At 50.7% G+C, this 142862-nt stretch overlaps 1 protein-coding gene across 1 annotated transcript; it reads left to right on the top strand.

Annotated features, from left to right (window-relative positions):
• Window positions 1-44008: 44008 nt before the first annotated feature.
• On the top strand, window positions 44009-65052 carry EPHB3 (EPH receptor B3). The gene is made up of 16 exons (XM_061413844.1): window positions 44009-44586; window positions 53908-53972; window positions 55060-55732; window positions 58265-58420; window positions 59202-59543; window positions 59708-59832; window positions 59992-60151; window positions 60233-60341; window positions 60712-60764; window positions 62115-62237; window positions 62351-62598; window positions 63064-63279; window positions 63391-63540; window positions 63632-63825; window positions 63916-64071; window positions 64176-65052. The coding sequence occupies exons 1-16, from the start codon at window positions 44472-44474 to the stop codon at window positions 64282-64284; spliced, it is 2994 nt and encodes a 997-aa protein (XP_061269828.1). The 5' UTR covers window positions 44009-44471; the 3' UTR covers window positions 64285-65052.
• The last annotated feature ends 77810 nt before the right edge of the window (window positions 65053-142862 follow it).

Here is a 142862-nt window from a genome sequence, read left to right as displayed (position 1 = left end):
GATCTCCGGATCATAAATGAAGCTGTAGTCCCCCTCCATCCCACAGTACCCAATCCCTATGTAATCTTGGGAGAAATCCCACCCAGTGCCAAGTGGCTTACAGTCTTGGATCTCAAAGATGCATTTTTTTTGCATACCACTGGCTAAAGAATCCCAATCACTTTTGCCTTTGAGTGGGAGGCCCCAGGAGAAAAACACCAACAAATGACTTGGACAGTATTACCTCAGGGGTTCAGAGATAGCCCCCACCTGTTTGGACAGACCCTGAGCCGGGATCTCCTAGATCTGGACCTGGGACCTAATGGGAAAATATTACAATACGTAGATGACCTACTAATCTGCTCTCCAGATGAGAAAAGTGCCCAAAAACATGCAATTCAGTTTCTAAACTTCTTGGCAGAAAGGGGATATAAAATCTCCCGTGCTAAGGCACGGATGGTCGAGACAAAGGTCACTTACCTGGGAGTTCAGATTACACACGAGTCCAGGAGGCTGTCCTCTGATCAGGTACAAGGAATCCTCGAGTTGCCCTCCCCCACGACTCGAAAACAATTGCGAGCTTTCTTGGGACTAACTGGATATTGTAGAATCTGGATATCCAACTATGGTCTAATTGCCCAGCCCTTATATGAAAGCTTAAAGGGACAGAATGATTAAATCCCACTGATATGGGGAACTCCTCAAAGAAGGCAGAGGCTACACTAAAACAGGCCTTAACTCAGGCACCTGCCTTGAGGTTGCCAGACCCAGAAAAAGCATTCCAACTTTATGTTCATGAAAGAGAGGGAGTAGCCTTGGACATGTTAACTCGAAGGTTGGGATCTGAGCCCCAGCCTGTAGCTTACTTATCCAAGAGGCTTGATCCAACTACCCGAGGTTGGCCCCCCTGCCTTCGAAATCTTGCAGCTATTGCAATCATGATAGAAGATGCTTTAAAACTCTCCTTTAAGGGCAAACTAACTATTTTTACCAGCCACCAAGTAAAACAACTCCTAAATGGGAGAGGCCATTTATGGATGTCTGATCAAAGAATCCTCAGATATCAAGTAATGCTGATGGAAAATCCAGGCCTCACTGTATCCCCTTGTGAAGTTCTTAACCCAGCCACCTTCCTGCCTACCCCCGAGGGCTCTCTCCCCTTTCACTCTTGTCTAGAAACCTTGGACCGCTGGACAAAACTCCGAGAGGGATTGTCAGAAGATCCTCTGACCAATCCTGAGGAAATCTGGTACACTGATGGAAGCAGCTTTATCTTGGATGGAAAAAGAAGAGCAGGTATGCAGTAGTCTCCAATTTTGAGACCTCTGCCACCAGGTACTTCAGGCCAATTAGCTGAGCTCATAGCCCTGACTCGAGCTTTGGAGATGGGAAAAGGAAAAAGAATAGCCATTTACACTGACTCCAAGTATGCTTTTCTGGTGCTACATGCACATGTGGCTATTTGGAAAGAAAGGGGCCACTTGACCACCCGAGGGTCCCCAATCAAATATGGTGATCAGATTCTTAGACTCTTGGAGGCAGTCCATCTGCCCACTGAGGTTTCAGTCTCCCACTGTAAAGGGCACCAGAAAGGGAGCATGAAAGTGGCACGCGGGAACCAAACAGCTGATCAGGCAGCTAAGAGAGCAGCATTACAGAGCAATGACCTAACAGGGGTTGCCACCTTAGTTCCACAGACTAATTTGCCAAAAACTCCTTCATATACTGAAGGTGAGACTCTTAAAGCTAAGAGTGAAGGCTTTCAAGAAGATCATATCGGGTGGTTCCAAAAGGAGAGACTCCTTTTTCTGCCTGGGAACCTCCAATGGAAGTTGGTTAACTCCTTACATGCCACTACTCATTTAGAAGAAAAGGCCCTCCAAAGATTACTAGAAAGGTCCTTCAGAAGAACAGGCTTCCAAACAACTATAAGACAGGTCGTCTCCTCTTGTCCCACTTGCCAATTAACCCCCAAGGAGCTCGAAGACCCCAGCTGGCCCAGCCCGTTCAACGACGTGCGACTTACCCAGGAGAGGACTGGCAGATGGACTTCACCCAGATGCCAGTTTCTCAAGGGTATAAATACCTATTAGTCATGATAGATACATTCACAGGATGGATTGAAGGCTTTCCCACCCAGACTGAGAAGGCTAAGGAGGTGGTAAAAAAAAAAAAAAAAAAACTGCTCCATGAAATCATTCCAAGATTTGGTCTGCCCAGGTCATTACAAAGTCACAATGGGACATCATTTACTTCTAAGGTCACCCAAGGGGTCTCGAAAGCATTGGGCATTACTTATTATCTCCGTTGTGCCTGGAGGCCTCAATCTTCAGGAAAAGTAGAAAGAGCCAATCAATTCTTAAAATCAGCAATAAAAAAGATAACACAGGAGACCTCCCTGGGATGGAAGGAGGCTTTACCAATAGCTCTCCTCCGCACCCGCATTGCCCCTAAGGAAGAGGTTGGTCTTAGTCCTTATGAGATGATATATGAGAGACCTTTTGTTTATGTCAATGACCTCTTCCTAGATCCAGAGGTTCAGACCCTCCAGTCTTATACCATGGCTATTGGGCAATTCCAACAGGATATACACTTGTGGGGTATGAACCAGGACCCAAAAGATTCTAAAGAGTCACCACTATATGCTCCAGGGACTCAAGTCCTAATTAAAGTCTGGAAAGATGGGTCCCCAAAGGCTCAACTCCAGCCCACATGGAAGGGCCCCTCCCCTATAATACTTTCTTACCCCCACAGCAGTCAAGGTACCAGGACATGACTCCTGGATTCACTACTCATGAGTCAAGCCATGGAAGAAAACAGAAGAGGACACTCAATACACCTGTGAGCCCCTGGGAGATCTCAGATACCTATTCAGGACTGCAAATGAGTGCCATTCTAATGAACACCCCCAAAATCTTGTTCTGGAGATAAAATTTCTCAGGATAACTCTAAAGAGCCAACAGAGCTTGACAGAGACTGTACTTCAAGACAGACAGGAGATAGATCTGATCCCTGAACAAGAAGGGACTTGAGCTATCCTGGCCATGTTAATTTAAAATTGACTAATGCCCCTACTAGTCCTTGTTATGCTATATTGATGATGCTTATGATTATTCCATGTACTGTCAATTGTCTAACCTGTTTCGTCCCTGCCCAGGTCAACCAGCTACAACATGCAGTGACAGTTCAACAAAGATATAAAACTACAGCTGACCACGGAAAATATCATATACCCTTGGACACCGCTATAAGGACTCTGAGGCTTGAGACTACAAGAGGGGGAGGCCCAATACCCCTCGCCGTCCCAGTTCAGCAGGAAGTAGCCAGAAAGACCTCGAGGCCCCTATTCCCAAAGAATTGGGCCTCCCATCTCTTGAGGGGGAATGTTAGGTAGGTAGAATAGGGAAAAGGAGTCCAAAATGGTGGTGGCTAGAAGACAAGGAAGGGAAAAGCCCATGAAAATAGAACAAAGGAAGGTCTGAGGACTGGAGTGAGGACCTCATGTAAAACAAACAACATTCCTGGCTGGCTCAATTTACATGGGACAGGCCCAGGGAGATATAAACATATAGATAGAGGAGCCAAAGCTAGCTCGCTCTCTCTCTCTCCCCTGCATGCCGGGGCACTCTTCTCCTCGTGTCTTTGGATCTACGTGCCCTCACGCCCCGAAGATGGATTTTCCTGCTATCTTCTAAATAAAATAGAGCTGTAACACTGAGCTGTAACACTGATTTGTGTAAGAGCTATAACATGGTCCATTCGAGACCTGAGAGCTATAACACGGTCTATCCAAGACCTGAGCGCTGTGACCCGCTGAGGGGGCTTTAATGTCCGTCACTCCAAATCTTTGTTGTGACGAGACAAAGAACCGAGGAACATACACTTGCGTGACACCATCATGCTAGAGTTTTGCATAAACCCCCTTTACATATATGACTGCCTGAGTGACCACACAGGACAAGGTCCCACTGAGGTAAATTTGGTTATGGCAAACTCTATGAGTACGTTTGAATAGAAGCATTAATGTGAAATGCTCTTAGTGACTATCACTTATATTGTTGCTTGTATTATATGTACTTCCTGAGCCTGGAGACCTTAGTTTTATGAATGGATAACCTCTTCCATTTCTATGTCATCCTGTAATTTATACTTTCGTATTGATCATTTTATCCTCGGAGGTGAGTGCTTGTATTGTCTCCCTTCTATGGAAAAAGCAACTAAACTTCAGGGAGTTAAATAAACTTGCCCAAGGCCAACAACTGGTAAGATGCCGAGTCCTGAGTCTTTTAACCCAGGATGTCTCACTCGAGAATCTAATTTCCTGACTTCTGTGCTGTACTGCATCTCACAAGACACTGGACTCAGGTTCAGAAACCTATCCTTCCCATTCATGTGTAACCACGTCTCTGGAGCTCTGTTTTCTTGTGTGTGTGGGTGTGTGAGTGTGTGCAAGGGTCAGGGGTGACAAAGCCTGTACAGCATGGCTCAGTCTTTGGTGTGGGGGAGCTCAGTGGGCTCCCTTAAAGCAAAACTGGGCATGTGGAAGGAAAGAGTGATGATGGCAGTGTGGGGATGATGAGTTTATTTATGTGACTATGAAATCTAAAAGCTGTTTGTGCGTGCATGCTAAGTCACTTCAGTCATGTCCAACTCTTTGGGGCCCCATGGACTGTAGCCTGCCAGGCTCCTCTGTCCGTACGATTTTCCAGGCAAGAATACTGGAGTGGGCTGCCATGTCCTTCTCCAGGGGATCTTCCTGACTCAGGGACTGAACTTTCGACTGTTATGTCTCCTGCATGGGCAGGCGGATTCTTTACCACTCATGTCACCTGGGAAGCCCAGAAGCTGATTACTTTGAATTAACTGGATGTCTTTAAGATAATCTTTTTTTCTTCTCTAGACTTCTCTGCAAAATAAGAAACACTTTTATTATGTTTTCCCCTGTCTACAAAAGGATTTAGTATATCAAACTGTTAGGTAGTTAGAATAGGAAACAGGAGTCCAAAATGGCGGTGGATAAAAGACAAGGAAGGGAAAAGCCTGTGAAAATAGAACAACGGAAGGTCAAAGGAAGGTCCGGGGACCTGAGTGAGGACCTCAGGTAGAACAAACAGCACTCCTGGCTAGCCCAATTTACATAGGGCAGGCCCAGGGGAGGAAAAAACATAAAAAGGGGAGCCAAAGCACTCTCTCTCTCTCCCGCGCGCTGGCGTGCTCCTCCACTCTCTTCTCTTCACGTCTTTGGGTTGGCATGCCCTCATGCTTCGAGGATGGATTCTCCTGCTATTATCTAAATAAAATGGAGCTGTAACACTGATTTGTCTAAGAGCTATAACACAGTTTGTCCAAGACCCGAGAGCTGTGACACGCCGAGGGCTTTAAAGTCTGTTGCTCCAAATATTTGTTGTGACGAGACAGAACCTAGGAGCATACACTCGCCTGACATCTCGCAAGGGAAGTGACAAGAGGCCCATCATGCTGGAAACTGGGACACTGAAAAATGAACTCAGCAGAGCTCACTTGGCCCAGTCTCAGATTCCAGAAGACCTCCGGTTAAGGTAGGACGTCCTCGCTCCTATGGCTGGAGGGACATATGCCTAATGAAATCTTAATTCCTTTACAATCTCTCGTTTCTTGTCTCCTCAACCTGCCACAAACAGTGGAGGCAGTGGGTGAATTGAGGGACTCTGAAGAGGCTACTCTTTGGTATGTCCCAAAGTTACTATCTGCTGAGCCCCAGTAGCTGTTACCCAAGCCAGTGGGGGTCCTTCTGTCCTTAACCTTCTCTGTGCCAAGGACCAGGCCATTGAAAACTGTGAGCACAGGTCAGGTATTTAGCAGATTTTCCGGCAGGCTATGAAGGGGATCCCTTGGCATGTTTTCCCCACTGCTTTTTCCTCCTATCCCTCAACTCTCTCCTGGGACTCGAGCCCAGCCAAAAGCCAGGATGCCTGGCTTCAGGACCTAATGAAGCTCAGGCTCTGACGTCTCATTGCAAAAATTCAGTGAGAGACAAAGCAATAAGTAAGAGGTGGATTTGTTAGGTTTTAGAGAGAAGCCACTCTTCAGAGTGTGGCCCACTGCTGAGGGCAAGGGCTGGGGCCACAGAATGTGGCCTGGCTAGGTTTTGCAAGCGGGGTGAATTCATATGCTAGTAAGTGGGAGGATCACCCCAACCATTGGGGAACCACCCACTCCTCCCTCTTTTGACAGTGCCTTGGAGCTGTCCTGTCACCTCTGGGTGTGTCTGTTGGCTTACAGATTGGGGATTAAGGTTTACTTGAATTTGATTTGTCATGTTGGACCAAACTGATTTTATTCGGTTTACATTATGCCCTTGTACTATGTCATTCTTTCAAAGGTTGTGCTCTGCCTCCTTCCCTCCTGTTTCACGCTCCTTTCCTGAGCCCCATCTGGGCCCACAATGTTGCCTCTACAGTCTTCTGGAGGGACAACCAGAAAATAGCTGGCCTTGGGAGGGAAATATTGTATAATATTCCAACCCCTTAATCCTACCAAGCACTAGTCACGCTGGAGATCTTGGGGACGCCCAACTCCAGTCCGGTGATCCCAGGAGGTCAACCTGCCTTGACCTGCCTAGCGATCTGGTCCTCAAAAGGTTGTCATGCCTCAACCTACTTGGGGATCCGCCAGTTCCAGGGGTCCCAGGATGTTGTCACACCTCGACCTGTCCAGGGACCCAATTCTCGGGAGGCCGTCATGCCTCGACCTGCCTGGGGATTCAATCTCCAGGAGGCTGTCATGCCTCAGTCTGCCTGGGGATCTTCACCCTGACCCAGGCGGAGATGCCTGGCTCTCAGGTTGCAACAGTACTGGGTAGGATAAGCTTCAGAAAGACTCACCCCTAAGGAAGTCCAACCATGGAAACAGAAGGAAGCCTATTACTGTGGGACTGTGCCCAGGCTCAGCAATAACTCAGGAGTCCAATGAAAACCCCATTGCCTTTCTGGAAAGGCTAAAAGAGGCTCTCCAAAAGTTTACCAATCTGGACTTAGACTCTTACAAGGGACAGGTGATTTTAAAGGACAAATTCCTGTCCCAATGTGCATTAGACATCAGAATTAAGTTACAACAGCTACAGCAGCAGGACCCTGCTGCCTCTTTAGATGAGATGGTCCAGACAGCCACCAATACCTTTTATAACAGAGAATAGGAGAAGGAGGCCAAGGCCCAGGAGAGGGAGAGAAGGGAAGAAACAAGGCATGCCCAGATGCTGGCCGCCCTCCAGGGAAGCCCAATGGCAAACCCTGAGTCCTTGAAGGACAAGTTCAGTTCAGTTCAGTCACTCAGTCGTGTCCGACTCTTTGCGACCCCATGAATCGCAGCACACCAGGCCTCCCTGTCCATCACCAACTCCCGGAGTTCACTCATACTCATGTCCATTGAGTCAGTGATGCCATCCAGCCATCTCATTTTCTGTCGTCCCCTTCTCCTCCTGCCCTCAATCCCTCCCAGCATCAGAGTCTTTTCCAATGAGTCAACTCTTCCCATGAGGTGGCCAAAGTACTGGAGTTTCAGCTTTAGCATCATTTCTTCCAAAGAAATCCCAGGGCTGATCTCCTTCAGAATGGACTGGTTGGATCTCCTTGCAGTCCAAGGGACTCTCAAGAGTCTTCTCCAACACCACAGTTCAAAAGTATAAATTCTTTGGTGCTCAGCTTTCTTCACAGTCCAACTCTCACATCCATACATGACCCCTGGAAAAACCATAGCTTTGACTAGATGGACCTTTGTTGGCAAAGTAATGTCTCTGCTCTTCAATATACTATCTAGGTTGGTCATAACTTTTCTTCCAAGGAGTAAGCGTCTTTTAATTTCATGGCTGCAGTCACCATCTGCAGTGATTTTGGAGCCCAAATAAATAAAGTCTGACACTGTTTCCCCATCTATTTCCCATAAAATGATGGGACCAGATGCCATGGTCTTCGTTTTCTGAATGTTGAGCTTTAAGCCAACTTTTTCATTCTCCACTTTCACTTTCATCAAGAGGCTTTTTAGTTCCTCTTCACTTTCTGCCATAAGGGTGGTGTCCTCTGCATATCTGAGGTTATTGATATTTTTCCCAGCAATCTTGATTCCAGCTTGTGCTTCTTCCAGTCCAGCGTTTCTCATGATGTACTCTGCATAGAAGTTAAATAAGCAGGGTGACAATATACAGCCTTGACGTACTCCTTTTGCTATTTGGAACCAGTCTGTTGTTCCATGTCCAGTTCTAACTGTTGCCTCCTGACCTGCATATAGGTTTCTCAAGAGGCAGGTCAGGTGGTCTGGTATTCCCATCTCTTTCAGAATTTCTCACAGTTTATTGTGATCCACACAGTCAAAGGCTTTGGCATAGTCAATAAAGCAAAAATAGATGTTTTTCTGGAACTCTCTTGCTTTTTCGATGATCCAGCAGATGTTGGCAATTTGATCTCTGGTTCCTCTGCTTTTTCTAAAACCAGCTTGAACATCTGGAAGTTCACGTATTGCTGAAGTCTGGCTTGGAGAATTTTGAGCATTACTTTACTAGCGTGTGAGATGAGTGCAATTGTACGGTAGTTTGAGCATTCTTTGGCATTGCCTTTCTTTGGGATTGGAATGAAAACTGACCTTTCCCAGTCCTGTGGCCACTGCTGAGTTTTCCAAATTTGCTGGCATATTGAGTGCAGCACTTTCACAGCATCATCTTTCAGAATTTGAAATAGCTCAACTGGAATGGCATCACCTCCACTAGCTTTGTTCGTAGTGATGCTTTCTAAGGCCCACTTGACTTCACATTCCAGGATGTCTGGCTCTAGGTGAGTGATCACACCATTGTGATTATCTTGGTCGTGAAGATCTTTTTTGTACAGTTCTTCTGTGTATTCTTGCCACCTCTTCTTAATATCTTCTGCTTCTGTTAGGTCCGAGGTCAGGGGCAGCAGCCGAGAGGAGCTACCCCGCGTCCGAGGTCAGGGGCAGTGGCCTAGAGTGCCAGGCTGCGACAGCACAGGAGCAGCCGAGAGGAGCTACCCCACGTCCGAGGTCAGGGGCGGAGGCTGGGAGGAGCTACCCCATGTCCAAGGAGTGGTGGCTGCGTGGGCACACGAGGGCCTAGAAGAGCTATTCCACGTTCAAGGTCAGGAGGGGCAGTGGTGAGGAGATTCCCCTCGTCCAAGGTAAGGAGCAATGGCTGTGCTTTGCTGGAGCAGCCATGAAGAGATACCCCACGTCCAAGGTAAGAGAGACCTAAGTAAGACGGTAGGTGTTGCAAGAGGGCATCAGAGGGCAGACACACTGAAACCATAATCACAGAAAACTAGTCAACCTAGTCACACTAGGACCACAGCCTTGTCTAACTCAATGAAACTAAGCCATGCAGTGTGGGGCCACCCAAGACAGGTGGGTCATGGTGGAGTGGTCTGACAGAATGTGGTCCACTGGAGAAGGGAATGGCAAACCACTTCAGTATTCTTGCCTTGAGAACGCCATGAACAGTATGCAAAGGCAAAATGATAGGATACTGAAAGAGAAACTCCCCAGGTTGGTAGGTGCCCAATATGCTACTGGAGATCAGTGGAGAAATAACTCCAGAAAGAATGAAGGGATGGAGCCAAAGCAAAAACAATACCCAGTTGTGGATGTGACTGGTGATAGAAGCAAGGTCCAATGCTGTAAAGAGCAATATTGCATAGGAACCTGGAATGTCAGGTCCATGAATCAAGGCAAATTGGAAGTGGTCAAACAGGAGATGGCAAGAGTGAACGTTGACATTCTAGGAATCAGCAAACTAAAATGGACTGGAATGGGTGAATTTAACTCAGATGAGCATTATATCTACTACTGCGGGTAGGAATCCCTTAGAAGAAATGGAGTAGCCATCATGGTCAACAAAAGAGTCCGAAATGCAGTACTTGGATGCAATCTCAAAAACGACAGAATGATCTCTGTTCATTTCAAGGCAAACCATTCAATATCACAGTAATCCAAGTCTATGCCCCAACCAGCAATGCTGAAGAAGCTGAAGTTGAACGGTTCTATGAAGATCTACAAGACCTTTTAGAACTAACACCCAAAAAAGATGTCCTTTTCACTATAGGGGACTGGAATGCAAGAAACACCTGGATTAACATGGAAATTTGGCCTTGGAATACAGAATGAAGCAGGGCAAAGAATTTTGCCAAGAAAATGCACTGGTCATAGCAAACACCTTCTTCCAACAACACATGAGAAGACTCTACACATGGACATCACCAGATGGTCAACACCGAAATCAGATTGATTATATTCTTTGCAGCCAAAGATGGAGAAGCTCTATACAGTCAGCAAAAACAAGACCAGGAGCTGACTGTGGCTCAGATCGTGAACTCCTTACTGCCAAATTCAGACTGAAATTGAAGAAAGTAGGGAAAACCACTAGACCATTCAGGTATGACCTAAATCAAATCCCTTATGATTATACAGTGGAAGTGAGAAATAGATTTAAGGGACTAGATCTGATAGAGTGCCTGATGAACAATGAACTATGGACTGAGGTTCGTGACATTGTACAGGAGACAGGGATCAAGACCATCCCCATGGAAAAGAAATGCAAAAAAGCAAAATGGCTGTCTGAGGAGGCCTTACAAATAGCTGTGAAAAGAAGAGAAGCGAAAAGCAAAGGAGAAAAGGAAAGATAGAAGCATCTGAATGCAGAGTTCCAAAGAATAGCAAGGAGAGATAAGAAAGCCTTCCTCAGCAATCAATGCAAAGAAATAAAGGAAAACAACAGAATGGGAAAGACTAGATATCGCTTCAACGAAATTAGAGATACCAAGGGAACATTTCATGCAAAGATGGGCTCGATAAAGGACAGAAATTGTATGAAGGACAAGGCACAAGGCAAATGCCTAATCTATAGAAAGGCAGGCCATTGGGCCAAACAGTGTCCAAAACATAACGAGTCTCCTAGAACGGCTTGCCACAAATGCCATCAACTGGGACATTGGGCGGCACTCTGCCCTCAGCACCCAAGAGCCTCAAGGTCAAGTGCCAAGCCTTCCCTCACGATGGTTCAAGAGGACTGAAGCGGCCCGCTCCAGCCAGCCTGCCTGTCACAGATAACCATCACGGGGCTGGAGCCAAGGGTGCAACTGGATGTGGCAGGTAGGTCTGAGAATTTCTTGGTTGACACAGGGGCTACCTACTCTGCCTTGATCTCCTACTCTGCCTTGATCTCCTACCCCAGAATCTTCTCTCAAACCTGTACCATTTTGGGTGCTACAGGAAAAGCAACTTCTAAAAGATTCACCCAAGCACTTCTTTGTTGCTGGGATGGGGAAATATTTTCCCACCAGTTTCTGGTGGTCCCTGAGTGTCCTACTCCCTTATTGGGAAGAGATATACTCACTAAACTGGGAAAAACCCTTGTGATGGGAAGCTTTACAGCCCCTAGAGTTCTACAGCTCCTGGTTACTACTGAAGAACCCATTACACCTTCTGCAATAGAGAGGGACCAAAAACTATGGGAAGACAAAATTAACCCCCAGGTGTGGAACCAGGGATTTCCTGGACGAGCCCACCAGGCTGAACCGGTCATCATTGTCCTCCGAGATTCCACTGGGTTTCCTAACTGGAAACAATATCCCCTCGAAAGAGAGGCTCGGAAGGGACTACAGCATTTAATAAATAAATTCCTTGCTTGTGGGCTATTGATCCCCACCAATTCACCATGTAACACCCCAATCCTCTCAGTAAAGAGAAAGGACAGAACCTGGCGAATGGTTCAAGATCTCCGGATCATAAATGAAGTCTCCCACTGTAAAGGACACCAGAAAGGGAGCATGAAAGTGGCACGAGGGAATCAAACAGCTGATCAGGCAGCTAAGAGAGCAGCATTACAGAGCAATGACCTAACAGGGGTTGCCACCTTAGTTCCACAGACTAATTTGCCAAAAACTCCTTCATATACTGAAGGTGAGACTCTTAAAGCTAAGAGTGAGGGCTTTCAAGAAGATCATATGGGGTGGTTCCAAAAGGAGAGACTCCTTTTTCTGCCTGGGAACCTCCAATGGAAGTTGGTTAACTCCTTACATGCCACTACTCATTTAGGAGAAAAGGCCCTCCAAAGATTACTAGAAAGGTCCTTCAGAAGAACAGGCTTCCAAACAACTATAAGGCAAGTGGTCTCCTCTTGTCCCACTTGCCAATTAACCCCCAAGGAGCTCAAAGACCCCAGCTGGCCCAGACCGTTCAACGACGTGGGAGTTACCCAGGAGAGGACTGGCAGATGGACTTCACCCAGATGCCAGTTTCTCAAGGGTATAAATACCTATTAATCATGATAGATACATTCACAGGATGGATTGAAGGCTTTCCTACCCAGACTGAGAAGACTGAGGAAGTAGTAAAAAAAAAACTGCTCCATGAAATCATTTCAAGATCTGGTCTGCCGGGTTATTACAAAGTCACAATGGGACATCATTTACTTCTAAGGTCACCCAAGGGGTCTCGAAGGTATTGGGCATTACTTATTATCTCCATTGTGCCTGGAGACCTCAATCTTCAGGAAAAGTAGAAAGAGCCAAGCAATTCTTAAAATCAGCAATAAAAAAGATAACCAAGGAGACCTCCCTGTGATGTAAGGCGTCTTTACCAGTAGCTCTCCTCCACACTCATATTGCCTCTAAGGAACAGGCTGGTTTTAGTCCTTATGAGATGCTATATGGGAGACCTTTTGTTTATGTCAATGACCTCTTCCTAGATCCAGAGGCTCAGACCCTCCCATTTTATACCATGGCCACTGGGCAATTCCAACAGGATATACATTTGTGGCATATGATCCAAGACCCAAAAGATTCTAAGGAGTCACTACTATATGTTCCAGGGACTCAAGTCCTAATTAAAGTCTGGAAAGATGGGTCCCCAAAGGCTCAACTCCAGCCCACATGGAAGGGCCCCTCCCCTGTAATACTTTCTACCCCCACAGCAGTCAAGGTACCAGGACATGACTCCTGGATTCACTACTCATGAGTCAAGCCATGGAAGAAAACAGAAGAGGACACTCAATACACCTGTGAGCCCTGGGAGATCTCAGATACCTATTCAGGACTGCAAATGAGTGCCATTCTAATGAACACCCCCAAAATCTGGTTTCTGGGGATAAAATTTCTCAGGATCGCTCTAAAGAGCCAGCACAGCTTGGCAGGGATTGTGTTCTAAAACAGACAGGAGATAGATCTTCTGATCCCTGAACAAGGAGGGACTTGAGCCATCCTGGCGATGTGAATTTGGAATTGGCTAATACCCGTACTAGTCCCTGTTATGCCATATTGATGCTGCTTATGATTGTTCCATGTATTATCAATTGTCTAACCTGTTTTGTCTCTGCTCAGGTCAACAAGAGGAGAAGGCAGTGGCACCCCACTCCAGTACTCTTTCCTGGAAAATCCCATGGACAGAGGAGCCTGGTGGGCTGCAGTCTACATGACTGAGTGACTTCACTTTCACTTTTCACTTTCATGCATTGGAGAAGGCAATGGCAGCCCACTCCAGTGTTCTTGCCTGGAGAATCCCAGGCACGGGGGAGCCTGGTGGGCTGCCGTCTATGGGGTCGCACAGAGTCGGACACGACTGAAGCGACTTAGCAGCAGCAGCAGCAGCAGCAGGTAAACAAGCTACAACATGCAGTGCCAGTTGAACAAAGATACAAAACTACAGCTGACCATGGAAAATATCACTCACCCTTAGATGGACACTGCTGTGAGGACTCTCAGGCCTGACACTAGCAAGAGGGGGAGGCCCAATACCCCTCGCCATCCCAATTCAACAGGAAGTAGCCAGAAAGACCTTGACACCCCTATTCCCAAAGAATTGGGCCTCCCATCTCTTGAGGGGGCAATGTTAGGTAGTTAAAATAGGAAACAGGAGTCCAAAATGGCAGTGGATAAAAGACAAGGAAGGGGAAAGCCCCCGAAAATAGAACAAAGGAAGGTCAAAGGAAGGTCCGAGGACCTGAGTGAGGACCTCAGGTAGAACAAACAGCACTCCTGGCTAGCCCAATTTACATAGGGCAGGCCCAGGGGGAGGAAAAAACATATAAAAAGAGGAGCCAAAGCACTCTCTCTCTCTCTCTCTCTCTCTCCCCCACGTTCTGGCGCACTCCTCCACTCTCTTCTCTTCGCGTCTTTGGGTTGGCATGCCCTCATGCTTCGAGGATGGATTCTCCTGCTATTATCTAAATAAAATAGAGCAGTAACACTGATTTGTCTAAGAGCTATAACATGGTTTGTCCAAGACTGGAGAGCTGTGACGCGCCGAGGGCTTTAATGTCCGTTGCTCCAAATCTTTGTTGTGATGAGATAGAACCGAGGAGCAACTGACAAAACCAACTGCATTTTTTGACTAATAATTGCTTTTGTGTTCTTTTATTAATCAAAGTCACTGGTAACTACCGCAGCTTCTAATCAACATAAATATAAATGTCACCACACTAAGCAGCTGCAGTTCTATGCAAAAGAAGGGAATTTGGCATTTTGTTGGCCTGTGCAGTGTTATAAAAGGTAAATATTTAACGGTTGTTGAGGCTTTTAAAATAGTGGAAAAGACCCATGAACCTCTTAAGAATCTATCCTAAAGAAGTGATTTAAACTGCAGAAGAAAAAAATGTATTTACAAAAATGTTCTTACATTATTTATGATATCTTAAAATCAGAAGCACACTAAGTATTCATCTGTAAATAAATTAGAGCATATTTGCATGTTTTCACATGGCATATTTTGCAGCCATTAAAAGTTCTGTTCGGTCTTAGAGTGAAGAAATATTTCCTATGCAGGGCACCAAACCCAGAAGCCATTAAAGGAAAGCTAACAGATTTGACACCATAAATATTAACAAGGCTTGTCCTTGAAAGACACTATAAACAAAATGAAAATATGAATGACAAACTGAGATAAAATATGCAGCAGGAACAATATTCATGTATTTTAATTTTCTCCATAAATCACTCTTTCTTTCAGGTTCTCTTTTCCAAGGCTGAGCCATGAAGCGCACTTCCCAGAAAAAGAGGGGAGGGACTGCCTGGGGCTGGGAGGCCCTTGAGGGACTTAGTCTCAATGCTAACTTCCTTCACCCTGTTAGCAAGACAGGGGTCTCAGGCGCCAGCCTTTGTGGAGAAAAGAAGAAGAATGATTTTATCCTGAAGCTTAGCCTTTAATAAATCAAGGACCAAGTTGGATGGACTTGAACATAAACGTCTACACAGCGAGAACTACTACCAAGAGGAAGTGGGAAACATAGCCAGCCCTCAGGGAGGGTTGTGGGTAGAAGAGGTCAGGAGGAGCAGTTGGTGAGAGCTGTGTATCCTGTCCCAGAGTTGTAGATAGGTAGATGGAAGGGAATGTCAAAACAGAAGAGAGACCCCTGGGCTTCCCTGGTAGCCTAGTGGTAAAGAATCCACATGCCAATACAGGAGACACGAGTTTGATTCCTGATCCAGAAAGATCTCCTCTGTCCATGGGATTTTCCAGGCAAGAATACTGGAGTGGGTTGCCACTTCCTTCTCCACGGGATCTTCTGGATCCAGGAATCGAACGCAGGTCTCCTGCATTGCAGACAGACTCCTGCATTGCAGGTGGATTCTTTACCAACTGAGCTACAAGGGAAGCAAAATCCCATGGACAGAGGAGCCTGGCGGGGTACAGTCCACGGGGTCGCAAGAGTTGGACAGGACTTAGTGACTAAACCACCAGGAAGATCTCACATGTTCTGGAGCAACTAAGCCCTGCGCCACAACTGCTGAGCCTGTGCTCTAGAGCCGGGGAACTGCAACTACTGAAGCCTGTGAGTCCTAGAGCCCGGGCTCTGTAACGAGAGAAGCCACTCAGTGAGAAGCTGGTGCACTGTAATTAGAGAGTAGCCTCCACTTGCTGCAACTGGAGAAAACCCATGCAGCAACGAGGACCCAACAGAGCCAAAAGGTAAGTAATTAATTAAATAAAATTATTAAAAAAGAGGCCTCTAACTCTGTTTTCTTTGGGGGTTCTGGGAAGAGAAGCCTCACCAGGTACCTGTCCTGGCGCAACCCTTCTGCTTGTTTAGGTAGACAAAAGTCCAGCATTTAGCTACCAAGAGTCTTTCCTGGTGTTTGTTGGCATGAAAGGTGTCCAAAATTTCCTGCATATCCTTGGGAAGAAGGGACTGACCCTATAAGTGAGGACTGAGCAGTCTTCCAGGCTGGGACCTAAATGGGAGTTGCAGCCAGGCTTCATGGGGCACCAATAGGACTGAAGTGGAGAAGAGTTCATTGAAAGGACCACTGGATTCTGAACAAGCTAAGAAAGACTTCGAGTTTATTATCTAGAGATGCTAGCAAAAAATGTCAGCAAGATGCGTGCTCAGTGACCAAGAAGAAATATGGCTACAAAAATAAGAGGCAGTACCAGTACCTATGCTCAGGAACTTAGGGACCTGTCCTCCCCTTCGCCACGAGATCATACAAACTCCATCCCCTATATACCCAAATGCCATCTCAGAGAATTAACAGGAAGAGGAGTTTGAGTTAAAGTAATGAACAGGGTGACTGCAATAAAAAGATCTTAAAATAGGTGCCTTAAAAAAATAGAAGCTGGTTTCTCTGTTGGATGAAAGTCTACATGGACAGTGCAGATCTGGTATGGCAGCTTGAGGGGGTCTGGACCTAAGCTCCTTTCTTGTTGCCCTTCTGTTCTCAACACATGACTTCTGTCTCATTTTCTGGGACGTCTGTTCTAGCACCTGGCATCCTGTCTGCTTTCCAGCTAGTGGGCTGAGGGAAGACAATTCACTGAAGCCACAGTACCCTCCAGGCCCAGTCGGGGCCTGAGCTGGGAATCCTGCACAACACATTAACTCACTTGCTGCTGTCCAGGATTGGGTCACATACATGCACCCAGTTAGATGGGAGGTTGTTGAGAAATATCTGGAAAAAAATGGGGAAAAATATTTACAAATACTCTGACCACCATCACCCCTACCCCTTTCCCCCGGAAAGCAGGAACTAAATCTTCTGTGTGAAGTTATCCTCTCTATACCAGGATAGAAATCATTCTTGTCACCCAAGTTAGGGAATTTAAGGCTAAGAAAGCTGGATAAACAAACTTTGTTACCTCTTCATTCATCTACCATGCAAGCCCAAGCCTCTTTGTTAAATCTTCACAAATCATTGTTTCTTTGTCTAAAAATGATACATGAATAGGCTGCTTTGGTCACTTTGGGGGCTCCTGTTCTACAAAACTTCAGTGGGTACAATTTTTTTTTTCTCCTGCTAATCTGTCTCATGTCGATTTTATTATTAGACCAGGCAAAAGAACCGGTCAAGAAGGGTAGAGAGAAGTTTACCCCTCCTCCACACAGTACATATATATATGGCAAAGAATTTTTATCCAGAATACAAAAAGAACTCTTGTAGGGAATTATCTGGAGGTCTAATGAACTCCGTGCTTCCCCTGCAGGGGGCATGGGTTCAATCCCTGGTCAGGGAATTAAGATTTCATGGCACATGGCACAGCCCCCAAAACAAACTCTTATAAATCAATAATAAAAAGACAACCTTATTAAAGATAGATAAAAGGCTTGAAAAGAAAAACTTCATAAAACAAAATTCTCTGATCAATAAGCACAAGAGATGTTTGACTTTTTAGTCATCAGGGAAATATATATTAAAGCCACAATAAGACATTGCTTTACACCCTTTAGGATGAATTAAATTAAAAAGACTGAAATTCCAAGGGTTAGCAGGAATGTGGAACAGTTGGACTTCCATATATTGCTGGTGTCTGTATCAATGAAATGGGACAACCATTTAGCAAAACTGTGTTGCAGCTTCTTATGTAAAGGTAAACATATGCCATCTTATAACCTGGTGTGGGTGGCAGAACAATACCCCCTGACCCATACAAAGATGTTCACATCCCAATCCCCAGAACTTGTAATTATATTACAATATGTGGCAAAAGGGACCTTGAGGATGTGATTAAATTAAGGATTTTGTGATTAAGAAATTGTCTCAGATTATCAAGGTGGGCTCAGTGTAATCACAAGGGCAGGGAGCCATAAGCCAGAGAATTCAGGCAGCTTCTAGAAGCTGAAAGTCCAGAAACTGATTCACCCTTGCTATGGACTGATCACCCTCCACAATTGATGGGTCCCCATATGTTAAAGCCCTAAACACAGTGTAATGGTACTTAGAGATGAGGGCTTTTGGGAGTCATTAATGTTTGTTGTTGTTCTGTAGCTAAGTCATGTCTGACTCTTTGTGACTCCATGAACTACAGCACACCAGGCTTCCCTGTCCTTTATTATCTCCCAAAGTTTGTTCAAACTCACGTCCATTGAGTCTGTGATGCCATCCAACCATCTCATCCTCTGTTGTCCCCTTTTCCTCTTGCCCTCAATCTTTCCCAGCATCAGGGTCTTTTCCAATGAGCTGGCTGTTCGCAGCAGGTGGCTAAAGTATTGAAGCTTCAGCTTCATCCTCAGTCCTTCCTATGAATAGTCAGGGTTGATTTTCTTTAGGGCTGACTGGTTTGATCTCCTTGTAGTCCAGGGACTCTCAGGAGTCTTCTCCAGCATGATGAAGTCATAAGAATGAGATCCTCATGATAGGATTAGTGCCCTTCAAAATAAGAGACACCAGAGAGCACCGCTCCATCTCCAGCCCCCTACCACTGTGAGCACACTGTAAGAAGGGGGCCATTTATAAGCCAGGAAGAAAACCTTCACCAGAACCTGACTGTGCTGGCATTCTGATCTCAGCCTTCCAGGGGCCAAACCCAAGAAAATTAAATTCCTGTCGATTAAGCCACCCAGCCTATGGTACTTCCTTATGGCAGCTGAGTTGACTAAGTTATCCCTAGAGCCTCCAGGAAGAAATGTAGCCCTGATGACCACAATTTTAGCCCAGCGAGACCTGTGTCTGACTTCTGACTACAGAACTATAAAATAATGAATCTATGTTGTTTTAAGCCACTGTTTGTGGTAATTTGTTACAGGAGCAATAAAAACATGAATACACTCAGCAATTTCTCTTCTAGACATTTACCCAAGAGAAATGAAAACAAAAAACACTGTAAAAATACTTGTACATGAATATTCCTGGTAGCTTTATTCACAATAGTGAAAACCTAGAAATAATCCAAATGTCCATCAACAGGAGAACTAATAAACAAATTGTGCCATAATCAGACAATGGGATATTGTTTAACAACTTAAAAAGAAGGAAGTATTGTTATATGCAGCAGCATGCATGAAGCTCAAAAACATGTTTGTTGAGTGAAAGAAACCAGACACAAGTGGGTATCTAGTGCATGATTCACATGGTGTTCAAGAAGGGAAAAACTGATTTATGATGGTAGACATCGGAATGACGGTTGTCTGTGGGGTTTGAGCACAAGGGAATTTTCTGGGGTGATGGACATAGCCTGTGTTTTGATTAATGTGTTGGTTGCATAGGAATAAAACCTTATTGAAACCTTTCGTCTTATACACTTGAGATCTTTGCACTTCACTGTGCTTAAGTTTTCCTCAACAACAACAAAAAAGAAGGTGGAAGGAATTCCCTGGTGGTCCAGTGGTTAAGACTCCACACTGCCACTGTAGGGCTGGGATTGGATCCCTGGTCAGGGAACTAAGATCCCCACATGTCATGCGGTGCAGCCAAAAGATTTTTTAGAAAAGGAAAAACAAATATTGGGGGACATCTCCCAGGCTCTGATATGTCATTTATATATCCTATATATTTTTTTCACGTAATGTAAAAATCCGTTTGTACAGTAGTTAATGTTTGCTGCTGTAATTGATGAATCCCTAAATTACACTGTCTTAACACTAAAATGTTTCTAATTTACAGGAAGCCAAATGGGTGCTCCTGATCATTGTATTTGTTTGCATCAAGCCAGCAGTAGGGTTAGAGCTGAGAGAGTGCATGTGAGGTCTGTATGGACCATGCCTGGCAGAGACACACATCATTTTTCTCTCCTTCTGTTGGCCTGAATTTAGCCACATAGCTATACCTAACTGATGAAAGGCAGGTCATTTTGTAGTCTAGCCAACAGCCTTAGAAGGTGATGAAAAGGATTTGATAAGTTAGCAGTCCCTGCCACAGCGTGTTATTAGCTAGCCTGTGTTAAGTATTTAATGTTCACCAGCAACTGTTCTAAGGGCTTTATGTTTAATCAACAACACTCTGAGGTACATACTAGTTTACTCTCCATTTTACAAGTGAGGAAATAGAGATACAGAGAAATTGGTTGTCTAAGAGGTCGAGTCTGGATTTGAACTCAGGCAACCTAAGACCAGAGCATGTGGCCATAACCACCATTTTAATGCTGCACCTCTTTAAAGACTGCATGATATGCTGAATGTTTGGATGAGCCAAATTTTACTTAGCCATTTTCATATTGTGAGAGATTTAGATTATGTATCATTGGGGCCTCTATAAATAATGCACTGCTGAACATCTTAACAGCTCTTTCCCTCTCCATCACAGATTAATTCCTTAGGATTCATGCTTTTTTATCTTTTAAAGTTTGCTAAATTAGGCAGATGAGTCTCTACTTCCTTTCTGAATTATGCATTGCATACAAAGGACCTCATTATTGACAAGCCGTTCATCACTGGATGTTAAATGTTTTGGTTCAGCTCTCTAAGTTTGCAAATTGCTCTCTACAAAATATTAATCTGTTTTTGTTGATAGTTGGCCCTAACATACTTAAGTAGACAGACAGTTCCTCACTTTATACAACAGAGTTATCAATGTTGCATGGGGAGAGATTTCACGGTTTTATCTGATCCAACTCAGCTGATGGAAGAAGAAGATAGTTCTAAAAATGGGGGGACAAAAATAGAAGTTTTATAAATTGAGTCACATTTTTTACTTACTAAGGGAGCTTGCTCTCCAAGACAGCCTAGGAGAAATGCCTCAATAAGTGAAATTTAGCTTGTGAGACAATTAACAGCCATTAAAGTCAAGATAGAGAAAAGGACCAGACTGGAAGCTGGCAAATTGGGTCTCAGTTTTGGAAATGATTCAGCTGTTACAGAGTAATAGCTAACATTTACCAATGCTCACTGTGCACCAAACACCCTCAAACATGGTGCTCAGCACTTTACAGACTTTGTCTCCTTTAACACTTGAGGCAAACCTTTGGGGTCTGTGTCGTTAATACCCTGTTGTACCAGTGAGGGAACTGGGACTTGGAGACATTCAATGTGGATGCACTACTTTTAAAAGCAGAAAACCACCCCCAACAAAATAGTTTAGGAAACCTCATAAATACAGTTTACCTCTTTTTAGATTTTTGATATGACAGGGGTGGGGGTAGGTTGAGAATTCCGCTCAGGTAGATAATTCCAAAACCCTAAAATACTCTTTGCTTCTCAGTTAAGAATATGGAATAGGGTGGAAAGTTGACTAGTCTGGTGAAAATCTAACCTTCCTGGAAAGCGAATGGGAGGGATGGGCTACGGAATGCTGACTGATCGATTGATTGATGACCCGCCAAGAAGAGGTGACCCACTGGGAAGTCGGCTGTGGTCTCCATGCTCTCACGTGTTCTTTCTCTATTCCAAGGCTCTCCCACCAGGTGTCTGGAGACTACTCCCACCCGCCTTCTTTCTCTTCTTTCACCCTCTTCCATGGCCTCTCCCAGCCCCTGCCAGGCCCAACCTTTCCTTCCTGCCTCTTCCCTCTTTGTCATTCAAGCCGCACCCTTGGGAACCTTCTTGAACTTCTCAGAAGGGAGACGCTGACTTTCAACAGGCCCCATCTGTAAAATGAGAAATCCATTTAATGAGAAATCTGTTTAAATGAGAAATTCCGTCCCAGATCCCTATCCTTATTCCAAGCCTGCTTTTCCTTGTGTGGATCGGGAATGTGTCACAGGAGCTGTCGGATCCCTGAGGACCGTCTTTCAGTCTCAGATACTGCAGGAAGCCCAGCGATTGCTCTCAAGGGGCTACTGGGCAGACAGGTCCCAGGATTTCTCTCTGGGGCTCCTGCAGGCACAGAACGGAGCTGAGGATAGCCAGACACTGGATGAGCTTGGATCACGTCCTGCATGTAGGACCCATGGCTTCTGGTGTCCCCACCTGGATGTGGCAACCTCCTCCAGGGCAGGGGAGAATTCCAGGGAAAACAAGATGAGAATTATTGTGCAGCAGGTGTGTGTATGCAGAAGGAGGCCTGGTCCCAGCCCCCTGAGCAGAACCCCCTGCTGCCCAGCCACTACCGCTGGGGCATTTGTTCTTGTGGCGGCACTGGCTTGGGTGCAAAGGCCCACGGAAGGTACCTCACCAGCTGCCTTCCTCAGGGAATGCAGTCTCTTTAGAAAGGAAAGACGAGGAATGCATGCGGGCTTGCTTACGGGCACCATGCACCGTATTTACAGAAGAGAGTAAAAGACATGAAAACACCCATGTGCAGTGAAGACCTAGCTGACTAAGGACCCACAGGGGCTAAATGGACTGTGATTGTGCTTGTGGATAGCGGATGGCAGGCACACGGGTGGATTTCTGGAGTGGCTGTGGAGCAGTGGTTAGGGCGTGCGAGTTACACGTTCTGGACTGGGGCCCTGGTATTATGACTTTCTTGAGTGATCTTAGCCAAACTGCTTAACCACAGTTTACGGAGCTGAAAAGTAGGAGTCTTAATGCTACCTTACAGGTTTTCTTGCTGTTTCGGTTTTGATAATTACAAGAGAGTTGGTGTGAAAGAGCTTGGCATGTAGTCAGTGCTCCGTAACATTAGAGAAGCCTGAATCTGGCACAATCAGTAGGCCTCGTGGTCTGTACAGGAAATTGTCTGGTGTGGCAGAACTCCTGTTAGGAATACATTGGTTACCACCTGAGGAACGGCAAACAGTAGTTGCCTCCCAGCAGTAGAAATGGTTACCAGTGGCATGGGAGGGAGTGTCATTTATTTTTTGAATTTTGCCCATATATGTCCATTTCTTGTTTGTTTGTTTGTTTGTTTTTAATAAGTAAAATTTAAGTTTTAAAAAAAACATACTGTATTGTATTAGTGTTTTAATGTTGTCAAAAATATATATATATATGGTTTTTATTCAAACTTCAAAACAATCTTGAGAAATGATATTTATTTTCATTTTATAGATGAAGAAATAGAGGATCAGACTTAAGGTAAGGTCCCATGGTTCATGGTTAGAGAGGCAGAATGTAGCCTCTATCCCAGGGCCCTTTATTGTGTTTTTCCAGTTTTAATAAGAAGTAAATAGCACCCCACTCCAGTACTCTTGCCTGGAAAATCCCATGGATGGAGGAGCCTGGTAGGCTGCAGTCCATGGGGTCGCTAAGAGTTGGACACGACTGAGAGACTTCACTTTCACATTTTACTTTCATGCATCGGAGAAGGAAATGGCAACCCACTCCAGTATTCTTGCCTGGAGAATCCCAGGGACGGGGGAGCCTGGTGGGCTGCCGTCTATGGGGTCGCACAGAGTCGGACACGACTGAAGCGACTTAGCAGCAGCAGCAGCAGCAAATCACATACATTACTGTGTAAGTTAAAGGTGTACAGGATGGCCTGGTCCTTTTAAAACAAGTGGCTTCTGTTATGGCAGTTAAGAGCCTGAGGCCACAGCCCGGGACTACTATGGCTTGATCTGTGAACCTCTGTGTGTCCTGGGCAGGGGAAGCAGGGGCTCTCAGTGCCTCAATTCCCGCTGGTATCACTGCTCTGATGCTTCATGGATAAAGACAAGGGATGTGAAAGACAAGTGTGAAAGACAAGATGTGAAAGCAAGTTTCATACCAACTTGCTTCCCCCACACTTCAGTCACGTAGGCCCCTCCTCTGTGCAGCACGGGGGTATCCAGACGAGACGGCATCATCGGCTCTTCCCCGCAGTGATGCGAGGAGGAGTCCTTGTCTGCCACCTGCATCAGTATCACCTGGGAGCCTCTGTGCTTCCAAGGGCCCCACGTTTAGCCTGGGGTAAGCAGGGCCGGGCGTCTTTGAGAAGCTGCCCAGGAGATGCTGTAGTGCAGCCAGGTTGAAGGCCACTGGATTGGAGGATTGTAGTCTGCCTGCTGGGCAGTGCTGAGGCCCACCTGAGGTGAAGGTCGAGAGCTGCACCTTTGCCTGCGTGCAGTGCGCTTTGCTGTGAACAAGGGGCTCTGATGCACTCTGGTTCCAGGGCACCACTGGCAGAAGCTAGCTGACAGAGGCTGGCTGACGTCTGTTGACGGGGTCATTTCATCTACTTGGTTATTCTGCGCCTCTTCACTAGATGCTCTCTGGTGGATGTTACCATATAATACTGAGATCTGCACCCTTGGGCCCATTTTCATGTGTCTACTCACATCCTCTGCCCAGCCCTCATCTTCCAATCTTCTTCCTTCCCAGGCCCCTGACCAGTCAGCCAAGCCATCAGTCACCGCCTATGCACTGTACATATTCTAACTTCAGGACACTTCTCTTTCCACACAAAGGGGATGATGAGATGTAGCATCTGAAACACTACCTGTTTATTGGAGGGCTTCATCCCCGTTTTTCAAGGCCACCCTTGAGGAGGCTGTAGTGTGGCTAACATCACATTCAGTTTACACGTGTATGGGAAGCTGGCCCATCTGTAACCCAGGCTCAGGCTTTTTCTTGCTCCCCTGGCTGGCTGGCCAGGGGTCCCACCTGGGCGTGAGCTGAGGGCAGTGCAGTGGGGCCACAGTGGTGGGGGCTGTGCAGCAGGCCTGTGCCTTCTGGTCCTGCCCCTGCTCAGCCCTGGCTGAGCCATCTCCACCTCACAGTGGACCGATGCTGGGCCTGCCAGATCTTAGGAGGGCCTGACAAGACCCAGCTCACAGTGGGCAGTTCTGGCTGCTCGGCCCCATGCGTGTTTGCTTTGTTTTTTTGGTGGATTCATAGTTCTCTGCTGCAGAGAACATAGCCTTCCTAGTGAACCCAGGGGTCCCACTGTGAGTCTCCCCAGAGCCTGTCACCAACCCCACAAGGCCCCTTTCCCCACCACCAAGGACTTCAGCACCGCAATGTCAGCTGGGCCATATGGCTCAGGTGACAGAGCTGCTTGTGTTGTTGGGTAACACAGGGCCACTGCAGATACTAGTGTGGGGGGTGGGCACCTACAAGGGGCTTCCCCTTCCTTCTCAGGTGAGGATCTGCAAGCTGAACGTGTTAAGTTCTTAGAAAGACAGACCAGAAAGAAAATGCAGTTGCTCTTTTTTAGCCCATCGTGCGTTGTTTTGGATCGTTGTGTGCACGTGTCTCCCAACTAGTTCTGGCTTGCTTTAGGGCAGAATTAGGATCACAGCCCCTCTGCCCACCTAGCTCTGGGATCCTGGGCAAACCACGTCACTTCTTTGGGCCTTGATGTTCCCCCTCTGTAAACTGGGGATAACGTCAGAGCCCACCATGGCACTGTGAGCATTAAGAGAAAGAAAACACACAGGCCCCCAAATGGTGTCTGCACACAGTCAGCCCCTTAAGGGCTGGCTAGCATTCTCCCCTGTGACCCTCTGACAAAAAGCCCACCCCTACCCCAGTGCTCAGTAAATCTACGCTAATGTGTTAGTGGGTGTCGATGAGTTCATGTAACCCTTGGGTCATATGTGGTTAACATGTGTGTATTTTAATAGGTTTGTTTACAGTGTTTCCAATGATGTGTGGATTCTTTGGGGGCTAGGGGGTTGTTCTCTCAAGCTGTAAACCCAGCACTGCTCTGCTCCACACTCTTCTCAGTGTTTCCAGCCCACCTGCTCCGTAGCCTGTGGTCTCACAGACACCCTGAGCCCAGGACTGCAGGGTGTATGTGTATGTGGTTTGTGTGGTTTGTGCATACGTGTATTGTTTGTATGTATGTGTGTGTGCTCTTTATGTGTTGTATGTATGCATGTGTCCTATAGTTAAGTCCCCAGAAGCAGGAAAAAGTCACAGACTGACCCTTCCTGGGAACAATCCTGGTGCCTTTCCACCTCTGAGGACACTGAGCCCCACCCTGTTCTCCCAACTTTACTACAGACAGCATCTGTGCATATTTTTATATACAAATATAATATTGTAATATTTGTATATCAGCATCTAACCTAGGGCTCTGGCTAAAAGGTTGCTCAATTCTGTAGGTGCTTCTGTAATTCAATAGGTAAAAAACCAGTCCTGGAATGGTCTATTCTGGGCAGTGCTGCAGTGCCCTCTAGTGGATTCTCTCTGAATTTCATAAACTCTAACTCGTGGTGACACAAATCCTTGAGCTGGAAAGCTTAGAAGTTTGTCCCCAGAAGCCAGTTGGGCTTGGCCTCCATTACTGCTGGTCCTGCTTCTGTCATGCAGAGAGCGAGGCTCAGTAGAAGCTGAGGCTGTGTGGGTTGAGGCTGGGGTCACACTGGGGAGGGGGTTGAAGTCAGCCAACCAGATCTGAGCCCTCCAAGAGCAGGGGCAGAGGAAAAGTCAGATCACAGCTTTCTTCCCATCCCTCTCTTCTCTTTCTCTTCTCAGGCAAAAATGACTCAACAGAGGCCTTGATTCTGTTAGCTAAAAAAAAAGCGATCTAAGGCAAGATGGCACATAAAGATAAAAATTCTCTCCTATCAGCCTAATACTTGACACCCACACCTAATCCATCAGCAAATCTTATTGGTTCTGAACCCAAAACACATCCCAAACCCATCCCCACAGCCAGACCATTGCCAGAGCCACCATCACCTCCGACTTGACTTATCCCCACAGCCTCCTGGCACGTTGCCTGGGTTCTGCTCTTCCTCCCCTACAATCCAGACTCCATATAGTGCCAGAAAGTTCTTCTAAAATCATAAACCAGATCACATTGCCAGGCCTTTGTTTAAGAAGGCTTCACTTGTTCCTCATTTCACTTGAAATAAAACCCAAACGCCTCCCTGTGGCTGATGTGTAGAAAGATGTCATCCCAGAGGGTGGGCCCAGGACCAAAAGATAGGCGTGGCAGAGCTTGAACTTTGACACAGGAAGGGAGGCATTTTCTAATAATCAAAGCCGTTCAGGTTGTCTGCTCCACAAGGGGTGGGGTCCTGCTGGGGACCGTGCAGAGCTGGTTCTGAGATTTCTGTACGAGGCTGACTGGGGGCTGCGGCGGGTCATCTCCTGCTGCCTTCCTGTGCCAGAATTTTCTATCTCTGGAAACAAGAAATGTGAGAAGGAAATTCCCACTTTGTTGGTGGTGGCAAGATAAGTAGATTCTGAACACAGGCAGTACCCATTTAGGAAGGGTCAGCCTCTGCTTCTTCTGGAACACTTCCTCCAGGGAGGAGTACAGAACTTGATGGGCATCCCTTTCTTCCCCTTCAGATGCTGGGCAGGCCAAGTCTGTCTGCCTGTTGGCAACTTCCTTGTCTTGGCCCCTCTTCTTCCTCTTTGCAGAGTTCTGATCACTCCTCCAAAAGCCTACTGGAAACGATGCTGCATGTTGGAGCATAGAGATGCAAGGTGTAAACTCTGTGTCGAAAAAGTTCACAGACCAGGGGATCTGGGCTGGCAAGGAGTTACAGCTCCTTGAGGATGATGCTGGACTGGGGTGGAGGGTGAGGGAAAGGCAGAGCACACGTAACGGAGAGTGTCAAATCACTGCTGGCTGGGCATCACTCACCCAGGGAGCCACATGGTCGTGGTATCTGGAGAGTCCAAGGGTGGTGTCCAGGCTTGGGTGGTTTTTAAAGATCCTCAGGTGTTTCTAAGATGAGTAAGGGTGAAGGCCCCTGATTTCATTGGGAAGAGTTTCATCTTCAAGACACCTGGATTAGAATCCCAGTGTTACCTCTTGACAGCTGTGCCTGTGGCATCTACCTCTGTAGTGCTGGAAATGATCAGGAGGAGGAACAGGAAGGAGGGAGGGAGAGAGGAGAAGAGGAGAGATTTCTTGGGCAGTGTACCCGGCCAGAGAACATGAGGCTGCAGGCAGGTGTCTTTGCAAATGGCCACATCACACAGACACTGCTGCACTCCAGGCCACGGGTATAGCTGTGGGCACCCACACATTGCAGTTGCCATTTCTGGAGCATCTGCCACCAGACTTATAGAAGGAGCCAAGATGGCACCTTCACATAACGAACACAGTGCGTGCATACATTCACGCGCGCATGTTAAGTCACTTCAATTGTGTCTGATGCTTTGCAACACTATGGACTCCTGCCAGGCTCCTCTGTCTATGTGATTCTCCAGGCAAGAATACTGGAGTGGATTGGCATGCCCTCCTTCAGGGGATCTTCCTGATCCAGGGATCAAACCTGAGTCTCTTATGTCTCCTGCGCTGGCAGACAGGTTCTTTACCACTAGCACCACCTGGGAAGCCCAGGTAACACAGTAAATCCTTGCAAAACATTATGGAAGGGCACTTCCCTGGTGGTCCAGTGGTTAAGACTTTGCCTTCCAATGCACAGGGTGTGGGTTCGATCCCTGCTTGGGAAGCTAAGATCCCACATGCCTTGCAGCCAAAACACCAAAGCATAAACCAGAAACAATACTGTAACAAATTCAATAAAGACTTTAAAAATGGTCCATGTCAAAAAAGTCTTAAAAAAAAACAAAAACACTATGGAAGGATTTTCACCACCACTCTGTGACGTGGGTACCATGTGTATCCATTACAGAGAAAGAAATGGGTGCACCGGGTTAAGTGGTTTGTCTAAGACACCCAAAGTTAAGTCTTGGACTGAATTAGAATGCAGACCTGTCTCAGACAAAAGCGTAGAATGAGTCTGCCTTACTCACTATCCAGCTTAAGAAATAAAATATCATAGACACAGTTGAAGCCTCTGTAGTCCCCAACTGAACTCCTTAACTCTCTCCTCTACAACCATTCTCCTGAATTTGGTGTTTATCATTTTCATGCATCTTTGTATAACTTTACCATATCTGCAAAAATTCATAAATAGTACATGGTATTCTACTGCATGTTTTGAACCATTTACAGTGTCACAGCAATGAAAACCTCTTGCTACTGGTGTCTTCTTCTCAAAATAGTTCTTGACCTTTATCCATGTTGATACATGTATCTCTAAATTATGTTTTATCATTACTTAAATTTTTTTTTTTAGTTGCGCTGAGTCCTCGTTGCTGTGCCTGGACTTTCTCTAGCTGTGGGGAGCAAGGGCTAGTCTTCACTGTGGTGCTGGGCTTCTCGTTGCGGTGGTTTCTCTTGTTGCAGGGCACAGGCTACGTAGTTCTGGTGCACGGGCTTTGTTGCTTCACCACATGTGGAATCTTCCCAGACCGGGGATCGAAGCCCTGTCCCCTTCACTGACAAGTGGACTCCTATCCACCAGGGAAGTCCTAAAAATTTTTACTTATGTATTTTGAAATTTGAGATATAATTGACATATAACATTGTATTAGTTGCAGGTGTATGACAATGATTTGATGTATGTCTGTATTGTGAAATGGTTACCACAATAAGTCCAGGTAACATCCATCACCACACAGAGTTACGGATGTTCTTCTTATGAAAACTTTAAAAAATTAATTAATTAATTAATGTTTTGGCCATGCTGGGTCTTTGTGGCGGCACTTGGATTTTCTCTAGTTGCAGTGAGCAGGGGCTGCTCTCTAATTGCTGTGCGCAGGGGCTGCTCTCTAATTGCTGTGCGCAGGGGCTGCTCTCTAATTGCTGTGTGCAGGGGCTGCTCTCTAATTGCAGTGCGCCGGCGTCTCCTTGCAGTGGCTTCTCTTGTGGAGCACAAGCTTGAGGGCATGCGGGCCCAGTAGCTGTGGTGCTCGGGCTTAGTTGCTCAGAGGCATGTGAGATCTTCCCGGATCAGGGACTGAACCCATATCCCCTGCATTGGCAGGCAGATACTTAACCATGGGACCACCCGGGAACTCCTGATGAAAACCTTTAATAACTACTCTTATGGCAGCTTTCAAATATGTAATTCAGTCTGGTTAGCTGTTGTCATCATACTGTATGTTACATTTCCAGGACTTACCTTATAACTTGAAGTTTGTCTCTTTGACCACCTTCACCTACTTTGCCCACCCCTCATCTCCTTCCTCTGGCAACCACAATCTGTTTACTGTATCTATGAATTCTGCTTTTTTTTTTTTTAATAAGATTCTCCATATGAGCGAGGTCACACAGTATTTGTCTTTTTCTGTCTGACGGTTCACTTAGTATAATGTCCTTAAGGTCTATCCGTGTTGTCACAAACGGGAGAATCTCCTTCTTCCTTGTGGCTGAATATCACTCCATCGTGTATATTCGCCACATTGTCTTTATCCATTGGTCTGTCGATGGACACTTAGCTTGTTTTCGTGTCTTGGGTATTGAAAATAATGCTGCCATGAACATGGGGACACAGATATCTTTTTGAGTTTTTTTATTTCATTTCTTTTGGATAAATACCCAGAATGACATGATTTGCTGGGTCATGTGGTAGTTCTCTATGTAGTTCTCGTCTTCATTTTTTGAGGTATCACCACACTGTTTTCCACAGTGGCTGCACTTATTTACATTTTTCTCCACACCAGCATTTTTATCTCTTGTTTTTCTTCATAATTGCCATTCCAACAGGTGTGAAGTGGTTTATCATTTCGATGTTGATTTGCATTTGCCCAGTGATTAGTGATGTTGAGCCTTTTCTCTCTTTTAAAGGTACAGGCATACTTCATTTTATTGAGCTTCACTTTAGTGTACCCTGTACATAGTGCGTTAAACATTTTTTTATTGAGGTATACTTGATGTGCAAATTATATATGTTTCAGGTGTACAACATAGTGATTCATAATTTTTAAAGGTTATACAGCATTTATCATTATTACAAAATACTGGCTGTATCCTCTGTGCTGTACAATATATCTTTGCAGCTTCTTTTATACATCATAGTTTATACTTCTTAATCCCCTACTCCTAATGTACCCCTCTGTTTCTTTCTCGTTATATTCATTACTTTATTTTTTAGATTCCACATGTTGGCAAGATCATACAGTATTTGTCTTTCTCTGTCTTATTTTAGTTAGCATATTACCCTCCAAGTCCGTCCGTGTTGTTGCAAATGGCTGTGAGCCTTTTCATGTGCCTGTGGCCATCTGTATGTCTTCTTTGGAAAAATGTCTACTCAGATCCTCTGCCCATTTTTTCTATTGTTTTTATAGTCACCTTTTAAAAGTCATGATTCTGTTGATGGCCCCTTAGGTTGCTCTCAATTTTCCGCTATTATAGACAATGCTACCACAGACATTTCTGTGTGGGTGACCTTGTGCAGGCATGGGAGAGTTTCACAAGGGTGGGTGTACATGTAGGAGTGGAGCTCCTGGGCTCAGGGCATTGTGCTCTTCATTCCTGCAGTCTATGTGCCAGCTATGTGCCCTATGCCCTCCCCCACATTTGGTGGAGCCAGATTTCACATGTACAAGCTTACCTTCCTATTCTGGGCTGAATAGCCTTTTGTGATAAAAACAACGGAACAGTTACACAGGGAATGCATCTAGACCACGTTCTTGGCTGTTAAGTCCTCAGCAAAGTCTGGATGGAGGTCGCTAAGGCAAGCTGTGCCGTTATTAATTCAGGAAGAACATCCTGTTAAGAAACATGGAGTGAGAGACGTGGAGTGTGCTGGGAACTTGGACGTGCCTGTTGGCCATCTCCACCAGCAATCTGCTTCAAGGCACCATCTTTTTGTCTCGACCTTGTGTTTGAGGGAATAAACAGGGAGCTCAGTCTTCTGGGTTTGCCTGGCATGATCCTAGTTCATGCCAGTTGTCCCAGCAAAAGTACTAATAGCATCTTCTTTGACTCTTCAAAGTGCTTAGCTTGGAAAGATAAATTACACGGTCACCCTAGCTATAAGAGCAACAATTCAGATCAATTTCCTATCCAAAGTGTTCTGATTTTTGATACTCTGCTGGGATTGATGCAGAGATGATGGAGGACTTTGAGAGTCTGGGGGCTGTGAATCCTGGGGCCAGAGCCGCCACTGTTGCTGCAAAAACAAGATTGAAGATGGAGGTACAAGCCCTCAGAAACTTTCAGAGAGCTGACCACAGCCCCTTCCCCTGAGAAGGTCTGGTGTGCTCACCAAGGAGGCCTGGCCTTGCTTCCCAGTCACTGCCCATGGGACGGCCAGCTCAGGGGCAGGTGGTGCTGGGCAGCCTGGCAGGCCCTCCCCCTCCCAGGCTCCTCAAGATCGGAATCTGTTCCAGGCCACCAGACAGCACTCCCTGCCAGCCCGTTCACAAAAACGGTTCCTGGATGTGCTTCGTGAGTTGTGGCCAAGCTCTTGTGACACCACCTCCTGGAATTACAAAGAGATCCTTTGTGGGCAGCCGGCTCCAGCTAACAGCTTGTGGACGGCTGGACTCCCCCTGGCGCTTTCTTTTCTAGACAGCCCCCTCACTCCTGTCCATTTCCTTCCAGACAATCTGGGATCCTAGATGGATAATTGGGCCATCTGATCAACCTAAAGAGGTAGGTCAGGGCGGCCTTCCAGCATTAAAGCTTCCGGAGGAAATGACAGGGCACAATGGGACACCTGTGGTGGGAGACAGCTCAGGGCACCAGCATTCAGGGGTTCTCTTCCAGCATTGGGCCACCTCCCAAGCACAGGCCACCAGCTTAGCAGCATGCTCATGTGACAAAGGCTTATCCACGTGGGATTTCCAACTGAGCCGCCTCAGCAGCTGAGTCTCTTACTTTAAAGAATAGACCCACTGAGGATGACTCCTACCGGTGGCATTTCCAGACGCCTCTGGGGTTACCACCTCCATGAAGTCTTTGTTGAGCCGCCCCACCCCCACCTAGGCCCAGATAATAGTGTGCCCTCTTGCAATTGTGCCTCCCCCATGATCCATGATGACTGCAGACACACACACACATGCCTAACACGGCAGAATTATTCCCCCAAGGACAGTGACAGGATCTCATTTAGTTCTGCATTCCCCTTTATGCACTAGGTGCTTAGTACAAGTTTCCTGAATGAAGAAACGAGTCAATCCTGCACCTAGAGGGGTTGATCCCGGAAGCTGACTGGATAGAGGAACTCAAATGATAGGTCAAGTCTCTTTTTCGCCTTCCTCATTTTTGTCTGTCTCAGTTTCTGTTGTGCAGACAGACTGTTTCCATGTTCGGGGAGGATGGTCACCAGCAAGCCCTAATTCTTAGCATTTCTGCTCTGGGAAAAGAAGGCAGCTCCATAGGCTTCCCATAGTCCCTCAACCAGCCCTGGGGCCATGGTGGGGGGCGGTCCTCTGACTGGAAAGCCCACTAGAATCCTACGGTTGCACTGGGGAGAGACAGCTCCCCAAAGTGAGGGGATTGAGGTGGTCCTGAAAAGACAGAGTTAATGGACATCCAGAGCATAGCACTGAAGCTTGAGGAATTCCTAGGAAGAGAGATTCAGGGCTAGAGGACTCTGGAAGCCGCTAATAACCACAGCCAAGGAGCTTAGGCCTGGCCAAGTTTTACAAGGACATCTCCTCTGCAAGCACAACAAGTTGTCATACCTGCAGGTTCTGGACATCAGTCAACAGTGAGTGGTTGTTAACTGAGGGCCTGCTCAATACCAACACCATGCAGGCCTGGTGGGGGTGGCGCTCAGTGGTCAGCAAGCCCGACACATCCCCTGCCTTCCCATGGCTGGCCATCTATTTGACAGCTATGTCCACTGAGCTGTCTCCACTGAGTCTCACCTCCTAGCAGGCTTTGATTCCAGGATGACTGGGGTGGGGCCAACTTCCCAACAGCCAACATTCTCAGAACTGGGCTTGACAGCACAGCCCCATTTTGTTCTGGCAACAGTGCTATGCTGTAGATTTTAGGCCTTAGAGTCAGAAACAGGTCCTAACTCAAGAAAAAAAAAAAAAAACAGGAGAGAGGAAATGCGAGGGTGGAAAGAGAGAGAGAATCAGAGAGTCAGTTCACCAAGCAGAAGGAAACCATGGACAGCCCCGCTTAATGGCACCCAACTCCAGTACTCTTGCCTGGAAAATCCCATGGACGGAGGAGCCTGGTAGGCTGCAGTCCATGGGGTTGCTAAGAGTCGGACATGACTGAGCAACTTCACTTTGACTTTTCACTTTTATGCATGGGAAAAAGAAATGGCAACCCACTCCAGTATTCTTGCCTAGAGAATCCCAGGACGGGGGAGCCTGGTGGGCTGCCGTCTATGGGGTCGCACAGAGTCGGACACGACTGAAGCGATTTAGCAGGGATGGAACCAGGGCCTGCAGTGGCTGTATGCGGACTCTAGAGGGTGCTGCTCCACGGGCTCAGCATCAGCTACCTTCTGTCCCAGCGACTTTTCTCAGGACTCCAATACCTAGAACAAGGCTCTGACTGACCTGACCTGGGCCAATGCCCATCTCTGTGATGGGGGATCAGGTTCTGTGATTGGCAACCTTGCCCTGTGGAGTTGAGGAAGGGGAGGTCACCCAAAAGGAAGGGTGAGAAGGAGGGCAATGTATTGCATGAGTGTGTGCTCAGTCATGTCCTACTCTTTGCAACCTCATGGACTGTATGTAGCCTGCCAGGCTCCCCTGTCCATGGAATTTTACAGGCAAGAACACTGGAGTGGATTGCTCTGCCCTCCTCCAGGGGATCTTCCTGACCCAGGGATCAAACCCGTGTCTCTTATGTCTCCTGCACTGGCAGGTAAGTTCTTTACCACTGAGCCACCTGGGAAGCCCAGGTGGTGTACTGGGGGGGGGACAAAAACAGCAGCCATGTATCGTCTGGATGCTGTTATTATCTCCACCTTCTAGGCTTAGAGAGGTTAAATGGTTTGCTCAAGGTCACAGTGATGGTGACAGGACCTGAACCCAAACTTCTTGGCTGCAGAGCCCACACTCTTAATCTCTATACCATGGATGGGGGACGTGGCGGGGGTGGATACTTCACTTGATCAGAAACAGTAATTTAACAGGATAACATAGTGGTGGAGAGTTTGTGGACCAGTTAGAAGGGAATCACAATCAAACAGGCCAGAGAGGAAGGACTAACTTATATCAAGGCAAGAGTTAAGATGGACGGGAGGATATGAATGACTGGAGAGCAGGAAGAGGAATGTTAAGGAGCTAAGACTTGTCACAGTTGATAACGAATGGGATGAAGGAAAGATGGAAGAAGAGAAGTCTGTGCAGCCGCTCAGGTGTCCTGTGTGGGCACCTGGTGGACGGCACTGTCCTTCCTGGAGCAGAACCCAGAGGAGGAGGTAGGGGGTTGAGGGTGGAAGGGAGATGAGTCTAATTTTGGACATGTTGGAGTTGAGATGCCTGAAGAACACCCCAAGAGGAGATGGGGAGCCCGTGGAGATGGGGTCTGAGTGTGGGAAAGAGCCGCTGGCATAGCTGGTGTCCCCCGAGGGCATCAGGTAGCATGAGACTCCCAAAGGCAAGCCTGGGGATTGCAGCATTTAGGGGCCATTCAGAATACTTCCCAGGGACTGGATTTCATGAGAAAACATCGGGGAAGGGCTCTCATTCATTACTGCCCACCAGTGCAGTTCTTTCTGCCCCGCCCCCTCTCCCCACCGTGCCTCACCCAGTCTGTAAGTCAGTCCTTATGTCCAGAGCATTTCCTGAGCAGAGCCTGGTCTGGCCTGCCGAGTGCGCTTTGTGACGCTGCAGCACTTACCACATTATAGCAACTTAATCAGGTCAGTAAATACTTGCCCTGCTAGACCTGAGGTTCCATGCAGGCAGGAGCCATGCCTGTCTCCCTGGGGTATCCTTGTAGGAGGTGGAGACACTCCCCGCCCTTTTCCAGGGATGTCTATTTACATGGTTAGTTTCCAAGGCTCAGATGGGGACCAGGTTTCATGTATTAAAACTCACTCACATTTCTGTGGCCCTTCTCGCTCTTCCTTCACCTGTGCCCCTGAATCCATGGACAGCCAGGCTATCTTGGGAGCTGGTGTCTTCTCCTCTCCTGTTTTTCTACACAAGGACAGGGCCCCTGGGAGGGCTCTGCATTTGGGCCAGTGCCCCTGATAAGGCCCTGGTCTGGGCTGTGAGGCTGAGGAAGTGCTCCATTGGCTCAGAGAGACACCGGCTTTGGGATGTCTCATACACTCGCTCAGCTAATATTAATAATAAAGAGGAACCTTGGTTTCTCACTTATTTTTATCCTCAGTGCCTTGGGAACTTTATGGAAAGGGAGGCTGACGGGAGGGCAAGATTTGGCCACCTACTGGACCCCTCACCTCATTTAATCAGGGAAAGAAGGAAGGCAGATCTGGACAGACCACAGCAGGCTTCTGGCCTCCAATCACAGACGTTTATGATGCTCTGTCCATGGGGAGACAGGAGACAGAGATGCATCAGTCTCAGAGTTCTGAATACAATGCAAATCCTGGGCAGTGCCCTTGTGCACACAGTCCACACACCATGTCAGACAACGGTGACATTACAACAGTCCCAGGCTTCATCCTGACACATTTTTGAAAGGCCCCTGTCGGTCTACCAGCAAGTAGCGGTATGAATATCAAGAACGGAGCAGGAGTCCAAAGGTCCAAAGGGCCGATTAGGTAGGTAGCATTTCCTTGGCCCATGAGTAGCCTCCAGCTCTGATAAAAGTCTCTCAAATTGCCTGTGTTCTGCGTTCAAAGTAACTCTACAAGCTGAGTGTCCTGTCTTCTCCTTATCCTACAACTTTTTTTCATTTAGCAGAGCGTCCAGCACTAGCAATAATAATTAGCATTGACTAATAATAGTAAATGACCCTACCATTTATTGATGACTTATTGTGGGCTTGGTATTCCATTCAGTTTATCCCATTTAAGTTCCCAACTGTCCTAGGAGGTCGGTGTTGTTATTTTAGGAATATGGAAGTGGAGATTCAGAGAGAGGAAGCAACTTGCTCAGGTCACAGTGCTGAGGAGAGGTGGAGTCAGGTTCGTAAGCCAAGTCTGACGGACTCTGAAGCCCTGTTCTTTCACCGCTGTACTGTTCTCCCTCCAGCTGGGAGCAAGAGGTGCCGTGGGGACTCTGAGAGTAGTAGCAGGGACCCAGACAGGCCTGACAACACACATTCCCAGAAGGAAGAACCTATTGGGTCTGACCCCAGAGCGGTAGCTTTGGCAAACGGAGAAGCAAATGCCTCCCCTGTCCAGTGACCACAGAACTCAGGCAAGTCAGGGGCCATTTTCAGCTGGGCTGGCACTGGATGAAACTGGCCAGAGCCAGTATCAGGGCAGATGCTGGGGAGCGGGGACAAGCCGGGAGAAGGAGCTGGGGATTCCAGTGACCCCCCCGCCCCCCAGGGCAGGTACAGAGGACTTGCACTACCCAGAGACTCAAGGCAGGGCCTGGCGAGGGCTTGAGCTCTGCAGAGGAAAGGAGAGCCCCCGGTGGTGGGGGGTGTACCATTGACCCTGGTGGTCCTGAGTGGGCCTCTCTAGGGATCCTTTCACATCAGGTGGAGGTGAAGAGAAGAGGAGGGGAAATGCAAGACGCAAAGGCATTACTTTGTAAAGCAAATGTAACTTCTCTCCTTGAAACCTTAAAACCTATGGGGACTTCCTATCTTCCTTGGGGAGAATTCCAACCTCCTTCACATGGCTGCTGAAGTCCTCTGCAATGTGGCCACCAGTGACACCTGGACTGTCACCACCCCCAACACCTACTTTATGATCTGGTGTTTCTCCCGACCTCCCTCCAACATTAGGCTCAACTTTTTATTTATTTATCGAACTTTTATTTTGTATTGGGGTACAGCCCATTAACAATGTTGTGATAATTTCGGGTGAACAGCAAAGGGTATCAGCCATGCATATACGTGGATCCATTCTCCCCTAAACCCCCCTTCTGGGGAGCTTTTAAGACACATCAGTGCCAGGCCCTGCCCCACTCTGAGATCCCTAGACATGAGCAGCCTTCATTTTTAAAAACTGCCCAGGTGATTCCAATGTGTCGAAGCTGAGAACACCTGCTGCTCAGCCTTCTTGTTTGTCACCCTCTCCTGGCCAGCTTCTCTTATTCGCCAGGCCTTAGCCCTGTCTCAGCTCCATGTCTGCCTCCTTAGGAAAACTTCCCTCACTCCCATCATGGTGTTCTTGACAAGGTGGGCTGGGTGCGTGTCTGTGCCTGGGCCCCCTACTGTCCTGGGCTTGTCCTGTGTTTCCTGGACACCTGCCTTCCCCCTCTGACCGTGACCTCCCTGAGGTCAGGGGACCTGATCACAGTTGTTCCCTCACACCTGGCATGCAGTAGCTATTCAATAAATGGCTGAAATGATAAATATCAAGTCAAAATCTGTCTCCCTAAAAGTCACCCTTGGGGAATTCCCTGGCAGTCCAGTGGTTAGGACTCTGCACTTCCACTGCAGGGGGCGCGGGTTTCCATCTCTGGTCTGAGAACTAAGATCCTGCAAGCCGTAAGGTGCAGCCAAAAAAAAAAAAAAAATCATCCTTAGTCCCTGATATTTCTTCCTTCCTAATTAAACATGAAAGCCTCAGTCTTTTCCATTTTTTAACTTCCCCCAAATGGCTATGGGTATTGGTCTTTAATTAGCACTTTTGGATCCCTCTGGGTCCTCACTGTCCTCCTGAGCGGGGAGCTGGCTCTCTGTTCCTGCAAACATTAGTGTTTCCCCAAATAGCTCCTAGAAAAAGGAAGTGCAGTGTCTCCACAAGAAAAGACAGTTTGCAAACAGGAGCTCTGCGCAGGCAGGCTCGGCGGCAACTGAGGCATCCCCCTCTCTGGGAGATGTTTAAAGCACCTCCACTTAAGATCACAGAGAGATTTAGTCAATACTCCTCTATTTCCTCCTCCACCCTTCCTCAAGGGAAGCCAGAACTGAGCTCCTGTCAGAGAAGATACGGGCTGTAGAACAGCTTCAAGAAAGCGGAGGGGATGATCCAGGTTGGATCGGAAGAAGATGAAGGCTAGAAGCTGCCAACAGGGCGTTAATTGGCTTTGGAACAGCTGAGAACTTCACCCTGGTCCAAACACCCCGAGGCAATTTCCAATTTCCGAAAGCAACTGTGGAGGAAGAGGCCTGTACCTTTCTCGCCTCCTTGAATGGGCAGCTCGGAAGTGGGGGAAGGAGCCAGGAATCCACGGGGCATCCTTTTCCTCCGCCAACTGCCCAGGGCCTGGATGGAAGCCAGGCTGCCCGCCTCCTGGGGCTTGGGAATGAGCCTGAGAATAAAGGAAGCTGCGGCCCGGCTCCCATCCCGGAGAGGAGGTGCTGATGGCAGCCAGTGCCCGGCCCTGCGGGGATCAGAGGAGAGGAATGGCTGTTGCCAGAGTGTTGTGTGTGGACAACTAAGCTTTGTTAGGTTTCTGGCTCCATTGACTTTTCTTCTCTGAGATCAGTTTCCTCATCCGAACATGAGGGTGTTGTTGGGCCAGGTGTCAAAGGTTATTTCTAGGCTTGCCTTCTGGGGCTGGTGAGAAAACGGAGGAAGCAGAGAGTGAGAAAAGTGCAGGAGTAATTGTGACTCAATGCACGTCTGCAGGTGACCACAGTTCTTGACAGGAAGCCCTGCTCATAAAGGAAGAGTGGAGAGTCTCCCCTACCTCTCGGATGAGACATCAGATGAGGAAACTGAAGCCCGTGGAGCTTTATTTACGTTTTAAAAATGTTTATTTATTTGGCTGCACCGGGTCTTGGTTGCGGCACTCGGGATCTGCATGTGAACACTGTTGCAGCATGTGGGATCTAATTCCCCAATCAGGGATTGAACCCTGGCCCCCTGCATGGGGGGCTCGAGGTCTTAGCCATTGGATCACGAGGGAAGCCCCCCAAGGAGTTTTAAAAGACTCACACATGATCACATGGTAGCCAGCAGAGGACCTTTGTCTACTACAGGGGTGGCAGGTTGGTGGAACTTCCTATGCCAACTCTCAGAGATTGACGAGGACAAGGGCTGTCTGCAGCATTGCATTGAGGAAAGAGCCCATAGTTGATGAGCAACGCCTGCCATAGGCTTGGGAGGAGGAAGTGGCAGTAGGAATCCCATATATTTGCCCTTCTTACTGATTGATTCAGTAAATTCCTACTTCATGCAGGTCAGTGGTCCTTATACTGCAGATTCAGTGGAAAATAAGACAAGCCCTTGCTCTCAGGAAGCTAATGTTTTAGAAAGGGAGACAGACAATGCATACATAGACAAATGACTATGTAATATAACCTCAACTAATAAAATAGTGCAATGGGAGAGACAGTAATGGTGTGCAGAGGGAACAGCCAGTGCAAAGGTCCTGAGGTGATGCCTACAAGTGACAGAGGGAGATCAGATCTGGGGCTGCCTAGGTGGCAATGGAGAGGGTCAGCGAAGGAGGTGGGAGTGGTGTCAGTTGTCAGCTCCATGAGCCCATCTGAATGCTGACAGGCCTCCCAAGCCTAGCCAGTCCAAAATGACATCCTCAGTCCCTGTTCCCACTTCCTGCCCCAACCAAATTGCCCCTCCTCAAGTTTTTACTTCTCTTCCTATAAATGACCACCCATCCCACTGCTCAGACTACCATGCTATACAAAGCCAGCCCTATCACCATCACTTCTTGCCCTCCTCACTGGACTCTCTGCCTCCACACTAGTTCTTAACTGAAGCCCAAAAAGCACTCATCCCCCATCACTTATTTCCCCAAAGCCCTCTTCTAGTTTTGTCTTTCTCACCACCATCCCCAAACCACAAACCCAGGAACACACATTTATTATTTTTTAAAAAGAGAATCTGGAGTTGGTCCCAGCCCCAATTCAATTCGCATACATTCTTCTATTATAATTATCCCAAAACTGACTGTGTGTCCAGATTGGTTTTGGGGCATGAGTGTTAATTATTATATGGCACCTGCATTTATTAGATATTTGCAGTGCTCCCGGCCCTGTGGCCAGAGCATCATCATAGCCCTGTGAGGGCGGTATGATCATTGTCCCACCTTCATTCCCATGGATACTTGGACTCAGAAAGGTTCAGCTTCTTATCATAAGTCCCCCAGCTGGTAAATGACTGAGCTAGGATTTAGACTTAGCTCCCTCTGATGCCAAAGTCCAAGGTTTTGCTTCTACATTAATCTCCCTCCTAGAAACAAACCGGCAAAGAATGATGGGCCCAGAGAGAGGCATCTTGACCTCAGTCTGGACGTTCTCCCTTCACTCCAAATCAAAAGCTGGAGGAGCCTGCTCCTGGGCTCCTTGGTACTTCATCAGCCTGAAAAGATAAGAGAGTGAAGACCGTCTGCTCACTTAGCCCTGCAGAGATGAAAGCCCTCCTTATCTGGCCTGTCTCAGTTCCTGTCCCTCCACCTGCCCTCTGCTCACGTCTGTTCTGTTGCCAGGTGGTCACCTTCCTGCCCAAGGTTGCTGTGGCCAGTACTCAGGTGCCCTCCAGCCTGTCGGCCTCTTGATCAGGAGCCATTCCCGTGGGAACCATAGTGCCAACATCCGGTGAGGACGGGCCCTCCGTTACCTGCTGGCCCTGCAGCCTCTGCTATCAGGCCCGAGAACAAAGAAACCTGGTGCCTGCCGCCAGGCAGGCTGTGTTTGTCCAGGGCGAGGCCTACCCTGGCACAGATGCTGAGCAAACAGGACTGCCGGCCTCACAGATCCGCCTTACGAGCAGGACTTCAGCTGGGAGGCGTTGCTGCCAGACCACCTGCCGAAATGTTACCCTGTCCTGCTGCAACCAGCACCCCAGGGCAGAGGGGACTCTAGGGCCAGCCCTCCTGGCTCTGGGCCTCAGGCTTCCAGCTCTGCAACAGGAGAGTTGCACAAGGTGATCTCCAAGATCCCTTCTGTGACCTAGAACCTTGAACGATGTTTCTGGGAGTCTCTGGGGCTTGAGAACAGATTGAAGGGGTGAAATCTGGGAATCTCATGGCATCTTCCCCGCCCCTCACTCCCACTCCAGCCCCATGTACCCTCACATGCCTCTGGCCAGTAGGACTAACCTCTCTAGAGCAATGTCCCTGAGCACTGGATCCATGACCTCATTTACACTAATGGAACTTTTAGGACTGGATCTAGGATACTTCATGGTCAAAGGATTAAGTGTGACCATCTTGCTTCTGAGGCAGCTCAGAATCTGATCTCTTACTCTCTGTCCTGAGAAATCTCATGGTATCTGGGGGAAGTTCAGAGGGACAGATGTTTCTCCAGTTAGGACAGTGAGAGGCTGCATGGTGATAGTGACTCTTGGAGTTTAGAGTGCATCAGAATCACCTGGAATGCTTATTTGAAATGCAGACTGTTGGCCTCCATACCCTCAGAAATTCTGAGTCCCAACATCCAAGGTGGATGGGTGGCTTAGAATTCTGAGTTTTTAGCAGGCACCTAAGTGATCCTAAGGTGTCTGATGAAGTAGAATGAGTGAGTCTGAAAGCTATATAATCCTTTAAAAAAAAAAAAAAAAGAGCTATACGCTCTGATTCAAATCCCACCCTGCTACTTATGAGCACTGTGACTTGGGGCAAGTCACTAAGCCTTTCTAGATGTCAGTTTTGTTTGTAAAATGGGGCTATAATAACATCTGCTGCTGCTAAGTCACTTCAGTCATGTCTGACTCTGTGCAACCCCATAGACAGCAGCCCACCAGGCTCCCCCGTCCCTGGGATTCTCCAGGCAAGAACACTGGAGTGGGTTGCCATTTCCTCCTCCAATGCATGAAAGTGAAAAGGGAAAGTGAAGTCGCTCAGTCATGTCTGACCCTCAGCGACCCCATGGACTGCAGCCTTCCAGGCTCCTCCGGCCATGGGATTTTCCAGGCAAGAGTACTGGAGTGGGGTGCCATTGCCTTCTCCGATAATAACATCTACATCTTAATAAACTAGACTGATTTTTTTCAGAGTGTTTTTTGCACTTTACAAACGTCTGTTGAGCAAATGGGGTAGGAGTCTATTTGCCCAATTCAGAAACCTGGGGATTCTTCTTAATGTCTCTATCTACCCCATGCTTCTCAACCACCCAATCACAATTCTCCTGAGCTCTGTGTCCTAAAATATCTTAGACCTACCCACTTCTCTCCATCCCCACAGCCACCAATCTGGTCCAAGCCACCATCTTCCTCTGCCTGACCACTGCACAGCTTCCTCACTGACCTCCCTGATTCCACCCTTGCCTCTTCTCATTCAATCCTTCCCAGAGAAGCCATGTTAATCTGATAAAGTAATGCCCCTGCTTCAGACCCTAGCTCTTAGGAAGGCCTTCTGAATCCAAAAAAAAAAAAAAAATTCCTCTGCTTCCACCTACTCCCAAGCTTCCTTTTGGCTCCCCTCAGCCTCCAACTCTGCATTTAAGATACTCTGAACTTCTTTCCATTTCCTCCAATGAATATCAGTTTCTCTTGCCCCTGGGACTTCATACAAAGCGTGTTTGCTTTGCTTGAAACTGCCCTCCCCGGTCCCCAAACATATATTCTTCGCCTACTATTCATCTTTCATATTTCGACTTGAATGTCATTTCCTCAGGGCCAGACATAGCCATGCCTCTCACATGTGCTCCAGCAACTCTGTCCTTCCTCCATAATAATAACTGTTACACTCTGCGGTGATGACTTCATGCCTGCCTCCACCGCTATGTTAGCTCCCAGAGAACACAAACCTCTGTCTTATCCATTGCTGTACCGCCAGAAAACTCTAGTCAGTCTTTGGCTCAAAGAATGATGAAATACACGAATGAATGAATGAATAAACAAGTGAGAAGGTCCTGGTCACAGGATGTGTCGCGGAGGACGCCCACCTGGTAGTGCGTAAGCCGCGATTAGCTTGGGTCCGGACGTGCCTGTAAAGACAGCCACATGGGGGCGGCCTCAGGCACGCACAGACCACACGGGGGCGCCCCCGGCTCGTTTTACGTGAATGGCACCTCGGACTCAGGTTCGGTTACTAATCTCCACTGGGGACAGGAGGCGGGCTTCTCCCTCTGATGGACAGTATCGCTCCGCCCAATCTAATTCATCTTTTCCTTGGCCCTGCCCACCCCAGGCCTCAGAGAACCTGAGAGTGGGCGTGATGGAACAGCTGCCAACTAAACTCCGGCGGAGTGCTGTTGAGGCCGAACCAGCGCTCCTGGCGGTCTGTGAGTGGGCGGCGGGTGGCTAGGGGCGGGGCCTCCGCGATGACAGGCAGGCGGACAGCCCCGCCCCTCTCGTCCAGAGCGGCCGCGCCAGCGCTGGGGACAGCAGAAGTGAGTACGTGAGCGGCGCAGCAAGAACCCAGCTCGGACCCCGGACGGCGCGCGCACCCGGAGTCTCAGATCCGAGTCGGGCCCGCAGGAGACCGCTGGATTACTGTGCACACCGAACTACCACCACTCGCTTCCTCCCGCCCCGACCCGCCTCCCCGAGTTCTCTGGCTCCGAGCTTTCCAAGCGCCCGGGATCCTCCTGGACCGGTCCGTCCAGATTCCCCCAGGACCGACCTGCCCGCTTACCCCAGGATCGCCCGGCTCAGGGCACCGCCTGGGTCCCGGAGCCGCCTGCCTGGATTGCACCCTCTCCTTGCCTGGATCTCCTGGGACCTTGCGCGAGCCTTCTCGCGCCCGCCGAGCGGATCCTCCTGCGGGTGCCCGCAGCCCCGCCGGCGCGGCCCGGCGCGGCCCGGCTCGGCTCCCGGAGCCAGCCCCGGCCATGGCCCGAGCCCGCCCGCCGCCGCTGCCGCCGCTGCCGCCGGGGCTCCTGCCGCTGCTCTCTCCGTTGCTGCTGCTGCCCCTGCTGCTGCCCGCCGGCTGCCGGGCGCTGGAAGGTAAGCGGCGTCGGGGGAGTGCGTCCAAGGGTTAAGGTGTCCGGGGTCGCCCGAGTGGGGGCCAGGGGTGGGTCCGCGGTGTCGGTCCGATGCGGTCCAGGCTCACTTCGGAGGAGGCTCGGCCACCCGCACCCTCTCCAGAGGCTGGAGCTGGGGTGGCGGGGACGCCTTGGGCGCCGCCTCGTAGGTTCCAGCTGCCGGCTGTCTGCCGGTTGTGGGATCGCAGGCAGCACGACCTGGGTGAGCGTCCCTGAAAAGTCACGGCCCGGCGGTGAGCTTCTGTAGGAGTGCCAGGCACTCAGGACAGAGGAGCGGGGCCCTCCGCACCTTCTGGTTGCAGGGAAGTGTGCGCGACTCCCACCAGGCAAGGCCGGGGCTCTGAGGCTGCTGCTGGGCTCCCCAGGTTGAGGGGCCGCGTCGGCGAGGAACCTCTTGGAGTTAACCGTGAGAGTGTTAGTGCGTGCACTCCGCTTTGTCAGGGGATGGCTGCGGGGATGGTGAGGCGGGAGCCTGTTATTGTTGACGGTTTACCGAGCGCCAACTACCCACAAGGTGCTGTGTGCACCGCCGTTGCACACTGCTCTGGCGCTCCCCCTCTGCCTTCTTGCAGGACCCCCACCCCCAGTGCTGAGGTCTCCATAGAACTCCAGAGGTTGTGGGGTTTGTCTCAGGTAGCGCTAGAGCTGATGCCTTACCCATTATCCAGTGGAAAAGGCCAGGCTTCTCCGTGGGTTGTGTGAAACCTGCAGAGAGGGCTGCTGGGGGGGAAGGGTTGCTGCAACTTCCACAGGACTGTGCCTGGATGAACAGCCTAAGTGGTTTTGGCCCCCGTGGGAGAGCTCACATACATCCACTTGACACATACATACATCCACTTGACACAAGCCTGCGGGGACAGAGGCACTGACACCGGGCAAACAATAGACAGACAGACAGATACAGATACATACACACACGGTTTTCTAAAATTTTTGGAGCCATTAAATGAGGGAATAAAAACCTTCCTGAATGTGGAGAGAAGGACACCACAGACTGGGGGAAACTGAGATGACAGGCAGTACTTCTATTCAGTATTTTTAACTGATCTAGTCACTTTCTTAGTTTAAGAACAAAAACATGAATTCTGTGTGACTTGGTTTGTTCGCATGTTCACAGTTGGTAAACTTGAAGGTTGGAAGGAAAAAAAGAACAGAGTTACGAGAGAAAGGCATCTTCTGGTGCTTTTTCATTTTCTCCAGGAGGAAAAAAAAAAAACATTCTTCTGAATCCCCATCGTCTTTTATCTCTGAGCCCATTGGTGCTGACAGACTGATTCACACGGGTGGACACATGCAAATCCAGACAGACACACCGAGGTCGCACCCACACTTGGCGCACACTCACCCACATGTGTATGATAGGATCACAGGCGTGAGAAACCAGTGTGGAGCTTTGTTGTTGATCGCCTCAAGGGTGTGAGCCTGCTGGAGTTCTCAGGTCTGTGTCTTAGCCTAGGAGAGGCGACACCGGCACACTCGCTTACGGGGCTGTGTGTGCCAGGCCCCAGAGCCCTTGTTGTGGGGTGTGGTGGGTGCTGATGCTGAGAGGGGGGCAAAGCAGGGTGGTTTGGGTCAGGTGAGCAAGGGCTACCTGAAAAGGCTCACCCTCTTCCTTCCTTCTTCCCTCCCTGTGTCCCTTCTTCCTCTTTCCCTTCCTTTATTTCTCCTGTTCACTCCTCACAATCTGCTGGTCCCTTTAGACCCTAGCTGGCAGGCCCTAGCTGGGAGCTGGCATCCGGGTTTCCAGGCCCAGGACGTGAGGGGCAGACCAGGAGGCAGAAGCCTGGTGAGCTGCAGCAGCCCAGGAAAGAGAGGGCAGTGGGGCTGTGGCCCCTCCTCTGTCCCTTCCTCCCTCAGCTGTGAAGTGGGGTCTGGGGCTCTTCCCTGACTGCGTGGGTGGTAGCTGGGAGGCCAGGCCAGTGTGGGGCGCTCCTAAGAAGGTGGCAGTGCCTCCCGAGTGTGGCTTTCATTAATTCCTTCATGTTTGCTATATATCAGAATTTAGGGTTTTCAGTTAGTGTGAGAATGAAAGAAAGAAGAGAGATGATGCCGCAGGCGCTGACCCCAGCCCAGTGGTCCCCCTACCCACCCTCCTGCCCCCGTCACTATGACATGGGATAGTAGTGGAACCCACCTCCTAGGGGGTGCTATGAAGATTGAATCCTTCATGTGTGTCAAGTGCTTAGCACATAGCTATTGTTATTCAAGGATTAACTGTTGTTATTATTATTACCCTAGGGTCTGCTCCTTGGGGAGCTCCAGAAAGTGAAACTGGTGTGTACACTTGCCCTGCAGGAGGGAGCTTAGAGGAAGCAATGATGGGGGAGGAGAAGTTGGTCTGGGGAAGTTGCTATCCCCCTCCTCCCCCAACCTCCATTTCTCTCCAGCTCTGGGAGGGAAAGGATGGGGTAGGGAGAGACTTGACCTTGACTCCTGCCTGTACCCCATCCTTATTCAGGAACTTGAATGGGGGATGGGTAGATTTGGGGGTCCTGGGCTAGGCCAGAGGGCAGGGCTAGGTGGGACACCCAGCACCGAAGAGCTCTTCAGCATCCCCAAGCTTTATGGGTGGAGGGTCTCACCCCTTTACTCCAGCCTTCCCTTTGGTTTTGCTAGTATTTGGTTTGCCCTTGGCCTCTGGGGTCGTTATATTTAGGCCAGGTTCTTGAGTTGTGGGTGCTGTCCCTCATGGTCTCATTGGTTAGATGCCAACTAGCACCTAGTTGCTCTTCCATCTACACACTTGGGGTTCACCAAGGTTCTGCCTCCAAATATTTCAGTTTTCCATGAAGATAGAGCCAGAGTTCTTGCTTGTCCTCCTTGGTTAAAGAAACACCTTTCCTTGCCCTCTGATTGATTCTCCCGCCCCCAACATGCACACAAATTGCCCTCGAATTTACCCTCAGTCACAGGGAAACAGGGCCACCTGGTTGCTCACTCTTCTTTTGTATCATGCTCCCCTGTCCCCCAAGCCAAGATCATTCTCCCCTTGGGGATCATGAGCAGAGTCCAGTAGGTGAGCGGACTAGGAACGGGGCGTGGGATGAAGAAGGATGTCCAGACCACAGGGTCCTTCTACCTCAAATAGGATGGGGAGGTCCCTGCTAGGAAGAGACCCTTTGGAGAAAAGAGAAACAGTTACCAGATATAAGAGGTGGGGGCTGGTCGGCCTTCTCCCAGGCAAGCCCTGTTGCTGCAGTGGCAGACTCTCCCTGGGGAGAGAGGCGTGTGTGAGTCCACCTCTTTCTCAGCGGCAGTGACCACTGAGGAGGTGGCAGCTGAAAAGTGACAGCGGGCTGGGGTTTCTGTGGCCTCTGGTGCCCCCCACCCATCTGTCTTGAGCTGGCACATCAGAGCTGCGACGAGGGACAGTGGCAGGTACTCGAGGGAACCAGCTTGCCCATCACCATCTTCCCTTTAACCAGAACTGCCGCCGCCACCACCACTGTGGCCTCAGCGGCAGCGAGCTAGCCCAAAGCTGCCATGGGCAAGGCCTCTGCCACCCGGCCTTCCACTAATTAAACAGCATGAAGAGGCTGAATCACCAGGCCTGCATAGTTTGAAAATTGTAGCCCTGCCTGTTGTGCTGAGTCAAACTGGTTTGTCGGGATTGGGCAGCTGGGGGTGGTGGGGAGGGAGACTGGGTACAGCTGGGCACCTGATGGGGTGGGAGAGTCCCCCTGCCCCGAGGGCTGGCCCTGGCACCCGGTCTCCTGTTGCCTCTCTGCCCTTAGACTCCTGGTCAGACCAGCTGTGGCCAGGATCCCAGGGAAGCCTTTAAAGGCGAGCTGTGCATCAGCCTTCTGGCTGGCTGGCAGGGCCTCAACTGGGGTGGGGGCCATTAGTCCTCTTAGTGTCCGTCACTTTAGTCATGTCCGACTCTTTGCAACCCCATGGGCTGTATAGCCCACCAGGCTCCTCTGTCCAGGGGATCGTCCCAACCCAAGGATCGAACCCGGGTCTCTTGCATTGCAGGGTGTGGGCCATGGATGAGCACGAGGCATTTGGGCTCCTGCCCCTTGCTTCCTCCTCCCTTCTCCTCCCTCTCAGGTTTATTTAATTATAAATCCCCGTGATCTGAGGGGAAGAATGAAAAACAAAATGTGTTCCCTGTTCTGAGATGCTCCCCTCCCCTCTGACCCAGACCTGAGGGCCTTGGGGCCGTGGCAGGGGGAGGGAGAGGAGGTCCTCCAGGTCCTGTGGCAGGGTCTGCTTCAGATCCCTTCCTCCTTGGGCTGACCACCCTGGGTGTGCAGGTTGGTACACGCATGTGCACACGCTGAGACGCAGGGGAGGGGCGGGAGGGGGGAAGACAGGACAGATCACTCAGGTGGATTGGCTGAGGTAGGGATCCCAGGCGGAAGAGGGGGACCGACTCTGGAGGAGTCTTCCCCCTCTCTTTGTAGGCAGGGTCCCAGGGCGTGCCTCCTTGCTCAGACCCTGTGTCTCTGTCCTCCTGCCCCTGCACACTCTGTTGGCCCAGTCCAGGAGTGTGACCTTTCCTGCCGCCTCACAGTCTGTGGTCTGGAGTTTGGGCTGGTTGTTTCTTGCTCCTGTTCTCTAGATTGTTTCTTATTCTCTGGGTCTCACTGGCACACCTGCTTGCAGGGTGGGGTGCTTTGTATGACGGGGCTTGGGGATGCTGTGGGATTTAGTAGCTCCGTAAAGTCATGTGCCCCTGGCCCTTCACTAGGGCAGGTGCCAGGCTCCTCCCCCCGGCACACCAGTATGGCCCAGTGAGACCCTCAGACACATGCTGGTTGCCGATAATGTTTTCCTCCTGGGCCCCCAGCTTATGCGTGGACGTGTTGCCTGAAGCTCCTGAGGCTACCTGCCTTCATCCTAGCGCCCCCACCCTACCACAGCCCCAGAGCTGGGGATGGTACCATTGTGCTAGCAGGGAAGTGGCCTGCTGCTTGGTGAAGGGCTATACCTGGGGAGGCTGCACCCTGCCACACCCAGAAGCATCTTCATGCCCGGGCCCCAACCCCAGCCTCGTGACCTGTGACAGCTCCTGCCTGGGCCAGGGCCACAGGAAGCCAGTCTGGGGCTTGTTCCTTCCCTGTGCCTCTGGTCAAGGCTGCCCCAGTCTCTCTGCTTTCTCAGCAGAAGAGTGCCCTCTCCCAACTCTTCTCCATTTCGCTTGAAAACTCATCTCAGAAAGAACGGGCTTGCAGAATGTGTGTGTGTGGCATGTGCATCGAGAATGCAACTCTGAGGCTTTACGCCACCTCTAGATGTTGATAGTATACTATGTCTGCATGCTCCTGTGGAATGTTTCAGTGCAAGTGGGCATCTGCGCGTGTGCAGCTGATGCTAGTTGTGTGTGACTGTGTAAGAGCATGTCACAGCGTCTGTACAGGCAAACTGGTGTTTGTGTTTGCACTTGACTACACTTAAGACTGTGACGTGTGGTTGGCAATAGCGTGCGGCTGGGTGTGTAGGGAGAACGCACTGTTGGCTGCACACACCCTCGCGGATGCATATGTCTCAGGAAATCCGCACATATGAAGGCTGAGAGACTGAGTCTTTGCCTAAGGCATGCCAAATCTGTGTGTAGGAAAGATTCATTGTATATGGATGTCTCAGGAAGACTGATCTGTTTGGACCAGATGCATCCGTGTGTCTGTGAAAGGCAGACTGTGTGAAAGCGTGTGCGTCTGCGGGTGGCTGTGGCCTTGTGTGTTTTTGTCCACCATATGTGGGACTGGTCGCTCTTTAGCCCCAGTGGTGGGAAGGAGCCCAGCCACTGAGAACTTGGTGAAGTGTGTGCCTCTGTGTGCACAAGCGAGAGCCACACAGCTGCTGCCACGTGGCCATTCCCGTTGGCCCTGTGAAACCTGAAAGGGGTGCTGCTTTCCTTCTGAGCATTGAAGCCCCAGTCCCAGAGAGTTCCAGAAAGGCCTGGTGGCCACTTCCTCTGCTTTCTTGTGGGGGGTGGGGGGGGCGGGGGTGGTGGTGGGGTTCCCTGCCCAACAGAGCCTGTATCTGCAAGTGTCCACCGCCCTCTGGTTTCCCTCCAGCAGCCATGGTGGGACAGAAGGGGGTGGGCGTGAGGTGGGCAGCTGGGGAGTTTGGAGACTGCGCCTTCATTCCTCTTTTGTCCTTGTCCCCTGTACCTGTATCCTTTACTCCAGCAAGTGTGTACTTACACACACACACACCCTACACATAGGAAAGGTGGGCTCTGGAGAGGTGAGTCTCTCCCCCTCAACACCACAGACAGATAGATTCACCCCACCCCCACCCCCGCCCCACCTTCTTCCTGAGGCTGGGACACGGGCACCTCAGGGTCTCCCTCCTGCAGAAGGGAGTAGGCCCTTCCCCTCCCCCAGAGAGCAAGCCCCTCCCCACCAGGGTGACCGAGCCCTTCCTCAGGCACACATGACTCGAAATCTAAGTCCTCTCCTCATTAATGGGAAAAATGTGCCGAGATTGAGCGATGGCCAAGGCTGAGCGATGGCCAAGGGCCGATCCCCCCGCCCCCTCCCTCTCTCGCTCCCCAGAAATTAAACAGAAATGAAGAGCCTCCCCTCACCAACCTCCCCCCGCCCCCCTCCCCAGCGCCCCCTCCCTCCCGCCTCTCAGAGCCAGCGCAGGGCTTGTTTTAAACTGTGGAGGAATCTGGCTTGGAGGGGGGAGGGGGCTGAATATTTGGGTTTAAACAGTTCCAGATGGGTTTGGCACAGGCTGAGCAGAAGGAAGTGAGGGAGAGGGAGGAGGGAGGCAGCTCGAGGGAGCGGTGGGAGCCCTGGCCGGCTCGGTGGCGGGCGGCGGGCAGCGGGCAGCGGGCAGCGGGCAGACCAGCAGGCGGACTGGCTGGGGGGAGGGGGTGCACTTGGCTCGCGGCTCGCAGGGGCTCCCAGGGACCGCAGCACTCTGGGCTGCTGGCTGTGGAAGAGGCTACTTGGCAACTCCCTCTCCGTGTCTGTCTCCTTGGGCCTCCTTGTCTCTCCATCTCGCTGTCTTTTGTAGTCCACCGCCGGCCATCCCGGCTGTCTGGTCCTAGCCCGCCGCCCCGCACATCCCTCCAGCTTGGGTGCCGCCCACCATCCGCCCGCTCCGCCCCTCCCTGCCTGTCTCTGGGCCCCTGCTTCTGCCCACCCCCTCTTCTCTCCCCAACCCCTCCACCCCGCGCTGAACGTGGTGTCTGTCTGTCTGTCTGCCAGAGGGGCCTGTCAGGCCACCGACGACGAAGCTGGGATGGCTCACCCCTCAGCCCGGCCTCCAGGGGCCAGCTGCTGCTGCAGAAAGGAGGAGGGAGCCGCGCTTCCCAAGTGAATGGCTGCTGCTGGCGGTGGGAGGGGGGGCCCTTTGCCTCACGTGAGGGCCTGGGCCCACAGCTGCCTCGTCCACCATCCCCAGCTCAGAGCCAGACTGCAGGAAACTGGCGAAGACCATAAGCCGGGAGTCTGTAGGGTTTGGGTCTTTCCCTTCTCCAAGTACCTCCAGCCTGCCCCCACTGTTGATGTAGAGGCCCCCAGGACTTCTGGGGCAATCCTGCCCCATTCCAGCTTGGGGTTGAGGGGAGAACCACTGGCTGTCTTCCAGGCTATGAGAAAAGACTCAGGACCTCTTTCCCACTCCTAGGTGTAGTGTTGGGGTTACACTGCTGAGAGAAGAGTTATTAAGCCAGAACCCAGATCCAGTTCCTAGGGGAGCAAGTTTGTCAGAAGCATTAATAGACCCATCCTATGGCCAAGCTAAAGGAAACAGACAAAAACCCCGAAGCTTAGAATGGGATTGGTGCTGCAACAAAGCCCCTGACCCTGGATACACAGAGGAAGGCATCTAACACTGACTTGGGGGTTCAGGGTAGGCTTCTTGGAGGAGGTGACAGCTTGGTTGAGACAAAGTATACACAGGAGCTTTCCAGGCTTTCTGTTTTCCCTTTACAGAAGGGCGTATTGCAGTCACAGTACCCTGGTTAAGAGATTGGTTGTGGAGTCAGACTTGAATTTGAGACACGTTTCGAAACTTTTCACCTCAAATTCTAGCAATTTTACCTTCAGTTCAGTTCAGTCGCTCAGTCGTGTCCAACTCTTTGCGACCCCATGAATCGCAGCACGCCAGGCCTCTCTGTCCATCACCAACTCCCAGAATTTACTCAAAGTCACGTCCATCGAGTTGGTGATGCCATCCAGCCATCTCATCCTCTGTCTTCCCCTTCTCCTCCTGCCCCCAGTCCCTCCCAGCATCAGAGTCTTTTCCAATGAGTCAACTCTTTGCATGAAGTGGCCAAAGTACTGGAGTTTCAGCTTTAGCATCATTCCTTCCAAAGAACACCCAGGGCTGATCTTTAGAATGGACTGGTTGGATCTCCTTGTAGTCCAAGGGACTCTCAAGAGTCTTCTCCAACACCACAGTTCAAGAGCATCAATTCTTCGGCACTCAGCTTTCTTAGGTCCTATATATATTGTACTTGGGCTTCCCTGGTGGCTTAGACTATATAGAATCTGCCTGCTATGCAGGAGACCTGAATTCGATCCCTGGGTTGGGAAGAACACCTGGAAAAGGGAATAGCTACCCACTCCAGTATTCTTGCTTGGAGAGTCCCATGGACAGAGGAGCTGGGTGGGCTACAGTCCGTGGGATGGCAGAGTCGGGCACAACTGAGCGACTAATACTTTCACTTTTTTCACATACTGTATCCAGGCATCAGTTTTCTCATCTGTAAAAGGGATACACCAACAGTACTTTTATCCAAGGATTTCAGGAACAACTGAACTAGCTCTAGAGGAGCTGGCTGGGCCTTGGTGGTCCTTACCCCATTCTCAAAGAGCATTCCTGTCCTGTCCACCAGAGCTGGTTGTGTAGGAGGCTGGGTGGGTGTGGGCTCTGGCCTGTGACTGTTCTCCCATTCCCCTGGGCGTGTGTGGGGCTGCGCCTTTGTGTTGGGAATGGAGTCAGGGGAGGCCTGGGCAACAGGGTCTGAAGCACACGGCCCTTTGTTCCAGGATAAAGGACCTGCCAGCCCCTTTGTGTGGAGATTAGCAGAGCCTGTAGGTGTGTGAACCGGCCCTGGATCCTGCCTCATTAACCCAGACCTGGGGTCAGCAACTAACACCCACTCCCAGCTGGCCTGACAAGACATCTTTGAGGCTGTGACATCTCTGGGAGTGGCTGCAGGGTCTCCTCTGGGCCTGGGGAGCTGAGAGCTTTGGGAACCTGGGAGTACCTGGTGGGAACTGATGTCTGGCATCCTGGACTTTCCTGGGCAGCCTCCTCTTTCTCCGTATCCTAAGCTTGGCCCCTGGCCTTTTTTCTCTTGTTGCTTCCACAGAGACCCTCATGGATACAAAATGGGTGACATCTGAGTTGGCATGGACCTCTCATCCGGAAAGTGGGGTAAGACCTCCTCTCCATTTCTCCTGAGTGCTGCTTGCCAGTTAGCCCCTTTGCCTCAGCAGGGCCGCCTCTGTGCCCTACTTTCCCCACCTGTGGTATCCACATCGTCTGCACCTGTCACCTTCCTCCTTACCTGCTGGTCCATCTCTGAAAATGCTTTCCTCTTTGACCCTTCAGCCTGCCTCTGTCCTTCCTCCCACATACACACCATCTTTGTCCCATTCTCCCTCTGCCCGCCCCTCAGCCTGTCTTCAACCTGTTCCCATCCCTTTCTACCTGGCAGCCCTTTGCATGTCTGTCATCTCCCTCCTTCCTGGGTCCTTGGGAAGAGCACTGGCTTGGGAACAAGGAAGCTTTGGTTCCAGATCTCTGACTTGCTGTGACTTTGAGCAAGACAGTTTACCTTTCTGGGCCTCTGTTTCTTGAATGTTACATTCCTATAGTCCTTGACATCTCTAAAGTGTTCTAACTGACCTCCCTCGATGGCCTTCACAACTGTACTAAGTTCTGGAACACTGGGTTTGGGTGACGTTACAGACCCTCAAGTCACCAGACCTGATTCTGTGACCTTGGGCAAGTCCCTGCCTTTGTGAGTCTTGGCTTCCTCTTCTCTGGAGTGGGAACAACAGATGTATCTTCCAAGGAACTGTGAAGGTTAAATGTGATGGTAATAGTAGTAATCAGTGTTTATTGGACCTATTTAATTCCTCACAGCCTCATTTACTTTCAATCAGTCCCATTTTATAGACAATGAAACTGAGGCATAATGATAATAAGTAATATATCTGATAATTACAAAGTACTTATCAGGTGCCCCATTCTAAGTGCTTTATTCAGTTAAAGTCATTTATTCCTTAAATATCTTTATTCTTACCATGTTCCAGATGGGGAAAGGGAGGCCAGGGAGGTTAAATGACTTACCTGTAGTCACACAGCAGAGAACTGAGACTGGAGCCCACTAGTCTATATGCTCAACCACGGCACCACGGAAGCATCTCTGTGAAGTAAATATAACAGGTCAGATCTGGGCTTGTGATCGACACCCGGCAAATGCTGGTCTCACTGTCCGTTTTTCTCACTTGCACAGTGGGAAGAGGTGAGCGGCTATGATGAAGCCATGAACCCCATCCGTACGTACCAGGTGTGTAACGTGCGGGAGTCCAGCCAGAACAACTGGCTTCGCACAGGGTTCATCTGGCGGCGAGATGTGCAGCGGGTCTACGTGGAGCTCAAGTTCACTGTGCGGGACTGCAATAGCATTCCCAACATCCCTGGCTCCTGCAAGGAGACCTTCAACCTCTTCTACTATGAGGCTGACAGTGACGTGGCCTCAGCCTCCTCCCCCTTCTGGATGGAGAACCCCTATGTGAAGGTGGACACCATCGCACCCGATGAGAGCTTCTCCCGGCTCGATGCTGGCCGTGTCAACACCAAGGTGCGCAGCTTTGGGCCGCTCTCCAAGGCTGGCTTCTACTTGGCCTTCCAGGACCAGGGCGCCTGCATGTCGCTCATCTCCGTGCGCGCATTCTACAAGAAGTGTGCGTCCACCACCGCAGGCTTTGCACTCTTCCCTGAGACCCTCACTGGGGCTGAGCCCACCTCACTGGTCATCGCCCCTGGCACCTGCATCGCCAATGCCGTGGAGGTGTCTGTGCCCCTCAAGCTCTACTGCAACGGTGACGGGGAGTGGATGGTGCCTGTTGGCGCCTGTACCTGTGCCACCGGCCACGAGCCAGCCGCCAAGGAGTCCCAGTGCCGCCGTGAGTGAGGACTGGCCTGGGGGAAGGGATGGAGGACGTGCCTGGGCCACCACTGCCCACTGCCCCCTAACCACCACTTTCTTGCCTGCCAGATTTGGGGCAGAGGGAGGAAAGGGAAGAGGGGTATCAGGTGCCAAAAATGTTGTACAAGAAGGGAGATGAGAGAAAATGAGGAGAGACACCAGGATCGTAAGAGAAATAATGAAACTAAAGAGAGAGGAAGGAAGCCATGGGGAATCCTTGACAAAGAGGCACCTGGAGAACGTGCTCAGAGCCTCGTGAGGCCAGCAGAGATGCCCGCTTGTCCAGGCCCAAGTGTATGTGTCACCTGGAAATATTAGGTGGGCCTTGGAGCTCCAGGCACCTCATGCTTGGCCCTTTAACCTGGGGGTCTCGTCTGCATCTTAAGACGCTACATTTATAGTACAGAGATCAGAGGCCCAGTCTCTGAACTCCTGAGTTCTGACTCTGCCACTTACCACCTGTGAGACCTTGGGCAGGTCACTGAACTCTGAACCCTGGTTTCCTTATTATATGCAAAATGGGGGCATTAGTGGTGATTCCTTCATGGAGCTGTAATGGGGCTGAACTGAGTCAATGCATGGGCGCCCTTGGAACAGTGCCTGGCACATGGGGAAGCAGAGCACCATGTAAGTGTCTGCTGTGACTTGCAGGAGTCCTGGGATGAAGGGGACAGGGATTGTTTTGTCCTTGATTCATACACAAGAGCAGGTTTCCCAGGTGGCACAGTAGTAAAGTATCCACCTGCCAATGCAGAAGATGTGGGTTCGATCCCTGGGTTGGGAAGATCCCTTGGAAATGCCAACTCACTCCAGTATTCTTGTTGGGGAAATCCCATGGACAGAGGAGCCTGGAGGGCTACAGTCCATGGAGTCGCAGAGTCAGATACGACTGAGCAGCTGAGCACATGCAGATGCAGGCATACAAGGAGGGTAGGGGCCTGCCTCCGGTAGCTTGCCAAGACTCATAAGACCTCACAGAGTACTAGACTTGCCAGCTATAATCCCCATTCACAAGAGGTTCTCTCATCTGAGCCTCACCACAATCTTGTATGGTAGATTCCAGTTACCTCCTCTGTTTAGCCAATAAGGAGGCTCAGAGAGGTTCTGCTCTCCAGGTCTCATGGTGCGAAATGTGGGCACTGGGACCACAGCCTCATTCAGCTGCTGTACCATGCGTGTCAAGGTGCTAAGGGCCTTGTCTGCCCTCCTGGGGCTTGCAGCCTGAAGTGCCCAAAGGGTGGGAGCCAGCTCTTAGCACAGCCCTCGGTGTGGGGGGCTGGTGGCCCAACCTGGCTGTGAGACTTCATGTCTGTGCTGTCATGGGAAGGTGAACAGTGCCTTGCCCGGCGCCTCTCCACTTCACTATGGGAACCTGCCCCCAGACTTCCTCCTCCTAAGTGGAGAAAGGGGGTGGGGGTGATGAGCCTGACAGCCTGAAGAGGGGCTAACACTCTGCAGGTCCCTGGCAGGAAATGCATGCTGGTTCCCATGACAACCAGGCTGGCCTGGCCCCTGCCCCCTCTCCCACTGGCTCAAAAGAGCTTGGATGGAATATCACCTTAGTCAGGGGAGATTAAACCCCAGAGAAGGCATAGCCCCAACTCCGGGCATCCCACACTCAGGATAACCTTCTAGAAAGCAGTTGTGTATGGACAGGGTGACCATATGTGTTAGTGTGTCTAGGGCAGCCCTGGTTTACGCCCATCAAGCTATCGTGATTATTACTTGTGACCCCTTTCACTCTCAAAACAGTCCAGTTTGAGTAATAAATCATACGGCCATCATAGATATAGGGGATCTCCAGAAACCCAAGTCCAGATAGAGGTGCCAGGTGTTCAGGCACCGAGCCCTGGGCTCCCTCTTGGGATTGGGGTTCCCCTCGTGGACACTTTGAGGCCTCTGAACTCCAGGTGACCTCAGCCTTCCTGCCTGGTTTCTTTCTCTCCTTTTCTCACCCCTTCTCAGCCCCCACCCCTGCCCCAGGGCAGAAAGGAGCTGCTGCCCTGCTCCTGGTGGGCGGGGAGAGAGGTGGGCCGTGAAACTCAGAGTCCTCAGAGTCCCCACCGCTGGTTGTTCTGGAGCGTTCTTGAGGCTCTTCAGGAGTAATTGTCCTTGAGTTTCAGGGAGGGGTGGGGGCGTCCCAGCAGAGTAGAGGGTGCTGCCAGCCTGCTAGTGGTCTCTTCCCATCCCCCTCCTCCTCCTCCCTCTCTCTTCCCTGCCTCGACAAGTCCAGGCTGTCCAGGTGATGGAGCTGACGTCTTCTTCTATGAGGCCCCAGGGGTGGGGGTGGGGGAGGGGTGGGGAGGAATCCGCTGACATGGGGTTTCCACGAGGCAGAAGGGCCTTTTGTAGCTGCAGCCAGAGTTAGGCAATACTAGCATGGCCCGCACAGTCTGGGAGGTGGAGGGGCCAAGACCTGTGCTGGGGAAGGGCCAGATTCCCATGGAGGTGTGGAGGGTTGTGTCTGCAGGGAAGGGAGCTGAGACTTCCATCCTCTTCTCCCCGACAGCCTGTCCCCCCGGGAGCTACAAGGCAAAGCAGGGAGAAGGGCCCTGCCTGCCCTGTCCACCCAATAGCCGCACCACTTCACCAGCCGCTGGCATCTGCACCTGCCATAACAACTTCTACCGCGCAGACTCCGACTCCGCAGACAGTGCCTGTACCAGTGAGTGGTGGCGCGTCTTCATGTTCTCTACTCCAGGCCTTCCCTCTGCAGGCCAGGCTGGGGATGCCTAAACAGTCTCTATGAATGTCTCCACTTTGCAGATGGGGACACTGAGGCTCAGGGTGGGGGTTAGATGTTGTACTCAACCACAGCGCAGGTAGGAAGTGACCAGCCCCTGAGCCAGAATCCAGGTGAACTGAAAGGCTTAGCCCTCCACTAATACTTAATAAGCCTAGCTGGGTATCAGGAACTGTCTAGGACCCTCCAGTTTACTGCTGCTGCTTCTGTCTAGGACTGCTATTCTTTTGGTCCAGCTCTAACCAGAGAGGGGGCCTCACATCCCTGGGGCAGCCTGGTATTCTGCTTTTTCTCTACTCTGGCCTTTGGTGCCAGGCATTGCCAGGCACCAGGAATGATGCAGTCAACTGTCCTAGGAACTTGCAACCTGGTGGGAGAAACAGATGTGGAAATAGATAACAACCGTATAATGTGCTAAATACAAGGCTGGAGGAATGCCCAGGAATGGTTACGGGAGTACAGAGGATGGGAAGAGGAGGAATCAAGGAAGGTTTCCAAGAGGAGGTGACCTCTCAAGTTGAGCCTTAAAGGCCAAATAGGAGTGTGCCCAAATAGGAGTGTAAAGAGGCCTAGGAAGGGTATTCTGCATAGGAAAGCAAAGACAAAAGCAGAGGTAGGAAGCAGCTTGGAGAACACAGGCGCTCCGGGCGGAGGGTGGTCCCCGGACCCCAGCTCATTGCTCTCCCCCTCATCTTCCCCACAGCGGTGCCATCTCCGCCCCGGGGTGTGATCTCTAATGTGAATGAGACCTCACTGATCCTTGAGTGGAGTGAGCCCCGGGACCTGGGTGGCCGGGACGACCTCCTCTACAATGTCATCTGCAAGAAGTGCCACGGGGGCCCCGGGACCATGACCTGCTCACGCTGTGATGACAACGTGGAGTTTGTGCCTCGGCAGCTGGGCCTGACCGAGCGACGGGTGCACGTCAGCCACCTACTGGCCCACACGCGCTACACCTTCGAGGTGCAGGCGGTCAATGGTGTCTCGGGCAAGAGCCCTCTGCCCCCCCGCTACGCAGCTGTGAATATCACCACCAACCAGGCTGGTGAGGAGGGCACATGGGAGGGTAGGGCCTGGTTCATCTTCCCCCACCCAGAGCGGAGTTGCCTGGGGCCTGCCCATGGACCACCGGGGGGCCCCTGGGACCTGGGTCCTTGGGGAGGATGCCAGAGGCCGAGAAGCCTGTGCTGAGCCCCACCCCTTCCCTAGCCCCCTCCGAAGTGCCAACACTACGCCTGCACAGCAGCTCCGGGAGCAGCCTGACCCTGTCCTGGGCACCCCCAGAGCGGCCCAATGGAGTCATCCTGGACTACGAGATGAAGTACTTTGAGAAGGTCAGAGTCTCACAGGGCAGGAAGAAGCCCTGGGGCAAGAAGATCACCCCAGATAGTGTTGGGGGCCCCTGGGAGGGAAGCTTTGGGTACTGAGGAGGGTGGGCAGGGGCCAAGGGACGTCAGGACCCACTGAGACTCAGTGTCCTCCTGGTGTTGCAGAGTGAGGGCATCGCCTCCACCGTGACCAGCCAGAAGAACTCCGTGCAGCTGGACGGGCTGCGGCCCGATGCCCGCTATGTGGTCCAGGTCCGAGCCCGCACGGTAGCTGGCTATGGGCAATACAGCCACCCAGCTGAGTTTGAGACCACAAGCGAGAGAGGTACATGTCCCCCCACACCTGTCCCCGCCCCGCCCATGCTTGCCACCCCTCCACTCACCTGTGCCTCCCCATCGTCTCTAGGCTCCGGTGCCCAGCAGCTCCAGGAGCAACTCCCCCTCATCGTGGGCTCAGCCACGGCTGGGCTGGTCTTCGTAGTGGCTGTGGTGGTCATTGCTGTCGTCTGCCTCAGGTACTGATGGGCTCAGGGGCCCACTGGAGCATTCCTTTAGTGCCCTTGAGCCCTCTCAGCACATAGGTGACCATCACCCACATCAGACCTGGAACCACAGCCTTCCTAGGCCCAGGGTGTCATTGCTGGAGAGGCCCTTTCCAATCCACACCCATGTCTTCATTCTATCCCCTCCCTGTCTCCAAATTCCCTCCGGGATCAAGTCCACTGAGCCCCTTGCCCACAGACCCAGAAGCAGCTGTAACCACTGACGATGGGACCAGGCACTGGGCTGTCCCCTGTGCACTCTGCCCCTCCTATGAGCCCAAGGGTTCCCTGAACGGAGGGAGCTTGGACTTGTCTCAGGCCTCCCCTCTCCCCTTCCCCCTAGGAAGCAGCGGCACAGCTCTGATTCAGAGTATACGGAGAAGCTGCAGCAATACAGTGAGTCTGTCTATTCATTCCCACCTCCCAAAGCTCCCTTGGTCCCTGCAGGGCTTGGGGATACCCTCTTCCCTGGCTGGGACTTCATTCCCTTAACTCCTCCCCTGGCTGCCCCATCCTGCTTCCAATTAAGTGCCATTTCCTGAGCCCCTACTTCACTCTTGCTAGCCCCAGAGATGAGTGAGATGTGACCCCTGTCCTCAGGGGTAGTTAGTCTTGTGAGAAAGACAACATATGTACACACAGGAAACAATGAGAGAACAATTCAGAGTTAAGTCGGGGGTTCCTGCTACAGAGGGCAGTGAGCGTTCAGAAGAGAGGAAGGCTTCCTGGAGGAGGTAGCCTTGGGCTGAGCTGAGCCAGGTGAGATTTAGCGGGGTTTAGAGAGGTGGAAGGAAAAGGCAGTGGCACCCCACTCCAGTACTATTGCCTGGAAAATCCCATGGATGGAGGACCCTGGTAGACTGCAGTTGATGGGGTCGCTAAGAGTCAGACACGACTGAGCGACTTCACTTTCACTTTTCACTTTCATGCATTGGAGAAGGAAATGGCAGCCCACTCCAGTGTTCTTGCCTGGAGAATCCCAGGGATGTGGGAGCCTGGTGGGCTGCCATCTATGGGGTCGCACAGAGGCGGACACGACTGAAGTGACTTAGCAGCAGTAACAGCAGCAGAGAGGTGGAAGGGGGAGCATTCTGGGCTAGAGGAGCCTTTGGAAGGTAGTGGGTGGGGTGGAGAGAGTGCCCAACTGTGGGGGCAGTGAGAAGACTGGTTTGACAGCTGCTGGGAAGCCAGGCCGGGTAGTTGTGGCCAGTCCTTGGAGGGTCGTGAAAGGCAGGCAGAGGAGTTTGGACTTGACTACACCATAGGTAATCTGAAAGGCTCTCAAGCTGAGGAGCAATACAATGAAAGCATTGTTGTAGGAAGACAGGTATGCAGGCTAGATAGGTGAGAAAAGTCCAGAGGCAGAGAGCCCAGCTGGGCAGCTGTTGCAGTAGTCTGGGTGTTGATGGCCTGGCAAGGTCAGGGGCTGAGGGAATGAGGGGAGGGATGGGTCTGAAACAGGCTTTGACGTGATGAGAGATGAGGGAGGAAGGAGAAGAATACTAGGTGTCTAGCCTTTATGGTTGCTAGTTCTCACCAAGGGGACAGTGGTGGGGTGGGAACAGGGGAGCTCTAGCTTCTTCAGAAAGGAATACAGAGCAGGCTTAGCAGGGAGGTTGGGAATGTGCTCCTATGGGGGTGGGGGATAGGGAGGAAGACTAGGGCAGGATCCGGGTGGCAGAGTTCCCTCACTGTCCTCAGCCCAAGGATCTGGCTCCCTCTCATGCCCACCTTTTCTTCCTCTAGTTTCTCCTGGAATGAAGGTTTATATCGACCCCTTTACCTATGAAGACCCTAATGAGGCCGTGCGGGAATTTGCTAAGGAGATTGATGTGTCCTGCGTCAAGATTGAGGAGGTGATTGGAGCTGGTGAGTCTGTTGGGGCACACAGTGGGGAGGAGAGGCTGAGGGTTACCCCTGGGGGAGGGTGGAGGCCAGTTAGGTACAGAAATAGCTTAGTACCTGTGCCCTGTGCTGTGCAGGGGAGTTTGGAGAAGTGTGCCGGGGTCGGCTGAAACAGCCTGGCCGCCGGGAGGTGTTTGTGGCCATCAAGACCCTGAAGGTGGGTTACACGGAGAGGCAGCGGCGGGACTTCCTCAGCGAGGCCTCCATCATGGGTCAGTTTGACCACCCCAACATAATCCGGCTGGAGGGCGTGGTCACCAAAAGTCGGCCAGTCATGATCCTCACGGAGTTCATGGAGAACTGCGCCCTGGACTCCTTCCTTCGGGTAAGAACCCCCTTCCACTCCCTAAGACAGCTAGGTTAGGTAAACCACCTGGTCCCACAAGTTAGACCCTATACAAGCCCAAATATTTGCTGAGGTGGCACAGTGCAGGGAGAGAGCTGGACCTTCAGAGCCAGGAAGACCAGAGTTCTCACCCTGACTGCCCCCTGCTGCCTGTATGACCTCAGGCTTTACTTAACCTCTCTGAGTCTCAGCTGCCTTGGTTGTAAAATAGAAGTGGAAGAGCTCTTTGGGTCCTCACAGGGGTTCATCAGGTGATATATACAGATGCTGGCCACACAGGAGGGCAGCTTCTTACTCTCAGTGCACGGTAGATATGGTCAGAGAGGGTAGATGAGGCGTGGTCTTGAAGGACCTGGGAAGGTGGGCAGGCAGGCAGGTCCTGGACGGAGCCAGGGCCGGGCAGCAGGGGATGGGCTGCTTCCTGAGCCTCCTCACTGTCTCCAGCTCAACGATGGACAGTTCACAGTCATCCAGCTGGTGGGCATGTTGCGAGGCATTGCTGCTGGCATGAAGTACCTGTCTGAGATGAACTACGTGCATCGAGACCTGGCTGCCCGCAACATCCTCGTCAACAGCAACCTGGTCTGCAAAGTCTCAGACTTCGGCCTCTCCCGATTCTTGGAGGATGACCCCTCTGATCCCACCTACACCAGCTCCCTGGTACAGGAACCAGCTGGGAGGGAGACTGGGGGCGGGGCCAACCAGGCAGGGGCTCAGGGCTGGGGACCAGCCCCGAGACATAGGGTGAAGGGCGTGTGCCCCCCTCACCAGGGCGGGAAGATCCCCATCCGCTGGACCGCCCCAGAGGCCATAGCCTATCGGAAGTTCACCTCTGCTAGTGACGTCTGGAGCTATGGCATTGTCATGTGGGAGGTCATGAGCTACGGCGAGCGACCCTACTGGGACATGAGCAACCAGGATGTGAGTTGGACCTGCCAGAGTGCTTGGGTGGGTGGGAGCTGCTGGGGAGCCGAGTGGTGGCTCACTCCAGGGTTCCTGGCTCTTGGCTCAGGTCATCAATGCCGTGGAGCAGGATTACCGGCTGCCCCCACCCATGGACTGCCCCACAGCACTGCACCAGCTTATGCTGGACTGCTGGGTGCGGGACCGGAACCTCAGGCCCAAATTCTCCCAGATCGTCAACACCCTGGACAAGCTCATTCGTAATGCTGCCAGCCTTAAGGTCATCGCCAGTGCCCAGTCTGGGTCAGTACCTCAGCCTCTGCTCCCAAGCCAGCAGCCCTACCCTGCTTCCCCCGACATCAGGACTCATCAGTTCCCCTCTTCTTCCCACAGCATGTCACAACCCCTCCTGGACCGCACGGTCCCCGACTACACCACCTTCACGACAGTTGGTGACTGGCTAGATGCCATCAAGATGGGGCGGTACAAGGAGAGCTTTGTCAGCGCAGGGTTTGCATCCTTTGACCTGGTGGCCCAGATGACTGCAGAGTGAGTGTGTCTCACATTTGGAGGGCTGGGGCTGGGGATTCTGAGCTGGGCCCGAGTGGTGGGCAGGAGGGGAGGCACTGACGCTGCCCTTGGCCCCTCTGCAGAGACCTGCTCCGGATTGGGGTCACCTTGGCGGGCCACCAGAAGAAGATCCTCAGCAGTATCCAGGACATGCGGCTGCAGATGAACCAGACGCTGCCTGTGCAGGTCTGACACCCGACTCCCACTGGGTGTGTGCTCACCAAGGACCGTGCAGGAACTCCGACCAGCCGACTGGACTTTTGGACTTTTGGTTGCTCAGCCTTAGGCTGTGGCCCAGAAGATGGAAGACTGGGAAGGGCCCAAGCTGGGACTTCTCCTCCAGGCCTGTGCTCCCTCCCCAGGAAGTGTGCCCCAAACCTCTTCATATTGAAGATGGATTAGGAGAGGGGGTGACGACCCCTCCCCAGCCCCTCGGGGCCCAGGCCTTCCTGCTCGCCGGTGGGGGGATCCCCACCACCTCAGACTTGGCTGTTCATCAGTGCTGGAGGTCCTGGCATGGTCAGGTGGGGAATAAGCCTGGGTTCCAGGGCCCAGCCCTGGCAGGGGTCTGGCCCCCCAGGTAGGCAGAGAGCAGTCCCTCCCTCAGGAACTGGAGGAGGGAACCCTGGGAATGGGGAAACGTAAGCCCCCCCCCCCCACCCAGAAGCCAGCTGGCACCTCCAGTTTGCACAGGGACTTGTTCTGGGGGCTGAGGGCCCTGCCCCACCCCCGCCCTTGGTGCTGTCATAAAAGGGCAAGCAGGGGCCAGCTGAGGAGCAGCCCCTTGCCCCCCAGAGACTGACTCTCAGAGCCAGAGGTCGGATGTGTGTGTGTGTGTGTGTGTGTGAGAGTGTGTATGTGAGCGTATGTCAGAGAGCATGGGTGAGTGTGTAAAGGCTTGGCCCTGTGCCCTGCCGTGGGGCCAGTTGGGCCGTCAGCGGAATAAAGGCAATAAGATGATTCTCTTGCCCCTCCTCATTCCACCCCAAATTCATGGCCCCTCAGCCCTGGCCCTTCAGAATTCCCAGGAGTCATTGGGAGGCCAAATCCAGGCTTCCCCAGGCTCAACTTCTTTTTTCTGTTTCAGCCTTGTTGCACCTAACTTCTTGGAAGTGGGGTGATAACAGTATAGAGCAAACTCCCCCAGAGCTCCTTCCTTCTAAGGCCCAGCCATTCCCATTCCAGGGGCTGTCTGGGCAGACACTCGCTTCTGGATGGCAGAACGGCGAGTGGGCAGACACTCACTTCTCGATTTCATAGACTGAGCCCTTTCACACTCATTGTCTAGAAGGAGCTGGGGGTAGAGGGCGTTGATCAGCCCCCAGGGTCACAGGGCCCAGGACAAAGAGGATGGGACCCCACTGGTGTTCAGATGCAGAGGGCAGTCCTTTTCAGCAAGTGTCAGTGGAGAAGTAAGTCTACTCTTTACTGAACAATTCCCATATTGCTGGCACTGGGCTAAAATGCTCCATTTATACATGGATCTTATTTAATCTCACAACAACTGAGCCAGGGAAGGAAGTATTTTTATCTCTTTTTTACAGAGGAGGAAGGGGAGAGGTTAAGTAACTTGCCCAAAGTCGCTGAGCCAGTAAGTGAGGCCCGAGGCTGGGATTCCCACCCTGAGACTGCCTGCACACTCGAAAGGTTCAGAGGATAAATAACCAGAACCAGGGAGAGGGTTAGGAAAACAGCTTCTGGAAATAAATGTCAAAGGAAAAAGGGGGTGGAGTGGGAATGAGGACTCATTAGATGCAGAAACGTGTGTGTTGTGGGGGGGGGGGGGCGGTGCATACGCAGTGACTTTCCCAGTGTCAGAAGGAGGGAACCTTGGGCAGTAAACCTTTGTGGCGCATGGAACAGGTTTCCAAGGAACCTGTCGATCCCAAATTAGAGTCTGGCTGGCCCTGGTAGGGAGTGTAGGCAAAGCCTTGTGGATCTCCTGGTTCACACGGAGCAGTCCCGCACTTCTTTCCAAGCAGGGCAGAGCTCCGTAGCGGAATTCTAAGTGTAGGCGGTAGCTAGGATTTGGCGATGCTGAAGGGCTGGAGGCAACGGGCGGCTATTTCAGGTGCAGGGGCCAGACCCCGGGAGGCAGACCAGGCCGGCGAGAGTAGAGTTGGTCCAAGACGGAGGTTGAGGCATTCGACCCGCGAGCCCAAAGCCTGACAGGGAGAGGGTCAGGGGCCGCTCCGCCCCTCGCCGCGCGCTCCCGCGCTGGGGCTGCACCCGTAGCGCGGCTCCTTAGTATTCCCCCCACGGAGCCCAGCGGCGCTGCAGAGGCTGCCCGGGGGAGGAGCGCCCCGCGAGGCTCGGGCCCCGGGCGGTGGGGGCGGGGGAGGTGGGACGGGAAGCCTCGGGGATCCGAGACCCGTTGGGACAGAGCCCTCGTCTCTTCCCTAGCTGGGAACTCTGCCGAGGGCGGGGGCTAGAGGGGACAAGGTGGGGGACCCAGGCGCCGCCGCTGTCATCGGCGCGAGGTGTGGCGGGCGGCCAGAGGAGGGGAGGCGGTGTTGAGTGGCGTCCTGCGCATCCTGTCCTGCGCCGCATTCCCGGGCTGAGGGCTCAGATAAAAGGGAGGGGGTGTTCCAAGCTCCTGCTCAAGTGTCCCCTTCCTACTCTTGAGGCCCCGGGATGGGGGAAGGTCCGTGGCCCGCGTCTCCTGGAGTGACCCCCTCACTTATTCCTTCACTCTATCATTTTAGCGGGACTCTGGGATGAGGGTTCGGTCCGAAGAGGTAGGGCGTCGCCGCAGTGGGTAGGCAGAGAGGGCGGGACCGTGGGCTTTGAACGCCGAGGGAGGGGTGCGGTCTGGGAGCCGCTCAGTGAGGGGGCACTTGGTGGGTGCGCTCCAGGACGAAGATTTCAAGGGGGCATAAAGTACTCTGTTGAATGTGCCTTGTGCAGCACGGGACACACACCTCCCTTCACTTGTGTCCGGATTTGTTATTCCTCTGCAAGCACACCGTGTCCCCAAGTCACGTCCTTACCCGTGTTCTTACGTCCCCTTACAATACTCTGCCTGGCCCCACCTCCCAGCCCACACACCCTAAGAGCTTCCCACGATAGAGAAGAGGTGGGGGAAGGGATGCAAAGAAGGGAGAACAAAAGCCATCCCCTTCATTGAAGGCTCCTCCCCCAGTGCATTCCTACCTGGGCCTCATAACCCTACTAACAACCTGTGTCTCACTGGGGTCTGAGAAGAGTTCTCAGTCCTTGAGCAGTGATGTAGAGGGATGGGGCGTGGTTAGGGCAAAGGAAGTATGAGGATACTCAGGAGGAGTCTGGCTTTCCTGGGGGCAGGGAAGGAATGAGATGTAGTGAGGTCTTGATCTGGTTAGAGTCTTCCTTAATTAATTACACACTCCTGGGGGCAGAACATTTGATCTCCCAAGCTAGTGCTTGAAAAGGGAAGCCAGAGGGCTGGGGTGGGGGAGAGTGTTGAGCCTAGAGTTGGGGCTGCTTCCCCTCACCTCCCTCATCCCATCTGCCCCAGAGAGGCAGTTGCAGCCCCAAATGACCCATGTCATGCCCCCCTCTGTGCCTGAGTGCAGAGAGTAGGGACAGGTAAAGACAGTAAGCTACTCTAGGCTGTACTCAGCCCCCCACAGTATCCCCCTCCTCCACAGTGGCCCCAGGGAGAGGGTCCTGGACAAGGAACTATTAGATCTAAGCCTGGGTGGCTAGACCCTGAATTCTAATCCGGAGATCTGGGGCGCCTGGGGCAGGGCAGCTGCAGATTTAGAGTACAGGCAGACCTGGGGTCAGAGCCCAGCTTTTTGCTCTTTGACCTTGGACAGGTTGACTTCTCTGTGCCTCCATGTCCTCATCTATAAAAAGGTGTAGTGATCATTTCTACCTCATTAGATTGTTGCAAACATGAAATCAGTTAATACATGTAAAGTGTGTGCCAGGATCATAGCAAGTACTCAAAAATGTCAGCTACTATTTTTATTAGTATGACGTTTGAATAAAATATAAGAACAGATAGGAAAATGCCGAGTAGTGTTTGGTGCATAGCTGGGATCCAATAAACTAAGGCACGGGGTGGGGAAATCCACCAACCCCATTCTAGCCACGGGAATGATTGGCATTTTGCTGCAGGCTTAGCCCAGGCTGGACCACTTCCTGGGATAGTTCTACTGGGGCCCGAGTGGTTTGAAAGGAATGAGAGTGAGGGTGCTGAAGCTCACTAAGGGGTAGAGAATGTAGCAAGTGGCTGAGGGACCGTGGTTTCTGCATGTGACCCCTTAGTGCACTGATCCTGGGTGTGTTTGGGGTGGGGAGGGGATTCTTACCCTCCAATATTCATTCATTCTTCAAACATTTACTGGATATTTGTTGTGTGTCAGGCACTGTGCTGGGCACTAAGATACCGTGATGAACAAGAACAAAGACAGATGCTGCTTCAAAGAGCTTAGTCTAATAGGGGTATAGATGCTCTTCAAATAATAATGCAAAAAAAAAAATGTATATAATTACAAGTCAAGGTAAATGTTACTGGTGCAGGATCAAATCCCAGCTCTAGTGACCTGAACTAGTATAGTGCAAAGCCGAACGTCCTCTAATGCCCCGCAGAGGAAGCCGGGGCCCTCATGACTCTCCAGGTCCCTTTATTTAGCCTTTTGGTATCTGACTCTGAGTATATCTTCATTCACTCTGTCCCTGCCTCACTTCATTTATTCAACATACCTTCACTGGTCCCTTCCATATGCCAGCCTGAGTGTATGGAGCTGAGGGTGTGGGGATGAACTGGTGCAGCTCCCACTCCCTTAAGGTGTGAGGGACACAGCTCACAGGGGGACACTGATATATAAACCAACTAATACAATGTGGTGTGTAAGTACCACAGCTGTGTAAGCACCCGGGGTTGGAGGAAGGGACCCAGGCTTGAATTAAGCCTTGAAGGCTGTTTGCAGTTAGCAAGAGGGGAGCAGGGAGCAGTATATACAAAGGTCCCAGGCTAGGTAAGAGCAGGGCACAGAGGCCATTCCAAGTCAGGATGAGGAAGGAACAGGGTCATGGAAAGATGACACTGACCAAGACTTCCCCTTTGCCATGATTCCTTCTCCATCAGACCATCCATTTCTCACAGCCCCGAGGGCTGGCTAGTCTTGGGCATGTGGTCCAGCAGGTCTACAACTCAAGCATCCTCTCCTCTTCTACTTCTGTAGCCCTCTGCTCTGCCTGTTCCCTGCTACACACAGCACATCTGTCTACAGCATTTCTGAGCACCTGTTGTCTTCTATCCCCATTCTTCAGGAGAGATGATGTGGCTTGGGTGAAGTCGCAGAGCCAGTCAATGGCAAAGCCTGGATCTGAATCAGACTTAACCCATCCACGATTCTGTGTTCTTCCCACTACATCAAGATCCCTTGGAAGGGGGCCTGAGGGAACCTAGAAACGCACTTGGACCACTTTAGAGTGACACTCTTTCCCCTTTACCCTACCCTGGAGGGGGGTCTGCACTCATGAACAAGGGCTGCCTCAGTATTCCTTCTTCAGAGAAGGGAGGGAAAGAAAGAGGAGGAGAGCTAGGCCCCCAGGTGCTGAAGGCCCTTGTCAGGAGTACAGTCCAAGAGTGGGATAGGGTTCCACCTTGGGGGGCGGGTCTGACAGGCAAGCAGCTCTGTCCCTCCACTTTGCCTCCCTGCCCCTCTCTGTTTCTCATTAATTATTCCTGTCTCATGGAGCAGGAATGAAAACAGACTCGAGATCTGGCTGGAGGCCTGCTGTGACATCAGCCCCGAGGTGGCTGCCCTGACCCTGACTATTGGAGGCTGGGGAAGATCCCCTTCCCCACTTGTCTTGGCCTGACAGGGAGAAGGAGAAAGGCAGGAGACAACCCTGCCTGAACCCCTCTCCCTTCCCTGGGCATTGAACTTGGGGCATGTGAATGAAAGAGGTGGCATTTACCTGAGGGGACCAGGAAGGGTGTGTCTGCAGGACCGTGGGGGGTGTACAGGAGGCTGCTGTCCCCTGAAGCCCCTGATTCCCACAAGCCTACCACTCCTTCCACTCAGCCACCCCAGCACCGCTCCCGGGCATGGTCCTCCCACATCCTCTCCACCTACTTTTGAAGTCACCACTGCACTCTTCCCTTGTCCCACCTTCCTCCCAACCTCACCCCCCTTGACCTTTCTGAGCCTCAGGTTCACAGTTAGGCTTCTTCTCAGTCTTGGTACCTGGCCAACCAGACTCTTCTTGGCTCCAGCCTCTTGGCTTTCACACCCAGATGCTGACCTCTCACCTACAGTGACCTCCTCCTCCTTCCTACTTGGCCTCCACTTAGTACAGCACACTGGACTACGCTATGATCCTGGTTATATCACTTAGCCATCTCCTCCAGACTGCAAGTCTGATACCCTGGGCTCCCACCACTTCCTCCTGTTCTGCCTAGTTTCAAAATCTTTGGTCCCCAAACCCCTTCTCCCCACTTGGGGGCCTTCTGGTATAAACTTCTCTCCCAGCCCAACCTGGACTATTCCCACTCCCAAACAATCCCACCATGATCTTTCTGAGCAACGTTTTTCTTGTTTTGCTTATTTCCAATAAAATTCCCTCTGCAGCAGCTGTGTAGACTTTTCTATGCTACTTGAGCCCACACTTGCACCTTCTTCCCTTCTTCCCTCGTACTTGACTAAAATAATGCATTCTTGCCAGGCACTGAGTTGCAGGCAATGGAGATAAGTGTGCTGCCTTCAAGAAGCCTCCAGCAGGGGAATATAAAGGCAAGTGACAGAGTGATATAGGGATATTCCAGGTGTCACTGATGGATTTTGAAGGGGAGAATGACATCATGAGCATAGTGTCTGGGAAGTGAAGTGAGGCCAGTGTGGGATGTATTGGAGGACACAGAGATGGTGGCAGATAGACAGGGGAGGAGGCCACAGTCTAGGTGGAGGATAGTAAGTCCTGGATGGAGATGGGGTGAGGAGGTGCTGCAGAGATGACGAGGAGAAGATAGATGTGAGGGATAGGTGCAAAGGTAAGTAGCAACACGCTTAGTGACTGATTGGGTGTGGAAGGGGAGATACAGTAGATGTCTGAGCCTGGGAGATTCTGAGGACTGGGCAATCAGGCATTCTTTGGTACCATTTATAGATTCAGGAGTACAGGAAGAAGAACAGGATATGAGAAGGAGAACAATGGGCTCAGGTTGAAGCTTTCAAAGAGAGGTGCCCAGTAAGCCATTGAATATATGGATCTGGAGCTCAGGAGAGAGGTCTGAATTGGAGTACCAGGCACAGCGTGGAGTCCAGGGATGAAGTTCAGATCGTGGGCAGGATTGCCCAAGAGAGTTGTACAGAGAAGAGAAAAGAGGTTGAGGTGGGTATGTGGGGAATGCCCCCTCACTGCTCCTAGGCATCCTTCATGCCTCTCTGAGAGCTCTTATCACATGAATTATCTGTTTGTCTTTTCTCCCTGGATGTGGGCTCCTTGAAGGAGGCAACACATCCTTACAATGCATATTTCCCAGGAAGATATACATGGGTCTGGCACAAGACAGAAGCTCATTAATGCCTGAAGGATGGAAGAATGATTATAGTAGTACGTTGCTGCTGCTGCTAAGTCGCATCAGTCATGTCCGACTCTGTGCGACCCCATAGACAGCAGCCCACCAGGCTCCTCTGTCCCTGGGATTCTCTAGGCAAGAACACTGGAGTGGGTTGCCATTTCCTTCTCCAATGCATGAAAGTGAAAAGTGAAAGTGAAGTCGCTCAGTCGTGTCTGACTCGACCCCATGAACTGCAGCCTACCAGGCTCTTCCGTTCATGGGATTTTCCAGGCAAGAGTACTGGAGTGGGTCATCAGTGCCTTCTCCGAGTAGTATGCTGAGGGCTTACTATGTGCCAGGCACCTTTCTAAGTGCTCTACATTTAGTAATTCATTTAATCTTCAGGACAACTTAACATTTCCAACTCTCAATGGAAATGTACTCTTGCCATTTCCATATTACACATGGGAAAACTTGACTAAGAAAAGTTAAATAACTTGTTCGAGATCAAGTGGAAGTAAGAGTTAAGATGTGAATCCAGGTAGTCTAAGTCCAAAGTTGATGCATTTTACTCCCACACTATTCTGCTTCTCAAATAAAATCTTGTAATAAAATCACCTACTCTTGATTGCCATTACTGAATGCTTACTGTGCCAGGCACTGTGCTAAGAACATTATTAGGTTATTTAATTTATTTCTATTTAAATGAATGAATAGATAAATGTTTCAGTGGATGGAGTAAAATATGTAGTACATATATATATACACATACATGAAACAAGTGGATGAATTATGGATTAATGAATCAATGAGTAAAGGAAAAAATAAGTGGAAAATAAGTGGCAGGATGGATAGATGGATAGATAAGTAAATGTCTGTATGAATGAATTGTTGAATAAATGGATGACAGGTAGGTGAATGGATAAATGGATATATGGATGGATTAATAGTAGGATGAATGAAAGGATAGGCAGCAGGTGTATGGATGAGAGAATGCATGGATGGATGGATGGATGAATGACTGTGAAGAGATGAAAAAATAGGTGAGTTGGTGAGTGGATAGAAGGATAGAAGGAGAAATGGAAAGATGAATGGATACAAAAGCATAGATGAGAAGATTGTTAGGCAGATGAATGGGTGAATGGATGGATGAGTGGATAAATGAATGGATGAATGGAAAGACAGATTAATGGTAGCATGAATGGATAAGACAATGGGCCTATGGATGAAAGGATACATGAATGGACAGATAATTAGATGATTAGATGGCTGGATGATTGGATGGTTGGATGGATGAGTGGATGTTTAGATGGTTGGCTGGATAAAGGAATGAATTCTTATATTTGGGGCTATAAAAGAGAATAAGAAAACCCACAAATTATAGCCTTTATCCTTTTCCCTCCATGTAGCTATGACTTCTCTTAGCCATTTCTTCCACATTGGCGTATGGAGTATATCTTGTCCCTATCCACCCTCTGCAAACCCACAGCCAAGCACCAAAGTTTGGTCCTAAACACCTCCCCACAGCCCCCAGTACAGAGACATCCTGGAATGGATTCCAGCAATCCTGATTCATTTCCTGGTCTTCTGCCTTGATGTCCAGGGAAAGCACCTTCCAAATAACCAGCCTAGAAAGAAGGCGAGTGGTGGTTGAGGGGGAGGATGGGGGTGATGGGTGCTCCCCGCTCCATCCCCTGTGTGGTCTCTTTAATAGGCCCAACCCAGAGCCCCAGGACACAAGCAGATGCCAGGATGGAAGGCTGAGATTAAAGTGGGAAACCAACAGGCATCTCAGAAGGTGTTAGGGGCACAGTGTTAGGGAGAAAGGAGTGTTCTCTGGGGCTGGCAGGACAGCCTCATCTATTCTTAAGTAGAGAAGGCGTTTTCAGAATAGCAGTCAGGTCAGGCAGGCTAGAAGGAATGAGGCAGGCTCCATCTCTGAAGACATTCAATTAGAAGTCCTTAGCTCTATCACAGGGGAATTAATGGCAGCCGCTTCACATGGTCGCTGAGAAAATGAAACAAGATGATGCAAAGAAAATGTGTAGCACACAGTAACAGATGCTTCCTAGAAGTAATAATGTGTGATGGTTTCAGTTTTTCTGGGGAAGATAAGCTAAGGACTCCCTGCTCTGTGTCTGTTTAGGAAGAAGTATAGGTTTGGGGGGATAATTGACGTCATGGGTATAAGGTCCCCGTGGCCTCGGAGAACCAGCATAGCGTCATGGGAACCTCCTGGTGAAGCCTTCTCCTGCTTTCTGCCCCCACTAGCTCAGTTCCTTGGGAATCTTCAAGGCTTGAGCAGTGGCATCGGGATACAGGTGGGAGTGGATCCAGCCATGGAACCCCTGAGGAAGCCAGACCAGCCCCACAGACCCCGAGCCTCCCTCTCTGGGCCAGGCGCCAGCAGGCAGGGCACCCTGCTCCATGCTGAATGAAAAAGAGCTGCTTGTTGTGGAGGATGAGTCATGGGGGCCCTAGAATGGCCTGGGGAAGAAGGAAGGGGAGAGGATTCCCCCTCCGATCCAGGAATGGGCCTTCTCCCACAGCCTGTGAGTGTGTGGGGAGCATGTTGATCAAAGGAAGCGAGAAACTGAGATTTATACCTTTTTCCTTTCCCACTTTTCTTCCTTTCCCCTCTCTTGTCTCATCTTATCTCCACCAGGTTGACATGTTTTCAGGTGGAAGAACAGAGGCTGGGCGTCTTACCTTAGGTTTCACAGAGAGCTCTCATATTGAATAGTTGAACTCGACTCAGCTGGGGGCACTTTCTCCTCCTAAACTAGGCTTGTACTGGGCAGAATATATGAAGGGAGGAAAAGCAAATGATTACATCTTGTGCTAGACTTGATGTATTTTCACACCCACTGCAACCCTATGAGGTTATGAGGAACACGTTATTACCCCATTTTACAGTCTCGGGGAAGTAACTCACCCAAGGTCACATGCCCACTGAAGGTTAGAGCCTGTATTTGAACCCTGGGGTACCTGACAGTTGACAAGAGTGGTACTTAGAAAGGGGCCCTTGAAACAGGGGTTGGGAGAGGAGGCAGGAGGCTCCAGCGGCACAGGGAATACTGGAGTGTTTTTCCGTTTGGCTTAGCACCAGGGCTGCGGCTTGACGTGCCTCTCTGTGCTAGGAGCCTAGTTCTGCATATGCAAAATGAAGATGCTGAATCAGTGCCAACAGGGCCGTACCCAACCAGCCCCCACCCGAGGGCTCAGGAAATGACACACCTGAACGGCAGAACAGATTGTTGGACCCATCTCCAGGATCATCTCCCAGGATAGGGGTTTGCAGATGGCTGATCAGCAGCCCCTATGAGGGCCAGGCGTCCTGGGCTGAAGAGTGGCCTCCAGGCTGACCCAGACCCAGCAGTGCAGGGTGGTGGACGACTCAGCCTCGGCGGTGGCCAGGGCTCAAGTCCTGCTGTGATCTTAGACACATTACTAAATATTTCTGGGCCTCAAACTCCTTTTTTTGTAAACAAAGGAAGAAAACCTTTTCTGCCTACCTTCTGGGTATAGGGCCTGGAGGAAGAGACCTTCTACACTGTGGGGGTCTGACTCTGGGCCAGAGCAAAGTCTTGGGAATGGTGGGAGTTGAACCGGTTCTCCGCCTGACCTTTCTGCTGGTGAAGAGTTAGGAAGCATGAACCAGCACCCCGGGGGGTCTGCCTATGATTTTTTTCACAAGGCTAGCTGTGCACAGGGCCAGCTTCCTCTTGATACCCCTGCTGCACTACCCGAAACATAGAGCTTTTCTGCTCCAGGGGACTAGAGAAGGTGTTTGAGGCAGGCAGGGGTGGCTAGTAAGGTGGAGATTTGCATCTAGTTTGGCAGCTAAGTTCTACCGAGGGCGGGGCTGGGCTCTGGGCTCAGCTCTAGAACATCCTCTGCTCCCAGCACAGGTGGGGTGAACCAGGCCCCAGGAAGGACAGCTAGCAGAGCCCCAGCGCCCACATTCTCAGGCCTGAGGCAGAGGTCTGAGCGACCAGCCTCCTTCTGGGGGCCACAAGTTGTGCGGAGGCTGGGAGTGCCCAGAGAAGGGGTGTTAGGGTTCAGGGGTCAGTGTGTGTGGGGGGTCATTCCTTCTTCCACACAGGCCTTGGCTGAGCCAGCCGCTCAGGCAGAAGGGAGACTGGGGGAGGGGAGGGCAGAGCTTTGCAGAGGAGGAGGCAGGAATTCTGGTTGGAAATCATTCAAATGAGGCTATGAAACCAGAACCCTGTCTCAGAACAAATTGGCCAGATTTGGCCTGAGGGGAAGGGGGGTTACCAGGGGAGGGGAGGAGGTTGGGCCCCGAATGAGGGGGGAGGGGCTGGACAGGATTCGGATGTGTGTTCCCAGGAGGAGCCCAGGCCTGAGCTGTGACGGGGAGAAGGGGCAGCCGTCCCCTGGGCGGCTTGCTGTGACACAGGAGGGAGAAGCCAGGTGCCCCAGCCACCCCTGCGCCTGTCCTGAAGGGGACAAGGCTAGGCCACCATTGCCACTCTCTAGCACTGCGCAGCTGTGACTCTGCCGCCTCCCTGCCCCGTCCCTGCTCCTGTTCTACTTCTGAAGCAGAGGAGCCCCTGTGACTCCCCGTCTTACCAAGTATTCATTCAAAATTTCTGTTTCCCTTTTTAAGCCTCCTGCTCTGTTCTAAGCCTGAGGGTACACGGATGAACTTGGCTGAGCCCTCAGCCCGGTGCAAAGGAGTGGATTGCTTAAGGCTTTGAGGTGTGACTTAAAAAACAGATTCTCATTCCTTGTCCTAACTGGGGAGGTGTCTTGGGGGTGCCCCTTACAGAGCAGAGCTGCCCTGGGAGGTCTGGGGAAGGGCCTTTCCTCTCCAGTCAGAGGCAGGACCAGGCATGGGTCGGAAAGAAGGGGAGGGGTGGGCAACGGGGGGTTCACTGCGGGGCCAGGCGGGGGCACACAGTGAGGAAAAACCAAGGCCTTCAGAGACCCATCAAAGAGCTGCTGTGTGAAAGAGGCAACCTTCGAGGGGTCACCCGGGTTCACGCCGCCTGGAGAGGCATGAAGGCCTCGTCTGATGGGGGCGGGGTAGGGGAGCGGCTAGAGGATGGGCTGAGGGAGGGAGCGGCTGGCTGGCGGGACAGTAGGTTGCTCTTCCAGCGCCAGCTTCCTGTCCCACAGGGAGCGCTCTTCTCGGGAGAGGTCTGGGTGTCTGGACCCCTTCTCCAGGAGGAAGCAAGGTTCCTCAACCCCCAACTCCCATACCTCCTGGTCCAGAGTCAAGGGCCAAAATCAAGTCTGAGAACGGGATGGAAGGAGGACTTGGACTCAAGCCCTGATCTGGCCCCCTTTCTGCCCTGACTCTCCGCTAGCCTGATCCCCACCCTGGGGTCTGTCTGCTGGCTGCTACTCTGACACTACCCCCATCAGGCCGGCCTCTGCTTTTGTCGAACTTTCTGTCCCTATCTCCTTCCTCCCTGTGACTCAAGTCCCAAGCTGTGGAGAGGGAACCAGAGACTGATGGAGATCCCTGTCCCCATTCCTACCTGAGCCCACTCACCTTCTAGAGACCTTGCTCCCCATCACCTCCAGTGTGGGGGTCTTGGAGGCCTCTCTGCCCTGCCCGCCCCCTCTCAGAGCCAACAAGAGGCACCGGATGCCTTCCTGTTTTGCCCTCAGTGTAGATTCTGGGGGTCTTCACTGACCTGCCCCCTCAAAGTGTGGGTACCCCCCCCCATCTCAGCGAGCTCTCAGAATTCTCTGTTTCCCCCTCAGCCCAGTGCAGACTCCCAGAGTCCTCCTCCATGAACTCTCCAACAGGAGTCCTTGAAGAAAGGTACTTCTGAGGGAACTGGGGAGGACAGGGTGGGGCTGGGGAGTCATGGCTCAGGATGGGAGGGGCCTCGGCTTCTGGCTCCTCCTTTGGGGAATCAGGCTGGGCCCCGACCTCTCTTCTCAACCCCTCCTCTCGACTAAGGGGGCTGCTGTGGCGGGTGTGTGAGCTGGAGGGGGATGGGAGGGGCAGGGGAGGTGGGGGAACCGGTCTTGTGTTGTTCTTGGCTTGGAGCCCCCCACCCCAGGGAAATCCTGACTCTGTGGAAAACTGAGCAGGCAGTCAGGCAGGGGAGGAGGAGTTGGAAGAGGAAGAGGAGGAGAAGGGGGGAGGAGGACAAGGGGCTCAGGGTGAGGTGGGGGCAGGGGCTCCTCTCATAAATCAATCCCATCAGCTCTCAGGCCTGACAAAAACCAGAGACCCAGGGTCCTTTGGGGGCTGGGGCAGAGAGGGGAGGGGGTGCAAGCCATCTGAGGGGCTGTGAAGGAGAAAAGGCCGAAATGAGGGGTAGCATCCTGCTCAGAGGCCCTGCCTCAGGCCCCCCAAAACAACAGGTGTGTGTGTGTGTGTGTGTATGTGTTTGTGTGTGTGTGAAGGAGGGAGTCTGAGAAAACAAGTTACAAGTACAGGAGCTGAACCAGGGTGGCTGTGACAGATTGATGGGTATGGGGGTTTCCCTCTGGTCAGCTATTCAGAACATTTTTATTGCCTTGAGTTCTGGCCTGGTTCAGCTCCCGAGGAACGGTGTGATTTCAGACAAGCGTTTGACCTCTCCAGGCCCCTCAGTCTCCTCAGATGTGAGAGAGTGTGTGATGGGCGTGGGAAGTGGTCTGGCTCCACTCTGCCAAGCCCTGACACTGCACCCCAGCTCTTCTCGGTACTGTTGTGTGGAGCAAAGAATATTGCTCCGGAGCTGGCACGACAATAGACAATAGTCAAGGTGCTGCTGTTTGATAGCTGTGATCTTGGGCTGGACACATAACCTCTCAGAGCCTCAGTTTCTGTATCTGTCAGATGGGCCTAATAATGCCTCCCTGGCAGGGGCCGTTACACCAGTGAGTGAAACAATGCATGTTAAGTGCTTGGGATGGCAGCTTCTTCGTTAAAGGCTGTTGTTTATTTTGTGTCCACCTCGAGTGTCTGCAAGTTTTAGCCTTCCAACGATAACTATCAAGTGGCCCCAGCTCCAAACCTGTGACACAGAAACCCTTGCAACCTGCCCCCCTCAGTATTTCCAAGGACTCCTGAGATTTCTGTGCTTCTCCCCCCGCCATCCTGACTTGGCTGGTGCCCTCCTGACTCGTTGCTGCACTCAGGACACAGGGACTCAGGGCTGTGCCTCATGGGCCATCACCAAAGGTCTTGGCTCTGGCAGGATGATGCTGCCAGCACGGTGCAGCCAAGCACGTGCCCTTGAGCATCAGCTGCTGTCCTAAGCTTTAGTCCTGCTGGTCATTGGCCTATTCCTGCAAAGAAACAATGCCATTTTCTCAGTCCTTCCTCTCTAGGTACTCCTCTCAATAACCTGTTTCTGGTCCTTACTCCATCCCCATTCAGATCCCTGTGTTTTTTTTAAATATTTATTTGACTGCACTGGGTCTTTAGTTGTAGCATGTGAACTCTTAGTTGCGGCATGTGGGATCTAGTTCCCTGACCAGGGATTGAACCTGGGCCCCCTGCTTGGGGAATGCAGTTTCTGAGCCACTGGATCACCAGGGAAGTCCCCCCTCTGGTTACTGTCAGAGCCCCTGGGGATCTCTTTGGGCTGCCATCCAGTCCCAACTGGACCTAGGCCTTACCCGGTTCAACTAGATCCCTGATATGGTACATGGAGACATTGCAACCAGCAAAACGGGCCGACTTTTGATGTACAGTATGTGCCTCTGTGAGAATGCCGAGGGACAGCAGTATGTTTATATCTTAGAAAGTAGTATTTTCTTTGCAACTATATTATATGATTATTCCCCAGGAAAATCACTTTGGCCAACCTGTCTTCTACCCTCAGCTCCCCTCCTCACTCCCAGGCTCACCTTCTTCTCCAGGTGGCAAGACCCTTTCATCAAGGGAAACCCACAAAGTGTGTTTTTGGATGGTTAGGGAGTGGGGAGACAATGGTCCAGGCCACTCCAGGTCTCTACTCTTGAGTCTGAACAGACACACTAGACTGGGCCAAGCCAAGGGCTCAGCTTGGGGAGAATTGGGAGGGGAGGGGGTTCCCCTTTCCCAGGAGGCCCTGCCTTCCTCTGGGATTTCATACCCTAATTCAGCCCCAAGGGTCCACGTCCCAAGATAGGAGAACCATGATGGAATCAGAGGCCTAAGAAGGCCTGGACTTCACTGAATGGCTCTTGTAGGGACCAGACCTCTGATATCGGAAGGTGTGGACTTTCCATGGTGAAGGAAGCCTGGAGGTGAGGGGCTGGCTTACAGGCTCTCAGAGAGAACCTTGACAAATCTGTCTTCTCCACTGGAGGATGGGGTCAGTACAGACATGCTGTGGGAGCACCTTGGCCTGCTGGGGCTGCTGCCCTTAAGAGGCCTCATCTTCACATGAGTTGCCCCTGAGCTCTAAGGAGTCTAGCCAGCTCAGCTAGGAATGTCTCGAGAGACCATTTTTCAGACAGCAGGGTCCCCACTCTGCAACCTGCATAACAAGCAGGCAACCAGGCTCTGCTTGACCATTCCCAAGGACTGGGCAACTCACAAGGTAGCCCCTTCCAGGTTGGGTGGTTGAGATGATTGAGAAATTAGAAATGGAGCGTCTGACAAGCCTTCAAGGCTGGTCCCTCTGTGGAAGTGAAGAGGGGTTGGGGAGCACAGCTGGGATGTCTCTGTGAGGGAGGGAGATAAGGCAGGCTGCTTGTTTAGGGTGAATCCTGGGGAAAATGTTTAGGCCTGGGAAGTAAGGGACAGGATTTGAGTCTTTGCTCACCATTAACTAATGAGGGAGTCCTTTTCCCGGGGCCTCAGTTTCCCTAAATGCAAACTTTATGGGCTGGGCCTGGGGACTTCTAAGGGCTCTGCCCCTGGCAACGGATGCTCTTCCACAAGTCTATGAATAGTTGGCGAAGAGGGATCAGGTCTTGGTCCATGGGGGCTGGGCTGGCGCGAGATGCTCAGAGAATGGGCCTTGTGTGGGTCTGGACAAGGTTCCCTTTCATTTCGTGAGGCCTTGGCAGCAGCCCAGAGCCCACAGACTCTCTCTCCCGCCAAGGTCAACCTGACCCTGACCTGGGGGGCACCATTGCCTGGGGCAGTTGAGGTCAGGAGTTGGTGACTTGGGAGAAGAAGGCCAGTGCAGAGGTCCAGACTCCTGTCCTCTGGCTGGGCTGAGGGTCTGAGCAACTGTAGTTCTATGTGTCTGGAGTTCCTGACACCTACCCAGAGCTCCACCCCACCCCCATGGCAATCTTGGTGGTCCTTGGAAAGACCTCCACTGGTCTTGGCGTCAGAGAAGCTTGGTATGGAATCCAGGCCTGTCACTTACTGGCCCAGTGACCTTGGGCAATTCACTGCCCCTCCTCATCTACAAGTCAGGGCCGCTTATGCTACTTTGGAGGTTGCTGGGGAGATAAGACACCTGAGCAAGCATCACACCCATCCATAGAGTGTGGCTGTATCCTTACTGGAATCCCAGCTGATTGGAGACAGTGACAAGGAACCAGAACCAGATTGGACTCGCTTCCCACTGCCTCAGCCCTCTGTCTCATGGTCTGTTTGTCCATCAGAGCACTGAGGGCTTCCAATTCTCAGGCCCTAAAATCTGTACAATTTAAAGTAGTCAAAACAAACCCTTCACTCAATTTATGCAGAAAGGGAACAAGCTCCTGGCCGGACCTAATGGGTTCCAGGTGTGCAGTGTGCCCTGCAGCCGCTGAAGCAGCTACGGTGGCGGCTGCGGCTGTGACTCTGCCCGGCTGGCTGGGGGTTCATCCGGGCCAGACCTTTCCAACCTGACCCTCCAGCCTGTGAAGAATGTAGAGTGGGGTCAGGGCTACCCAGTATGGTGGGACAGCCCACCTTGTGCTCAGGAGCCTAGAGTTCAGAGCCAGGAGGTGCACACATGGGCGTCTCCCAGACTGCTCCACCACCTCTCCCCAGCGCCCCCCAGCGCCCCCCCTCCACTGCCCCAGTCAATGCTGAGCACCTCAGGTGAGTCTGGCCTTGACTTCAAGAGGTTCTGGGGTTGTCGAGATGACTTTCACAGACCTGTAAAACTCCTTCTCACAAGAGGTCAACCATGGGAGTGACCTCCCAGAGAGGCTCAGGGAACCAGGTGGGAGCCCAGGGGGCAGGAGTGAGGTTTCTTTTATTACCATTATATATTAATCATCATGTTATATAATCAGAGTGACAGTTGTTATTTATTAATGGTGAACCATGGGGCCAGGCACTATATTCAGTGCTTTCCATGCATGAGCTCAAGCACGGCTTTGAGCTTTCAATACATGTCTAGGCTCTTGTTTTCTCCTGGAATAAAGAGGGGACAGGAGGCTCAAGGGTCCCAAGAGCCTTGCCTGAAGATCACTTGATCAGGAACCTGCTGAAGTTTGGTTTGATACCAAGGCTGTCTGACCTGAAGGCAAGGCCCATCCCACTCTACCATACTTTTCACAGGCTGGTCCAGTCTGTCCCTAAAGTGTCAGGGAGAGTGCAAGAGTGCACAAGCGTAAGTGTATATACAGGACGTGTGTAGGCAGGACCTGGTTAGAAGGTTCAGTTCAGTTCGGTTCAGTTCAGTTGCTCAGTCGTGTCCAACTCTTTGTGACCTCATGGACCACAGCATGCCAGGGCTCCCTGTCCATCACCAACTCCCAGAGTCCACCCAAACTCATGTACATTGAGTCGGTGATGCCATCCAACCATCTCATCCTCTGTCGTCCCCTTCTCCTCCTGCCCTCAATCTTTCCCAGCATCAGGGTCTTTTCTAATGAGTCAGCTCTCAACATCAGGTGGCCAAAGTATTGGAGTTTCAGCCTCAACGTCAGTCCTTCCAATGAACACTCAGGACTGATTTCCTTTAGGATGGACTGGTTGGATCTCCTTGCAGTCCAAGGGACTCTCAAGTGTCTTCTTCAACACCACAGTTCAAAAGCATCAATTCTTCGGCACTCAGCTTTCTTTATAGTCCAACTCTCACATCCATACTGACTACTGGAAAAACCATAGCTTTGACTAGATGTACCTTTGTTGGCAAAGTAATGTCTCTGCTTTGTAATATGCTGTCTAGGTTGGTCATAACTTTCCTTCCAAGGAGTAACCGGCTTTTAATTTCATGGCTGCAATCACCATCTGCAGTGATTTTGGAGCCCCCCCAAATAAAGTCTGCCACTGTTTCCAGTTTCCCCATCTATTTTCCATGAAGTTATGGGACCAGATGCCATGACCTTAGTTTTCTGAATGTTGAGCTTTAAGCCAACTTTTTCACTCTCCTCTTTCACCAAGAGGCTCTTTAGTTCTTCGCTTTCTGCCATAAAGGTGGTGTCATCTGCATATCTGAGGTTATTGATATTTCTCCCAGCAATCTTGATTCCAGCTTGTGCTTCATTCAGCCCAGCGTTTCTCATGATGTACTCTGCATATAAGTTAAATAAGCAGAGTGACAATATACAGCCTTGACGTACTCCTTTTCCTATTTGGAACCAGGTTAGAAGGTAGTGCAGGGACTTTTCCCTGGAGTGATACCAGAAGCTTTCACCCCTATCAGCTGGGCACACTGTCCCCTTGTCCAGACCTAGCCCACCCCTGCCCCCAGCTCCCTCACCCCCTCACCTCTGGACTGGGCACCCCCTCAGTGTAAGCTGGGCGGCAGAGGGGACGCTCAGTATTGGGACCACCGTGTAATCATTCCACTTCCGCCCACATTAGCTGGGCCCTCAGGGACAGACTGGGTAGTCATTGCTGGGGGAGGACTGGAGACCCACCCTAGGACTGCAGGTGCTCTGGGGGCATGATACTACCTCAGCCCTCCTGTTTGGATAGTTATTAGTAATAATCATTGAGTTTCTATTGTCTCAATAATCTTCCCATACCTCTTATTGTTATAACTTCTCAAAACACCCTGTACTTTCCTTCCTAACACCAATTTGTAATTTTAAATTTATTTACATGTCTCTTTGGTTAATTCTGTCTTCTGGCTAGACTGCAAGCTCCAAAGGGTAGTCTGCTTTCTGCTTTCGCCCCAGTGCCCGGCACAATGCTGGCACATAGTCCACACTTGACAAATTTTTGTTGAAGATATTTATGGATGAATGAGTGAATTGGAGGCAGTGGAAAGCTAAGAATAGGTAAGGCAGGCCACAGAAGGAGGCTAGGAAGGGAGAGAGGTATGAGGATGAAGCTTTGCAGTCTGTCTATGGAGCTGGGTGGGATGGCATTATTGGCCCCTGAGAAGCCAGGTGTGGCTCTGGCATGTGGTGGCTAAACTCTGGGGCATTATCACTTGCCTGTACTCAAACTGTGTGTCCCCTGACCCCCTCCTCCTGGGGCAGGAAATCAGGGGGAATCTGTGGATGCAAGCCTGTCTTACATCTCCAGACCCTCAGAACCCAGAAAGGCCACCAGCCAAAGTTTCCCCCCCTTCCACGGACACTCAAAAGGGAATTCTTGAAGGACCTCAGTATTTGGGCCACTCAGGGAGGTATGGAGTGCCAATCAAGACTAAAGTCACAGGAAGGGACTTTTCCCAGCCTGTGTCCCATTCCCCTGTGTCCCTAGAAATGTTGAGCTCATAACACCCTCTCTAGCCCTCAATCCCCACTCCTTAGCCCCAATATTCTGGGAGTGTGGAAGGGGAAGTTTTTAGGAAGATCTGGGTTCAAAACCAGCTCTGGCAAGTTCTAGATGGGAGACCTCGAGCACCCTTAGCTTCCCCATCTCCAGAAGGGAGGTGATAATCTCCACTATAAGTGTTGCTGAAGATCGTGTGTACAGACCTATTCCAGTGTGCGACACCAAGAAGGCACTCCGTGAAGGGCAATTCCCAGACTCTCATTCTTGCTCTGCCGCCAACGAGCCATGTGATCTTGGGGAGGACACACCACCTCTCGTGCTCAGCTGCATCTGTCAAACGGGAGGGTTGGATCAGATCATCTGGAAGGCCCCTTCCAGCTCTAACTTGCTTGGTTCTATTCTGAGCAGGGAGCCCCACCTCTGGGGCAGGGGCAACAGGAACATTCTTTCAGCTCAGATTCAACCCAGGCACATGCCTGCCCAGCCCCATCCCGCACATTTAGCCTGGAGCTGTTGCCACGTTGGCCGCGCCCTTGGCACCAGGCTGTTCCCCGACCCCGCCCTCCTTGCCAAGGCCACAGGTGGGTGGCTCCATTGCTGGCGGATGGTAGGAGCCCAGGAGGACAGAGGAAGAGGACGGGGGAGAAGAGGGAAGGGTAACCTGGCTGGAGGAATGTAGTGAGGGCTAGGGCAGGGCCTTGAACCCTGTGGAGTTCATTCCAGCGCCGCCACTTTCTAGTCGTGTGGGTCCTTGGGCAATTGGCTGTAACTTCTCAGAAGCCTGTTTCCTCATTTATGAACCAATAATAATAACAATTTCTACAACCCCATTGGATTGCTGTGAGATTAAATAAGAATACATGTCAAGTGACTGGTATTCTGGAGTTTTGTTCTCGGGGGTGGGGGTGTGGAAGGCTCACACATCCTTTCCTCAGCCCCTGGGGAGGGGGAAGTTTCTTGAAGGCATATGCGGGCGCTGGGGCGACTTTCCAGTGGGCCTGCGGACCTCACCCCGCAGGCTGAGCCCCCTCCCCCTGGGCTGGCAGCCTGGGGTCCGGGGCCGGGGAGCCCCAGCCCGCAGCTCAGGGGGGTAGGCTGCGGCCAGAGCCGGCCCCCCAACCCCCACCCGCACCGCCTCTGCCTCCGTGCTAGCGTCTTTGATCTGCAACCTTCAGGGGGATTAAGAGCCTGAGAGCCCCTCTCCCCGGGGTCCCCCACTCCCCGCCGCCGCCCTCCCTCCGGGCTGACCTCCCAGTCGGCGGCCCCGGCTAGGGGCTGGCTCCGCCGCCGGTGGTCCCTGCTCCTGCCTGCCGCGCCTCCGGGCAGGCCACTGGGATTACAGGGGCAGCGGCCGCGGCGAGCGGCTTCCGGGAGCTCTGGGGTAGGGGGCTGCTGGGGCCCTGGGGGGGCGGGACGAAGGGAGGGGGCTGGGGACCGGGTGGGTAAGGGCCGCGGCGCCTCCCGGCCATTTTGGCCGGGGAATCGGAGTAAAGTGTTTAAAAAGAAAAACTCTCCGGAGGAGGACGTAACCTTTTCTTAACATCTGGGGCTCAATTAGCTAATGACAGCAAAGCCTTCTCCGGTGTCGCTGACCCCTCTGCAGCAGCCCCGCTCCCCCACCCCTGGTATTTATACAGCTGCGGCCCCTCGCTGGGACGCGGGGCAGGGGGCTTGGCTGGGTTATCTCGGCGGAGATCCGCCGCCCACCCCAAAAAAAGAGAAAGAAAAGGCTTAGCGCACGGTCCCGCCCACCACCCTGCAGCCCTCGTCGCCGCTGGCTCTCTTCTCTTCCCACTCGCAGCTCTGGTCTCTGCCTCCGCCTTCTTCCTCCGGCCTCATCGAATCTCCGTGCTTTGCCGCTTCTGCCCATTTCCTCACTCCTCCACTCTCTCTCCCTTTTCGTGTCCACCACCCCCTTGCCTGGTTGTCTCTCTTTTCGCCCCTCTTTCTCTGTCTTTTCTCTCTCCCCCCAGCGGCTTTCCCACTCTTTCTAACTCTGAATAGCTCCCTTGTTCCCCTCTGGGTTCCTGTCTCTCTCTTATTCTGCTGCTTCCTCCCCACCTTTGTCTGTCCCTGTCTCAATCGCTGAATGCCTCTCTGTCCTCCAAGAGGTGCGTCCTGCCCTGGCTGCCAGGCAGACACTCCTGAGGGGAGCCGGCCTGGTGCTGGGCCCGCTCTGGGCCAAGCATCTTTCCCACTGCAGAGCTGCGCAGGCCTAGGGCTGGGCGCTTGCTGACTTACCTGGATCCCGGGTGTGGGGAGTGTGGGAGGACCGTTTTTTAAGGCACTAGCTCTTCTTGGTTGGAGCCAGAGGAATCCCTAGGGGCTTCCCAAGATGCCTGGCCACTCCAGCTTCTGGACTCTCACCCTCCCTGACACTTGCTCAATGCTACCCAACCCCAACACCCTCAACACAGTTGGTATTTTGAATTCAGATGCAAGTGCATACACACACTTTCCTCTTTGTGTTCCTTCAGAACAGTTAAAACAAGCAGGAATCTTTTAAAATAATTCACCAACACTAAGGAAAAAAAGTGGTAAGTGCAGAAACTAAAAATAGCACAAAAGAGTCCTGTCCAGAGACAGCAGTAGGGTAGCAAAGAAGAGAATAAGGTTTGGAATTAGGCTAGATTCAACTCGGAACTCCATTGTTTAAACAAATCTGTAATCCTGGGCGAATCACTTGAGCCTCAGTTCCCTCACCTGTAAAATGGGGATAATAATAATTATTAAACAATAATGAAATTTTTTGCTTATAAAACTGCCTATAGTCAGTGCAAGGCGAAGTTCTTTCTTTAGGACATTTGCTTTTTATTTTCTTGGAGAAAATCTTGCAGTCTATGGTTTTTCCAAGAGAATAACATTTTCCAGGAATTCTACTTCCTTTTATAAATACACTTGAAACTCTCGCACCCCTTGCTGACTCCTCTATATAAGAGAGAAGGCTTCAGATCCTTTTCAGGGAAGAGCTCAGGTGGTTAGCGTTTGCAAACACCCGGTGGGAGGAGTTCCTGAGCCCTAGGGTTGACTCTGGGTAGGACCCTCGGCTTACAGAATCCTGGATGCAGAGCCGGGTGCCTCGCCTACAGGATCATGAATCTCCACGAAAACCAACCGAAAAGGGTGCTGTTAGCATCTTTTACACCCGGGGAGACAGAGAAGCAATTTTCTAAGTACCACTGCTATCTCGGAGTAGAAACTAGACTGGATCCCAGGGGTCTATCCTCTAGAGCCCAGGAGGAGGTCTCCCCACCGGCAGAAGAGGGAAAGGTGCGGGGACACTTTGGGCAGGCCGCGCGGGGCAGAGGGGCACAGCTGGCACTCTTTCTGGGAAGCACTGGTAGGTGGGCTCCACCCTCCGACCCGGAGCCGCCGGGCCCTGGGTGCAGCGGGGAGGGGGAGACGCTGGGAAGAGTGTTGAGCCCCGGCCGCCGACGCTGGACTGGCTGCCCGCGCGCCGGGCTCGCTGCCGGCACCGGATGGAGAGTCCCGAGAAGGCTTAATTTGCAGGAAGACATTCTCATCAGATCTCGTCTCCGGCAGCGGAGCGCTGCTGCCGGGGGTCGGACGGGGCTCCTCTCAGCACCCCTCCCCCGGGCCCCGGCTGGGCGAGAAACAGAGCTGGCGGTAAAAGAAACTGGAGCCGCGGCGCCGGGGCGGCCGCGAGGGGCTGGGGCCTTGGAAGGCCTGGCTGCCTCTTGCCAAGGTCAATCAAGCCGTCCCCGGCTCGGGAGGCTCGCGCTGAATGCGCCGGGCGGCGAGGGGCGAAGGGCCGGAGGTGGGGGTCAGGGTGGGGCTGGGGCCCGGCCTCGATGGACGCTTCCCGCCCCTTCTCGGGGCAGGTACTCTGGCTTCCCAACCCAAGGGAGGATGGAGTTGTGGTGCGCGGGCCAGAGGCTGGGACCCAGGCTGCGGGGTCTGACCCCCTCAGGCGGAAACAGAGTCTAATTAGAGACGTTTTTATGCTAATATGCACCTGGCTAAGCTTTTCTAGGGCGGAGAAAGTAGGTAGTGTAGAAGGCAAGAAGTTCCGGAGAGAGGAAAATTCCGGAAGCACTTGATTCCATGATAAAAGGCTCCAAGGCTCTACTCACCCGGCTGAGTGGCCTCGGGGAAGTTACTTGAAGATGCTATTGGGCTTCAGTTTTCTTTTCTGAAAAAAGGGACATGGGTCAAATTTCTTCCCAGGCTGGTCATTCTCAGCAACAAGTCCAGCCCTCAGGTTGCTGTGGAGGCTGGAGAGGGGACGAGTTTCGGGACGTGTGAGGTACATGGCAGAGGGCAGAATCTTGGGCGTTGCAGAGCATCCGGAGTCATAAAAACCAGAGACATATTTCCAAGGGCCTGTGGCTGACTGTCCCCACTGTTAGCCACTTGTCAAACGTGCCCACAAGTCAAAGTGACAGGCCCCGGGGAAGGAAACTAAACAAGGGTCCCCGGATTGATGGCAGCAGGTCAGAAGGAGGAGGGTCGGTGGTAAAAGAAGATGGGAGAGGGGGCTGGGCAGGAGGGAGAAGTGGGTATTTTATGGTAGGACCCGCTGGAGCTTAAATATAAGGTTGGGGTGGAAGGGAGAGATGGATTGAAGATGCCAAGGAGAGAAAGGGGAGTTGACTGATGGGGTCGTGTCCTGAAGCAGGTGGAAGGGTGGGAGCTAGACCACAAGTGGGAAGGAACTGGAGACACTTTGGGGTGGTAGGTGGTGGGAGGAGGAGAGGCTGTTTGACCTGGAGGGAACACGCTTCATTGGCCTTACTCAGCTCAGCGGTGGAGGAGGCCTCAATGTGGTCATCTAGTGAGGAGTAAGCGTGGACACGGGAAGAATTTACCTTGGAGACAGAATTGGGAGTAGAGTGGGCAGGGTGGAAGGGCTAATGAGCAAGGATGCTGCTGAGGTTAGAGTACAAGGATTTGAAAGCAAAGTAAATCTTTGAGGAGAGAGGAGAGCACTGGCGTTTCCTGAGATCGCCTTATGTCCTTCCGTTCATTGTTTCATTTAATTCCCTACCACACAGAGCAGTAGGTGTTATTAATCCCCTTTTATAGATGGGGAAATGGAGGCTGAGAGTGATGAGGATCTTTGCCCAGGGTCACATAGCTGGTAAGAGATGAAGGCCTGGTTTGAACCCTGGTCTTTCTGCCTCAGACCGGAAGCTGCTTCCATTTTGCTCCACTGGGCAGGAGTTCTGACCCTGAGGCCTCGGCGGTCCTTCCTTCCCCAGGTGTGGCCATCCTGGGGCACTGACCCATTTGGCTGGAAGGAAGGGCTGGGCTTTCGACTCGTGAGGTCTGTCCTGAGCCCGGCTGAACTTGCAGGAAACTTCCACCCCGCTGAGATGGGGGGGTGGGTGGGGTAGGGCGGGGGAAAGAGTGGGCTTTTTTCCCCCTACATGAGACTGAACCATGTATATTTTTCTGCAAAATGCCATTTTATCTTAGTATTTCCGTATATACACCTGTTTTAAAGTTGTGTACTCCTCCTTTGTATGGTTATTCGGTTTATTATTTACTTTTTTCTTACCATTGAACGTTTCTATTGTTTCCACAGTTTTGCAATCAGAGTGCTTTAGTGCACAGCCATCTTTGTAAGAATATCTTTGAGCAGAAAGAGTTTTTTCCACAGGATAGATTCCTAGAAGTGGCATCAGTGGATCAGGTATATGCTTGTTTTAAGTTCTTATCAATAGTACTAAACATCCCTCCAAAGAGGCTGTATCAATTTACAGTCTCTCCATCAAAGTATGAGCGTCCCCATTCCTTCACAGGCTTGCCACTGAGTATCATATAATATAATACATATTTGCCAATCTAATGAGCAAAATAGAGTCTTTCACTTTTGTTTTCATGTCTGTTTCCCTGACTCTTTGCAGCTCAGTCAGAGGCCCTTAGCTGAAGGAGGCATTATTTGTGAAAACCTGAAGACAAGCTCAAGAATGAGTAGCAGAGATGTAGGGCAGCGCTGAAGAAGAGCTTAACGTCAGTGAATGCTATCAGGACCCCGATGAGGGAGGCAGCTCAGCTCCTTTCTCTGAGCACATTCCTGTACTCTGGGTGGATCAGATGCCTCCTGAGCACTGAGTGAGGGCTGGCTTGGTGTTGTTTAGTCGTTCAGTCATGTCGACTCATTGCAACCCCATGCACTGTAGTCCACTAAGCTCCTCTGTCCATGGGATTTCCCAGGCAAGAATACTGGAGTGGGTTGCCATTTCCTTCCTCCAGGGTTTCTTCCTGACCTAGGGATCAAGCCTGCATCTCCTGCATTGCAGGTAGATTCTTTACCACTGGGCCACCTAGGAAGCCTGAGGGCTGGCTACCAGGGCCCAGGCTACAGGAACAAGCTAATAGGCTGCACGGGCAGAGGAAGGCAGGTTTCAGGAAAGGCCCAGGAATGAGTTCAGCTTCCTGAAGGAGCCAGGGAAGATGAGGGTCACCAGGTTCTGAGTGCTCAATGGAAACTGGGAGGTCCATAGGCTGAAGAGGTGAATGATGGAAAGAGAATAGAACTTCAGATTCTTGACTTAGCCAAAGTGGGGGCAGGAGGAGGTGGGGAATGGTGGGACCACCCCTCCACCCCAGACACATACACCTATGTACATACCTATCCCTAGGGTATTCATAACATAGTTGATATTTTTGAGTACTAATTATATGACATTGACTTGTGTTTCCATTTATTGAATGATTTTTTCCTGCAATAATTCTATGAGATAGGTATAATTATTATCCCCATTTTAGAGATGAAGACATGGAGGCATAGAGTTTACCCAAGGTTGTGATGCTCAAAAGTGGCTAAGCTATAATTCAGACTCAGGTTATGGGGCTTCAGAGGCCAAGCTTCCAGCCATTATACACATGGCTTTTCACAGCCTTCCTCAGCCAGTATAATAATAATAACTACCATTAACTGAGAGTATGGAGAAGGCAATGACACCCCACTCCAGTACTCTTGCCTGGAAAATCCCACGGACAGAGGAGCCTGGTAGGCTGCAGTCCATGAGGTCGCTAAGAGTCGGACACGACTGAGCGACTTCACTTTCACTTTTCACTTTCATGCATTGAAGAAGGAAATGGCAACCCACTCCAGTGTTCTTGCCTGGAGAATCCCAGGGATGGGGGAGCCTGGTGGGCTGCCGTCTATGGGGTCTCACAGAGTCGGACATGACTGAAGCGACAGCAGCAGCAGCAACTGAGAGTAAACCAAGAACACTATATTTTTGTCTCTAATACTTACAACAAGTCTATGTAAAAGAAGGTGTTATCCTTAATCTAAAGATGAGAAAAGTGAAGTTCAGAGAAGCTGAGTACCTTGGCTAAGATCACCCAGCTAAAAAAGAACCAGAGTCAGAATTTGCACTGTATCTGAAGAATTTGCATATGAATCTGAAGCCCTAGCCTCTTCCATGTCACCACAGGACCTTCATGACATAAGGAGAGGAGAAATGACGCAGCACAGAGTGGTCAGGACTGGAAGGGACCTCTGAAACCATCTAATCCAAATTCTCTTTCATTATAGACATAGAAAGGGGGCGTTCCCTGTTGGTCCAATGGTTAGGACTTGGCACTGCAAATGCTGGGACCTGGGCTCAAAAAAAAAAAAAAAAAAACCGAAACAAAAACAAGTCATTTAGATGGAGAAAGAGAGGTACAGAGTTGTTACGTGTCCAAGGTTACTCAGTGAATCTCAGAACCAGGCACTTTTCCAGGCTCCTGCTGTTCTAGAGGGAGTGAAATTTTTGCCTCATCTCTGCATGTGAGTGCAGCCAGAAGGGAGAAGCTATATGTACGTGTGTATGTGGGTAGGGCAGACAAAGGGGCTGTCTGCCAATCCCTCCCTTGTCAGCAGGACTGACTGGGAAGCAGAGTTATCCTTTCCCTGGAACCTCTTCTCCCGTACATTCTCCTCTTAGCACACACACACACACACACACACACACACACACACACACATATCTACCCCCAACTTAAGCACAGCATGAGCTGGTATCCTTGGATGGAGCTTATTTTGAAGGCTATCTAGAGCCTCTCACCATCTTGGTTGACCCAAAGACAGTCACTTCACCTTATAAGGCTCCCTGATAAGTTAACGCATTGTCCTTTCCAAGGGTATGTTTGAAAATGCAGATTATCCTGGGACCTAGCAACACAGTAAAAAGGACATGTCAGTCATTCACACCTTCCTGTGAATGATTCTCAGAATCCCTAAGTTCTCTGAATGTTTTTTAAATTTGGATTTAAATTTCATTAATATATGAAAATAATTTAGCAGTTATAAAGATAGAACTCTTTGCAGTTAAACATTTTTATGGTCTAGGACTTCTGTTCCTTAAGTTGGGATGGCGCAAACAGGGTCTGTGAACTGCTGGGAGCTCATAGACGGGATCTATGAGAATTCCTATTGAGAGGTATGTTCATACGCATTTGGAAGACTAAGAATCCACCTGCCAATGCAGGAGACACAGGTTCGATCCCTGGGTCAGGAAGATCCCCTGGAGGAGGAAATGGTAACCCACTCCAGTATTCTTGCCTGGAAAATCCCATGGACAGAGAAGCCTGGCAGGCTATAGTCCATGGGGTCACAGAGATTCGGACACAACTTAGTGACTAAACAGCAAGAAGAAGAAGCAAGGATTAGACAGGTGGAAGCTCTGTTATGACAGGTCTTCCAGCCCTGGACCATATCTACCGATGCACTGGGAGCCCAGAGATCTGGGTTCTAGTCTTGATTACTTAACTACTTGGGGCCTCGGTTCCTCCAGGTATAAAATTCACACACTCTTCACCACTTTTCTAGCATTCTCTCTGCCAGGCATGTGCTGGTTGCCAAGAAGGATAGGATGTGAATGATGTTCAAGTCTGTGAGGTCCAGGCAAACTGGTGAAGGCAGAGTCTGGCCCCCTCCTGTCTGATAGTTCAATTCAAAAGGGTAGACAAAGGCCATGGGGATCTAGCAGATGAAGAAGTTGCTTCCTCTTGCCCAGCTTAGGTGGTCTTTGTAGGTAAACTTTGAGCTGGACCTTTGGTCAGGACCAGTGGGTAAGGGCCCTGGCCCTATGGGCAGAGAGGATGAGTGAAATGGGCTGGGTTGGATGGGCTTGTGGACATTGCTGGGGTGTGAAGCAGGTTTAGGGGACAAGATCTCAGAGATCATCTCATCCAACTTTCTAGGGCACAAGGCAACATCATGAGGCCCAAATTGGTTTAAGAACCTCCCCCCAATCACACAGCCAGTTGGACTGTGCAGATAGCAAGGAACTGAGCAAGAATTTTTCAATCTGAAGCTGAGTTCCCAGTCTCAAGAATGTTTTCCGGGAGTCCAGCCCACGCTGGCAGCCCCATTGTCTACTACACACCCCATGAAGCCTGCCAGAGGCTCCAACGACCCACCTCTCTCCCAACCCCAGGGCTTCCGAGACACACTGGCCCATACACCTGGGGGGCATTTTAATTTTATTTCCACTCAAAAAAACAGCCACATCCTGGCGGAAACCAAGGTGGAGGGAAGTCTTTAGTTCACCCTTCCGAAACCCTAGTCCATGGGCTGCAGTCATTCAGGCTGGAAATAGGTGTAAAAACCAGAACCCGCAAAAGGCCTTCCCAGACCCCAGCTTGCAAAACTTCCCGAGCTGGGAATAGCCTTCAGTCAACAGGGCGCAAACAGCCGGTCTCTCCACTTGGCCCTGGGAGCTTTTCCCTCTCTTTGGCCAGGGAGGGCTCTCACGCCATGCCTACCCCTTTTGGGTTGGAGGAAATCCTCCCATCCCACAGACTTCTTGGGGTCTGCTGCCATCCAGTCTATCTGGACAGAGAAGCAGTTTGTTAGCCCAAGGACTAACAGGGCAATGCTGAGGTGGTCAGAATCAGGATGGGCCCCAAACGACCCAAAGTCTGTGCTTACTTCTCTCAGGAAAGATGAGGGAAGAACACGCTAGTGAGGGTGTCCATCACAAGGGACAGCTGTGAAAGCCAGATTTCCCAGGTCTAGTCTATGACCGCCATGCCACCACTGCCTCCATCTCCAGCATCACCACAGTCTCCTCCATCTCCACCACCATCTCCTCTGTCTCCAGCACCTCTGTCTTCACCACCTCTACACCCACCAGTGTCAGTATCTCTGTCAGTCTTATCACTATTATCTCCACGTCAACCGTGGTGGCAACATCGCTTCTGCCATCACCCCCTCTGCTAGTATCACCACCGCTATCACCGCTAGCATCTCCACCGCCGCCTGTGCCACTACTTCCGTCTCCAGCATTATCACTGTTTCCATCTCCACCACAGGCACCACGCCCGTCTTCATGCCCATAACCACAGACACCTTCACATTCACCTCAGCAGCATCTCCATCACTGCTTACCATCATCTCCACTCTCACCACCAACTCCACCTGCGCCACTGTTATCCATGTCATCGTCATTTCAGCCAGGACCTCCAGCTCCACTTCCATCCTCACTGGCAGTTTCTCCACAGTTGCCGTCCTCGGCTCCACTAATATCACTGCCTTTGTCACTAGTACCATCTTCACCGCCTCTCTCATCTCTCCTAACTCTTCTGTTACTTGTTACCACCAGTGCAGTTACCCCACCCATGCCTACCTCTGCCCATTTTCAACCATCCACACTGTTGCTGCTGCTGCTAAGTCGCTTCAGTCATGTCCGACTCTGTGCGACCCCATAGACGGCAGCCCACCAGGCTCCCCCGTCCCTGGGATTCTCCAGGCAAGAACACTGGAGTGGGTTGCCATTTCTTTCTCCAATGTAGAAAAGTGAAAAGTGAAAGTGAAGTCGCTCAGTCATGTCTGACTCTTATCGACCTCATGGACTGGAGCCTACCACGCTCCTCCGTCCATGGGATTTTCCAGGCAAGAGTACTGGAGTGGGGTGCCATTGCCTTCTACTTAGACCATAAAGAACTGCTATTTGGGTTAACCCTTCAGCTTCTTTCCGTTTGGCCAACCTTGGAAAGGCCAACCGTAGACCCCATTTCCCCAGTTTTTCCTTTGAGACTTCTCATGGAAGGTGAAATTAAATGCCGTGCTCTTTAAGTTAAGGAAGATTATGTGTCTCTTGCCGTTCCTGATTTACCAGGCCCATCATTCTGTCCTGGAAGGAAATTGGATTACTCTGACAAAATGTGTTCTTTGGAAAGCAGTGCTGGTTATTACCTAATTCCTTATGACCTAGTGTTTGCAGATTGATTTTTTGACGACGTGTCCCAGTAGTTTTCTATTATAGCAGCTTGGTTGATGGGCCCAGCACTTGCAGAGGCATCTGCTTTCCCCCAGGTTTAAAGAGAGGCAGGAACAGGCTGCCTGGGTCTCCCTCTTGTCTCCAGGCCCCTCACCAGTTCCCCATAAATCCCCTTAGAGTGAGAGCTAGTGATCTGATTCCACCTTGGGCCAATTCTTTAAGTACCTAAGCATGTAAGTCATCAGGACCGTGGATGTGAATACACAAGTTCTTCCCTCATTCCCCCTTGGCTTTCTGCCTTCTCATGATCCCATGCGGTGCCTCTTTTAGCTTTTAGATCACAGCTGACCTTTTTAAGCTAAGAAAAAATTAAAAGCCTCTGCGTTTTTAGTGTCATTGCTTATAGGCTTTCTCTCCCCAACTCAAAATGAGCCAGCAATCCCCTTATCCCCTTTTGTTGGCCTGTTAGAGTTAGAAAATGTTTTTCTCATTCTTTTGCTGCCTTGTACAAGTTATATCTCATTTCTTTTTCTGAACGACTCTTCTGATTTTATCTCCACAGCCTTTTGTTATTTCTTTGTATGTACCCCTCCTTTGTAACCTGGCCTGATTTCCACTTTCTTTGGCACGGCCGGCAGTAGTCATTTTAGTTCTCTGAGAAGCTTTCTGCATAACTAATGAGTAATCTCTGGGTCCCTTTGAGCTGTTTTATGCATCAGGAGAGTTTCATTCTCTTCTCCTAATTTTGTTGCCTTATGTGGAAATGGCCCATTCTCCTTAGAGGGTGCTTTTCATTCTTAAATTCAGTTTTTGTGCTTTTCATCTTGGTTCTCAAAGCTTGGTGCAGAAAGCTTTCAGAAAGGCCAATTTCGGAATCTTGTTTAAGTTCCTGCTTTTCTTCCTTTCTCTCAGGTGGTGGTCCCCTTTCTCAAAACCCTTCCTTCTCCAGGGCTTTTAGTGTGTGACTGTCACACCTAGTTGGCACCTGGTCCCCAGGACACATACTGGGGTGACCACCTAGGGAGGCATCTAGCACCTGGGTCTGGTCACTGGTGCCCACACTGGACTGAGGGGGAGTCCTCACTGGAGTGTTTGGTTATTGTGTGGGGATCTCTTCATGCACAGACCCATTTGCTGTTCTTGGACGCCTTCATTTCCTCTAGAATCTCTTTGTTTGGGGCCCTGCCAGCTGTGGGCTCACAGGGCGGGTGAGTCTTCCTGACAGTCAGGTTGATAATGGCCTGGAGGAACACACCAGTTGGTAAGGTACACAGACCTGAAATCAGGTTAATGACATAGAAGGTGGCAGTTGCAAGGCATGAAGACAATAGCGTGTGTGTGATGTGCTCTGCCTCTGTGCTAGGGGAGGCTTCTCCAAGAAAGCCATATCTGAGGGTGTTCAAAGTTAGGCAGGTATTTGCCAGGAAGAGGGTTGTAGGGCATTCCGGGCAGAGAGGGCTACGTGGGACAAGCTGAACCCCCAGACTCCATGAAGCCTGTGGTTTCCCCAACCCTCCTCTGGTCTGGTTGAATCATGTCCAGGCAGCCCTGCCAAGGCCTTTTTCAAGACCTCTCCAAGAGGCCCCAGCGCTCCCAGTCATGTGTTATCATCTCTAAACTTGCCTTCACAGTGAAGACTTTCTCCATCCAGCCTGGCTTCTCTGTGTCCCTGCACCCCTGGCAGGAGGCTTGGGGCCTCACCCCTTCCCTTTCCTAATGTCTCTAACAGTAGGAACTCCATGATCCTTTCTTCTTCTTTTTAATATTTTCTGTTCAGAATTTTTTCATTTTTTTCTTTTTGGTTAGTTTTTATTCATTCATTAATTTATTTTTGGCCACACTGCATGGCATGCGGGATCTTGGTTCCTTGACCAGGGATGGAACCCATGCTGCCTGAAGTGGAAGCACAGAGTCTCCAACACTGGACCATCAGCGAAGTCCCCACTTTCCCCTTCTTGCCCTCTTTCTTTCCTCTGTCCCCTGTGAGGACACCCTACATCCTGGCTCTTCTCTCGTCTATCTTTCCTTCGTAGTTTCCTGAGCAGGCGCCTTTTCTTCTGACCAGCACTTAGTTGTTGAAACCCCCCAGGGCCCTCTCCCCTCCTGCCTCTGCCTACCTCTTCTCACTCGGTTTGTTCCTTTTGGATGACGCATCTAGTTCCATATTTTGAGGACTAAGCTCTCTCCGGCCCATCTTTCCCTCTCCTGACATCTAGATCCACATGTTCAATAGCCCAAGAAACATCTCCATCACAAACTCAGTGTTTCCACATCTGAGCTCATTTCTCCTTCCTCCCAACTCATACCTCCTCTCAGAGTTCCTGTCTCAGTGACCCATGTCATTCACCCCAGCCAGAAGTCATCTTGAGTCTTCTCTTTCTCTCACCTTCCTTCCCAAAGCCAGCCTTGTCCCTTCTTCAGCCCCATCCCTCCTCTGTTTCCGCATCTGCCCCAGGTCAGGCCGTGGGATGCTCCTCCTAGACTGTGCCTGCAGCATTCTCACTGGTTCCCCGCCTTCAGATTCTCCCATAGTCCACCCGTCAGGATACTTCTTACCAATACTTTGTAAAAATTTGAGATACAGTTTGAGTATAGTGAAAGCACATATTTTAAGTATGCAATCTGACAAATTTTAATAAAATATTACAATTTTAATAAACATATTACATTTAATAAACATAACCACCACTCCAATGAAGAGATAGACGTTTTCCATCATCCCTTAATGTTCCTCGTGATCCATTTCGGTCAATCCCTGTTCCCCTGGGGAAGTACTGCTCTGATACTGTTCATCGTAGATTAGTTCTGCCTATTCTATAAAACTTCACATCAGTGAAATCATATAGTTTGTACTCTTTTGCTTGGCAACATGTTTTTGAAATTCTTTCCATGTTGTAATCATTTAATAGTGAACACTTATTTAATTGAGTCTCCTGCTTACAACTTTTCAACAGCTACCCATTATCCAATTCCTGGCCCCTGCGTGATCTGACCTCCTCTCCAATACTGCCCATCGTTTGACCTTAGCCTTTCAGAATACTGAACCGTTTGTTCACCTGCACAAACATAGCTCTTTGTGGGTGAGTCTGCTCATCTCCAAAACAGTTTAGCTGTGAACTCCTACTCATCTGGCAGCACTCTGTTCAGACGTAGATTCTGTGACAGTTTCTCTGACCTGTTCCCACCCCCAGGACAAAGAGTCTGTCATCTCCACTATAATGGACTGTGTCCACTATCTAGGCACCCCTCAGTCCCCACCCTTCATTGATTGAATACATGTCTTTCTTAGCCTGATTCCTGTGTCTTGTACATTATTTATCATTGTTCCCATTACACTGTATGTATTTATGGGCTTGTGTAACTCCTTAGCTATGCTCAGAAATATGGAAAGATTCATTCTCTTCCCAGAAATTTTTCCTACGGAAGATGCTCTTGTTGCCTTCTCAAGAGACATTCCTTCAATCTGTTTTGCTAACAGATCTTGCTCTTTTTCAAGCATCTATGTGTCCAGAGATCATTCTGGCAGTGACTGCGTGGGGAGTGGTCTAGTTCTGGCCAATGAGACTTAAAGGACTCATTTCAGGGGGCTTCTGGGAAAGGTTTTTCTCCCTGAAAAGAAAAAAATGAGAGGTAAATACCCACTTTTATATATTCCTCTTTCTTCTTTGGGACACTTTTGTATGAGGGTGTGATGTTTGGAGATATGGCATCCACCTTGTGACCACAAGGCAAGGGCCAAGACAACAGAGACAGGGATCCAGCAACTGGCATTAAACTAACCCCAGATCTCTCTACTTTCAAACTTCTTATTGTGTGAGGTAATTCAATGACTTTACTGCTTAAGACAAAATTATTTATTATTAAATAAATAATGGCCTGGGGGTAATCTTAGTTCTGGACCGGGGATTGAACCTGGGCCATAGCAGTAAAAGCAGCAAGTCCTAACCACTGGACTGCCAGGGAATTCCCTTACGACACAATTAGTTGGGTGTTCTGCAACTAAAGACATTCTTAACGGATAAATTTTGTGAATAAACTTTTTATCCACAAACTTTTGGAGATAATTGTAGAACCTGTACATTTTTTACGAGATTATGAAGCACTTCTCGTCTAGACGGTGCAGAACCGTCTGTGCTTCCCCCTCAAGGGACTGTGCCACGTCTAGTCTACCTTGAGTGGGCCTCAGGGTGACTTTCTTTTCTCTCCATGTTTTTCCTCCTCTGGACTTCTGACCGAGACTCTCAGCCAGTCAGTTCCATCTAGTTTTCCCCCAACTGGAGCTGGGGAGGGAGGGTTTTGGGTCCTAGATTATCTTTGTAACAACCCAAGAAAAGTGTTGTTACCTTATTTTTTTGGAAAAGTTGAAAATCAAGCTAGTGAGAAACCTAATTGGCATCACATAGTAAGTGAAGGAGCCTCACAGTGAACTCTGCCCAAACGCATTGTCTTTACCTCAAACCCTAGACTTTCTTGGGCTATGAAGTAGGTGGTAGTTCCACGTTGCTTTGGGTGGTGGCTGTGAAAATGCACTGATTAGATCTCCTACTTCGGGGAGTGTGACTGACCCAGGGCCCCAGCTGCTGTGCGTTGTTGCTCGGGACTCACTTCACGAGGGCTGCTCCCTTTGCCCAACGCTGAGCACAACAGGGTTCCTAAGACAAGCCTATTCCCGAGAGTTCTCTTTAGCTCACAAACTTCCTATTGGCTTGGCTGAACCCTCCTAAGAACTACACTTCAGGGACTTCCCTGATGGTCTAGTGGCTAAGACTCTATACTCCCAATGCAGGGGGCCTGGGTTCAATCCCTGATCAGGGAACTAGATCCCACGTGCCACAGCTAAAGATCCCTGTAGCTAAGACCTGCTGCTGCTGCTGCTGCTAAGTTGCTTCAGTCGTGTCCGACTCTGTGCAACCCCATAGATGGCAGCCCATCAGGCTCTGCCATCCCTGAGATTCTCCTGGCAAGAACACTGGGATGGGTTGCCATTTCCTTCTCCAAACTAAGACCTGGTGCAGCCAAATAAATAAGTAAATATTAATAAATAATATTACCAAAAAAAAAAACTACACTGCTGTCTGAGACTGTACCCATCCCAGCTCCATCCTTCCCTCTGTCCCTCACAGGGCTCAGACCCACAACACCGTCTGACAGTTCTGGTTCGCTTCCTTTTTCTCTCACAGATGCTTCGGCAAATAACTCTCTTGCAAATCTAATCCCATTTGGGGTATGGCTTCTCAGAGGACCTGAACCAATGTGCTTTGGTTTGTTAAACCCCCAAAGTCAGTCTGGCTTCCTGTGTACAGGACACCTGGCTTGCACTGTTGCTCTCTTCTCTTTTCCTTTCAGAGTGTGTGAAGGTCTTAACTGTGGCTCTGCCACTATTCTAATGGGAGCAAGGTAGACTCCCCTGGAGAATATGTGCATACCTGGAAATTATTATCTCCTGAGTTCAGAGAAGCTGAGGCACTCACCTAAGGGCATACAGCTCATGCCCAAGTGCCCACACATCTACATGCTATGCACGGAGTGGGGAGACAAAGTCAGAGTGAAGAGACAGGGTCAGGACGCGGTGCGGGGCAGGCAGAGGGCATGAGGAAAGCAGCCCCTTCCTGCCCCTCCCAGCCAACTTCCCACGGCTGGTCTGTGTGTTTTGGTGCCATGGCAACAGGCTGCTCGTAAAAAGTAAAGTTTAACCTTAGGACATTGTGGGGAGCTAAGCTAGAAGGGTCTAGAAGATACCAGACCTTCCAGCCTTCCAGTCTTGCTCCAGCCTGGAGATGCTGCCCAGCTCAGCCAAGCTCTTGGTCGTGGAGAAATGCCTTTCTCTGTTCAAACTCACTGCTTATCCAGCCAATTAGTTCACCTGCTTGGCCCTGCTAACTCTGCTTCTGGAATGCTCTGTTATGTTTGTCTAAATCCTCTCCATGTCTCACCACCACCTGGAAGCCTTCCATGATTTCCCCAGTCCACAGAGCCCCTTTCTTCCTCTGAGCTTTTCTAACACTTTCTGTACTATCTGGGGCATTCATAGTGTGATGTTTGGACTTGGTTCCAATCTGATTCAACAAGCTCCTAGTATGTGCTAGACCTTGTGCTGAGAGTTGAATGCTCAAGTGGATATTTTGGGGCCAGGTCTGCCTAGGCTTATTAGACCTCAGACAGGAGAGCAGCAGATCGTCTAGAAGCTTTAGCTTTATGAGCAAGAGAGGCCTGCCCTGGCTCCCAAACTAAGCAGGACAGAGGGTGTGGGTTGTGGTTCATTAGAGCCCTGCATCTGAGTACAGACAGGTCCCTGAGTCTCATTTTTCTCAGCTATAGAAAGGAAATGATAGAAGGTACCTCACTGGCTTGTTTTGAGGGCAAATGAGATAATACATGCAAAATACCTAACACAGTGATGGGCCAACCCCCTGAATCTCCCTGAATGAAAGCACTGCACTCTGCTCTTTCGACAGAGAGCTGACTGTCCTGGGTCGGCAGATTAAGTGAGGCTAAGGCCTGCCCTCTAGGAGCTCAGCATCCAGGGCTTCCACACATTTGTTCCATCAGCTCTGGGAAAGGACATGCTATTCCTACATCAAAAATGACAGAGAAACCCGGGCTCCGAGAGGCTGAGGCCCACCCTAGATCACCCTAGAGCTGGTAAGCAGTGGAGTTGGCTTCAGAGTCAGGCCTGAGACACAGGAGAAGCCCTAGGTAAATACACAGAGCCGCTTGGGTTAGAATACTTGATACAGTGAAGATGTTAGTTTTGCCCCCAAGAATTCTATAAATTCAACATAATGCCAATCAAAATGACAACAAGATGTGTGTGTGTGTGTGTGTGTGTGTGAAATTTAACAAGCCAATTCTAAAGCTAAGCTGGAAGAGTAACTATGTCAGAATTGCCAAGAAATATTTGAAGAAGAATGACGAGGGATGACTTGCCTATCAGATAACAAAACACTGCCAAGCTGTGCTAATTAAAATGGCGGTGTGCTGGCACGGGACAGGACGAATGAATGGATCAAGGTCACAGAACAGGGAGTTTAAAGAGGATTCTTGAATAAAGAGGATTTCAGTAGAAACAGTATGGAAAGGATGAACTCTTCAAAACATAGTGTAGAGACAATTGGCTCTCCTTGTGAAAAAACAAAGTTGATTCCTGCTTCACACCATTCACAAAATACATTCCAGATGGATTAGAGAGCTAAGTGTAAAAAAAAAAAAAAAAACAAAGCTATGAAACTATTAAAAGAAAATATAGGAGAATTTGTTTATAACCTTGGAGGAGGAAAGGCTTTCTTTAGCAAGACATAAAACACAGAAACCATAAAGGAAAAGATTGCTAAATTTGATTACATTCAAATCTAAAAGAAAAAAAAGACACCATAAATACTGTTAAAAGACAAGTGACAGCCTGGAAGAAGTTATCTGCAACATATGCAAACGGAAAGGATTAGTATTCAGGATATATAACGAATGGCTACAAATAGTAAGTAAAAGATAAACCACTCAAAAGAAAAATCAAGTAATAGTTCGGAACTGCAGATGGCTGATAACAATGAAGACAGCTCAGCCTTGCTAGTCAGCAAAATAATGCAAGCCATATAACACCAAGCTAACATTTTTTACTCATCAGATTTGTAAAATTTTAAAAAGATTCATGATAGCTACTGTTGGCAGCAATTTAAGGGCACAAACACCTTTTCCACCGTTGGCGAGAATGGAGTGTGTTGTGGTGTTTGTAGAACTTGATCTGGCAGTGCTTGTGGAAAGCGAAGGGCCCAGACTGTCCACCACAGTGAGTCCACATCTCTGGCTGGAGAAATGCTCCAAGTGCACAAAGCTCAACCACAGGGAGCGTTGGTGACAGCAGTGGAAATGAGACAATCAGACACAACCCAAGGGGCCATTAGTAGACAAAGGGCTAAACACATTTTTGAATATCCACATCAGTAATGGTTTTCTAGGTGTGTTCGTGCTAAGTCGCTTCAGTCGTTTCTGACTCTTTGCAACCCTATGGACTGTAGCTCGCCAGGCTCCTCTGTCCATGGGATTCTCCAGGCAAGAACACTGGAGCGGGTTGCCGTGCCTCCTCCAGGGGATCTTCATGACCCAGGGATCGAACCTGCATCTCTTCTGTCTCTTGCATTGACAGGTGGGTTCTTTACCACTAGCACCACCTGGGAAACCCACAGGTTTTCTGAGGCTCAAACAAGCGAGGTAGACCTCTGTATCCTGAAGTGACAAGGCCTCATTACCAGAGAGGCCTGGTGATAAGACACAGGATATTCTGGCTTTATTTTTATAAACAGGGATGCAGGCTTTGAAATTATGTGCATGAGGAAGAATATTCTGAAAGTATACCTATCAAACTGACAATCCCTGGGGAGGGGAGTGGGCCTGTGTAGGAGCCAAGGAGGGCTTTAACTGAGCTATTTAAGTTTCTTTTATAGTGAGTGTGTATGCATGTATTACCTATATAATAACAACAACACATTGAAAATAACTAGAAAGACCAGCTCTTACTCAATGGCCAGCAAATTATGCCCCTACTTTCCAAGCCCTGCATCTGCTGGTGCCCTGGACCTGTTGCTTAGATCGCATCCCTGAGTCCCAACCACACACATCCCCCAGTGTTCATCACCTCTACTGCACTGGGCTCCTCATCAGTTCTCGATCTGTGACACTTGCCTATAATTCAGGAACAAAGGAGAATTGCTCATAGCCTTAGCTCCAGAAGAGCACATGGCCCAGTAAAATAAGAACTTCAGAAAAGATGTGGTTGGAAAAACCAAGGAAGGCTTCCTAGAGGAGGTGGCATTTGAGTTGAGTCTTGAAAGATGGATCATTTTTATTCTAATCTCACCCCAAATTCTGTTGAAAATTGCATAATACCATTACAGAAAATTTGGATAACAGGGACAAACCACCTGCATAATCCATCACCCTAAGCCAATAACTTTTGCAAATTCCCTTCAAGTCTTTTCCCCAAGGCACATATATATTTAAATATTGCTATGAACTGAATTGTGTTCTACCAAAATTCTTACGTTGAAGTGCTAACTGAATGTCATAGTATCTGGAGATAGAGGCCTTTGGAAGATAATCAGACACGACTGAAGCGACTTAGCAGCAGCAGCAGCAGCGGCCGGTTTAGATGAGGTTGTGAAGGTGGGGCTCTCATGGTAGGATCAGTGCTCTAATGAGAAGGTTGAGCCACTGGAGCACATTCTCTTTGTGCATGCACTAAGATCATGCAAGAGCACAATGAGAGGTCAGCTATCTGCAACCCGAAGAAAGCCCTCACGTGGACCCTGCTGGCACCTTGATCTGTGAGGGATAAATTACAGTTGTTGAAGCCACCCTGTCTATAGTATTTTGTTATGACAACCTGAGAAGTCTAACACAAGTATGCAATCTAATAATGTGTTTGATATATTTTGTTGTTTTAATATAGTATTATATCATAGCCCTTTTTCACATTACTACTGTTAATGGTTGTGCGATACGTCATTCAGTGAGTAGACCACGATTTAATTACCCGTTCCCCTATTGTTGGATTTTTAGGTTGTTTCTTATTTTTAAAGCTGTAATGAACATCCTTGAGCATATAGGGTTTTTCTCCCCCCTTTGGGTTATTTCCTTGGAACAAATGCATTCTTAGAAGTGGAAATACTGGGTCAAAATTTATGAACACTTTTATGGCCCTTGAAACATGTTGCCAAATTGCTTCTAAAAAAGTATAGTTCCAGAATACACTGAAGGCTTTGTTAGGCAAATATGAGAGGTGTAGGAGTGGGATGGGGGTCCCAATTCCAGGAAGCAGCATGTGTGAAGGAGCATTGACCAGTACAGACTTCTGTGATTTATCCCTCGAAGGCCACAATATGACCACAACGTAGAATTCTATGGTAGATTACACAGTTACAGATTTACGTAGCAGTTTTACATAGTCAGCTTTACAATCTCGAACTAGTTATTTAAAATGTTTGTCCCTTGGTATCCTAATCTAAATATAAAATGTAGATAATAAAGCTTTCTTAAAGGGCTGTGGACAGGATTAACTTAAAAAATACTGGCATTGTGTCTACAGTGTAGCATTAGAAACTCAGTGTCCAAAGGTAGAGTGTGGTTTGGTTTTTCCCTTTGGTTTGGCTGCACTTTCTACCTAATAGGCTTAGAAGATGACCATCTAAAACTAATTGAGAAGACTTCCCTGTTGTCCAGTGGTTAAGAATCTGCCTTCGAATGCAGGGGACTTGGGTTTAATTCCTGGTTGGGGATGGTTTTAGTCACTAAGTCGGGTCTGTATCTTGTGACCTCAGGGACTGTAGCCCGCCAGGCTCCTCTGTCCTTGGGATTCTCCAGGCAAGAATACTGGAGTGGGTTGCCATTTCTTTCTCTAGGCTCTGTACTCCTAGCTGACCTCAAAGTCTAAGCCCAGCTCCTATAGTCCCTAAACCCTGTCTGTTTTCTCAGGAGCAGCCGGGACCTTGGGTTCAGGGTACATCGATCATTGGCTGCCTTTGAGGTCTCAGGAGAATCCCAAGTCATGGGTCCTAGATTTGTTTCTGGACACTTTCCCTTACCAGTCATGTGCTCTTGGTCAAGTCAATGAATCTCTCTGAGCAACAATCTCCTTGTCTGTAAAACAGGAATGAGTGGGATTGCTGGCAAGATTTAGAAATACAAATTGGGTAGCATGGTAGGTTTCTGAGAGATGTCTTCCACTGGAAAACAACTGCAACTCAGAGGGGCAGCAAGGACCCCCAAATCATCAGGTCACAGAGCCCGGAACAGACTGGGTGTGAGCCCCATCCAGGTGCATCCAGTAGCCACTTGGCCTCCTCTGTGGAGACCCACGGTTGGGAGTGACACATGCTACTTCCCAGTCACTCAGGATGGAAACTATAGCTGCGGGTTGTCCCCAGGCAGCATCACGGTATGTGGAGTGCAGTGTTTGCTGAGGCTGATGTTAACTACATTCCACAACGATCTCCCAAAGGAGAGAGGGAGCCCCTGCTTCTGGGCCACAGGGCTGCAGGGCCTGCGGAGTCCTCAGGAGCTGCCATGCTGTCCCCAGGGCCGGACAGAGCCAAGCTGCTCAGCCCCACTCCAAGTAGCCAGAGTCAGGTCAGCCTGCTCAGCTCCCTTGCAAAACTGGCCCCCAGTCTCTTCAGCACATTCCCAGATGACAACTTCAGGACTAGATTCCCCAAACCAAAATTAGGACGTGGGCTTGTTCAAAGGATTCTTTCCATGGCTGAATGTATTTATTTGAGTGTTCTTATTGCGGAATAAAAATGAACTCCACCGGAGGTTTAATGAATCATTTTAATTGGAAGGCACACAAATATGTGCAAACAGGGCATCTTGGGCACATTAATGATGTCAAGAGAAGTCTACTCCTCAACAGCTGAGGCAGTGAAGTCTTAGGCCCAAGGGTAGAAGTGGAGAGATGGAAGGGATGACTGTGGGCAGAAGTTCCTTGCTTTGAACAAATTCTTCCAAACTAGCAGCTTTTCAACAAATTTTAAAGGGAATGAAAAGAGATGATGATTAGTGAAACTGGAATGAAAAGATGTAAATGGATGCAGTGTGAGCAAATCCAGGGATCAGAGAGCAGGTGATCAAAGGGGTGGCATTGTCATTTTACTCATCAACTGCACCCCCTACCCAGCTCCCCGCTCCCCACCCCCCACCGCACACACAACTTGCCAGCCAAGCAGCTCCTGTTCCAGCCCCACTGCAGACTCACCTGTGTGATCACCCACGCCAGGCTGGCCTCCGCACTAGGGGGAGACTAGGTTCCCATCCCCTCATGGACAGTTTCCGTCTACCTTCAAAGTTGCCTGCAACCTACTGGACAGAGGGAGAGGGCCGGGGGAGGGAATGGAGGGAGGGGTGGGTGGCCCAGGGTGTGCAGCAATGTTATCCTGATGGAGTTTCCACTGGTCCAGAATAAGGTTGGAATCCCCTGTAGGTCTGCTCACACTTGTCTTAGGGGACACACAGCTCATCCCCCCAGACTGCCCCAGGCACAAGGCTCTCTGAGAAAATAACATGCCTGGGTAGGCAAGGCCTGCATCCTGCTTCTGTGGTAAAGGAGCGACCATGGGAGGAGCCCCTTGAGGGACAGCTTGTCACCTGCGCCCAGGGAATGACGTGGGGCCCTGGGCGCAAATCCTTGTTCTGCATCTTACTATGTGGCCTTGGTCAAGGGAATGAGTGTCAGTTTCCTCATCTGTAATCTGGACCTCACGGCCTCTCTTATAGGCCTGATCAAATACACAGAGCACCTATTTCATTGTCTGGTGCACAGTAGGCCACTGATAAATGGTAACTGTTAGTGCCTTTACAACACACAAAAATATAAGGGATACCGACGTTCATAATAATCATAGTAATTATCCCCTTCTTCTCATCCCCCCAGGCAGAAGGAAGCAAGGAGAGAGGCCCTTTCAGCCTCAAAGCCTGATTGATCAGGGACCACTCACATTGCCGTTAGGGAGACTGGCTCTGCCAAATCTACGTTGCCTTTCTTCTTACATAAATCTGTTCAGGCCCAGGGTTCTGGCGAGACCCTGTTCTTAGCTGGATAGGACACTCTCTCATACTCTGTAACAGTCAAGACCAACATCAGGGGTGTCTCACCCTCTTGCCACTCCTTGTGGAACCCCAGGAAGCTCCATCTCCAGCTCTCACAGCCCTTGCTTGTGAACCCCCTCATCCCTCCCCTGCTTGCTCAGGTGGCTTATTGACACTGCATGTCACAATGGCCTCAGTGCTCGGCGTGACCCTAGAGGAGATGGAGATGCAGAGAGACACCCTGCTTCCTGCCCACTCTCCGCCCTGTCTCCACATGTGCCAGGCTAGGTGGCCAGTACCCCCACTCTGTGGACGTCCTCAGCCTTGCCTAGCCTTGCAGCCGGGTCCCCATCCCTCGCCTCACCTCCTGCAGCCTATGGCGGTGGGCGGCGAGGGGGAGATCTTAATTTCTCCCGCTTCTAATCGGCATGGCTGGGAGAACCAGCAGGCAAGAGCAGGATGAGATGAAAGGCCATGGGCCTAGTCTACAAGCCACCCAGTCACCAGAGCCTAGTTTCCCTCCTAACAAACCATGCAGCAGACAAATTATCTCTGTTGTTCCTGGGAAATCTGTAAGTACTTACCTGTGTTGTTAGCATCTGGGCCGCAGGCCGGCAGTTCAGGTGAATAGGCCGCGGCTGCCCTGTGCCGGGCTGCCTGTGATCAAAACCAAAGTGGCCGTCAGGGTGCTCTCAGGTGAAGACAATGTCAAACTCAATTGGGGCTTCACCTGGCAAGGTGACCCCTGGAGCCGGCGCACGTTGGGGCCACAGGAGCTCTGAAATGCAAGTAGAGTGGGAGGCTGGAATAGCCCAGCCTTTTCCACAGACCGCCTGGCACTCTGAATCTGGGGCAGATGCAGGCCCTGAGGCCTGGCCCACTGAGGCAAAGGCCCTGGGCCCCGGGATCTGCATTTTTATGTAGCTTCCCAGGTGACTGATGCAGAAAGGTTGGATGTTCTTCAAGATCCCCTCGGTCCATGGAGTGCTTAATAGTGATAAGTATCATTTACAGAATGCCTACTGGGTACCACGGCTTTCTGAATGAATACATGATTTCATTTACATTCTCATACCTGTGAGAACCCTATGAATGTACCCTAGTTACAGAGAGAATAACTGACTTGCCCAGTCACATGGGGCCAGGGATGAGAGTCAAACTGAGTTGGCCTGTCTCCAAGCTCTGTTCTGGGCCCCTCCCCAGAGTTATTTCCCACTTGAAGCTACTTGTTCCATGCAATGTGGAGGTTAAGTGGCATCACCATGACATTGCACATGGAGTGACAGCTCCTTCTGCCAGCAGGGATGGCAAGGGTACAATGCAGGAAGCCTTGAGGTGTCTTGTACCTGCCTGATGGGGGAAGCTGTTCTCGGCTTCCTGCTCAAAGCAGGGAATAATACTCAGTTCCCTTTATCCCACTGGGGCAGAAGGTGACGCCCCAGTGTGGAGCAGGAGGGACAGGCCAGAACAAGCAGACATATGGCGCCGGGCACAGGATGCAGAGCGGAGGACCAGCATGGTGCCCGTGGAGGGAGGCCCTCCCCGGAGACAGCAGACCTTGCCTGATCAGAGAGAAGAGGCAGCTGTCCTTGACACAACCGACAGAAGTTGCACTTAAATGGACTCTGAATGTATGTATCTTGGAAACTAATGGTCAAGGCAAAACTCTGGTGTAGCCAGTGTGGTACTGGGGAGGGGCAGTGACAAACAGTTGGGGTGAGAAGCAGCAAAGTTGGGATGGACAGTGAACGAAGATGTTGATTCTAGCCTGGAGAGCAGCAGAGACTGGGTTTTCATCAGTTCCTCGGTGAAGAGGAAATTGGAAATTAATATCAAAATCCCGCTGAGTAGCGTCCATAGTTTCCATATGCAATCATGCTTGGCTTAGCTAGGTAGTAAAATGTTTATGATTTTCTTTCCAAGGTTGAGTTTAGTCATTTTCAATGAACCATTTCGTTGGCTTCATAAAGTTCTGAATTAAAGAACCCCTCTAGGTGATGTGCTAGATGGATGGGTACCTGTGCCACATGGACCCTCCCAGCTGTTAAAGTCAAGGTCTGGGGCTCAGACAGCTGCCGGGACTGGGCTGGGGTGCCACATGCCACGTGAAGTGCCAGCCTGACAAGGAATGCACCGTTAGTCTGTTCTGAGCACCTCTCATGGCATTTGGGACTCATATACAGAAATTCAGATTAGATGTCCCCCTCCCCCAACACGTACTTTTGGTAAACTGAGGCATCGCTGCCCTGCCAACTGCCAGCTAGGGTGGAGGTGAATGGGCGTAAGCATTGTGATAAGGCGAATACCAGTGCTGGTCCTTCCTGCCCCTTCCTAGGCAGGGCGAGGAGTGCCGCAGTCTCTTACCGCACCCCCCACCCAACCCAGCCTGATCTTTAGTTCACTCCACACGGAAACCTGGAGACATTTAAAGACCGACATGCAGGATTCCCTTAACATCTGCTGGGAGCTGGAGGCAACAAGGGCAGCAGGGCAGGCTGAGGGCCTATGGATCCCATCATCTGTCTACACACACTCACACAGACACACATATACAGACACACACTCACACAAACACACTCACACAGACACACACATACAGACACACACTCACACAAACACACTTACACAGACACACACATTCAGATGTGCAGACACAGACACACTCACAGAGACACAGACACACACTCAGACACACAGACACACTCATATAGACACCCACACAGACACACAGAGAAACACTCACATAGACACACACTCACACAGATGCATTCTGGCACACATATATACATGCTCACTCACAGACATATTCGTTCACAGACTCATAAACAGACCATACATACAGCCAAAAGTAGACCATACACACTTATACCCAGAGACACACATTCTAACACACACTGTCATATGCAGACATACAGCTGCACAGACACTAATGTGTGACACACCTTTACATGCAATGCACAGACTCCACAGCCTCAGACACACCCCTGTACGCACACATGATCCCTCTGCAGTTGTACCTCTGAAGGGAGAGGGCCTGGTGGCCCCAGGGAGAGTGAGGCCTCGTGCCAAGCCCTCTGCAGCCCCACCCAGGCCACTAAGGTGCGGCCTGACGATGACCGCACACTTGGGCCCAGCGCCCCCCGCCCCCACCGCCTGTCTGGGCTTCTCTCCCACACATCAGCAGCCTCTCTCACCACAGTATGTCTCCCCTACAACCTCTAACACACACACACACGCACACTCTCTCTCTCTCTCAAGCACATGGAACGTAGTCTCCCCTGGTCTCTCCTCTCTCCCTCACCGCCTCACTGTCACACAGGGCTGCTCTGTCTCCAGCCTCTCCCCATCACATCCACGCCATTCTCCTGTCAGCTCCCCCTGACCCCCCACCCCAGCTTCGGTCTTTGTCTCATGCATAAATACACACAGCCCCATGCAGACACGCTGTATCTGTCTGTCTGTCTCCCGCACACCCAGAACAACTTGAGCGATGGCAAGTGGGAGAGGGTGTCAGGCCTGATGGAAGCTGTTATTCTTAGCCCTGTCACTGAAGCCTTCCACCGCGACCCCCCCAACTCAGTCCCTGCCCTGCCCGTCACCCTCCCCTCGAGACAGAGCCGAACCTGAGGCCCAGCTAATCCCCCATCTGTGGAGAGGGCGGGGCGGCAGTAGGGGATTGCAGCCCAATACTGAAAAGGAGCAGAAAATGGGATTTATTTTTGCTGCACCCCCCCACCCGACTCTGCCTCCAGCTGCTCAGAGAGCAGTTGTGTGAGGGACCTGGTGGAAGGGAGGGAATTTGCATTTGAAAATACTTGTTGGTTGGCCTGAAACATTTGGCGCCATTGCTGATCCAGTTCGGGGTGTGTGTGTGTGTCTCTGTGTGTGTGTAGGGTGCAGGCACAGTAGGAGGTGTGGGTGAGAAGACACCAAGGAAGCAGGACTCATGAGGGAACACCAGGCAGTGTCTCTCCTGAGTCATTTCTTCCCCCTTTCTTGCTTTGGGGGAGGCAACCAGCCATAAATAGATGAGACCCAGCTCAGCTTCTGCTTAACCCCAGGGCTGCCGGCTCTGGGCCTTTAGGCCTTCACACCTGCCAAGAGCTGGGGGGAGGGCGTCCTACCCCTAGGAGGTCCCACAGACACACCCGCAACGTTTGGTCTTATCCTCTAAATGTCTCCTTCTTCCCTTGTGTTTCCGAAGCTGGAAACTTCAGAGGTCACACTACTTCTTCCTTTTCTGGATGGTGGGCAGAAGGTGCTGCCCCGCACCCACCGAGCATCCTCTGGTGCCCACCGTCGCACCGCAGCCCTGACTGGCCTGTCCTACGCTCTTGCCAGGTCTTTGCTGGTCTCCTAACCCTCAGTCTCCTCTTCTGCCAGTCCATCCTCCAAACAGCTGCTGGTGATTTAATAAAAAGTAAAAATCAATAAGCTCTGACGACGTCACTCTCCTGCTCCCAGCCCTTCCCTGGCAGCCCACAGGAGGGGCAGAGAGTCCGAGGATGGCACAGCAGGCCCCTTGCACGATCCATCACACCGTCTGGAGCCAGCTCCTCCCCAGTATGCGGGCCAGCCCGTGCCTTCTGTCTCCGCACACGCTGGTTCCTCAGCCCGTGGAGACTTGTCCCTCCTCGTCACCTTGGGTGAATGAGAATCCAACTCGGATGTCATCATCTGCTTTGAAAATATCTGTCTCCCCTCACCTACCATCACATGGCTAGCTTTCATCTTCTCTCTCTCCCCAGCACTTACACAAGCCTTAATTTTAGCCCTTAAACCATTGCCCCTCAAGGTCCCTTAATTATTTCTCCCTCGAGGCCTTTGCCAGTTCAGGTCCTTTCATCTGAGCGTCGTCTCATGCCCTCTCCATCTGCAGCCTCACCTCTCCCTTCCTTTGGGATTTTCCATCCTGTGGCCTATGGTTGGTCCCAGACTTTTCTGCCCCGTGTTGTCCACACTGCTTTCCACGTGTGGGTGTGGGGTCACCCTGCTGGCCTGTGAGCTCCTGCAGGGTGTGGGGTAGAGTTCCTGCCAGGGGGCCCCGGGGAGCTCTGAGTGGTGCTGGGCTCACAGTTAGCACTCAAGGACTGTTTGAGTCTGGGAGAAAAGTGGGGGGTGGGAAGATGGGGAAAGGGTCTCAGCAGGTGCTGGGTGAGTGTTGGCTGCATCCCCCTGGAACTCTGGCTCAGGAGCAGGGCTGGGGACACGAGGCAAGGCCTGTGCTCGCCTGGCAGCCGTGGGCAGAGCCTGTCCCCAGCAGTGGTGTCGGAGGCAGGGGCCACTGGGTAGCCTCCGGCTCTGACACTGGCCTGTGAGCATGCAGGAGAGAGAGGTTCAGAGCAGGAAGGGCTGAGAGAGCCGCAGGAGAGAACCAGAGACAGACACTGAGAGGCCTCTGGGAGTGAGAGAGAGACACAGCGATAGAAGAGGGACAGAGAGGCAGACACCACAAGAGAGGCAGACAGATTCTAATAGAGAAATGGGGTCATAGAAAGAGAGTCAGAGACAGACAAACAGAGAGACAAAAAGGGAGGGAGGCAGAGAGGACAGGAAGCGGGTGGGGGGCAAATATCAGGAGAAAGACTCAATTGTGAGTCTAAGATACCTGAGGGAAGGGCCATTAATACATGCACTCAGGAGCAAGGAGGAAGCCAGGAGGCCACCTGAAGAGACAGGCAAGACTCAAGCCTGATTCTGGGAGGGGCCAGGGCAGGCCTGCGTTAAGGGTGGTAGGAGGAGGTCAGGGCCTGTCTGCTGGGCTCCTCTTCTTGGCTGTGAGCCGGGGGTGGAGGGACAGCCAGAAAGTAGGCTGGGTGGAAGGGCTCTGCGGGGTCAGGGGAGAGCCTGGGTCAGGCCTCGGTCACTTCAGGATCCAGAGCTGATCCCCAGGAGCCCCAGGAGAGGGGCCCCAAACCAGAGAACGACAGATGGCCTCTAGAAGGGTCCAGAGAGGCTTCACGAGCTGTCAGCTCAGCAAGGAGAGGAGCCCCTCAGAGCCCCTCACTGGGACGATGCCCTGAATCTGTGCCCAAACCCTAGGCGGGTTTTCCAGGGCCTTGGCAACCCTTTCCATCATTCCACCACCCAACAATGAGAGCCCACTGAAAGTCCTTCCTGCTGTCTAATTCAGATACCTCCTATTGCAACTGCAGCCCACTCAACTCCTTAGGAGGTTAAAAAAAAAAAAAACCTCCACCGAAATCTGAAATGCCACAGAGGGCTCAGACAAAGACCCCTTTCTGTAAGTTCCACCCCCTCCTACACCTCTCCCCCTCCCCACTCCCTTCCTTACTGCAGGCTAAATTGGCAGTGGAGAGGTTTTGAGTCAACAAATGCAGTGGGCTGGGGAAGGGAGCCCTGAAGGGGATTCCTGTCTGGGAGACATTTGCTGACAGCAGTTACTGTGACAACAAGGAAGGCCGGCCACAGACCCACGGGCAGCCCTGCTGGCCTGCGGCTGCCCCGCCCCACCCAGCTCCCCTCCTTCTGGCCCCTGTGTTCCCTTACTTGGTCCTTCGTTCTGTCTTTACTCAGCAGTCTTTGGACACCCACTGTGTGGCCAAGCCCTGCTTGGCAATTTTGTATTTACTATCTCATTCAGCCTTCACAATAAATCAGTAAGTTACCTACTGTTCTCCTTTAACCAAATAGAAAGCTGAAACCCAGTACATGGATGTTAGTTGCCCAAGGTCGTGCAGATGGTAGAGCTGGGATTGGAATCTAAGTCTGTCTGGATTCCCACATCAGCGTGTGGGCCTCAGGCCAGTGTCAAGAAACTGGGGGCCAATCAGTGAGCTCTTTGAAGGCTGAGACTTCACAGTCCTTAGCTCTTCGTCCCTAGCACTGTGTCCAAAGCCTGCACACAGTAGGTGCTTGGGACCTGCTTGTGGCAAGCCGGTAGCCAATATGCATGCTCAATCGTGTATGATTCTTTGCCACCCCATGGACTGTTGCTCACCAGGCTCCTCTATCCACGGGATTCTCCAGGCAAGAACACTGGAGTGGATTGCCTTGCCCTGCTCCAAGGACTCTTCCTGGCCCAGGGATGAAACCTGCATCTCCTGCGCTGCAGGTGGGTTCTTGACCCACTGAGCCATCATCGCCAAGAACATTAGCTTACTGAGGGGAGGCTGGGAGTCAGAGAAGGTGGGGGCCCCAGAGGACAGCACCTTTCTACCTGAAAGCAGCTGTGCCTGGACTTGGCTATGCACACACTCAAGGGCAGTTATAGAGTGGCTCCCGTGCGCCAGACAATGTGCTAGAACGTCTGAGCACAAAGATTTAAAACGTACACTTGCACTTTGCCCTACAGAATGTCTTTGTTTGGCTGGAGACAGACGCATAAACAGATGGGGTTAGCAGTGCTGTAGAAATCAGGGGTAAGTGCTGTGGTATTCCAGGTACAGCGTGGACCTAACTGTGAAAAGAAAAACAATAAAGCTTTTGTAAGACAATGTAGAAAAATAGCTCCACGATCTCAGGGTAGGGCAGTTTTTTTAAACAATACACAAAAAATAACACCAACCATAAAGGAAAAGATTAATAAATTTGAGTATGTTAAAATCCAGAAGACTTGTCCTTCCAAAGACATCACTGAGAGGGTAAAAAGGGGGACTTCCTTGATGGTCCAGTGGTTAAGACTGCATTTCCATGGCAGGTGGCATGGGTTTAAGCCCTGGTGGGGGAACTAAGATCCCACATGCAAGTAAGATCCTACATGCTGCAGAAAAAAAAAAAAAGGTGAAAAGGAAAGTCAGAGTGGGAAAAAGATTGCAGCACGTACAACCAAGAAGGGCTTCATCTCTCGACTATGTGAAGAACTCCTATAAATGAGTGTGCAACCCAACGGACAAATTGAACCAAAGAGCTGAACACTTGGAAATCCAAATGGCCAAAATATGTGACAACGTGCACGATCTGATTAGTAACCAAGGAAACTCCTCATGAGACTTCACTACAGTACTCAAAAAGATTAGCAACAATATAAAAATCTGATACAAATAGGTGTTACACAGAGTAAAGTAAGTTAGAAAGAGAAAAATCAATTTCACATATTAATGCACATATATGGAATATAGAAAAATGATACTGATGAACCTATTTGTAGGGCAGGAATAGAGATGCAGACATAGAGAACAGACTCTGGACACAGCGGGGGAAGAAGAGGGTGGGACGAATTGAGAGAGTAACATTGATGTATATACACTGCTGCTACACTAAGTTGCTTCAGTCGTGTCCTACCATGTGTAAAACACAGCCAGTGGGAAGCTGCTGTATAGGTAAAGGGAGCTCAAACCAGTGTTCTCTGACAACACAGATGGGTGGGATGGAGTAGGGGGTGGAGAGAGAGGATCAAGAGGGGGGTGACATATGTATATCCAAGACTGATTCAAGGTGTTATATGGCAGAAGCCAACACAATATTGTTTAGCAATTATCCTCCAATTAAAAAATTTAAAAAAAAAGTGTTGGTGAAGATGTGAAACAGGAGTTCTCATATACATCTTTGGAAGCAGCCCATCAGTAGTCATGTCAAAGATATGCACACCCCAAGAGTGGATTCATGGACAGGAATGTTCATGGCAGGCATTGGTCATGAAGACCAGAACCAACAGAACCAAACCAGAACCAACAGATAGTGTAGACTGGGCAAACTAAGTGCAGGGGAAGAGCGCCAAGAGCACAGTGAGCTCTTCCTGAGGGGCTGGGCCATCTGGGAGGTGATCTCTGATTTAGCTTCTGGAGGATGAAGTTTCCCAGCCAAGGAGAAAGGAGGAAGGGCATTCTAGACATAAAGATCAGCAGATGCACTGGCAGGGGGAAATAAGCAGCTCCCAGGTGGGAGGGGGTGTCAGGGAGAAAAGCAGAAAGGAGAGAGAGAGAGCAGAGAGTGGCTGGGACTTGTAGAGCTGAGGCCTTTGAAGGAAGTCTGGCTTAAATACAAAAGTAGAAGAGTCAGGAGCTGGGAGCAGTGAGAGAGAAATGGAGACCAGTTAGAGCCAATTGCAAATGACAGTAAGGACTAGAAATAAGATAGCATCTGAGGGATGGAAGGGATAGGGTAGACTTGGGAACCGTCTCAGAGACAGAACAGAGGATCTGGCGGTGGGGGTGGAGATGGGAGCTGCAGGGAGCTGAGGAGACTTCCAGGTCTCTGGCTTAAGTGGATGGTGACACTAACTGAACATCCAGAGACTGAGGGAGAGTTTTCGGGGAGGAACTAAGAGGCCCAGTTGGGGACATGCTGCTTTGGTGTTGCCTATGGGATGGACAGACAAACATCCAGGACATCAGGACAGGTGGGGACAAAGAGCCACAGGTATCAGAGTTATTGGAACAAGAAGCTATCGGTTAGATGAGAACGTGTGGGGTGTAGAAGCAGGGCAAGACTGAAAGAAGTCGTCGATGGAGCCCTGGGGACCTAACGGACACACTGGGCAGAGAAGAGGTAAGTGAAAGGAAAGAGGAGGGCCGATTAGAAACTTAAGAGAGGGCTTCGGTGCCACTGCGTCTGGGAGGAAGCTCACAGGGACTGGGTGGTCTGCGGAATGAAGACTGGGTATTGGAAATAGGCAGGGTTGGGTCTGTGATAAGCAGGGAGGCGGAGTAGAGGGAAGTTGGGGGCGTTCTGGTCTGAGGATCTCTGTTTTCTCTGTCAATTATACATGAGGGACGGGGCAGGCCGGAAGCTGAAAGGGTGGCAAAGGTTTAGAATGGGAGCTGACCACCAGGGGCCTGGTGGCCCGAGGGCCAGGCTGACGTCAGGGACCATAAATCCGGAGTGGCACTAGGCTGCACGGTTGGGTGATTTTCCTATGCCTTCTTGTAGCCTGGGAATCCTGATGGGGAAAGCAGATGACTGGAATCCTCCAGGGCTGGGAAAGGCAAGGCGAGGGGGTGTGGGAATCCAGTATGCCAGCGAGAATGAATGATGTGGCCAATCCCGGCCAGGTCGATGGGGGAGGAAGTCGAGTCAGGAAGGAGCTGACAGCTGGCAGGGTGCCTTGGCCGAAGCTGGCACTCCAGCCTATAGCTGAATGAGCAAGACAGGATGGGCGAACTGGAGAAATCTCTGTGAAACGAGACCAAGTTTTATAGAGGGAAAAGAAAAAAGTTGTGCCCCGAGAGGGGAAAACTGGAATTTTATATTTTATAGGAGCTGTACCAGGCAGTATGAGGGTGGCTGAGGTGGAGAGAAAGTCGATGGAGGTGAGGAAACAGAGGAGCCTGCAAGTGAGGGCGTGAGGATGTCCATGTGGACATTCAAGTTGCCCAGGATGTTGAGATGCGGAAGACTGTGAACCAGCTGCCCGAGTCCACACAAGATGATGGGGACCTCTGGATGGGTAGGTGATATTGGCCAGGTTGGGTCAGGGTTATCCTGGCCGGGTTGTGGGAAGCTGGAGGTCTGATTTAGAGTGCGAGAGAAAATATAATGGATGGACTGAGGTGGCAGAGGGAGGTGGGAGAATGCTGACTCCCCAGCTTGGCCAGAAGCCACCTCCTGCAGGCTCACCCCATCCCTTTCCTCTGGGCCTTCATTGTCCTTTGAACCTGAAAGACTGCACTTAACCCTTGAGTATGCACAACCCTGATAGTACTTGCTTTTCTCCCTCAAGCATCACAGGATAGGACTTTACCTCTTAAAAAAAAAATATCTATTTGACTGTGCAGGGTCTTTGTGGCTTCGCAAGGGCTTTTCTAGTTGTGATTTGTGGACTTTTCATTGCAGTGACTTCTCTTGTTGCAGAGCTCAGGCTCTAGAGCCCAGGCTCAGTAGTCGTGGTGCACGGGTTTAGTTGCCCCGAGGCTTGTGGAATCTTCCTGAACCATTGATCAAACCCATGTCCCCTGCAGTGGCAGGCAGATTCTTAACCACTGGACCACCAGGGAAGTCCTGGACTTGACATCTTGAATGGACTGTGGCCCGTATCATAGACCGTGGACCTTGTATATCCTGGCCTGGAGGCCTGGACTGCAGCTTGGGCTAGTGAAAGTGTGGGGCTGTTCTGGGTCAAACCACACCATCCTCTGGCCTTCTCTCTCTCCCCCCATCCCTCTGGGTCACACAGAGCTTTTCTACCCTTGACTCCCATAAGGAACATTGAGCCAATATGAAGAGATGCTATACATGACGGTCTCTCATAGCATGGTGACTCACTTGTCTGAGGTACCTCATCCCCCTCACCCACTATCAAAATCCTTCAAGCCCTAGCCAAGGAGGTGTCACCTCTTTTCTGAGCTCCCCTTCTCAATAGCAATTTGATAGCAAGATTCTTGGTCCTTTCATTTGGCATTTGTTTTCACCAGTCTTAAAGCTGGTTGCTAAGGGTGTGTAGGTAAGGTCTCTGAAGTGACCATGGGGACAAATAAGACACAGTCTTTGTGAGGAGGAGCTGCATCCTGGTCATACTGTCCATGAATTCCAATTGATTTCTATATCCGAAGGGCTAGGACTTGCAAAATGAAGGCCAGTGGATCTCCAGGGAGATGGGGTGGGAATTGCCCTGGGACTACCTGGAGAACCTGGCAAGGTGACAGAGGCCATGCCTAAGGATCTTGATGTAGCAGATGTTGGGGTGGGGTGGGGTGGGGTGGGAGGAAGGTTGGAGGAGGGGTCAGGAATTCTGGATATTTAGAAATTTCAGCTAGTTCTGAAGTTTTCTTCTAGTTGAGAACCACCATTGGGGAAATTAAGTTGAGCACATCGGAGACTAACAAAATTAAAAGGGCCCAAGTGAACTCAGACTTGCCACTTGATGGTCATACAAGTGACAGTCATTTATGAGCCCTGCTTATCATCAAAACTCATCACTGTGAGGTACATGTCAAGTGAGCATGTCACCAAAAAAGTTCTCTTCTTTTTTTGGTAGGTGACTTATAGTTTATAACTCTAAACTCCTCAGGACTTGCCAGGCTGCTCTTGCTCAAGGCACTAAGTGCTAATAACAATCTCTCTCTCACCACCACAGCCCCCCCTCGCCCCACCCCATCTTTGGATCTTTTGACTTCCAAAAGTCAAAAGTGAGGTTCCCAGAAAGAAAACTATCGCATATTGAATACCATCATATGCCAGGTGGGCTTCCCTGGTGGCTCAGTAGTAAAGAATCCGCCCGCCAATGCAGGAGAGGTGGGTTCAATCCTTGGGTTAGGACTACCCTCTACAGAATTCTTGCCTGGACAATCCAATGAACAGAGGAGCCTGGCAGGCTACAGTCTATGGTGTCACAGAGTCAGACATGACTTAGTGAGTAAATAACAACATATGCCAGGCACTTGAAGTGTTTATCTCACTTAATCCCCTAAACTTTATTATGTTGGAGAACAGTGTGAAGAAAAATGGTTCAGGGCAGTAACCTCTGCTGACACAGGTTCAAGTTGTCCTATAGCTCATTAGACAAACTTGGGACAGTCTCTGAACCTCCACAGCCTCAGTGTCCTTATCTGTAAAATGGGGTTAAGATGATTTGTCTTATCAGGAATGTGGTAAATATTTATTGCCACCAGCCTCATTTTATAGACCAACAAACTAAAGCCCAGTTGTAAACAGTTGTAGGTATTTGTACTCAGGTCTGCTGGATGGTCCAGGCTCTTTCCTCCACCACTCCACCACCAGGCAGCGTGGCGTTGGTGAGAGGAGTGTGTGCCATGGGGGGGCTCCTGGCAGAGGCTGGGGGTCTCCCTGGGGGCTGGGGGTGGGGAAGAGCACCTGTGGCCATTAGGAATGGCTTTTATAAGCCTGTTCCACCAACTGGCTCCCTCCCCCAGGTCTGCAGCACATTGAAGCTCTTCCTGTTTGCTCCCAAGCAGATGGTGCTGGAATCTCTCTACACCAACTCCCATTCATAAATCACGGCCTTTCCCCTGGTGCTGGAGCAACCATTCTAATTAGAGTGGGGGAGGTGTGCATGCAGGGGTGTGTGTGAGTGAGTGTGTGTGAAGAGACAGAGACCGTGGCCAGGAGACCCCCTCGTCTTCCCACTGGGGCTAGAGCCCCTTCCCTCAGCAGCTCCCCCTTCTTTACAGAGGGAAGTCTAGGGGTCCCAAGTCTGAGGGGGGAGGCCCTGTAAGAGTGTTTCCTGCTTCACATGGCACTACCCGCCACCCCTACCCAACAGGAGAGACCTTGGGTCCAGGTAGCCATTCCTAACCCCACATCCAGTCTCACTGCATGGTGGTATAGGATAGAGGGGTCGGGTGGGGGATGTTAACAGAGCCCCTAGTGTGTCGCTGGAACCCTGATGAGTATCTGAGCAGCTGTAAGGGGAGGGGACTGGAGATAGGGCTGGAGAGCTGCTCCCAGTGGGGTCGGCTCTTATCTGCCGGAGGTGAGAGTCCAGTGAGTGGAGGGGTGGGGAAGAGAATGACAAGCTTGAGGGAAGCCAGGCTGGGGATGCTTGCTGGGTGCCTCGCCTCAGACTCCAGAGCTCTCTGGGTCCCTTATCTCAGGCCTGCTGGGCTGCATGTGCCAACTTGTCTCCATACATGTTTACGTACTCAGTGCGTGAAGGACTTTGGACTCAGGTGGGTCTGGGGGTGCTATGCCTGTAAACTCTAAATCATTCTTCATACTTTAAAAAATTATTTATTTATTTGGCTGCACCGGGTCTTCGTTGCAGCATGCGGGATCTTTAGTTGTGGCATGTGGGATCTAGTTCTCTGATCAGGGATCTAGTTTTCTCAACCTAAGCCCCCTGCACTGTGACCCTGGAGTCTTAGCCACAAGTCGCTGCCTTATTCCTACTTGTGAAGGAGTGTCAATGGGCTCTTGTGGGTGGTGGTGGGGGATTGATTGTGGGTTTGGGTGTATGTGAGAGGATCCTGGGGCATTTAGGGTGGGAGTGGGGGCCTGGGTGTTGGAGTCTGGGTGAGCAGGTATGAGCAGGTATTACTTAGGGCTGTTGCTTGTCTGTGACTGCCTGACTGTGTTCAGGACACGTGATGCTGCACACCTGAGTGTACCTGTTCCCTCTGCCCCTTGCAGTTCAATATTAGGGGACACGGGAGGGGACGAGAGCACCTTCCCCTAGGGGCAAGCCGGGAGGGGGTGCCTAGTCACCCAATACCCTCACCTACAGACAGCGGCTGCTCTGGAGGGGTCACGGCTGACCCTCAATCTCCCTCCTCCCCAAATGCCCCTCTCTGTCAAGAGAGCCCTGTGAATGGGCTTCTGCCTGGGACCCTTCTCCAGGTGGGTCTACTTTGCAGGGGGCCTTCCTTTTTCTTCCCCTGCTCCCAGAGAAGTCTGAGGCTCTCCCTGAGACCTATGTCCCATCACCCGTCTCCGGTCCTTATCTCCATATCAGGCGGCACCCTGCAGGAGTAGGGTGCTGCTGAGAGGGAACCCTCATTTCCCCTGCCTTTCCCTCCCATTGCTTGCCTTCAGCACTTCCGTAAGCACCTCTGAGCTGTGCTGGGGCAAGAACTCTAGCATTAAATACAAGCTTCACACGTGCCACTTGTGAGCACTTGCGAGTCCAGTGTCTCCAGTCACTGGACTAAGTCTCAGTTTCTTTATCTGCAGAATGGATATTAAATTACCTGCCCTGCCTACCTTGAAGGGTTATTGTGAAGCTCATGGGAGGTAATGCTTATAAAAGTAGCTAGAGACGATGAAAGACTGTACACATGGCAGCTATTATTACTTCTGGTTTGTCTTTTAACTCACCAACACTAAATCCATTTCTCAGATAGAGAGACTGAGCCCTGGAGAGACTTATCCTCTGTTGCTCCTGTGGCTTTTTGCCAGGATCCCGGGCCCTGGACCCCACCCCTCACTCCTGGTCAGGCTTCCCTGGTGGCTTAGATGGTAAAGAATCTGCCTGCAATGCAGGAGACCAGGGGTCAACCCTGGGTTGGGAAGATCCCCTGGAAAAGGGAATGGCAACCCACTCCAGTATTCTTGCCTGGAGAAGTCCATGGACAGAGGAGCCAGGGATCACAGAGTCGGATACGACTAAGCAGCTAACAGTTTTCACTTTGGCCCCTGGTCCCCACCCCTCATTCCTGGTCCATTAGCAAAGGAGAGCCCAGAACTTTGCTACCCCTTCCTCCACCGGCCCATCTTGCCTGCTTTGAAAACTTTTAAGCCTCCTTCAGGCAATGATGCCGAGGGCGCCTCTGCTAGGAAGACGTCCCTGATCCTAAGCGGAACAGGAGTCCTGCTTCCCGGATCTCTGAGCACACCTCCTGGCAGCTCTTATCAGGCTGCTCTGTAATTGTTTGTTTTTCCAACACTGTTTCACAATTACCGTGCAGTTTACAAACACTGAGAGTGCAGTGTGATCCAGCTACTGCAGCTACTGCTGAGGTGCCGCCCAGGTGTTCGTTCCTGTGGGGTCAGCCCTTCCGAGGCCACCCCCTGTGCCAGCTCTTACCTGTGACCACCCCCACCCCAGGGCCCAACCCAGAGCCTGGCTCCAGGAGGCGCTTGGCAAACAGTGACTGACTGAAAACACCACGAGTGAGGGAAGGAGTGGAGTTTCTGGGAACAAGACAGGAGGGAAGAGATGCTTCTCGTTAACATCTCTTCATAAAAGCCAGCAAGTTCCTACATCCAGCTGGTGTCTGAATTGGGACCAATCATGAAACAGGGAGGCCCCTGAGGCTGAGGGCAGCTGGCTGGCCAGTGGGCTTTATAGGGCGATTTTATGGACTCAGCTGAGATGTGGTGATGAGAAGCCAAACTTTAAACATCCTCTTAAAGTTTGTTTTCCCTCCCTCAGGCCCCTGAGCTGAACGGAATTGAGGAGAAGGCCTAGTGAGGAGGTGCCCGTTAGAGGGGTGATGAGCCCAGCATTATCCACATGGACCAAAAGGAAGTAGGCAGGAAGTGCAGCAGGAAGGTATAAGTTAGATCTGAGGAAGGACTTCTTTCTGCACTGGGATGTGACGGGGAGTTACAGGGAGGGGAGCAGTTGCACCGAAGCACCCCATTACTCCATTACTTAACTAGTGTCGTGTTTATTTCCTATAGCCTCTGCTGTCTGTTTGCCAGGCTGAGGGGTGGCTGGGGGGGACTACCACCTCTGTTCCCTGTCTCGTCCTGCTTTCTTCTGTCCCTCCTGTTCTTGGCCAGGAAGAAGCCTCCAAGAGGGAAAGTGTAAGAGGAGCTGAGGTGAGTACCAGGATCTGCTCTGGAGCTGAGAGCCCAGCGAAGGCCAGCACTCTCAGGCCTGTGAGCACCGGGCCTCCATGGTCTCAGGTATGAGGTTTTCCTTCCAGCCTCCCTGCCTCTGTGGTCTGACTTGTGGAAAGGAGAAAAGAAAGCAGCCTGAGGGACTGAGAAAAGTGCTGAGAAGAGATTTAGAGGTGAAGAAAGGTCAAAGAGATAAGGAAAGAGAAAAATCTAAGAGAGGAAAAAGCAGAAAAGAAATGTGGGAAGGAGATTAACATGCTCGGAGCCCATGCTGCAGGCTTGGGAGGATAGTTTTAGCAATCTTCACAAGCCTGCAGGGAGCTGTTAGCATCTTACAGACCAGAGGCCCTGTGCAGAGGGGTCCAGGGCTCGTCGGAGGTTCCCCAGCTGACCAAGTTCTCGAACCCAGGGCTGTCTGACTCCAGTCCAGGGCATGTTTTTGTTGTTCAGTCGCTCAGTCACGTTCAGCTCTTTGCAACCCCATGGACTGCAGCACGCCAGGCTTCCCTGTCTTCCACCATCTCCTGGAGTTTGCTCAAATTCACGTCCATTGAGTTGGTGATTCCATCCAACCATCTCACCCTCTTTTGCCCCGTCTCCTCCTGCCCTCAGTTTTTCGGATAGGTTCTAGGTCCTGAGAATGCTGGGCTTCCACCCTCTGGACTGGCAGAGTTCTGGCCTGGCCTCTGTGAGCTCAAGTCGCTGGGGTGCTCTGAGGCTGGTGTCCTCGCCGTCGATCGGCAGCAGATCCCCCTGGGTCCTCTGGGCCCAGGCCAGCCCGGGCCTGCTCTCTGAAACTGGGCTTGTGGCCGGCCTGTCTGCCGAGAGGATTGACGACTATGCTCTCGGGGAATGGAGATGTCAGAGCCCAGTTAAAGGCTTTTCAACTCGGGCCAGAGTCCTCAGCCACGGAGAGGGTGTCCTTTGCCTTGGGGGCAGCAATGCCCACTCTAGAAACCTCTGGTCCAGCTCCTGCTGGCCAAGAACAGTCAAGGTCAGGAGGGGCAGTGGCCCTGTAGCCCCACCCTAGCCTCTGGGGCCTGACTCCTGTAGGGACTGGAGGGACGAGGGAAGTGGGAACAGTGTTCTGCAAGGCCCCATCCCATCCATACCAGCTGTGAGTGCCAGGGGTAGGGGGCGGGGGGGCAGTATGGGTTGGGTGGAGATGGGGGTCTTGATCCCTGGGCTTGGTCTCTGGGTGAGCACCACCTGGCCCCTTCTGACTCCCTAGGGCAGGGGAAGTGAGAAAGAAGGAAAGAGAAGGAGCACCTATCACATGCCAGGAGCTTTACATACATTAGCACATTTTCTCCCCGCCCCGCACCCCTCAAGCCCGCAGGGAGGATTATTATCCTCATTTTACAGGTGACAGAAACAAAGTTCAGAGAGGTTAAATATCTCACTCAGGCCCACACAGCCCCCAAACTGTGGAGCTGGGATTCAAACCCAGGGCTGCCTAATTGCCAGCAAGGCTCGTGCGCTCTGGGACGGGGTGAGTGGCCCACTTTCCAGAGGCCCCAGGACTAGGGCATTCCCAGGCACGCTCCATGTGTGCATCTGGCCTCTGGGGGCCCAGGCCTCCCAACTCTCACAAACACCCTTCAGACGTTTCCGGATACTTCCCACCCCTGCTCTGGGGTCTTTGGGAAAACCGGGTTGGCTTTGAAGGGGCCCCCCCAGGCCCATCAGCATCTCTACTATTTCACACTTTCCCTTCAGGATCATCAGATGAGGAACAGCTGGGCCCGCAGATTTATTAGTGTTTTGCAAGTGATTCCATCCGCTCTTCCAGCTAAACTCCACCCCACTCCCATTAGCAGCCTCTGGAAAGCAAAGGGAGTTCCTTTCTTGGTGCCCCAAACCTCTTAGCTGGGGTGAGTTTTGCCTCTCCCACTCCTCACAGCAATCGGGATCCAGCCATACATCTCCCCAGAAACACCAGAGACAAAGAGGAAGAAAAAGAGAGAGAAGAGTGAGACAGAGAAAGAGTGAGTTTCACCCTTCTATTTGGGAAAACAAAGCACAGAAAACCTCTGGCAGGAGGGAAGGAAGACCCAGGTTTCCCTCTGGTGCTATCAACCTGTGTGGCTGGAGGCTCTGTAGGCCTCAGTTTCCATGTTTATAAAATAGGGGATCTACCCCTAGTACCTCTCAGGGGGAAGGTGAGCATCAGAGCTAGCGCCCTGCATTCAGGCACGGTTCGGTAGATCTGCTGATGTGGGAGCCCCCCTAGAGGGCCCACTTTCCCCCATTTGTTCTTCAGGGGTCACTCTCTGACCTGCACTGGTGTGACATGCCCATGCAGAAGCTTGTGATGGGCATGTGGCATCAGGAGAAACAAAGGGAGGAGACACAGGAAGCAGTGGGCACTGGGCACAGTGTGAACATTCATTGCTAGACAAGAAACACAAGGCCCTAGCCACTTCAGGGGTCAGATTTTCATGTGTGACCAGTTGTCACAGATGCCACTTGTAAGAGCTGGGCAAAACCCTCAGGGAGTCGAGCTGAGGGCCCAGACTGATGATACTATTTTAGTAATGAATCATTATTAATCATTCTAATTAGTAAACAAAATATATTAATATTTGGTTAACTGTTAAAATACTAATGATTGTACTTACAAGAATGATTATGATGGTCATTGTAATAATGCTGGGCTGAAGGAACTTTTTGTTTTTACCAATAGACAAATCAGAAAGCAACTGAGGTACACAACTGTGTGTATACCTTATTACGGACCAGTGTGTAATGACAACAAAAAATAAGTCCACATGTGTCCAAATAAGTATTCAGGTGTCAAAATACCAACGGTCACCCTTGACCACCAAGCTTAGCCAAAGGGCTCCATTACAAAGAGGTTTTGTGCAGTGATGTCCTGGCTGTCAGAGTTGGCACAGACGAGGGCAATAAGGCAGCCTGGACCTGAAGAGGGCTGACTTTGCCTGGAACCTTGACAGTGGACACTGGGAGATGCTGGCTGCTGGAGCTCAGGGGAGTAAAGCCAGCCAGCACAGTGACCAAAGGGAGCAGAAGTACCAGCCAGCAAAGGGTGATGTGATGAGAGATGGTGGTGGTGGTGGGGGGAGGCGGTGAGAAGCACGCTGAGAATTGGCAGCAGAAAAGCTCTCATGAATGCTGTGCCAATCCTGCAGCCAAGCATTGCAAATAATCACCAGGTATTAAGAAAATAGATATGATGGGAATTCCCTGGCGGTCCAGTGGTCAGGACTCGGCGCTTTCACTGCTGCGGGCCCAGGTTTGATCCCTGGTCAGGAACTAAAAACAGAAAAAGAAAATAGAAATGGGGTCTCCAGGCAACTGGTGACACAGGCAGATGAAGAAGACAGAAACTCACAACAAAGAGAGATGATTGAAGTCCAGGGGCAGCGTAAGGCTCACCTACCTCTGCCTGGAGGAGCAGGGATGGGCCGCTAGAACCAGAAAGACAACCATGCCTTACACCTGTAATTAGGCAAAATGCTTACTTTAGTTGTAAGCATTAGGTTGTAGTCAACTCTTTCTGTGATTTGGCTATTTACCAGGAATTCAGGAATTTCTTTCTTTTAAAGTCCCCACTTAAGAACTTCAGCGGTGATGGATCTGCCTAAACTCCCAGTGTCCGGGCAGAACCACTCACATTGTAGAGCCCAGAAAGGGACATCCTGACCGATTGAACCTGCCCCGGGAACCTTGCTAAGGTCAGAATTCCCCCTACAGGGGTGAGCAAGCCAATCTATAAAGACGTGGGAGAAGCCATGCTGTCTCCCAGATTGGCAGAAAAGCAGGGTCACCGTACAGAATTGGACAGTAATCCAGTCAAGAACAGATTCATCATGTTGATGGGCTGGGAGATAATCATGGGAGAGGAAAGTGTGGGGCAGTGGCCTTTGATTCCCCATTGGAGAAGGCCTTTGGGAGTTACTGGATCTTCTTTGACTTCTAGGATCCGGTTTGTCCGGACCCTTAATCGACTGGAAGTGGCCGTCATCTTGGATACACACGAGGGAAGCTCCAGCTAGCCTGGACTGGAAACAGTACTGCATTTTCAATACTCAGACATTTCCTTCTGAGGGGAGGGTCTGGTGTTGGGGCTCACGCTCTCCTTGGACTGAATCCCCAGAAACCTAATGCAAGGCCTCACACCGTCTTTTTGTAATCATGCTCACCACTTGGTGTTGGAAGGAAGTTGAATGTATTGAAGAGTCAGCCATTCTGTGCCGTGAAATAGGAAAACTCCAGCAACCTAAAACTCTCGAGGCCCCGAGGCTTTCAGGGAGTTCTAGTGTCACCCTCCCCTGGGGCCAGCTTGCCATGGGGCTGTGCACACAGTAGGCTTTCATGAGCACTCTTGCCCTCTCCTCCCTCCTGGGGTAGGCCCCAAGCACTTAAGGTTATTATAACAGGTCAAGTCTCACTCACCAATTTGTTTAACCTCACACCATGTTGGATATAAATTCCTTAATCTAAATAACGGTCACTCATTTTCCCCCTGCCCTGAAACAACAGGCATTTCATTCACTCCAGCTGGCAGTGCCTGGCAGACTGGCTAACTGGCTCTTATGTATGGGCTGAAACGTGCTGCGGCTTGTCCCTGCTCCATCTCTCCTCCTCCTCAGCTTTTCTACAAGCCACATGCAAAAATCTGCCCCATTACTCGATTATCGCATTTCATATGAAATTAGGTATTGCAGGTCTCATGTTATTCACTTAGCTTGGCGCAGACCGAGGGCATGACTCAGAGGCACTCCCAGTTTCACCTCCTTCCAGCCATGGCTCCTCCTTTATCCTGACCCCTGGGACACCCTGTCCTGCCAGGACACCCTTCTTCCTCCTGAGGCTTCTGTTAAACCACACTCTCAGGCCCCTTAGCAGGACAGAGCATTTCCGACCAGCTTCAGTTCCACCCTTTTGAACCCTGACCCGCCAGTGTCTCCTGGAAGTACCCAGATGAATGATCTCCATTTGCCTCCCTGATGGTGTGGCCCGCAGCCTTGTGGACCAGCCCTGTGCTTACCTCGGCCCTGGCGGCTTTTTCATTCTTCTCCCTGTCACTAGACTAATGGTTTCTCTAAAAAGCTCCAACCCTCCAGGCTGCAGTGTCAGCAGCTCTGGGTGGCCCAGCACACACTTCCTCCAGGTACACGTGAGCGTGCTAAAAATCCTGGTCCCACCCACACATCCTGGTCTGGTAGCTTCCCCCGTCCCACTTTGCAGCCTTCACATTCTCAACTCCCACGTTTACATTTCATCAGAGTCAACCTCAGGCTTTCTGTGATCCCCTCATCAATCCGCAGTGATGTTTTTGGCTATACCCCCTGCCCCTGGAAATGATTTCCCACCATTCCAGAGGCAGACACACGTGGACCTCCTTTTCTTCCTGGCACACTTTCCCTTCTGTGCCCAACTGTCTCCAGAGCTGTCAGGAAATGCATTTGGGTTTTATTTGCTTATTTAGCAAGGTTGTCTGAGTACCTACTATGCATAAGACCAGATCTTTTACCTTCAGGATTTATAACCTAGAAGGAGAGGTGAAGAAAAAAAAAAAAAAGTAGTAATAACATGAGAGAAAGTGCCTCTTATGAGAGAGGGAGAGGAAAGCAGGACACTGGTGAGACTTAATCTCTACATCCACTCTGGGAATTCTGGCTTTTTGTGTCTGAATGCCAAGGACCCCATGGAAACAGTGTAAAGGACTTGGTTCTGATGATTGAATCTCAGGAGGCTCAGTGAGGCTCTTAAAGAATGAATCAGTTGTCCTTTTGCTGTCCGCCTGAAACAATCACAACATTGTTAATCATCTATACTCCAATATAAAGTAAAAAGTAAAAAAAAAAAGTTCTGTCCTGTGGACCCGGAATTCACCTCTAGCTAGAAGAGAGTGAAGGAATCCAGGTTGCAAGACCCAGGTTGCCTTTTACAACAGTGAGCTGAATCAGCTTCCTAAGAAAGGTTTCCCTTAATTTGGGGGTTCCCTTTGGCAATAAGCCCTCTTAATTGCTCTAAAATTCACATGACTGTTTGAAGCAAAATTATAACATTGTCTTGTGGGTTTTATAATATATGTAGATGAAATACATATGATAACTGTAGCGTAAGGAATGGGGGTAAGAGGTAATAAACCTCTGTGGTTGTGAGGTTTCTACATTTTACTTGAAATAGTAACTCTAAGTGGACCGTGAAAAGTTAAGGATGTATGCTGTAATCCCTGGGGCAATCATTAAAAAATTAATGCAAAGAAGTATAGCTACAAATCCAATAGATATATTTATACGGAATTCTAAAAATCCAAAAGAAGGCAGGGAAGGAGGAACAAAGAAATAGAAAACAGAGGGGGCAAATGAAACTAAAATCAACCATATCAATAATTACATTAAATGTTAATGGGCTAAACATTGCAATTAAAAGGCAGAGATTGTCAGAATAGATTTTTTTTTTTTTGTAAAAAAGATGTAACTATTTGCAGTGTGCAAGAGAAGTATTTTAAAGTCACAGATAAGTTTTAAATAATGGGTGAAAAATTATAAACATTCAAAAGCTGGAGAGACTATCTCACCAGATAAAATAGACTTCAAGACAAAAGGTATTACCAGAGATAAAGGGGGACATTTTATAATGGTAGAAGGGTTGACTCATCAGGAAGGGAAAATACTCCTATGTATTTATGTGTATGCAACATATAACAGTAATTCAAACACACAAAGCAAAAATTGACAGAATTAAAGGGAGAAATAGATAATATTGATCCTATTAATATAATCAGAGATGGAGATTTCATCAGTGAAAATGGAGTTTCATCTCCAGGACAAATGGGTTTGGGAGGTTAGCCCCCTAAACAAGTGCTGGTCTGTGAGCTGCGGTGAGACACCTCAAAGAAGAAGCCAGGAGGGAGCCAAGTAGCCGTTCAACAGAACCTGGAGAGATCCTTTGAGGCCGGCACACTGACGGCCCCAGGTGATTGTCATGGACAGCCTGCAGCCCAGCTCTCCCCTGAGGTGGGGAGGCAGTCGCTGAGGGTGTTGAAGCTGGTTCTGAAGATAGGGGTGATAAAGCCCAAGTGGCAATGGTTACTTTTGTGGGCTATTCTGGAACAAGAGGCCAAGTTGTGGAGTGGAAAGCAACAGTGAAGGCCAAAAAGAGCTTCCCGCAGTTCATTATTAGCAGCTAAACCTGATGAGGAGGGCTCAGGTGTCAACAATCACAACAAAAGCTAACCTTTCCCTTAATCATTGCCAAGAACTGATGGGGTCTGAAGAAGCAAGAGGCAGCCCAATGGTTATCAAACTTGAGTGTGCAGCAGAATCACCTGGAGGGCTTGTTAAAACAGAATGCTGGGCCCCATGCCCAGAATTTCTGATTCAGCAGGTATGAGGTGGGGTCAGACGCTGACGCTGCTGGTCTGGAGATACACTTGGAGAACCACTAAGGTAAACAAGTGCCAAAGGGACCCAGAAGAGGGGAGTCTTTTATGACACACTGAGTCAGTGTGGAAGGTCATAGTTGGGGGTGAGTGCGAGGGACATGCCAAGTAGAGGAGACAGAAAAAACAAGGTTCATTTATGGGGCTGAACTATAATGTCCATATAAGGAGTGGAGCAGGAAAGCCTGGTAAGTTGTACCAGAACCCAAATCAGGCTTTGCCTAACTTAGAAATAAAGAGCTCAGGCTCAGAAATCAGATAGGTGAATTCAAAACCTGGTTCTGCCACTTATTGGCTGTGTAACTTAAAAGATGGAGAAGGAAATGTTAACCCACTCCAGTCTTGCCTGGAGAATCCCATGGTCAGAGACGCCTGGCAGGCTGCAGTCCATGGGGTCACAAGAATCAGGCAGGACTTAGCAACTACACCACCAACCTAAAAGAGGTTACTTAAACTCTTGGAGCCTCAGTTCTACAATCTGAAAAATGGGCCTAAGGCTGATACCTCCTCTCAGGAGTGCTTGTGAGGGAGTGCAAGCGAAATCCTGGCCCAGAGTAAGCGCTCAGGCAGTCAACACTCAGATTCTGGCTGAACACAAGGCTAGGGTTTGCAGGCAGAGTGCATGGCTGACCCATCCGTGGGCCAGTGTTGACCATATCAGGCCTGGTCTGCAACTTTAGCAACAAACTAGTCAGATGATACTTGTGAAAGCGTTTGTGAGGACATGAGCTTTTGGCTCAAAGAGTTCTGGGCCTCCAGTTCAAGGCAATCACATTCCTGGAAGTCAGGCAGCCCTCCAGCCCTGCTCTAGGCCTTCCTGAGCCCCTCTGTAAACACAAGGGGTGACTGAGGCAGCTCTCCTGGGGTCAGGCAGAGGAGCTGAGAGCAACCTAGCCTCAGAATTTATCAGCAGCTTTCTGAGTTATCAGCTGGCATCCAACAGTGTGAAAGGCAGCAGCTTTTGGATGTCTGGGTTTTTTTTTTTTTTTACAGTAGGAAGCAAAGGGGATTTAGTCCATCTGCATTAAGGAAAGGGAATTCATCACCCATCCCTCTGCCTCCCCTCCTCGTGTTCTGAGATAAATTGATTCATTTCCATGAAAATTTAAACTCAGAGAAGAATCCTTGCTGCTGTGCCTTTTAGACTGAGTTAAATGAGGAGGGGGGAGCTGTGTGCCCAAAACAGAGAAGCTGGCCTGTCCTCACCCTCTGCTGGTGCCACCCTGGACTCCATGATGTGGGCACAGCTCCTGAGTGGTTCGGTATGGTTCTGAGGCTTTGGCTGACAGTGCTACAGGAATGTGGGTGCTGGTTTAGATTAGACTGAGGTTTCCATAACTCCTTGGAAATTGTAATCTGGCTCCTCCTCCCCACCTTCCTTGGGAGTTGGGCTTTCACCAGGGCCACTACCCCCTGCCTCAATCCCATATGATTTGAGTTCTCTCCTCTTCGTACCAGCTAAGGCCTTAGCATGTTCTGTGGCCATGTCCTTTCAGGGTCTTACCGTGGAGTATGGGCACTGATGGGGTGAGAGGCAATGGTCCCACAGCCTGGAATCTCCTCTGGCAATTTCCTCACCTAGAGGCTTGTCCATAGCAAATTCTGACCCCTCAGTAAGGAAGCCTTGCCCCAGTACCATCTCAGTTAATCCCCATCCCTACCCCCTGCTTTCTGTCTTTGTGGTTTGAATGGCGCTCAGGATAAAACCAAGCCCAGTCATCTTGGGAAAGGATTGTTCGTGGTTGGAAATCATGAGGAAAATTTGAAAAATAGTCAAAGAAAATCCTGCTTAGGGAAGCAAGTTTCTAAGCAGGGGGAAAAAAAGCCAACTGGCAAAGTCCAACAGGAATAATCAGAGATAGTCTCTGGATTATTCACCTTTGGTATCTTCCACTCCCTCCCCGTCCTTCCCTGCAGCATGGGTAACTGAGAGATACCCACATTAAGGTGATTGTCTAGGAAGAATCAACTTAGACATGAAGCCAAATTCCTGAGCAGTTTCCACTGCAATCCTGATTCCCTCACATTGCCTTCTCCACCTCCTTCTTCATCCAAATGCAGCTCTCGTTATGTATCTGCTCCCTGGGGGCTGTTGGCCTGGGCAGATGTTTGTGGCAGAACCCTGGGACTCATCCAAGGGTTAGACCTGCGTGGGGAGGTACAGTTTAAAGGTGTAGGTGGATTTATCTCATCGGCCAAGTATTGCCTGAGTGAGTGTCTGCATGAACAAAAGGACAGTGAACTCCCCTCACTTAGCCTTGCAAATCAGTCCCCCTGCCCCACCCCACCCCCACAGCTTTCTCAGCCCAGGTGGGGGAATTTTCCTCCCTTGGGACTGAGTAGAATAAATAAGGCAGCAGCCCAGAGAGGAGGCAGGGGACCTGGTTCTGAACTGGTTGAATCATCCCTCCAGTTTCCCCTACCCCTGCCCCACACCCATAGCTTTAATTCAGCCTCCATCTTCCCTTGCCCCCAGTAAGCATCAGCCTCCTTGATTCCACTCACCACAGAGCAACCTTCTTAGAAAGCATGTCTAAATGGCCCGGGATTTGCACAGAGGGACAACCAGGTGTGGAGCTCTGTAGAGGCCTTGAAGAGAGGTGCAAGCAAAGGCTCAGTCTGGTTAGGCCTGAGCTCTTAGCTCCACAGGGTCAGTGGGGAGCTGGGGGTGGAGGGGGGGAGTTGTGGGGGATGGTTTTCTATCTGCAAGTATGGGTTGGTCCCTGCTGGGCTCTGGGGGGACTAATCTCGCGTGGAGCATGTGGTCACCAGGACAGCCATAGGTGCTTAACACCCCCCCCCCCCCCGCCACTTCCCCAACCCTGACTTCTTTAACTATTCTGGGGGACTGGAGTGCTCCTCTCTGACTCCAGCCCTCAGTGCCTGCTCTGTTCTGTGAGGCTGGGCCTCCATGGACGTTTGTGGAATGACTCTGAGGCATCTGGGAATGCAGCTTTGGAGTGGGGGTGAAGATGGATCGTGTTTCTCTCCCAAGCCCTTCCCCAGCTCCTTGGGACCCAGGAGCAGCAGGAGCCGGGCCTCTGAGAGTCGACTAGCTTATTTTTAGTTCGGATTCTAGCTCACAAGCTGGATGGCTTTTTAGTTTTGCCGATTTGGGGCCAGGTCCTGGCGATCTCTCCTGGCTTGTGCTGTTGAAGGTCTGTGGGATACAAGCGGCCGGAAGCCCCAGGGCTTCCTGACCCGGGGCACTGGCAGAACCCAGACGGCCTAGCCATGCTGTTCTGGGGCCAGGAGGGACCAGCAGCCCCAGTTGGAAGAGGAAGGAACCTGGGCCTCCCAGCACTGAGCCTTTGGTGATTTGGGGTAGGAGGGGTGTAGACTTAACATCCTGTTTAAATTTGGCATTCGTAGAATTTTTTAACAGGGGTTATGACCTCCCTCCTCCCTCTCCCAGGCCTTCCTTACGTATTCCTCTAATCAATTTTTCCCGTTTGGCTCTAATTCTGCTCTGCACCTTGGAGCTTGGGGCCTGACCGAGGGAGAAGCAGTGTGATTACTGTGATCTGAGTGCTGCCTCTGAATGGAGCTGACCAAGGACAGCAGCAGCCAGGGGACTGAAGATGGGAGAGAGGAGAGGAGACACAGGGGTGTGTGTGTGTTGTCATATGTGAGTTGTTGTGGCTAGAGGTGCAGGGGGTCTGAGAGGAAAGGGAAGACAGAGGGAAAAATGCCTAATTACAGCCAGGCACAAGTGCCCGCGAGCCCAGTTCCAGGTTGGCCGGCCTGCCTTGTGAGCAGAGGCTCTGTGAGCGAACACCCAGCCCCTCTGTGACTCCCGGGCGGAGGAGCCCACATTCCTGCCCAGCAAAGGCCGCTTTAATCAAGGCTCCAGATCCTTCCTGCAGCCGCCCGGGGGGGACTGTAACGCTAAACACATTAGTGTGTGAGATTGAAAGGTAACACATTCTCATGGAAGCCCCCGGAACAATGGGCCTCGGGTCTGGGTTTCATTTGGGGGAACTGTGCGGTGGGAATTTCTCTAATCAAATAAAAGGAAAATGAAAAACTCTATCGTTCGCAAACTTTAATGCTCTTAATTGCATTAATTTGAAAAACATACAAGGTCTTTCTGAGTGTGGTGTTGGAGCCTGGTAGGACCCTGACTGGGGAGAAAAAGGGGTCTGATGGCAGAAAAGGGTGCCCAGGAGAGGCAGCCAGTGTGGCCAGGGTGTGGGGGATGGTCTGGTGGAGACCTAAGAGATAGGAGGTTAGGCCTCTGTCCCCCTGTGGCCCCTCCCGGCCCTGGTATTTCCGGGGCCTCCATGGTGGCTAAAGAGGCCTAGAGCCCCATCAGGCCACTCGGCTTGGACCTGCTGCTGTCACTCACTCACTCATCTGCCCAAACCCAAGGGGAAGGGCAGCTTCTCTCTGCTCTGTCAGCACCCACAGCCCAGGGCCAGCTGCTCATCTTGTAACACACCCCACCCCGGATGCCTCAGAGGCCCACATCCCAGTCTGCCCCTTCATTCCCATTCTGCCATATTGCACCTGCAAGAATGTACCAGGCTTGGGACTTCCCTGGTGGTCCAGTGTTTAAAACTCTGCACTCCCAATGCAGGGTGCTGGGGTTTGATCCCTGGTCAGGGAATTAGATACCACATTCCCACATGCCACGACTAAGACTTATATATATATGCATATATGTAAGTGTACCAGCCTCTTTCTGCTCTGACCTCTCTCTCCATGGAGGATGGAGCAGAAAGAAACAACCTATATTTGGGTGTTGAGTCTGTCAGGATCGGATCTGAGCTCCCTGAAGCCTGAAGGAATTAGGCCCTTCCCTCTGCCCTCTGCTGCATGGCCTGAGACTAGGAAGGCTCGGGTCTCCACCAAGTCAGGGCTGAGGGACAGTGGGCCCTGCAGGGGGTTGTGGAGCCTGAAGATTCCCAACTGAGGCACAGTCCCCTGGAAGCCTGGGCCTGTAACTCACAGACATGCCAGGCGCCAGACACAGTGGGGCTTAACCCAACTTCTCTCAACCTTTGTGACTTTGAGGCAATCGACCTTCATCTGTAGGAATAGTGTAAACACCACTAGGACTGTAAATGTTGGGGCTCCTCAGAGGCCTCCCAGTCCTCAGGAGACAGTAGGGGAGTGAGGGCTGGTTGTATGCACACAGGAGCTTCAGGCCTTCAGTGTTAGTGGCCACACTGAGGGCCCTCTTTCTCCATCCCATAGTTTCCTTGTTGAATCATTGTTGTTTTGTGGTTCCCTCAACCTGGAATTCCCACCTCATCCTTTGAACTTGTGGGAAGCTCACTTCGTCTCGCAAGCGTTACCTCCTTTGTGAAGGCCTGCGACATCCCTGAGAGAACTGAATCCCCTGGCAGGTCGACTATTGTTTAGTCGCTAATTCATGGCTGACTCTTTTGCAGCCCATGGACTGCAATGAGGCTTCCCTGGTGGCTCAGACAGTAAAGAATCTACCTGCCAATGCAGGTGACCTGGGTTCAATCCCTGGGTTGGGAAGATTTCTTGGAGAAGGGAATGGAATCCATTCCAGGATTCTTGCCTGGAGAATCCCATGGACAGAGGAGCCTGGTGGGCAGCAGTAATCTGCCTGGCTCCTCTGTCCATGGGATTTTCCAGGCAAGAATCCTGGAGTGGGTTGCTCTTTCCTTCTCCAGGGGATCTTTTCAACCCAGGGATCAAACCTGAGTCTCCTGCTTGGCAGGTGGATTCTTTACCACTGAGCAACCAGGGAAGCACCTGGCAGGTCAACTGCGGGCATATCATTGTTCCTGTTCTCCAGAAAACTGAGGTTCTGAGAGGTTTGTTGACTTGCCCAAGGTCACGCAGCAGCAGAACCAGGACTAATATTCCAGATCATGGCCTCCATTTTCTAGCATTTGCTGTGAGCCCAGCACCATGCTGGTTACCTTGTACATGTGAGTTGCTGCATTTATAGTACCCTGGGCTTTAGGGCCACATTCTTTCTCAACAACACCACAGTGCCTCCCAAAGACAGAAAACAAGGAGGCTTCCAGCACGCTTCCTAAACCTTTTGTCAGCTATCCGCCAACACCACTTACTTAGAGCTCTGGGTGTGGACAAATGAGGGACACAGTCTTTGCCCAGGTAGAATGCAGGCTTCCAGGGTGGCCAGACCTGTACCCTCCAGGGGCAAGTAGGGGAGAGGGGACAGTCTGCTTCTCCTAAGAGTCCAGCTCTTGTGCTGCTTCTGCCCCTTACCAGCTGTTAGACCATGAGGAAGTGAGGCAGCGCCCAGCCTCAGTTTTCCCATACATACCACAGGGAACTAAAGGCCCAAGGCCTCTAAGGACCCACCTAGCCCTAGGATTCTAGGATTCTGTGACTTCTGAGAGTGCTGTGGTCTGGCTACACCTGGGTGCTGGGAGGCAAGGATCAGCAGGGGTCCTCGTGAAGGTGCCTTGGTCTGCTCTAATCTTTCTTCATTGTCTGCTGGAGCTCAGAACTCAGAAGGGGGGCTCATCTGGGGAAGATGATTTACAGAGGCAGGATGTGCTCAGGTTGGCGAGGGCTGGCGGTGTGCTGGGGGGCAGGCAGATGTGCTGCCTAAGTTGGCAGATGTTATTTTTTAGGAATTTCTGAAGGCACAGTGCTGGGGGCGGGGAGGGGGGTCTCCTGGCCTTGTCTGTCCTGTGTTCCGGCAAATGCTCAGTGACTTATGAACATGACCTGATTTAATCCTCCTACCTGATCTATTGGGGAAGAATATTGCCTTTCCATCTGTCCCACATCAGCGGCAAATCAGCCCATAAGGTGTGTAAGGTTACCTGGCTGGGAAGAACTAGAGCAGAGGTTCAAACCCAGGTCCAGGTGGTGCCAATGTCCAGGGCCTGTCTCTCCCCGAGGCCACTCTGAGCCTTGTCTCTGTGGGGTGTGGGGGTGCAAATGACAGAGCTGGCAGATGAATCCAATAGCAGGGATACACAGGGAGGGATGCCTCAAACGAAAGGGTTGCAAACTGTGCACCGGTGTGCCTCCATTTAAGCAAATCCAGTATACCCAAATCTAAAAATAGCCCCTTCTATTGGAACTCTTTCCCATGTGAATTCATTCCCATAGAAAAAGAATCACTGATTCCTTTCTTCAAGAAGCCAACTCCATTAGTGCATTAAAAATATGACTCAAGTTGCCAAATGTGATTTCATATGCAATCCCCTCTCCCCACTCCCAGCCCCAACATACTTCTCACTCCCCGTCCCGAAGGAATACTCTGCCTTGCCTGAAGAGAGGTTTGTCTACAGTGAGGGGGGCTGGTGATCAACATGGCAAACACATGTCCTGGATTTTCTGAGACTGCTCTCTGTCTAATATTAGGTTTCCACAGTCCCGTGGGGGTACGTGGACCTCTCAGGCCTTGTGGGGTGTGGGGGTGCAGTGCTATGCATTTTAGTTCATACAAGGTGGTCACCATGGAGAGGAGGACGCTATTCTGGCAAACCCATTTTCCAAACTGGCAGGGCTGAAGGGTAACCCTGGTCAGAAAGGGGAGTCCAGAGCCAAGCCTCTGAGGTAGGGTATGGGGTGCCATGCCGGGGGTATGGGGTGAGTCGACTGTGAGGCAGCCCCCTGGGTTCCTGGGATCTATTAGCAGCATGCCATGCAAAGCAGGCAGGCTGCTGAGACCCATGGCTCCCTCCCGGCGCGACTCTGCATGGGAAGTAGGCGGGCCGTCTCTGGAGGGTGGCCAGGGAAGAGCAGCTCCGTGATTAAAGGCTTGGAGACCAGGACTTTTGAAGCGAGACCAGGATGGCTGGTTATTTATGCATTTAGCTCTGGGCCTGGCCTCCACCCCACCCCACCCCACCACCCAGCAACTCTGACCTGCAGCCTGGCTCTGGGCCCCACACTGGGCTCTGGGAGGCTGGTAAGGAGGGCAAGGACTTCCAGAACCTTGACTGGGGCCCTGGGGTGTGAGTTCCTATTCCTGTTTTACATGTGGAAACACTGAGTTGAAAGGACCAAATGGGACAAGGACCCAGTTCTTCTGATTCCATCTCATCAAAGCAAAAACAGAAGTGACAAAAATGTGGGAAGGGAAATCTGATGAACATCTCTGATGATGGGCTTGTTTCCCCAGGGCTGTTGATGTGTGAAATGAGTTATTAAAATAGTAATAATAATGTGGTAGATGCTGTGTGCCACTTATTGAGCAGCTACTGCATGCTCAAGATTACTGCATATAATCCTTCCAACAGTTTCCTGCGATAGATGTTATAATCCTTGTCTCACAGGTGAGGAAACTGAGACTCAGAGATTTTGCCTGACATGTTTGTGGTCACAGAAGCAGGATTTCAAGCTTGGATTGCCCTGTCTTCAAGGCCCATAGTCCATCCATCATCCCAGGGCCCATGTAGCAGTTACATGGGGGTTCCTGGAACTGCTCTCTCAGTGCAGTTTGAGAGGGACGTTTGGGACCATGATCGGGGGCCATCCTGGGAGCATCCGTAGGGCACAGGAGGGTGACCCCAGGAGGCTGTGGGCTGATTAACTCTTTCCCAGGGGCCCGCAATGGCTTGCCTGTACACATTGGCTTCTTACCCTCTACGCATTGGTTTCCTACCGTCTTTAAAAACTACTTCCCAAGTCAAGTCCTACCCATCCCTCAGGCCTGAGCTTGGGTGGCTCTCCTTCTACAACTCCTCTCGCTTCTGCCAATCATGTATGCACTCCTCTCTGAACTCTGCATCCTGTGTAGCAGGTAGGGCTCTGGGCCTTTTCTGTTTGTTTGGCTCAATAGTTGGAGGAGAGAGATTGATTTACGTTTAAGGAAGGGCTTCCTGGCTGAAATTTCGGAGTGGGGATTATGGAGCTCCAAGCCTGGAAGCTTCAGTGAGAAAGGTTTCTCTTGGTGAACTGGGTGATACAGCAGCGAGGACCACCTCTTCCCGCCCTCCCCCCGCCCCCCACAGCCTCAGGCAGGAAAGCGGCTCTGGTCCCACATTGCTCCTTCATGTTGGAAAGCCAGGGGTTTGCTGGCAAGCACACCACAGCCCTTCCTCTTAAAGCTGCATAATCGTGGGTTCCACCACAGTGCTGCAGAAAGAACTCAGGATCAGGGGTCCCACAGGCCCGGGGTTTTTGTGGCCTCAGTCTATGTGTGTCTGTATGACCTTGGGCAAATCAGTTCCCTCTAGGGGCCTCAGAACTGGCCAGTTGGGGGACTTCCCTGGTGGTCCAGTGGTTAAGACTCCACCATTTCACTGCAAGGTGTGCGGGTTTAAATCCTGATCAGGGGAACTAAGATTCCGTCTACTGCGCAGCACAGCCAAAAAGAAAAAGAAAAAGAACTGGCCAGTGGGCTTTCCACTAGATTCAGGAAATATAAGGATCAATAATGGAGATCCCTGCTCTCAAGGAGCTGCTGGTCTAGAGAAGGATACAGTCAGTAAACAGATCATTATAAGTCAAGGTGGTTACTTCTGCAACAGAAGGATGGACAGTTCCTGAGGGGAAATAGGGAAGATCAGAGTATACAGTGATCAAGCCTGCCAGGGGGAGTCAGGAGAGTCCTCACAGGGGAGATGACAACTGAACAAGGATTTGGGGCATGATGGGAGTATATCGGGCAGAGAAGGGAGTATATCGGGCAGGTACCTCACTTTGGGCTTTACCTGACCTCTGTTTCTAACTTCTGATAATGATGTGCCTTGGCTCTCAAAGAGGGTCCTGGCACCCCTAGGGAAACAGTAACTCAGCCTCCATGTAAATCTCGGCAAGATTCAGTAGGAGAGTGGCTCAAACAGGACATGGGTGGAATGATTAGAGCAGAAACCAGACAAGGAGGCAGGAGCTTTAAGAGGTAAATATGTGCCACAGGGATGGGGAAAGGTGAGGTGGTAAAAAAAAGACTACAAAATTATTGGAATAACGAAAAAAGACTGGAAGGAAGAATGCCAAAATTCTCCCAGTGGTCAACTTGGATAGGGTGTGATTATATATGGGTGATCCTTTTTCTGCTCCTACGCACTACTCTGCACTTGCCAATTTTTCTACAATGAAGCATTTATTCAATAATCAAGAAATAGAACAATCGAAACTTGTTTAGAAGTCATTGGTGACCTTGGCAAGGGCAGGTTCGGTAGAGTTGTACGGCCAAGCCAGATTGCAGGGCATTAAGAACGTGGCAGGGGGTGAGGAGGCGGAAGAAGTGTGCACAACACTCAGAGAGGTTTGGCAGGAAATGGAAGGATGGAGATGGTACCTGGAGGCAGCGGGGACCTGCAAAGATGTTTGTTTTTATTTAATGGATGGCAGTGGGGAGGTGTTTAAAAGTAATCAAATTTCCTGTATTAAAAAAAATCAAGATCTTAGAAAAGACTTCTGTGTCTCTTCTGGGCTTAAGACACAGAAGGAGAAAATTTACTGGAATTTTTGGGACTTTTCTGAGGCTTTGGGGGACAATAGAAAAAAATGGTATTAAACCGGGATTGTCTTAGAAAATTCACTATTTGTGGCTGCTGAATACTGCGTAGGTTTCCTGTCAGAGGGGATGAACAAATGAAGGGGAAGATAAAGAGGATGCTGAGAAGTAGGGACATCCATGTTCATAGCAGCATCATTTATAATAGACAAAAGATGGAAGCAAATCAAGAGTCCACTGACAGATGAACAGACAAACAAAATGTTGTTTATAGACACAATGGAATACTATTCAGCCTTAAAAAGGAAGGGAGTTCTGACAGATATCACAACATGGATGAACCTTGAAGATATCACGCTGAGTGAAATAAGCCAGTCATAAAAGAAAACATACAGTGCGATCCCACTCACGTGAGGTACTTGGAGTAGTCAGATGGAGACAGGAAGTAGGATGGTGGTTGCCAGGGGCCCAGGGGTTGGGTTGTTATTGTTTAATGGCTACAGAATTCAAGTTTCAGTTTTGGAAAAAGAAAAATGTTCTGGAGATGGATGGTGGTGATGCTTGCAAAACAACACGAATTTGCTTCGTGCCACTAAAATATACACAGAAATGGAAAATGTTATGTGTAACTTACCACAATTTTAAAACATTAGAAATGAATAAAAAGAATACGAAAGGAGAGGGGGAGAAGTAGGGGAAGAAGTAGGAAAGAAGGGGGAAAACAGACTCCCGGGAAGCAGAACTGGGGAGGCCTGGGTGTCCTTCCAATGGGGATAATTTTGGAAAAGTGGAAAGAGCACTTTCTGTTCAGAGTACAGAGCAAGTGGAGGGGGAGACAAACAGAAGTATGATGGAGTAGAGTGTGGAGTCAGGTCAGACACCCAGGAGAAAGTAAAGTGAAAGTGTTAGTCATTCAGTTGTGTCTGACTCTCTGTGACCACATGGACTGTAGCCTGCCAGGTTCCTCTGTCCATGGAAGAATACTGGAGCGGGTAGTCTTTCCCTGCTATGGCTAAGATTTGGAGAGCAGGTTGGAATTTTTCATTCATTCAATTGTT

This window comes from Bos javanicus, chromosome 1, assembly GCF_032452875.1.
Source record: "Bos javanicus breed banteng chromosome 1, ARS-OSU_banteng_1.0, whole genome shotgun sequence".
In the NCBI taxonomy this organism is placed as follows: domain Eukaryota; kingdom Metazoa; phylum Chordata; class Mammalia; order Artiodactyla; family Bovidae; genus Bos; species Bos javanicus.
This window is presented reverse-complemented; position numbering and strand designations above follow the sequence as displayed.

Coding starts and splice junctions, on each gene's coding strand:
- EPHB3 (XM_061413844.1), top strand. CDS start 44,472: ATGGCCCGAGCCCGCCCGCCGCCGCTGCCGCCGCTGCCGCCGGGGCTC. Junction 59,833..59,991: donor AGATGAAGTACTTTGAGAAG/GTCAGAGTCTCA, acceptor CTGGTGTTGCAG/AGTGAGGGCATCGCCTCCAC. Junction 60,152..60,232: donor TGAGACCACAAGCGAGAGAG/GTACATGTCCCC, acceptor CATCGTCTCTAG/GCTCCGGTGCCCAGCAGCTC.